At 46.1% G+C, this 144,179-nt stretch overlaps 1 protein-coding gene across 1 annotated transcript; it reads right to left on the minus strand.

Annotated features, from left to right (window-relative positions):
- Nucleotides 1-45,336: 45,336 nt before the first annotated feature.
- BCAM (basal cell adhesion molecule (Lutheran blood group)) lies at nt 45,337-109,606 on the minus strand. The gene is made up of 16 exons (XM_083162566.1): nt 109,268-109,606; nt 80,698-80,822; nt 78,525-78,741; nt 77,197-77,267; nt 76,040-76,136; nt 74,543-74,725; nt 73,810-73,934; nt 73,561-73,714; nt 72,656-72,771; nt 72,399-72,540; nt 72,028-72,155; nt 71,120-71,255; nt 70,447-70,482; nt 69,464-69,599; nt 46,061-46,169; nt 45,337-45,975 (listed from the first exon to the last, which is right to left on the minus strand). Exons 1-16 carry the CDS (start codon nt 109,323-109,325, stop codon nt 45,970-45,972), a joined length of 1,839 nt encoding a protein of 612 aa, XP_083018692.1. The 5' UTR covers nt 109,326-109,606; the 3' UTR covers nt 45,337-45,969.
- Nucleotides 109,607-144,179: the final 34,573 nt, after the last annotated feature.

Raw genomic sequence — 144,179 nt, forward strand, 5'->3', positions numbered from 1 at the left:
CAATCTGTACCTGGCCTTGCAGGTTGAAGTCATTAGCTATGATAAGCTAGTGTTATTAATTCCTGAACCGTCCGTGTGAGAAGGATTCAGGTCTCTCACCTGCCTGTTGACACTGAACTTCATTGACATGTGTTCTTTCTCAACCTCATTAATTTGTTTATACTGGCTAATATTACTGTTCTACCAATATAACAAGGACAAGGCTGTACTTTATATGCTGAGAGAAAAGACAATTAGGTGGCTATTTATCACATATCTGAGGTTTCAAACATGGCTGACAGCAATGGAGACTTTCATTTAGCAAATTACAGATTTTTTGGGGATGGTTTATCAAAATATTCCCACCATGGCCCTAACTGTGTGGAGTTTGTATATTCTCCCCATGTTGGCGTGGGTTTACTCCGGGTATTCCTGTTTCCTCCCAAAATCCAAAAATATACCGGTAGGTTAATTGGCTTCCAACAAAATAAATCCAAGAATGTCTGTGTGCGTGTGTACATGTGGTAAAGAATATAGATTGTAAGCTCCACTGGGGCAGGGACTGATGTGAATGTTCAACTATACTCTGTACAGCGCCGTGGAATATGTGTGCGCTATATAAGAAATTGTTAATAAATAAATAATCAATTGTGTAACCAATGGGGCATCTATGTATGCAAGTGCCGGATTTGAGAGGTCTCAAATCATGACAAGCGTTGCATGCACCTCTGAATAAGACCCTGTATGTCGGTCACAGATTGGAAATGATTCATACCATAAAATGTCCCTAAATCTGAGCGCCGGGTAATTTTGCCAGTCCCAGCCTGACCCCCTTTCACAGAAAAAAGCAAATTACCGGGTCAAGCATTCCTATCCTATCAATGCAAATATTTCTACTGTACTGTACTCTGGGACAGAACTGCCCGGTCTTCAACACTGGTAAAAATCAGGGTTAAAGTGCTGTGAATTTCGACGTGGGCAAGGGTGTAACTACCATAGGTGCAAGGGGTGCAACTGCTATGGGACCCGGAGCTGAAGTGGGCCCATCTTCCCTGTTTAAGTGACATGCGTTATAAACATTTATCACCATAGGTTGGTAAATAGGGGCCCTTACAAACTTATGCTGTGGGGCCTACAAATATCTAGTTACGCCCCTGGACCTGGGTTAACCTTTATCACACAGAGAAAGGACCTGTGTTGATCCACAAATCAGTGGGTAAAAGTGCTTGACCTGGTAAATGGCTTTTCTGTGTGAAAGGGTATAAGAAGCCTTGGTCTAGACTCTAGAGGCTTAGAAGATCAGTTCATGTCTTCTGTAAAGTTGACCGGCTATCATTCATATAACCAAACCTTTCATGTCTGAAATAAATGAGTGCACAGGATGAAATAGCCATTAACGTCGGTATAAAAAGAAGTGATATTTGCACTTCCCTGTAACGTATGACCCAACCCTCTAATTAGTTCAATCAGCCCCATCCTGTGGGATTTGCCATCAGCAGACTTTGAGTGCAGACTCTGATCTGTCTGAAGCTTTAATCTCCCGTTGGCAGCGGGAGGTGGCACAACATGGAGGTTTGTGTATTTCCCCATTTGCCGTACAGGTGGAGCTCACCACTTACTGGAATCTGCGGATCAGCCTGAGGTCAGGTTATTTTTATTCCCACACATCCTGACTAACATGCTGCAACAAAGAGTTAGTAATAAAAGCCTGCAGTCAGATCTTATCATAGCTCATATCATTCCGTCCTTACAAACAGGCAGCAAGGAAGCTGAGGACACCTGCATTTGTTTCTTTCATTGTGTTTTTTTTTTTGTTTTGTAATATGAAGTTCTCCAGACACCCCTCCCCCATCAAAAAAAAAAAATGTTAAAAGTAACAGTATACAACATTTTGCCATGATGGGAACATATCATTGTAGTGTAAAATATACTATTGTCCTAACTAAGACCTGATCGCACAGCCGGGTGATTACCGATAGACTGCACATGGGCACAGCCTGTAATACACATGAGCGAGGCTGTCCTGCAATAAAATCCTGCCAATATGTTTATCGCTGGCAGTACGCAAGTTGATTGACAGAAAGTCGGCGTATGGCGGTGGTAACTCTCAGTTTTCTGGGAATGTCGGGGAAAATGCAGGAGTGCCCAGGCGTTTTAGGGGAAGTCGTGTGATGTCACCTCCGGCCTCGATCAGCTTGCTTCGATTGCAGCCACAAAGTCAGTCCTGGGCTACACACAGTCTGCACACATTGGATATATCATTCGATGCTGAGCAGCTTGTAAATGGATTTGTAGATATTCGCTGAGACCAGCTAAGCAACTCGCAGGCTGGCACAGGGCAGGATTTCAGTCTAGCAGGTGGTGTACACCTGTTCGCAGGGCCTCGAAAATCAGCAGCCCGGTGGTCAAGGCCTGAATAACCCCAAGCCCCCCCCCCCCCCCCCTCCTATATTAAGTTTTGATATTGTGAGTTAATTATGGGTTGAATTGGCCTGATTCAGAAATTTCCGTAAATCCGATATATATCGAACAAAAATTGAACACATTTGATTTCAATTCGATTCCAATGCGCGGCCCTGCAGCATCGAAATTGAATAGAAAAATAGACTGTGCAGGCGATACTACATAGTACAGATCTGTACTACATAGTCTAATTTAGCACGGCCACTGCATACAAAGACTCAATGGCTGTGATATTAGCATCCACTTATACAGTCCCTAAATTCCCTCTTATGCCCTGTACACACAGTGACCGGTGCAGTGTTCTGAGTGATCTAGTTAAGCATAGACGTCTCAGCACACAGCACAGCACCAGCACTTAGCAATCTGTCACAGCCAGTGTTCTCAATTGAGAGAACACTGGCGATGACTAGATTTATACTGCATGCAGTATAAAATCTAGTCAGGCACTAGCAACAGCACATTGCTGAGGCCATAAACACAGCGATCCGCGCTTCATCTAGACAGATCGCTTAGAAATGGGGCTGTAATCGCCCTGTGTGTATGGCCCATTAAACTACAGTATCTGTAAAAATTTTAGGAGCCTTGCCAACTCCTTATATTGGGAGTATTGTACTTGTCGGATCATGTTTAGTTGCACCCCATTGCCTTTTATCACATGAATAACTTTGAAAGTGTTCCAGAAGGAAAAACAAAGCACACCTAGGTTTTACAATGACCTCATACAAGCTCTTTGTTAAAATGGAAAAAAAGTAAGACCTTAGGCAGAAAAGCTGCCTGCCACTGTCCTATCACTGACACCCATAATAACTAGAGATGTGCGCTGCCGCCATCCCCCTTGTTTTGGGTTTGTATTAACTTTGTGATTTGTTTTTTTTATTCCACCGCCGCCCTCACATGTTTTGCTTTTTGATTTGTAATTATTTTTGCGAACATTAATAAAAAACAGCTAAAATCACATCAATTGGGCATTTTTTGTTCCTACAGTATTATATTATCCACAATAACTTTTATTTCCAGTCATTTCCAGTAAATTTTTACCATCTCACAGCTCACAATATTGCTCACCAACATAGACACAAAAAGGCGCACTTATTAACTGATTGACCTCTTCGGTGGTGTGCCCGGAAACCTCTGTGCATGCCACAGATTAATAGGCATGTGCCAATGGTGAGTCTGGTTCTTTTCAGCGAAGTGGAAACGGCGAGTGTGCCTATTAAAACGGCGGAGCTCGATACAAAATGCAGCGTACTCGCTGCATTTGTGGCAAACCTCACCATTTCATGGAATCCTCGCCATCCTCTGACAGCGAGGATTCTGGTATAACATTAAATACGGCGAGGGGGGTTGGATGGTAAGGATGGCTTTTCCTCATCGAAAGAAAAACATCCTCACCTTACAAATCCCCCTCGCATTGAATACACCTCTATATTGTTAACGATGTACGCTCCTGTACATACAGGAAGATGGAGGATAGCGATAGCCCTGCTGCAGAATGACGCCAGGTCCCATTGCTGTTGATCTCTCGCTGGGCACACATTGTCTTACGTGTACCCAGCTTACAAAATACACATTATTGGGGATTTGTTTCACGCAGTGAGAAAGCACCAACCAATCAACTTCTAACTTTTTTTATAGGCTATGTTTGAAAAGTGACAGTCAAACTAATTGGTAATTTCGGATATGGTCACTAGGTCAACATGCATCAGGTCGACATGCATGAAGGTTGACCTGGGTTAGGTAGACAGGGTCATTATATCGACAAAAGCATTAGCTCGACATGGGGAAGGTTGACATGGGGGTTTTAAATTTTTTGGGTGGTATTTCATGCCCTACTGGATGGTAGGGTATGGTGAGAGGATAAAATAATGCCCGAAGCATGGCGAGTGCAGCGAGCCATGTGAAGGGACGTGGTGCACCCATGTTGACCTTCATGCACGTCGACCGGTCATGTCGACCTTCATGTCTGTCTATCCAATGATCCATACCCAGTAATTTCTCTCTCAGATATGAGAGTACTCCCCTTGTTTTTTCAACAACAATTATATTGGCTACGGTACAGAAAACGTGAGATCCCAGACATCGATTCTCTCACATCTCCTCCTAAACTTGGACAAATATCCACTTTTTGTTACAGTATAATCAGCCAGCATCTGCTGTATGGGGAGTGAGGCCTTGGGCTGTTCATATACTCCCTTCTCTACTACAAGCCGTTCAACAAACAGAGGATTCTAATACAGATGAATCGCTCTCATAAATTCATCCCTGTTCAATACATTAATACAGTGGCTGTAAAAAAGCATTAACCCCCATTGGCATTTTTCACATTTTATCATTAATGCTATATTTCATGCATAGTAAATGGTGTTATTGCACGATAATGTTTTCCTCCTGGCAGTGTTATATTGTGTTATATAGATTTCATTTTACTGCGGTACAGCAGACAGCTCTGTTTTATTCTAACAAAGGATAATATGTAAAATAATAAGGAATGAGGCACTTTGTTCAAAAAGACATGTCCATATATTTATGGAAAAAAATAAAGTGAAAATAAGCTAATTATAACTAGGATGCATTTTCTGTAGAGAGGAGAGCAGCCAATTCTACGTTGGATAACAAGCCTGAGGAAGGAACCACAAAAGGCTTAGCCTAAGTAAGACGATATCACCTCACCCAATAAGAATCCTGCTATGCCTCCATTACTCTATATTTTATTGTATATATGTTTGTTATTTCTTGATTTTATATTCTACAACAGTGTTTTTCAACCACTGTGCGCCCAGATCTAGAGATGCCCAAACCAGTTTACTGCCACCACCAGTTTAACTGTTACTTACTGGTCTCTTCTTTTCATGTAAAGGGCCAATGTATTTAATTTTTGTTACCTGTGGGGACCAGTGTGATTGTTTTTTAATATGGAGCCAATAGTTTTTTTTTTTTCCAGTGGTGGCCAATGTGTTTTGCCCTGTAGGGATCTCATGGTGTGCCTTGGCAATTTTAAAATCTTATTTAGTGTGCCACAAGGTAAATAGGTTGAAAATCACTGATCTACAAAGTGGCTACCAGTCACTTTTCATTGGAACCAGTTTAATGATATACTAAACTACAAATAGCTCTCTTGTAGGGATATACGGTATTTCCTTAATTTGATGGAATTTATGTTTGATTTGTACTAAATATACTGTAGCTTATTGGTATTTATTACCTTCACCTGGTCTCTCTTTCACTGTGCCTGACTAATGGGTCCTACACACAGTGCGATTTTAGGGCATTTTACTAAGTGATCTGACTAGATGGCCAGCAGTTCAGGGAGTATATATCACACCCCTTGTTTCTAGGCCATGCCCCCAAATGTTGGTGCGCGAAGGGTCCACATTCCCATTTTGTACAGGTTGGGGGTATGCTGTAGGGGAAGCTAGCGAACAACAATTGCCCCCTACACCAGGAGGAAATTTATTTATTAATTATTTGGGTCCCAGCAAAAAAAAATAATAAATACATGAATCCAAGTGTGTGTGTGTATAAGGGCAGGCTAGATGGGCCTATGTGCAGCAGCGGTGGGCTGGGAGCTTGATGTGGCGGGGTCCGTCCAGGCAGTGGCAACTCAGACCTTTATGTAGTGCTATTTGCTGCCAGGCGGGAAGCGCTGCAGATTTTGAAAAGACTGGCCGGACACTGATTGGCTGAGTGTCCGGCCAATCAGCATCCGGCAGTCTTTTCAAAACCAGCTGCGCTTCCCGCTCGTCAAGTAGCATTACATCAAGGTCGCCACTACCTGGATGGACACCGCTGACAGCGGCTGCCCAGATCCCTGCCACACAGATCGCTACATCAAGCTCCCACCCCCTGCTGCCCTTTCCCCAGGGCAGTGCAGTCTTCCCCATTGGGGTGGGCCCCTACAATCGGTACTCTTTACCTAGAAGGGCGCCCGTCGTGGTGATCGTGGGTACATTTATGTCTGGCCGCGACGCGACCGACGCGATGCCCGCGATTTCCCATTGAAACCCATGTTAAACATGGAAATCGCGTCGGTCGCGTCGCGGCCGTCCATAAATGTACCCGCGATGCCCGCGACGCGATGCACCCGATTTCCCATAGGAATCAATGTTAAATGGCCCGACCAACGCGATTTTACTGTTAAATGCCTCAATGGACCCGATTTGGCCATAGGAATCAATGTTAAATGGGCCACAGAGCCCAAATAGGCACAATTAACCCTTAAATGTCCCCCTAAATTTTTAACGCCACCCCACGATCCACACCAACCCGAAGCGTGGCGAGCGCAGCGAGCCCACGAGGGGCGGCGGTATGCATCCTCCGACCTTTTCATGCCCTACTATCCACTAGGGCGTGGAGTGAGAATAGAATAGTGTGGCGAGCACAGCGAGCCACCGAGCCCGAAGCGTGGCGAGCGCAGCGAGCCCCGCGAGGGGACGCGGATACCTTCACAGTTATACGCGTCCCCTCGCGGGCTTCACAGGTGTCCGTGGCGACGCGGACACCTGTGAAGCCCGCGAGGGGACGCGTTTACCTGTGAAGGTATCCGCGTCCCCTCGCCACGCTTCGGGCGCGGTGGCTCGCTGCGCTCGCCACACTATTCTATTCTCACTCCACGCCCTAGTGGATAGTAGGGCATGAAAAGGTCGGAGGACGCGTACCACCGCCCCTCGCGGGCTCGCTGCGCTCGCCACGCTTCGGGTTGGCGTGGATCGTGGGGTGGCGTTAAAAATTTGGGGGGACATTTAAGGGTTAATTGTGCCTATTTGGGCTCTGTAGCCCATTTAACATTGATTCCTATGGCCAAATCGCGGGCATTGAGGCATTTTACATGAAAATCGCGCTCAATCAGCCTTTTTAACATTGTTCCCTATGGGAAAATCGCGGTCATCGCGGGTAGCAGATTTTTATGTACCCGCGATTTACCCGCGATGCCCGCGATGACCGCGATTTTTACCCCCGACGCCCGCGATTTCAATCGCTGGCGCCCATCTAGGTAAAGAGTACCCTACAATCTTTGGGCCCCTGGGCAACTGCCCATTAAGACCAATGGGAAAGATGGCCCTGCACCCGTCACACAAGGTGGGAGGGGGTTGTCACGGGAGGCTGGCCGGATTCAAGGAGGCTTGCCTTCCTTTCCGGGGGGCTGGGAGGTTGACCCGATTTCCGGGAAACCCTGCTACAAGAGAGTGTGATACTAATTACAAATGATTATCATAACCTGAATTCTCTAGTGGAAACGCACCCTGTTTGCTAGAATGTGTCTAAAGAGCCGATAGGAATATTTTAGCACATCCACACCCTCCAACATGATCCCCTCCACCCGTCACAAAGTGTGCTGCTTCTGAATATTCCACTTCATTTGCTAGTGCAAATTCCTATGCTTATTCATTGACAGTTGTAAATGCCATTCTCGATACTTGAAGGAATTCAGAACAGACAATAACGAATGAAGTGTAGAACTTAGAGTTATGTCTCAGATGGAATGGGTCACGTTGGAGGCTCTGCACATTGAAGCTCTCATGAGTTATGAGCAGAGACTGAAAACATGAGATAGTAACACATACTACTATGGTATAGGAAGGGTTAACGCCACTCAGCAGGTCCCGATGAAGTGCTGGAAGATGTTAGTGAAAGGGAGGAATTTCTTTGAAGTGGTATCTTAAGTGGAAACCAAGTATGAAAAACTAATGACACACTTGGGTTTTTCCAGAGGAATTACTGCCCTACAGAAACCTGCTCCTATAAACACACACACTTTATATTTTCTACAAATAGGACCTTTCATGAGAACATACAGTTATCAGTAGCACGGTCATTTACTGCCGCCAATCAGACCACAATATGTAATGAGGCCGATTTGAGCCCATTGTTCTAAGAAATCTGAACAGATCACTTAGAAAATTACCCTACGTCACTCTGTGTAGGCACCATAGTGATAGTCGTGCATTGATATTGCCGGGTAATTAATTTTATGCATGCTGGATAAATCTAGTGAGATTACCAGTCAGAGAACACTGGCGCTGACAGATCGCTCAGCACACATTGTTGACACAGCGCTGTGTGCTGAGCATTCTTGCTGAGCACTCTAGCATTGCTCAGCATAGTCCCCCCATGTGTAGGCCCCATTAACACTGGATTTTCATCGTTACCCCTGATCCCGAGATTAGATCCTTTTCCCAATTACAGCACACAGCCAGGGAAATGATTACATTGACAGGTCTTTAATTAAAGCAACCTGTTGTTATTCAAATTGATTGCAAGGAAGTGCCATTATCTGTCAAAATGACAGCACAATGGAGATTATTGCTGCCTCAGTGCTGGGGTTCAGTTTCTGTGTACCAGGGGCAAGAAAAAAAGATGGTCAAAAGTACTTTGCACAATAAGCATTTTGAATGCGTATGTGACAAATAGTGTTGGCATAAATTTGCATATGCCTATATGTACCAATTCCAGCTTCTCACACTCACAAAGCCCTTTTACACATACTGCTTCCTACCTCAGAAATTCTCTCCTTATCAGACTCTCCACCTCCCTACAGGAACTTCAAAAGGACTCTCAAGAAATGATGAATCTCCTTCATTAAACTCAGACAAACGTAGGGATGGCCATCGTTGCCTTTGCCATCAATGGCAAAAGTGCAACTGACCATCGATGGTGTATAAGTATGCCATGGATGACCATCAGCCTGGTCAGGTAAGTCCTGGAGGGGGGGACCCCTTTATTGGGGGGTCCCCACTCCCCCAGGGCCCCTGGCCAGGCTGACTGGTCAGTGGGGTTAATGTTTTGGCCGCGGGACCTTATCTAATAAGTGTCCCCCAGCTGTGACATTACCCTGCTGGCTGGTTTGGCCTGGGGCTGGTTCATTTTGTCCCCCATATTTTGGGAACCAGACCCGGCCCTGGAGCCTGGGGCTGGTTTTAAAAAAAATCGGGGAACCCCTAAGTGCCGGGTTTCCTGAATTTTTAATACCAGCCCCGGCTCTTTCAGCCTGGTGCGGAAAGAGTTATTTATTTTTCTATTTTTTTTTACAACATTGCAGCCTGCTCCGTGCAGACTGGCTATACAAATTAGTATTAGCGGCCTTGTATACGGGCGGCTAATACGAATCAGTCCAATACGACTGATTAGTAAATTATCCTCCGGAATACGAATGAAAATACAACTACACCAGTCGTATTCATACGTATTAAGAATACGAATACGATTTTTTGTATTCGGATTCTTAGTAAATTTCCCCCACTGTGTTTTGGCTAACAGCATGAGCCAATGGGTAAGGTCATTGATAGGTGAGTAATTGATTTCACAATACATTAGCACTGGATCCTTTACTAGAGGTCACCATGAACTTGTTATTCAATTGTTAACTTGGAGTCTCATGTTTGCCCAGCAGCAGAAACTAGTGTTATCTTCGAGTATTATAAATAGCTTCGGGTTATTGCTTTAACCTATATGTAAGTTATTGGCTCTCCTATGTGCTCCTGTCCCTTTGAAATTGTGTTCATTTGACCAAATAAATAAACTGAAAAGTCTATGTATAAATACTCTAGTTCCACCACATTGCATTATGGACATCATTCTGATTGACTCACAAAGCTGCGGATTTTGCAGGTTGCGCGCCAACGAAACGTCGTCCGCATGACCTCCCGGCCCCCCTCGCACAACGATTCCCCCCCCCCCACGTATGCGTAAGCATCCATTCGCAGCCTTGCGTGCGGGGCTGAAGTCGCATCCAGTGACATCAGCTGCCCACCCCCAGTGTCACGGTTGCATTACCATGGAAACGCCCAGCGTTGATGAGGGCCTATGATTCCTCTATAGGAAGCACGGAAGTGGAACACACTTCTGCTGCAGTTGGACCCTAATTTCCATAAAGTGATGTATCTTGGTAAGACCTCTGACCTATTTCAATATTCATAAGGATTTTAAACAAACCACAGGGGACAGGAATGTAATCACAGTTTGCAAATCACTTCAGGGATCAGGAGCCATAATCGCTTATTAAAAAACCCCAGACAGATTGAATTTCCCTAGGTGCGAGTAGCTGAATCTGTTTACACACATCCATTACAGTAAATGTCCACTCAGTCATTTTAAAAAGGCGATTGTCTTTAAAAATAAATAAAAATCTACGTTTTGTAGGTGCCAATGCCCATTTTCTTATTCTAGTTTCCCTTAGCTTTCCTTCATCTCAAAGATGAATCATTCACAAACCGATTAATTGGTAGGGAGTCGGGACCCTTTGTGGGTGGTAACGGGTGCAATGACTCAAATGTAGGCGCGTCGTAGCCCTTTTTGGGGCACACTACAGTCTGTGACTGTGATCCCATATGCATTAGAAATTCCTGCAGCCATGCAGTGCGATCATAGGGCTGCGCAGAACTCCAATAACTGAATGATCTGCGACGGCTGTTGCGTCTTTGCACGCAGACGATGAGATTTCCAAGACCATCAGAGGTCGTCTTACTACCTTGCCAGGCAGCTGCAGCATTAGTATAATTTCACATGGCCGCAGCATTTACATTTGCAGCTGCCAATGCTTTAACAACTCAGCTTATTCTGAGCGGGAGCCCTGTTCACTGCATACAGATCACCTGTCACAGGCAACTACAACATCTAAAATGGTAATGACTCACGTGAGGCGTTAACACTTCAGTAGCTACCCCCTCAAGATACTGTCTGCCCAGGGAGGCTGAGTTACTGCAGAAGTTCCCCATTGCACAGAAACCACAGGTGCCTGATGACGTCCCGACTGACAGTGGCTTTTCTCCCTCGAATGGGTCCACAACCCCCATAAAGGGAGAATAGAACCTGTGATGAGTGAAGCGAGCCACCAAGCCCGCAAGGGGCTCATCTTTGCTGGCCCTCTTATCGGAGTACCGTGGTCGGGACAGGGGCTTAAGTTCATCCCAGTTTCCCGGAGGCAAGATAAGTATTGGTGCCCCCCCCAAATAGCTCAATCAGTAAGGTGTCTGTCTCCAGTAAGGTCATGGGATCTAATATAGGGTGTGACACTTGCAAAAATGATGTTAGAAGGGGGAGTCAGCCACATTAACAATATCAACTGCTTTCAATTAACTGATTCAAATTTGAAGGAGAGGAGAGGTGCCCCCTTGGGATCAGGAACCCGGCGGCAGATGACTCCATTGCCTCCTAGAGTTCTGTCTCTGGGTCGAGATTCTGATGTATGTTTGGAAGGGCACATCCCTAAGACTGACACTTGCTGGGAGTCCGTACATCATGCACGCTTGCATGAGATCCCTTCAGGCCGAAGATGAGGAAGCAGAGGGAATTGGTCAGTACATTGTGGTAGTGGAGCTGGGTAAGGCTAGTGCTGTTTTTGCAGTTAGCAGGTCCTAACATAGTTACATAGTAGTTGAGGCTGAATAAAGACTTGTGTCCATCAAGTTCAACCTTTGTTATTTAAGCGCATGATCTATTTGCTACATCCTTTATATAACTGAAATCTGATTTATTTATATACAGATTATGATTGTTATTTGTACTCTTGGATGTTTTTGCCCAATAGATGATTGTCCAACTTTATTTTGAATGAATTTATTGTCTCAGCCTACACCACATCTCCAGGAAGAGAGTTCCACAGTTTTACTGGTACGAGATCTTCTCTCCTCTAGACTAAACTCATGCTCAAGTGTTCTAGAATCCTTCCTGAACGCAAAAAGGAAGCCTAACCATTATATTGGCCCTTGATATATTTGGACATGTTAAGCAGGTCTCCCGTTAAATGTCTCTTTTCTAGCGTAAACAATCCCAATTTGTCCTCATAATTTAATTTCTCCAACCCTTTTATTAGCTTTGTTGCTCTTCTTTGGGCCCAGAATTGTACTCCATAGTCTAGGTGCAGTCTGACCAATGCTTTATAAAGCAGCATAATTACCATTGCATCCCCAGACGCCATACCTCTTCTTATACACGCTAGTATCCCATTTGCCTTTTTAGTAGCTATATGACACTGAGCACTACACCCCAGTTTGTGGTCTATTTGAACTCCTATATCCTTTTCCAATTCTGATTTACCCAATGCCACCCCATGTAGGTTATAACTAGCCCACTGATTATGTCTCCCGAGATACATAACCTGGCATTTATCCACATTGAACCTCATTTTCCAGTTGTTTGCCCACTCATCTAGTTTATCTATATTGCTCTGAAGTGTAGATACATCCATGTCTGTTCTAATTATCCTGCTCAGTTTTATGTCATCAACAAAGTTTGAGACATTACTGAGTATACCCACCCCAATATCATTAATGAATATGTTAAATAAAGGAGACCCTAACACTGAACCCTGTGGCACTCCACTTAGTACAGGTATCATATTTGAAACTGCACCATCTACAACCACTCTCTGTTCTCTAACCCGCAGCCAGGGTTCAGTGATACGTTTTGCTTGAAGGGTTCAGATATACGTTTTGCCTAGGGGCAGCCTGACCCCTAATTTCGCCCCTGCCACCCTCATCTAAATCTAGCAGGTTGGCCACTATACATACATAGAAGTGTTTTCACCACTGATGATTGATTTCTTTTGATATGAACACAGAAATAGTTGGACACGGTTGGAATGTCGGAAATTATCCATGGCACTTGGCTGTCCTCCTAGTCCCTGTGTACAAAGCCGACAGATTCCATTTCAGGTTGGGTTATAAATGCCTTGGACCAGTGCTTTTTTATATCTGTATGCCTGTTTGCAGATAACACAAAAGGTGTGCAACAGGGTAGACACACCGGGAGGGGTAAAACAAAGGATCAATGATCTACAGTAGGTAGACTAGAGTAATGGTCAAGAGCATGGCAATTACAGTTAATAACAAAAAAATGCTAAATCAGGCACTTGGGTCTCAAAAATCCATGGGATAATTATAGTATGAATGGCACTATAATGGAAACTACTGAGCAGGGGAGGGGAGGGATCTACAGTAGGTGTCACTATTTCAGGTGACTTAAGGCAGGTAGGTAACAAAGCAATGAAGGAGGCAAGTCAGATCCTTGGTTGCATAGGGAGAGGAATCAGCAGCAGAAAGAAAGAAGCTGTAGAGGTCATTGGTACGACCTCATTTAAAATCTTGGGTCCAGTTCCGGAGGCGATATCTCCAGAAGGTCAAATAAAATGGTACATGGGCTACAAAAAAACATACCCAGAAAGTCAAAAAAAAAATCTCAATATGTACAGTTTGGAGTAGAAAAGGGAAAGAGAGGACATGATAGAAACTTTGAAATATACTGCATCAAGGGTTTTAACAAGGTACTGTAGATGAGGGAAACATTCTTCAAATGAAGAGAAGTATTAGAACTGACACTGGAGGGAATGAGGTTCAAGGGAAATCTGAGGAAAAATTACTTCACAGAAAGGGTAGTGGACAAGTGGAATAGCCTCCCATCAGAGGTGGTAGAAGCTAAGACACTAGAGCAGTTTAAACATGCTTGGGATATCATTACAAAGAAATAAGGATCAAATAGGGTTTGGGGTATGGTTAAAAAGGGGACAGACTAGATGGGCCGATTGGGTTCTTATCTACCGTAACAGTCTATGTTTTTAGGTATTTCAAGAGCACTACAAAGGTGAGTTAGGACTATATAAATTATTAGCATGATATAAAGATGGCATTTAAATGCTCTAAATATCTTCTTTGTATTATATTTATAATTTTCATAGTCAAAACTCTGGAGTATGACAGGTCCATAGCCTTCCCTGCCTATCATGACTGCACCACTGATACAGAGATGAGCATTTTCATTCCAGAATAAAGATGTTTTGAAGGATTTCCAAGGATTTTCTTGAAGCTAATGAAAACTAATTAGAAGACATTATTGAGAGTTTAATATTTGAAGGTTAAATTGTAAATGAACCTTGAAGTTTTAAGCTTCTTGAGATGTTCTTGATAAAGTACAGTCAGGGCTGCCCCTACCATTAGGCAGCTACCTAGGGTGCTGGGATCTGGGGTGGAGCCACCAAGTACTCTGTTGTGGGTGGCAAATGGAGGCTTCCAGGGAAAGCCAGGGACTTGCCCACCTTCCCGGGTGGCAGGGAGGACCACCGGATTTTTGGGAGCCTCTCTGCCATTCTGGAATGTTAGGCAAGTATGCCCCAAGGGGTTGGAAAATATGTATTGGTGACAGTATGGGGGGGGGGGGGGGAATAGTAGGTTGAAGTTTTGCCTAGGGTGCTAAGAAGTCTTATACCTTCCCTGAATACAGTACAGGCACTGGTGGCTTATTGACAGTATAAGTGGGATAATGGCATTTGAAGTCACTCATTACTTGCAATAGGGAAGGCTTTATTCACTGATATCCAGGTGGTGAAAATCAATACAGTCTACAATGGTGGTTCCCAACCCTGGTCCATAAGTACCCCCAACAGTGCACGTTTTCCAGGTCTCCACTCAGATTCAGAAGTGCTATAATTAGCTCCACCTGTGGATCTTTTAAAATGTGTCTGAATAATGAGCGCACCTGCTGGGTGACCTGGAAAACATGCACTGTTGGGGGTACTTGAGGACCAGGGTTGGGAACCACTGATCTACAACATTAAAAGACATTTTGAGGAAAACATAGAATACTAAAAATAAGCCAAAATAATAAATACTTGTTAACCATTAAGTTATGCTGCTTGTGGTTGTTATTAAAAATATAATGCTTGGCTTCATGGGAGCCAAAGGACATTGTAGTTTAGGGGCTGTTACTAGCTGGAGCCACAACATGCCTAAAAGTCAGCAGAACATGAAGTTGAATGTGTGCAGTGAAGTCCCTGAGGAGAGGTATGAGGTTCCGTGAGTCTGTAGACTTGCGGTACCCTCTTTTTGGCTCCTGTGCATGCCTATGGACTTAGCAATAAATCTCTTTACCAGAAACCCAGAACAGAGAAACCCGCCATTTACAACCAATGGTCTTTTAGTAGGTAGATCATACTTGCCTCTACTTCCGGAATTGCCGGGAGGCTTCAGAAAATCAGATCTGCATTCGGTGGGCAAATCCCCCACAATGCCGCATGTGGGGACCAGTTGACATTATTTGGCCCCTCTCCCAGCTGTTCAATGCCCTTAATACCGACATTGTGCAGCAGGGGCATGGCCACAATGATGCAATTTCAATGGTTATGCCCCTGACTCAGCCTTCTACAATGAGACTCATCCCACCCCTATGGCATCACAACACTTTCTGCTTCCCCTTGCTGGCTGCCCTCTCCTGGAGAAGGCAGACTAAATTTGGCAACCCTGAGATGGACCAGTTACTTGTGACTCTTGAAGAATTACAAACACTTGGTACAGTTGGAAGTTAACATGTGCAGAAAAAACAGGCCCCTTGGATAAATGGAGCACTTGCTGAGAAAAATAAGAACACAGCTAGAGGCGACTAAAGCCTGGAGCCAGGGAACTATCCTCGTCATATTAAAGGGAGTTCTGTCCATGAGCCTTTCTTCGGCTCATGTGAGTGCAGGTTCTGGAATCTGAGTGATATGGAATAATGACATGGCAGTGCCCATGCAGCTGGACTGTTTGTATAGTATGCAGATGCATTACTCAGGAAGGCCCAGGTGACCGGGTGCTTTGAGATGACATCACTGGACATGAGAAGTTAGGTCAGAGCTGCCTACCCTCCTGCATTCTGCAGGAGACTCCCTGAATTAACAGCAATCTCCCTCTTTCCCACATTAGCCTAGCAATCTCCCTCATTTCACCTAGCCTACATTACACTGTAAAAAAAAATTGGGAAAAAGTAATGAGAGTTAGATACATTTACATTGAATAATTAGCACCATTTCCCAGCACTTTACCAAGTATAGTAGATCTTACTAACTGCTTTGGGGCTCATCTACATTTCATTTTAAAATACACACCAACGATTCTAGGTGCCACATTCACAATCTCTCCATATAGGGAACTAGACACGCCCTTTGGGTGGAGCATGACACGCCCCCTCAATGGGGCGCTGTACAAATTCTATTTCCAACTATAATCTCCCTGAAACTAGTTTTCAAAAGTAGTATGAGTTAGGTTAAAACAAATACATGCATGTTATAGTACAACAATTGTTCCACAATAGAGTATTCACTTTAACTTAAATAACTGATCAGTTGGATGTTTTTGCTAATTCTGCTGAGTAATAATCCATTTTTATATTAGCTTATTTATAAAGGCTTTATAGGGGTTATCATGTATAGAGTATAGTACAGTATATTAGAAACTGTGAGTCATAGCCGAAGAGGTGATGCAGCAGTTGAGATAAAAAAGGTAATTTCACTATTCCATACCTCCCAACTTCTCGTAGCAGTGTATGGCCAGCCAATCCCCTATGAGTCGCTCGGGACCTTCCCATATGCGATGTCCGTATACCGGGCCCCAATATTTCTGTTACTGGCTCTGGCAGCCGAGATGTACTGTAATAAGAAATAAGGCTATACAGTATATTTTGTGTGTGTCCTGGCCTGGGCTGCATACAGAAGATACCAGAGAAAGGACCTGTTGGTGCTCAGACAACTCTCAGCCCTTAAGCTAGATAGAATTGTTTGCACCTTTTCCAGTTATCTCCCCTTGTTTATTCATTGAAATATTAAACTCAAACATCTGCTATTTTGTCTACGTCCCTAGCTTGTAATAAATACTAACAGCTCTGTACTCTATGTGGCTTAGACAAGTTTTATGCATGCTAACAAATACCTGCCAAGGATGAGGTTACTTATACAAAAATAATTACAGATGGACAATCTGTGCCACTGAGGAAGTCTCAGCCCTGGTGGAAGATAAGAATTATTAATGATTTCCATGGGCACATCAAATTAATTCAAAACGTCAATAAGGCAAAAACAAGAGAAAACCGTTGTGCTGGTAGATGTTCACAATATCTGCTAAAAATACAAGCGTCCCTCACATTTGTTATATAAATTAAAAAATGATGTGAAAAAAAAAAGATTATGGGTGAAATTTAATAGGATGAGAGATTCAGAAAGTGAGAGATTTGGTAAGAAATCTCCAGTTTTTTTAAAGCGGCAATCATTCACACTTCAAAATCAAACTGGTTTTACATTTCCCCCTATATTCCAATGTCATTTAAACATTAAAGGTCAATATGATGAATAAAAATGTTTACTTGGCAATTTTTACACCATTTTTTGACAAATTAACTTGGCGCTCAAAGAGTTAAGCCTTATAGATTCCTATGTGCAGTCATATAATTCTGAAGATTTAAAAACCGGATACTACTAATCCCCATTATCTGATTTTGTACAGAGTCAGTATTGTTTATAAAACACAAAATTATTGGCCACCTAGAATAGTAATCAGCAATGTACTTCTACCGAGTGTCCTTTTATGTTCTGTTTTCTCAAGTACGCTCCCTCAATTGTGCATATTGTATTTTAATTCACTATACATATTGTTATTGCTGAACTCTTATGTCTGGCCATTCTCAATAAAAATTTATTGATTTAAAAAAAAAAGAAAAAAAACCCCCGGATACTACTAATAATGATGAAGACCTAGAAATAAGCTAAAGATGAACAAATAAGACTTGGGAGCCCATATCATAAATATTCCAACAAACCTCTGGATATTGTATCATTTTTTATCATCTTTTTATGTGATTGGTTTCCCCCAGTTTATATTAAAAATTAGTTTATATAAAGGATGGCTAAATTCAATGATGATAGTTTCAGTCTGAATCTCCATCACTCTCTATGACTCCTTCAGTAGAATGCCGGTTTTTTACCAGGGCCACCAAGAATGGTCAGGTGCAGATGACATTGTCTGTTGGTCCCAATGGAGGTGGAGCTACAGCCCCTTGGCACATTTATTAACAGTTTCTTATATAGCGCAGCATATTCCGTTGCGCTTTACAATAGCAGACAGTGAAACAACAAAACAGGGTATTTACAGACAGTCAAAATGTAGGAGGGCCACATGCTGCCAATCAGATAGTGTTCGGATTATTCACAGGGTTTCTTTTTGTGGCCCAGTCATGGCCACAATACCATACTTGGCCACATGCTCTCTCTATCATCGGGTCCCGTGAGATGACTCAGTGGCCCTGACTGCCAATGTTCTTAGTACATTCTCATGTACACACTATTTGCTGCATAGCACCTTGACTTGTACACCAAGAACATAATGCCATACACACTAAACAATTGGGGTACCCATACTGCGCACACACACTGAACAATATCGCCCACCAATATCGTTCAATGATCTTACCGGGACCCACTGAACATGCAGGTCGTTTGCCTATATACCAAAATTGCCCTGCATGTTCACGATATTGGGTGTACACACTAGACCAGGGGTGGCCAAACCTGTCCTCAAGATCTAGCAACGGTGCATGTTTTCCAGGCAACCTGTGGATCTATAGTAGGAATGATTGCAGCAGGTTTTAAAATGTGACAGTTAGTAATGACTGCAGCTGTGCACCAGCTAGGTAACCTGGAAAACGTGGACCGTTGGTAGATCTCGAGGACCGGTTTGGCCACCCCTGCACTAGCGATATTGTGAATGATATCGCTCAGAAGCCCCAATCTGAGAAATATTGTCCACAATATCGTCTTGTGTGTATGTGGCTTTAGGACCATTAATTGTGCACTCATACTGGGAATAGTTTTTTTGCGCACTGGTAAATACCAGGCGCCTGAAGGAGCGATTTGGTTATTTCTGCTGACGTGTGCGACGGTAAGAACACGTATGAAATTACAATGTGACAACAGTGCCATAAATCTCCTGATATAGGTATGCACATACTCCATCAGGACACATAGAAGTTAACAAACTTTATTGGGAAATTAAGTGCTTTGTAAAGGGATTGCTCTGTGCCTTCCACTATTGTCTGTCCATCATTTGGCACTGAGGACAGTTCATGGGACCACCGTCCACCAGACCTACCTGGGCACTAAAGAAGGCCATACATTGCGTCTCACAAGTAGAAGGGCACTTTATGTATTTATACTTTTATCATTTTAATTGATATTTATACAGCTGTATCTAATATAATACTTTTTATTATCTTTGTATTTGAGTTGTTTCTATTTATTCTATCAGTGTTATTTTTTTTATATAAGTTGGATTTTTTTAACTATTGAACTGGTTAAGGCGCAACTCATCTTGCTTATAGATCAATTCTGGGCATAGCCCATTTTCTTATGATTGGCTGTAAATTGTTAGGGAGGTGCTTTAGGATGCTGTAGGGCGACATTTACAAATAGGCTGTCTTTCTTCTGGACATTATCTGCCCTAACTTCTCCTTGAGTTTGGATTTTTCGTGTGTCAGCTTTGTAGAAGAAGCCAGTGTCAGAACGACTCTTGATTGGTGGTCAGCTCATTCATGAAAAAGTTTAGTAGTGGGTTACAAAGTACGGACATCACCTTTCCAGGTGGTCCAATCACCTTCTTTGTGGTTGGGCTGTTTCCCCAAGGCAGTGCTGAAGGCAGATGACCTTACTGTTTGTGGATAGAAGCCGGTAAGGGTTTGGCGATTAGCTCTTCTCTTGCCAATCGGTTTAGGCAAGGATGGTTGCAGCTGGCTCATCCTGATAATTTGGGCAGTTGGCCCTGGTATTTGTTTTTGTTTTTCACTGCTTGGCTCTCATACTAAAAGCTATGTCAAGGTTAATCGTAGACCCAATTTAGGGTAACGGTGGTGTGGGGTACGGTGCCCCTGGACTGGTTGGGCTGGGTGGCTTTAGTTGCGCACGCCCTTACATTCTATTAACACTTTTCCCTCACTTACACTATCTCTCTCTTATTATAATTACATTTCATTTTACCTCTCTCTCTTTATACAGTATATAGCTTCGGCTTCCTATCACTAATTATTAACACTTAGTATCTCACAGGCATGCCGCACTGGGCTTCCCAGCTTATGGTAGTTTTTGGGGTGCCACACCCTGCACCTAGATATAGCGCTAGGGACCCCCAATATACAGAGAAGCCTTGACGCGGCTTGGGGGCATGTCATACACCTGCGCAGGTATATGTAACCAATATCTCTGAATTCTATTATCATGTAGTGTTCAAGATTGGTTACTAATACTATTCAGTGTGCCGGGGGAACCAATGTCTTGTTACTTACTCAGTATTAACCCCTCCCTCATGCACCTGAGTAATATTACTGAACTAATTGAGCATCTACCACTATCTCTTATATATTTAGCCAGATCTGTCACTCAAACCCAGTCTCTAACGGTGGGCGGGGCTCCACATACACACAGACCTGGCCAACGTCATACACTGCCCTGGCTTCTACACCAGGCAGCTGCAGCAAGTCACCGACCACCAACCCCCTCAGCGCAAACACCCCCACCCCCCCCCCTGCCCAATGGGTGCACAGCACGCCCCCAACCCCACCCCCTTCACTTACCTACTTCTCTCTACCGCCCACACCGCCCCTCCCCCGCCCCTCCCAGCACAAATACCCTCCGTCCAAGGACGCCCCCCCCACACCCGGCCAGAAGTCTGTCTCGCTGGCTCCGCCCACATTGCCCGCCCCTTGCTACATGCCTTCCAAAGGCGCATCCCCCCACACCCGGCAGGATCGACAGACGGCGCTGGCTCCGCCCACATTGCCCGCCCCTTACTACATGCCGTCCAAGCATTCCCCCACACCCGGCCGGCTCGACGGGAGGACAGCAGTGCTGAGGCTGCCTCTGCACACACTGCCTGCAGGTGCACAGCGCACCACCAGCCACTGCCAGCCCAGCTACATTACGCGGCGCTGGCTCCGCCCACATTGCCCGCCCCTTGCTGCACGCCGTCCAAAGGCGCATCCCCCCACACCCAGCCGGATCAACACACGGCGCTGGCTCCGCCCACATTGCCCGCGCATCCCCCCACACCCGGACGGATCGAAGGATGGACAGCAGTGCTGAGGCTGCCTCCGCACACACTGCCCGCAGGTGCACAGCGCACCACCAGCCGCTGCCAGCCCAGAGAGCTGCCTCCGCACAAACTGCCCGCCCACAGACGCCCGGATCGCAGGTGCACAGTGCACCGCTAGCCTGCCGCCTGCCATTGCTGCCTCAAGCTGACCACAGCTGCCGCTGCCCGACGCTGTCCTCGACATCATACCATCCAGCGCCACCCTCCAGCCCCTGCTATCGACGCACTCTGGATGCCCTGCTGCCGCTGACCAACAGTAAGTACCAACCCACTGTCACCCCTGCTGACGCTGACCACCACTGTTCCGCTCCCTAACTACCATCCCACCACCCCATACCACTACAATGCCTCTCCCACCATGGGGTGCTGGGTGCCATAATAGGTGTGCTAAAGTAGTAAACAGCCCCAGTACATGCAGCATTTACTACTTTAGTAGGCTTATGGCACCCAACACCCCATACCACTACACCACCAACGCCGCTTCGAACACACCTCTCCTCCCTTACCGCACTATCACCTCTGCTGCCACTGACCACCACTGTACAGGACCCGACCTACCATCCCACCACCCCATACCACTACACCACCAACCCCGCATCTAACGCACCTCTCCTCCCTTACCGCACTATCACCCCTGCATGCCTCCAATACTCACTACTACTACTACACACACACATACACACACGCATGCATGCCTCCAATACTCACTACTACACACACACATTCATGCCACCAGTACTCACACCTACACACACACACACACACCCATGCCTCCAATACTCACACACACACACACGTGCACCCACCCATGCCTCCCAATAGTCACAACTCCATGCCACATGCTTCACACTACTTACCCTATATCTCTATTAACTCCTGCACCCTACACCACTCACAAAACACACAACCTCACCTTTTACACTCACATCTGCAATACACATGCACCTCACACTACTTCACCTAACACATCCACACATCTATTTACACTCTCCATAACCTGCTGCCACCAAACATCAATCTCCACCACCATATGTAAGTAACTCTCACCACCCCATAACACTACACCAACAACGCCTCTTATAACACACCTCTCCTCCCTTAAACATGTAATCAAACACTATATTGTGGGGGTTTAAACACACACACACACACACACACACACACACATGCATGCATGCCTCCAATACTCAAAACTACAAACACACAAACACACACACACACACGCATGCCTCCAATACTCACTACTACACACACATCCATGCCTCCAATACACACACACACACCTATCCATGCCTCCAATACTCACACACACACACGCGCACCGACCCATGCCTCCCAATACTCACAACTCCATGCCACAGGCTTCACACTACTTACCCTATGTCTCTATTATCTCCTGCACCCTACACCACTCACAAAACACACAACCTCACCTTTTACACTCACATCTGCAATACACATGCACCTCACACTACTTCACCTAACACATCCACACATCTATTTACACTCTCCATAACCTGCTGCCAACAAACGTCACTCTACACCACCATATGTAAGTACCACCCACCACCCCATACCACTACACCAACAACGCCTCTTATAACACACCTCTCCTCCCTTAAACATTTCATCTCACACTATATTGTGTGGGTTTAGACACACACACACACACACATGCATGCCTCCAATACTCACTACTACACACACACATCCATGCCTCCAATACTCACAACTCTACACACACACACACACCCATCCATGCCTCCAATACTCACACACACGCTTGCACAGACCCATGCCTCCAATACACACACACACACACACGCGCACCGACCCATGCCTCACAAGACTCACAACTCCATGCCACATGCTTCACACTACTTACCCTATATCTCTATTATCTCCTGCACCCTACACCACTCACAAAACATACAACCTCACCTTTTACACTCACATCTGCAATACACATGCACCTCACACTACTTCACCTAACACATCCACACATCTATTTACACTCTCCATAACCTGCTGCCAACAAACGTCACTCTACACCACCATATGTAAGTACCACTCACCACCCCTTAACACTACACCAACAACGCCTCTTATAACACACCTCTCCTCCCTTAAACATTTCATCTCACACTAAATTGTGTGGGTTTAGACACACACATGCATGCCTCCAATACTCACTACTACTACTACTACTACTACTACTACTACACACACACACACACACACACACACACACACGCATACCTCCAATACTTACTACTACACACACACATTCATGCCACCAGTACTCACACCTACACACACACACACACACACACACACACCCATGCCTCCAATATTCACAACTACACACACCCATCCATGCCTCCAATACGCACACACACACGTGCACCCACCCATGCCTCCCAATACTTACAACTCCATTGTGTTATGGGGTGGTGGGTGGTAGGTACATATGGTGGTGGAGAGTGACATTTGGTGGTAGCAGGTTATGGAGAGTGTAAATAGATGTGTGGATGTGTTAGGTGAAGTAGTGTGAGGTGCATGTGTTTTGGAGATGTGAGTGTAAAAGGTGAGGTTGTGTGTTTTGTGAGTAGTGTAGGGTGCAGGAGTTAATAGAGATATAGGGTAGGTAGTGTGAAGCATGTGGCTTCACACTACCTACCCTATATCTCTATTAACTCCTGCACCCTACACTACTCACAAAACACACAACCTCACCTTTTACACTCACATCTCCAAAACACATGCACCTCACACTACTTCACCTAACACATCCACACATCTATTTACACTCTCCATAACCTGCTACCACCAAATGTCACTCTCCACCACCATATGTACCTACCACCCACCACCCCATAACACTACACCAACAACGCCTCTTCTAACACACCTCTCCTCCCTTAAACATGTAATCTCACACTATATTGTGGGGGTTTAGACACACACACACACATGCATGCCTCCAATACTCAATACTACACACACATACACACACACACGCGTATGCCTCCAATACTCACTACTACACACACATCCATGCCTCCAATACACACACACACAAACACACACACCTATCCATGCCTCCAATACTCACACACACACACACACACACACGCGCACCGACCCATGCCTCCCAATACTCACAACTCCATGCCACAGGCTTCACACTACTTACCCTATGTCTCTATTATCTCCTGCACCCTACACCACTCACAAAACACACAACCTCACCTTTTACACTCACATCTGCAATACACATGCACCTCACACTACTTCACCTAACACATCCACACATCTATTTACACTCTCCATAACCTGCTGCCACCAAACGTCACTCTACACCACCATATGTACCTACCACCCACCACCCCATCACACTACACCAACAACGCCTCTTCTAACACACCTCTCCTCCCTTAAACATGTAATCTCACACTATATTGTGGGGGTTTAGACACACACACACACACACACATGCATGCATGCCTCCAATACTCAATACTACACACACACACGCATGCCTCCAATACTCACTACTACACACACATCCATGCCTCCAATACTCACACACACGCGCACCGACCCATGCCTCCCAATATTCACAACTCCATGCCACAGGCTTCACACTACTTACCCTATATCTCTATTATCTCCTGCACCCTACACCACTCACAAAACACACAACCTCACCTTTTACACTCACATCTGCAATACACATGCACCTCACACTACTTCACCTAACACATCCACACATCTATTTACACTCTCCATAACCTGCTGCCAACAAACGTCACTCTACACCACCATATGTAAGTACCTCTCACCACCCCTTAACACTACACCAACATATATCCAACAACTACATAAGGTAAAATTTCAGCAAAAAAAAATTCTTCATAACACTATCACATACTACACCCCCTTTGCAATTATAAGCACTTTCATTTAAAAACATTTAGGCTCTCACTCAAATGCACTTCAAGCACATTATTCAGAAACAATTACACTATATCTCACACTCACATATTTCTACTTCTAATGGGGCGAAGCCCCTCACGACAGTGTGAAGAGCGCCCGGAGGGCGCGATGAATCACCTAGTCTGTATGTAAAAGCTATGTCAGCCTCCACCCACCACAAGTTAATCTTTAATTAACATCACTTAGCAGGAATAAATTGGTTTTCTCAATGAAAAGCTGGCCTCCGTCCCCCGCCAACTATGGTCTATGTCGTTATTTTACATAGGATTGTGTGTATGGAGTGTGGGGTTATTGGTTAACACACAACAAAAATTCATCAAAGCTGGCATTTGGGATGGAATATAGCCGCAAGGGACCCGGGATATGGTGGAATGTAATGGACATCACAAAGCTTACTCTGCTCCTCCTTGGAACGCTCACCCACAGTAGCTCCCATTATCCACTGCAAACATTTGTGGCCTGTGCATGTGTTCCAAGCCTCTCTATAATGTCACTCGGCAGCGGTAGAAGAGAGAACAAGCAGAAGGCTGCAATGACTTTGGACACATGTTGCATTGTTACAGCAAACAGATGCCTGAAGAGAGGCTGCTCGACTTGGAACAAGCTGGGTGACAGATGCTTGTGCTGGGAGGGAGAGGGCTCAGCCACTTGTGCCAGGGAAGACAGTGCACGCTGTCTCTGTCCATTGAGTCTAGTACAGACAGTTATGGAGTTCTGAAAATGAAAGGGGGACAACGCATAGCATAGTGCAAACATTGTGTTAGCAAACATAATACAAACAAGGTAACATATCAGACATGCTACAATCAAAAAAACATTTTACTTATAAAAATGCAATTAATCTTATAGTAAATTACATAAAAAGATAGCATAATAATATTAAGGTGAGACATACTCTTTGTATTAATACTACCAATGCTGCCCATGTATATATTTTTATATATAAATACAGCCCCAGGCATGTCCAAACTATGGCCCTCCAGCTGTGGTGAAACTACAAGTCCCATCATGCCTTGGCACAGTTTTGCTATTAGGGAATGCTAAAACTATGGCAAGGCATGCTGGGATGTGTAGTTTCACAACAGCTGGAGGGCCACAGTTTGGACATGCCTGGCCTAGAATATTGGACTCATCATTCGCCAGTTTCTAGCGATTTTTCCCCGCAATACAGGCCCTATATTCCCCTCTCTTCCACCATCTTCCCAAATCTCTACCCCGTCTACCCCTCATCTCAATCCCTCCATCTTCTGCATCTTCCTCACGTCTCTCTCTCCCAGTTTGGAAGCATAGAACATCCAACTCTGGCAATGGGTGGTGGGGGCCCCTATTTGTTGAAGGCAACCATTGAGACAATAGAGCCCTCTATATATCATCTATATATGTCTAGTGTCCATTTTTATTTTTATACACTGCCATCTGTTGGCAGCAAGTGAAACTACATCTTTCTCTCTCACACATGCACAAACACAGAGGCAATCACAAGGTATCCGGCTTGCTTTTTAAAGCATTTGCTGCAAGTGGGCTTACGTGTGTGCCTATTTATCTATCTCACACTAGCCTTTATTCAGATCTGATCGCAGAACAAATTTGTTTGGAAAATGGGCAAAACCATGCGCACTGCAGGTGGGGCGGATGTAACATGTGCAGAGAGAGTTAGATTTGTGTGAGTTATTTTGTTTCTGTGCAGGGTAAATACTGGCTGCATTATTTTTACACTGCATTTTAGATTTCAGTTTCAACACATACCATCCAAATTTAACTCTGCACATGTTACATCTGCCCCACCTGCAGTGCACATGGTTTTGCCCATTTTCCAAACAAATTTGTACTGCAATCAGATCTGAATAAGGGCCACTGTGTGGAGTTTGTATATTCTTCCCGTACTTGCGTGGGTTTCCTCCGGGTACTATGGTTTCCTCCCACAATACAAAAATATACTGGTAGGTTAATTGGCTCCCAACAAATTAACCCTAGAATGTCTGTGTGTGCGTGTACATTTGGTAGGTAATATAGATTGTAAGCTCTACTGGGCAGGGACTGATGTGAATGTTCTCTGTACAGCGCTGTGGAATATGTGTGCGCTATATAAGAAACTGTTAAATAACACACACATACATACATCTGTCCAAAATGCTACCCCAAGCAGAAAACCATAAAGCTTCATCCTGGTGCCCTCCCAGAAAGACTCACATATGTAATACAGTATATCTCCAAAACGAGTGGCACTCACTAGATTTATCCACTTACAAAATACAGACCAGAGTGTGGTGGTTCATTTGTCCAATGTTTCAGTCCCGGACAAAGGGCCTTATTTTGGTTCATTCTTTCTGACAAAATCCTTCTTAGATGGACAAAACCATGTGCACTGCAGGGGGGGGCAGATGTAACATGTGCAGAGAGAATTAGATTTGGGTGAGTCATTTTGTTTCTGTGCAGGGAAAATACTGACTGCTTTATTTTTACAGTGCAATATAGATCTCACTTTGAAGTAAAAACCCCACCCAAATCTAATTCTCTCTGCACAAGTAACACCTGCCCCCCCCCCCCCCCCTGCAGTGCACATGGTTTTGCCCATCTAAGAAGGATTTTGTCAGAAAGAATGAACCAAAATAAGGCCCAAATTTTTATCCACATCCATCCAGGTTTAAAACTTTGGACAAATGACATCTCCCAAATAAACCTATGGGGGTTGCGAATGCTTTGAAAATGGAAGGATTGCAGTAGATATCCGAGACTGGTATTTTCAAGGAATAATTGGGCCCCTTATCCAGAAATATGTTAGACCTGGAAATCACCATTTGGGCTGATAACAGGTGGTGGAACTTTGGAGAGAAAAAAAAAAAGTTGAACTGTTTGCATTGTCCTGTGCTACTAGGGCAGAAGTCCTCCCAGGTGCTCGCACAGTTGGCTGCCTTCTCATCTCAGTCTGTGATACTGTATCCGTTACAGCTCTCCAGTGCATCACTAAGCCCCACAGCTGCCAGCACAATTTGCATTACCATTGCAGAAACCACTGGCTCATATATCCTCCAACCAGGTGTTTAGCAGCAGTTATTGTGTATTTCTGAGACCCAGTTCCATCATTCTGTGGTAGGCATCTCTGTTAGCGTAGTTTGCAGTCCGAGTGATGTGCGGTCAGTTGTGGGACGCATTCTTGATGCTGCACACAGTTGGGGGATGCATGCATTCCACTCGCAAAGCACATGTGTCCCAGTTGTCATCACTTAGACCCGCAGCACAGAATCAGAAACATGGGGCCAAATTTAATAGGGTGAGAGTTTCAGAAAGTGAGAGATTTTGGGAGAGTTTTCCCCTTTTTTTTTAAAGCAATTATACTGCAAAACCAGGTTGATTTTGCCATGTAATTGATTGCTGCTTTAAAAAACATGGGAAAACTCTCCCAAAATCTCTCACATTTGGCCCATGGTTTATGAGTTTTAGAGGGGGTTCCTGGGAGGCAATAGGGGGTGGTGGCTAAGCCAGCGCAGGCATGTCGCGGCCAGCGGCTGCATCTAAAGACCTGCTTACAATACACAGTAGGCCATGCTCAGATATAGAAGCTACTCCTGCCACAGGGCTGGTGCAGGTCTCCATGGCGTGAGCGTTGCTGCATCCAGAGATGGAAATGCACTTTGTCCATAAGCTTAAAATGGATGCAGAGCATAGACCGCAGTATTAGCAAACAAGGCAGACAAATCTGTCTCTGAAAGCCTCCTTAGGTTCTGATTTCAGCCACTTTCGGATGTCAGTTCTCCTGCTTTGGTCTAGGTCTAGTTGTCAGCACTTTACAGTATAAGGAAAAAAGGAAGAGTTACTATTCTACAACAAACAGCATTGGAACAATGGGTCTGATTCAAAGGTGGGAGTAGAGCAAAAAGAGCAAACAGCTTTACACCTGCAACAAACCACGGTGGGTTGGGGCAGTTGGGATCCCCCTCCCCCTCCTCCGGCTTACTGCTGCTCTACCGAGCAGAGCAGCTGTGAATTAGAGATGGGCAAAACGGATCATTAAGCTGAGTCGGGATCCGCCGGATCTCTCTGTGAAAAAAGACGGATCTTTTAGCCGGTTCCTCACCTCGCTTTAAAAAAAAAAGGGGGAATATACATGACCGAGTAAAAACACTGATCTGGGTGCAGAATCGCCATCGATGGCAACCATCGATGGCGTCTGCACCGATGGCCATCCCTGGCAGCAGCAGCTAATCTTTCTATCACTTGTAGTCACAGCACTGTACTCAGTCTACAGAGGTAGTACATCTCAGCTGCCACAGGTGGCAGCACTGAGATCAGGAAAATGCATTGCAAACTGAAACGGTTCACCTTTTTTTGGGATCGGCGGCTCACTCGTTCTTGAATGGGATCCGTTCGAAAGATCCGGTTCGTTCGCAAACGACCCATCTCTACTGGGAATAGCAGCTGTGCGTAGGGTTGCCACCTCTCCCGGATTTCCGGGAATCTCCCGTTTTGGGTGGCAACCCTCCAGGAGGCTTTTCCAGTTGCCCGGAATCCGGGTGTCTAAAAAAGCCTCCTGCCCTCTATTGGTTCTTCCCCCAGTCCCCAGTGTCCGGCTGTCTGTGCACCGCTACGCCTGCCTCCGCAGTGTGTGTGAGTGAGCAGCTCGGTTACCTGGCAACCTGCGCTCAGGGTGATGACGTGTATCCCCTGCGGAAGCCAGCTCTGTCCTGCCGCTCTCACTTCCTTGTTGAACTTCGGGTGCTGTAAAAACCGTGATGCCCGCCCACCATGTCCCACTAGGCCGGCATCCAGGGTGAGTTTCGCCGCTACCCGGCGCTGTGACAGGCCGGTGGTGTGTTTGGGCGCCAGCTGCTCTGACTACCTGAAACAAAGCTGGTGTGCTCAGGCTGCCGCCCAATGCTTGGTTCTCCCTGCCGTTGATCAGTGCCCCAGTAATTAGCACCTCAGCTATATATATATATATATAGTGTGTGCAAAGCCCCTACAATTTCTGTTTAAACAATGTGGTCACAAGCCATAGGGCACCCCAAAACTAGGAAAGGTGAGTGCCGATGTTTAGTGTATAAACAGGGGCGCAGCTTGGCGATCTTGGACATCCTGTGAAGCCTCACCACATGGGGACAACTCAAAGTCAGGAGGCATACACTGTAATCACTGCAGTCATCCCCTGGACTTCAGATAACCCAGGCTTACCAAAGTCCACAGTTACTTGCTCTTTTTTGCTTTACTCTCAGCTCAGGCCAAGTGTCTTAATAAAAGCTATTTGACAGCAAACACACCTGAGATACCGAACATACCTGAGACACCGTATTGCTTTGTAGTAGTATGACTAATCTAGGTTCATTTTCAGTGACTCTCATACGGGTTCTTGATGCTTATCGCATGTATCCTCTATTGACATAGTTTATTCTGTATTTTAAGTAAGGTTTGTCATGAACAAATAGTCTTTGGTTTATTGTCTCTTCAGGCATTTTCTGCAGTGTACCGACCCTCCAGCATACCATGAGATCTAGGGGAATATCCCATTAGCTGCGGTGTTTCCCTGCTGCTAATAGCCCCGATAGCGGCATCATTTCCCCCGATAACTGCGGTTATGCTTTGCGTGCCTCACATTATCCATACCTCCCAACTTTGAGAGGTTCCCACCTCCTATGGGCCTGAAAATGGGAGAGGCTTCGTGGGATTCCGAGATCAGATGGGAAGCAGGGGAGACTAGGGATGGCCATCAGTGCCTTTGCCATTGATGGCAAAAGTGCACATAGCCATCGATAGTGTAAAACTATGCAATGGGTGACCATCGATAGTTTTACATACCGATGGTCTTCTATTATGTGTGAGTGATTGGCAGGGCCGGCGCCACCACTAGGCAGCTCTAGGCATTTGCCTAGGGCGCCGGCCACTGGAGGGCGGCACTTGGGATGGAGCAGGTCACAGTGCACCCCCCTTCCCACCCTGGACCCAGGTGAGGTGAGCTGCAGCAGCGCCCGCACCCTCACCACTACCCCACCCCTACCGTACAGCAGGTGAGCGGTGGTTATGACCGGCGGCTTTGTGCAGGAACTCTCCCGGGCAGTGATTGACAGCGGGGGCTCAGGAAGCGCTGCTGTGCTATGATGGTGCCATCAGACACACAGCGCGTGGGGACACTGAACTTGCGCTGTCTCACTATCAGCACAAGCACCATCATAGCAGAACAGCGCTTTCTGAGCCCCCGCTGTCAATTGCCGCCCAGGAGAATCTCCCCCCCTGGAGTGACCCGGCAGCGGCGGTGCACGCATCACCCCCCCCAGCCGGTGAGTGGCGGGTGGGGGGCGGGTTAGCGTCGGAGCGCTCCCCCCCCCGCCTGGGGCGTTCTGGTCACTAGCACCGGCCCTGGTGATTGGCCTGTAGGCCTGTTGCCAATCAAAACACGTGGGCGGGGCTATGCAGGTGTCGGGGGCGGTTCTCCCCAATCGATGGCAAAAGTATTCGACATCGGCCATAAACCATTGATGATTTTGAATCATCGATGGTCGATGGCCATCCCCAGGGGAGACTCCCAATTGCACCCCACTGTGGGACACTGCCGGCCCTAGGCGGGATGCAGATCCATCCCTAAAAAACTGACAGTACAGCGAAAGTCCGGACAGTTGTAAGGCATGCATAATCCCTAATAAGCAGCTGCTGGGACACGTGATAACACATGGGATCGGGGACCTATCCACAATCCCATGTGTTTTCACCCGATCAGATACATTCTCCCGGTCATTAATTGTGATATCCGGTCATTTTAATTGGTCGAATCAGGATAGGATATTCCCCCCTATTCTCCAAGCAGTGGAGAGCTCAGTAGGTAAATGAGTACAATACCACTAGTCATCTTTTTATCAAATGGAACTGTATAAATAATATGAATCACTTTTGTTCAAACAATGCCTCAAACACTTGTCATTCCACAGTACAGACAATGATAAGCGGGAAGGAACCGGTATGTGTATGTACATTATATCACTAGACACCTATAAACCTGCCAAGAAATAAGCAGAATTCATGTACGTTGAAGAAGCTGATATACTGTACATGTCCTGTAAGTTCAGCAAGGTAAGGCTGGTGTATGAGTCAGGTTGGCCCGGTCAGTCTCCCCTACATGTGCACTGTTGGCTCTTATGCCCTGCCTCCTATATTCTGTCCTTGCACTCTTTCTCCTTAGGAATTCAAAGAATGTGATAAGGATGCAGAAATCTAAAGCAACAGAAATCCTCTCCAGACCAGGAGGGAGAAGGAGTTGGAGATTAAATGAAGTATCAACAAGGTCGCTGCACCTGACCTGCGGTTCTCTAATGGTGTTGGGGGAGGAATTCATAACCTGCATTCTGTACAGTTACGGCCTACGCTGACATTCTTTAAGCACTTGTTATCTGTTATCATAGCCTGGCATCTTATAAACACATAGGATTTCTATTTGTATCACTGCCAGTTCCCAGCCTATAAATGATCCGATCTACCTAGTCTATCTTCTTCTAAACTCTGTGTTTAAATAACATTATACTTATTTAAAATACCAAATAGACAATTAGTCTTTGGTACTTACACTTATCAAGGTACTTAAGAATCCGGCTTTTAAACCCCTGGTATAGATCTAGTACAGAGAGGCTGAGGAGTCCTAATGTTGTAGATCACTGGTGCTACAAAGCCCAATTGCATATAGAACCAAATTAAGATCTTAGGCCAAGAATGAAACAGGAGCCTAATTTGCCTAATGGAATGGTCAATGGCCAAGGTCACGGTATACATACAATGCCAAGTGTCCTAGGACAGCCAATAACGCCCTGTAAACCCAGAACAAATCATGGTATTGCAACTGTTACCACTGTGACTGTAGGCAGGGCAACAGAGCCTGGCTGGGCCCAGTTACTAATCATGAGATGCGGGTTTAGAATAAAATACAGAAAAAATAGCACTTTAAGCACCTTCATGGCCACACTCAAAGGCGGAACTACCACTGCTGCAACAGGTGCAGGGCGCTGGGGCCCCAGAGGACTATGAGGCCCACTGCTGCCCCTGTCACCCCCTTTCTTTCACCCACTGTTTTTCCCTGTCACTCTGCCACCCCCTCACGCACTGCTATGTTGCATATTGTGAACTTGAGTTGGGTTAGAAGAGGGTGGCCAAAATTATTTGTGCACTTGGCCTCACCACCCACAAGTTCCACCACTGGCCACACTGCAGCATGTGCTGGGTTGAGAGGACCAGGTGCAGCTGCTGCACCCAGACAGGGTTGCTTACCTTCCTGGAATGAACGAGAGGCAGACCTGATTTTTCCCCCATCCACAGGGACCAGATGATGCGAACCGCATCATCGTTACCCCTCCATGCTGTGCAATGCCTGTAATACCGGCATTACACAGCGAGAGGTGTGGCTACAATGGGGCAACTGTGGTGCCCACGCTCCCTCGCATTTTTATGTGGGTAGCTCTGCCGTATTTCACGGCACAGCTGCCTATCTCCTGGGGCTGACTGCCCTCTCCCGTAGAGGGCAGACCCATATTTGGCAATCCTACTACCAGAAAACTAGGGTTCTTCTATGAGACCTGGGCCCAGTACCCCCCTCTCCCTGCACAACTGGATGTAGGTAGCAGAATTACAAGCAAACAGAGGATCCCCCAGATTATCCTTGGCACAGAAGAACATCTGACTTGGGAACAATGACGCTTGGAGACACAATGTCGGATATTACTACAGTCACTTTTCTATCGGCTTTAAGAAACAGCAGCAGGACTTTGTCTTCAGTATGACTACAGTTCACTGGCCAGCATCATTATTTTACATTTGTATTCATGACTATTATGGATGAGCAGGTTCTGATTCTGGAAATCTGAACACCGCCGAGCATCCCCGATCCGAGACCGGATCCAAGCAATGCTCGGGTATTCAAGCCCAGACTTGGAGATTCAGAACGAGGCAAAACATCATCCCGCATCGGATCTCATGTGTTTATAAATCCGGGCGATTCGCCGCCATCTTCACTCCAGCATTGGAGAGGGAACTGGGAAGAAGTGTCTGTGTCACTGGTGGTCTAGTGTTGAGCACGTGGGGTGGTGACCTGGAGCTGTCCTAGTGCTGGTGTCCTGTCACTGTGCTTCTTAAGGCCTCCATACACTAGGGCGACTTGTCCCGCCCCCTGAGCTTCCCCGGCAGCTCCCCTGCCGTCTCGTCTCGATTTATCACATGTAAACCCGGGGAGCAGGGGGGCTGCAGAACAGGGCTGCTGGTGGGGGGCGCTGCTAAGGCAGCGTGCAGGGGACACTGCGGGGGACAGTGACAGAGCCGGGTAGGGGGAGGCGGGAGCTGTCAGTGCTGGAAAAAAAAGCCCATACAATGAATGGGCAGCCTGTGATTGGCTGAGCGCTCTCAGCCAATTGCTGACTGGCTGAGAGAGCGCTCAGACAATCACAGGCTGCCCATTCATTGTATGGGCTTTTTTTTTCCAGCGCTGACAGCTTTTCCTGCCCGGCTCTGTTACTGCCAACTCTGTGTCCCCCGCAGCGCCCCCCTATCTTACTAGGAGCGCCGCCCCGGCTCCCTTCGGAGGTAGTGCAGGCGGGGACCGCAGGTGTCGCAGAGCAGAGACTGTCGGCGCAGCGGGAGAATAGAAAGAAATCTTATTCAAAAGACTGGGCGGCCGCTGATTGGCTGAGAGCTCAGCCAATCAGCGGCCGCCCGGTCTTTTGAATAGGAATTCTTCCTATTCTCCCGCCGCGCTGATGGTCTCTGCTCTGCGACGTCTGCGGTCCCCGCCTGCACTACCTCCACCGGGAGCCGTCAATGCGGAGGGGGGGGGGGGGCGCTGACAGGGGGGCTGTATTTAAAGATATATCGGATTTGAACATTGTGGGTGCTAAAAAGCACCCATGATGGCTCAGATTCCGATATATCTTATGTTCTGTAGGTCCGACGCCGTGATCCGATCCGATGCGTGCGGGACCGCGCATCAGATCAGATGTCAAACACATACGATTTTGGGCCGATTTCACCCAATTTATTGGCCCAAAGGGCCGAAATCGGATGAAATCGGCTGAAAATCGCATAGTGTATTGGGGGCCTTTAGTGTTGCCATAAGTCCAGCGATGCTGCTGCACACGTCCAGCCCAGCAATTCGACAGAAATTTGGAGGATAAAATAGTGAAAGAACAAGAACCACTTTAACCTGTGTCCATGTCGACTGTGTCAACATTTGTGTAAAAAAAGTGAAAAACTCCATGTGGACATTTTGACTGTCGACCTTGCCCATGTCGACCTAGACCCATGTCTACCTACTTGCTGTACACTAAATGATCCATACCCTGATGCTCAATAGAAAATTTAAGAGTTAAGCTGTCTAAAGCACAGTAAACACTGTGCATTCTAAGATGGTATCGTAAATCCCCAAGGAGAGTCCAAGTATGTTGGTGGTTGCGATGCCTGATCTTCCCATCATTGTACTGGAAGAGGTGGCTTCTCCCCCCTCTGCATATACTGGAAGGATCAACCACAATGCAGTTCCTGATATTGAAGGTGTCACTGTGGAAGTACACCGGGAGGAGGATATTGATGTACCTGGTGCTAAGGAGGAAGTGGACGAGGAGGATACTGATGGTGAAGTGGTTTGCTTAAATGAGGCACCGGGGGAGACAGTTGTTGTCCGTGGGATGATAAAACCCATCTCCATGCCCAGGCCAAAAAATCCACCTCTTTGGTCTGGAATTATTTTTAACTAGATCCGGACAATTGTCTTGCCATATGTAGTTCATGAAAAACTACAATAAGCAAAGATACGGATGTTGGCCACCTAGGGACATCCTCCCTTATACGTCACCCGAAGCTCATTCATAAGTCAGTTTAGTTCAGAAACTGTGGCTAGGATCATAAGCAGTCCATGGACACATACTATAAATCCCTTGGTCCTGTTATATCCAAGCTCCTGCAATCCACACCACCAACTCCCCCTCAACTATTTCCTTCTCAGTCAGAATGGGTAGTACTCCTTCAGCCCATGTCACTGTCATGAGTCAGATTGACTCCTCTCGTATCTGGGATTCCTCCAGAGGATCCTCCAGAGGCGTAGCGCCTACTGTTAAGGAAAAGTGTCCTCAGTGCCCTGAACAATGTGGTTGTACCCACGGTCCACTTAACAACGGACATGTGAACAAGTGGCACAGGGCAAATTAAGGACTATGACTCACAGCCCATTGGGTAGATGCATCGCCTTCCGCAGCAGCATCATCTCCTGCACACCAGCTCCTTCCAAGCCAGGCTACGCTGTGCGTCACCGGTTTCAAAAAGAGGCACAACGCCGACAACCTCTTAGTGAAACTGAGGGACATCATCTCGCAGTGGCTTACCTCACTTAGGGGTTTATTCTAGTTCATTCTTTCTGACAAAATCCTTCTTAGATGGACAAAACCATGTGCACTGCAGGGGGGCAGATGTAACATGTGCAGATAGAATTAGATTTGGGTGAGTTATTTTGTTTCTGTGCAGGGAAAATACTGACTGCTTTATTTTACACTGCAATATAGATCTCACTTTGAAGAAAAACCCCACCCAAATCTAATTCTCTCTGCACATGTTACATCTGCCCCACCCGCAGTGCACATGGTTTTGTCCATCTAAGAAAGATTTTGTCAGAAAGAATGAACTAGAATAACCCCCTTAGACTCTTCTGGGGATTTGTGGTATCTGACAACGCCAGTAACATTGTGCGGGCCTTACATATGGGCAATTTCCAGCACGTGCCATGTTTTGCCCACACAATAAATTTGGTGGTGCAGCATCTTCTAAAAAGTGACAGTAGCGTGTAGGAGATGCTTGCAAATTTTAGTTCCCCTACCCCTGTTAATACCGTTTGTTTTATCCAAATTATGAAGAGCAGTGGAACTTGCTGCACTGTATATGAAGAGCAGTGGAACTTGCTGCACTGTATAAGAAACTGTCCACCACCCGACAGACAGCAAAGTGAGGCCACAGACTACCAGTGGCCCCAAACTGCCAAGATTGTACTGGCCCTGCGGGTACAATGGCACCCTGCACCCATGCCCTGCCTCCCACCGATTATAAACCACTTCAATTCATTACATATGCAGCATAAGAACTAGCTTTTAGCACCATATTATATAGAAGTCAAAATATTCTGTCATCATCAGACACTTGATTAAATAAACCGTAACATGTTTTGCACAAATGTATCTATTTAACACAGATCTCTTCGCAGCTTGTCACCAGCCAGCTGTACAATGCTACAGTATAGTGCGCTGAGGGGAATTAATATTCACCAACCAAGCCAATTACCATAATTAAGGTCTACTAATCGGGCATAGAATAAAATATGTAACGAGTCTGTCACTGAATTGGTAATTTTACTGCTTTGCAATGTTCTGCCCCTCTGGCAACATATTCATGTTATTAATCCTCAGTAAGATGAATATGTATTTCTACTAAATGACAAAGTATAGTGCTATAATTCTACAATTCCGAGTGGCTCTAGCACAAATGCTGTGTACACCTGGTGCGATTCAGAGTCACTTTCTATTCCATTTGGACATAGGACCTTATTCCGGTCCACACGCAATGCTGTGAAATTCGCAGCGTTGCGTGTGAATTAAAAGCCGCCTGGACAGATTTTTAAAATGACAATGTCCCTCTATCCTGCTGTGTGTAGAGATGGATTCTGCTCGCTACACTGTGCTCAAGGTGAGGGGAGACAGGGAAACCATCCTCCCCGAACCCTGCAGCCTCTAACCTCCCTCCTCTAACCCCACAGCCTAACTCTAACCTCTCTCTCACAACCTAACTCTAACTTCCCCGAATTCCACAGCCTAACTCTACCCAACCCTAATTGCCCTCCCCTCAGCCCAAACCTTCCCCCCACAGCCGAGCCCTAAGCCTTCCACTAGTGCCATCCCCAACCCCTTTACTTGCATCCAGAATTCATTAGAATTCTGACCCTCAGAATCCGGATGCCGGCCTCTGACCACAGCCCATATAATTAAGCTCTTTATAATGGTTAGCTTCATAATAATCCCTGTTATCAATTTACTTGTTGATAATCTCTTTTGTTGTTGTCGTCTTGCAGGCCAGCAAGTCAGGTCCTGTTGAGGCTGTAATGGGGACGGGTAGAGGAGACAGTGGCAGTGTGCAGCCTATCACTGCAGTGCATAGCCCCAGGCTGGGAGGCGATAAACAGATGTCTTCCATCACTTTTCAAAACAATGGAAGTAATCAGGCGCAAAAAAATATATACTGTATATTCCTTTCTAAATGTACACTTACAACATAAAACGTATAGAACAGCAGCTCCCAAATGAGCTTGTAACTATTAATCAGAAAGTACTATAAATATTACCTAGGATAGCGCATTTGCGTTCAAAATTATTTCAATTTATTCATATAGAATGAAACAATATAAACAAACATTAATAGGCACATGTATCATACACGTATCAATTAAGGCCGCGTCCGGATCAAAACAACAATTCGTTTGCACGGGGGACCGATATTTTCGTAATGTGCATTGGCATTTCTGTGTGTGTGTGGGAGGGCGTGGAGTCAGTGGCCCTGACAGATCGCACAGCACACAGAACTGCCACATCACTGTGTAATGAATGATCTTACTGAGATCTAGCATCACTCAGAATCCTCAGCAAATTGCTACATGTGTAGGCCCCTTAACCCCCATGTGTTCTGGATAATATCTTTATCTTAGTGGTCCATGCCAATATCACATCATCCCTGAAACATCAGACCGTTGAACAATGTTCGTTTCTAGAGGTTCTGCCTCAGCCATAATGGAGGCCTCTTATTCTAGTTATGGTAATTATAACATTGGACAGATGACTTCCCAGCATACTTCTACATGACCCTGTTATGGTAGGGTGATGATTACCTAATTACAGTAACTCAGGTATTACAGCTGTGCGGAAGCACCTGCTTTCCATATTCTCCGCAGCCTCATTTATGCCAGTGGTGCATTTATTTTGGTCAATGTTTCGGATACCATTTTCTTTCCAGTAAGATACTTTTGGTTCAATGATTTTATTACCTATAATATCGCCTCCTCCACATCTTTGCTGGCAAATACATGTAGGCATATTATATCTTGCTTGGTATATATCCATCAAGCACCGCACAAACCCAGACTCAAAGTTTCAGTAAAGTGTATTGAACCCATTTGAGAGCCAAGTGAATTAGTCAAAATATCTCTGAAAATTGCCAAGCAAACAATTGTATTAATCATAATGACCTGTAATGTTTACTTTATATAGGAAATACAATCTTTTCTTACAAACAAATAATAATTTGAATTTATATAACAAATGCGAGCGACGCTAGGAATTTTAGTGGATACTTTGAACATCTTTCACAGAGATGTTGTTAAACAACCCATATTGATCCATTTCTCTCTTATAATTATGCACATCTATAGTTATCATCCTGAGAAAAGTGGCCTAGTAATGTTAATTTGGGAAGTGTGTGCTGCACCTTAGGCCAGATCGGATTAAACCTCTCTCCAAAAATGAAGTCATCCTCTTTCCCCACTCCAGGAAGGGACCATGTGTGTGCGGTAACTGGGAGGTTACAGACTTGACGTGTTGGGGCATGTACCTGTAGTCATGCACACAGAGAAGTCATGGCATCAGTGTTGTTACTACTGCGGTCAGTCTGTATAGTGTAACAGGATTGTTGAGATGGTCATAAAACGACAATACTGACAAATAGAAAAACGGTTTTGGTTTTAGGTTATACCTAACTCACAGGTCCCTCTCTACACAAAGACCAAGTTGTTCGCACCACAACTTGGAGTAACAACAAACTCATCCGTTGGGTAACATCACACAGCCATCAGGTGATTACAGACAAAGCATACAGTCTAAACACAATGATACAAGCAGGGTAAAGCCCTCCCAGGGTCCTGGGTTATAGACACTTGCAGTGTCCTGCTTCAGTGGGAATGTGTCCTGCGAGGAACCTCCAATCCCAAAGTCCCAACAGGCATAGACAGGCATCCAGAACCCCTGACACTAGCCCTCCTTACAGGCCCTAGCTTCTGGCTGCTAGTCAGCATCAGAGGTGCTGCGCCTGTGAAACCTTCAGCCATTTCTAGACTTCCCACAGGTGCATAATTACTCAGCCATCCAGGCTGCAGGACCCACAAGACCTGGACTGGCCTTTGTGGATGTGGCCTCAAAAGTCAATTGCAGTGATTAGAGTGCCCGCAGCTGTGCGTGTTCCATCCAGAGGATCTCATTGGTGCATCTGCTTCCATGAACGAGCTGCAGACTTGCAACTCGTACAGGTTAGAGATATAAGGGAGAACACATCTGTAGAGTAGTAATATCCTGTCTACAACTTGTGATTTGTAAATTGATTGTAGTTTTCATGAAATATCCAAAAGATTGTTAAGTGCAACAATTAAGCTTATGGGGGTGATTCAGGTTAGTTTGCAAAGCACATTTAGGGGGTGATTCCAATCTGCTTGATAAGCAGCATACTGAGCACCGATGTCATCGCCCCCACCGAATCCCCTCCCCCTGCCACCATTTTCCCTCGCAACCATGCAGGGGGATGTGTAACGGAAACACATCCCCTCGCATGCCGCCGCTGCAGGAGAAATCATTCAATGGTCGCTGACAAATATAAATCAGTCTCAACTGACTTATATTTGCAGCTGCCAAGACAAAGACAGGGCGAGCAGCTGGTCTCATGTGACGTCAGCCGCACCCCCCCCCCCCCCTTCAGGAGGCACTGTCCTGTCTGCGCACCCATGGGAGCACCCAGTGTTTTCATGGGAAAGACCATAAAATGTTGGGTGTTATCATGGCCCAGCGCCACCACCGCCCCCATCGCTCCCTCCCCTCTGTTAACTGCCCGGCGAGAGAGCAACTCGCTGCGGCCATTTACAGTCTGGGTTTGTACATGCGGAGAAGTGCGACCATCGGGGTAGGGACCGAATTCGGATCACTACAAGAAATCCAGAATCGGCCCCTTAGTTTGCTAATAGGCATAACCACCTGCACTGCAGGTGGGGCAGATGTAACTTGTGTAACTTGAGTTACATTTGGGTGCGGTTTTACTTCAAACTGATATCTATATTGCAGTGTAAAAATAATGCAGCCAGTATTTACTCTGCACCCGAATCACCCCCTATGTCAGTATGGAGGACAGAAGACCCCACTGAGGTGAACTATAGTCTGACACAGATAAGCAGTGTATATTCTGTGTATGTTCTACGGGTGCGGATCAGCTGGTCACCAGCAAGTTGTTAGACAGTCATTAGGTCAACATGCATTTAGGTCGACATGCAGGAAGGTCGATATGAGTCTAGGTCGACATGGGTTAGGTCGACAGGGCCATTAGGTTTACAGGGGTAAGGTCGACAGTAAGAAAGTCGACATTTTGTTTTTAATGATTTTTTTTTTTTACCCTTATGTCGACACAGTCAACATAAACACTAAATCGTAGCAACCTGTCCCCTCGCATGGCTCACTGCGCTCGCCATGCTTCGGGCACGGTGCCTTGCTACACTCGGCACACTATTTTATTCTCCCACCACTCCCTGGTGGATAGTAGGGCATGAAATACCGCCTGTCGGCACATGTCGGCTCAAACAACAGTAAAAAAACAAACATATCGACCTAAAGACCCTGTCGACCTAATGACCCATGTCGACCGAATGACCCTGTCAACCTAACACATGTCGGCCTAATGACCCTGTCGACCTAACCCATGTCTACCTAAAGTCTTGTCGACCTTACTGCATGTCAACCTAAAGTCATGTCGACCTATCTGCATGTCGACCTAATGATTGTCGACCTACTTGGGGGTGACCCAATGACCATATCCCTGTTCTACTTACATAAGAATCGATGTGCTATACAAACCATTGTCTTCAGTAAAACAATGGGTGGTATTCAATGAGGCTGATTCGCCAGGTTTTTATGGCGATTTTGTGCTGTAAGGCGAATTTCTGACTAAAACGGTGAATCACCCTATTCAATGAGCAGATGGCGAATACATTTCAAGGTTTTTTTCGCCATGATTCACCGAGTAGCAATCGCTATCTTTTTATGGTGAAGTAGAAGGTGAACTTTTAAAATAAAGTGTTTTGTTTTTTACAATTGGTGTCAAAAAATCTGGAATTTTATTCTGAGGAGGGGCATGCTATTTTTATGCATGTGCTGTAAGCACATGAATATATATTTAATAAAAAAAAATATATATATATATATATTTTTTTACACAGAGCAGCCAGCAGGGGGCCGGAGCCGAGCCGCTCATTAGATATTCATATATTCACTGCACCCGATCATTACATATGCATGATCGGGTGTAGTGAATATACCCGGTCCCCTGCTGGCACCCCCAAGGGGCAGCCTGTGCTGCCTGGCTCCCGGGGAGCCCACCGCCCCCCCACAAACGTTCTGGGGCAGGCAGGGAGACTTCCATCTTCATGCCTGCCGCCGTCCTCGGGCTCCCTGCGGCATCCGCCGCAGGAGCTCAAATTCACCAGTCAGGGGCAGCGAGCCCCTGACTCGTTGAATACCGGAGCCGGCGGGGCTCCGAAACGCAGCGAGTAGTGGCGAATGTGCAGCGAATCCTAAACAGGATTTGCTGCACGTCGCCAGTATTCACATTGAATACCGCCCAATGATTGTTTATATATATACTGTGTGTGTATATATATATATATATATATATATATATATATATATATATATAAAAGAAAGTAGAGAAGGTGCGCTTCATGGTGCATTAACGATGTAGAATTTTATTGGACATATAATATCCCAGGTAAAATAGTCAAAAGACTAGTACCATAAAAAATGACACTGTGGGCTGGTTACCACAGTGTCACGCCCTCTGACGAAGTCTTATGACGAAACGCGTCAGGGCGTGGCTTATGACGTGTCCGTCCAGCTGATCTTTTCTCCGGCATCCTCGTGTCTGCGGTTTGTGACGTCCCCTGCCTGCCGTCCAGCAAGCCAGCGTGGCGGCTTCCTTGGTGGTCGATTCCAGCCGTGTGTCCCCGGATATCGTGAGCAGTTTTGCTTTGGCTTTATGCTATTGTCGTGTGGTAACCAGCCCACAGTGTCATTTTTTATGGTACTAGTCTTTTGACTATTTTACCTGGGATATTATATGTCCAATAAAATTCTACATCGTTAATGCACCATGAAGCGCACCTTCTCTACTTTCTTTTAGATTCCTTCCCTCTGTGGATTCCAGAGGTCCATACTCAGAGAAAGGTTGCTGCACCTATATTACCTGGGATTGGTGCCTGGACTTTTGATTGCATATCATCAGTGAACTTTATGCTGGTTATACTGGATGGTGTTAGCGCATGATTTTATTTTTTATCTATATATATATATATATATATATATATATATATATATATACACACATATATATATATATATATATATATATATATATATATAACAATCATCATCCAGAGAAATAAAGGAAACTAAACAACGGGGAAGAATTTACAGACATTGTTTTACTGAAGACAATGGTTTGTATAGCACATCGATTCTTATGTAAGTAGAACAGGGATACGGTCATTGGGTCACCACCAAGTAGGTCGACAATCATTAGGTCGACACCACTAGGTCACAATGGCCCTTATTCTGGTTGGTGCGGTAATATCCACGTGCGTTCGTGCCGCCGATGTTTTGTGTCTGCGCATGTGTGAACGGGACGCACGGCCACATTCCGCATGAAATGCGAACACTACGAACAGGGGGTTGAGAGGGGTGTGAAGGGCTGTTTGGGCTCATTACCATATGTTTACACCCCGCGTTTCATGGGCGTTCCCATGCAAACGCTGGGCGTACGTATGGTAATGCGGCCGTGACGCACGTGTAGGATGCGGACATATGACATCGCCGGATGTCAGCTGCCCGCCCAGATTCCTGCTTTTGCACGGAGAAATGCCCGTGTGGTCTGAGGTTGCGGGAGCTGCCTGGCCACTCGGTCCTGCATTCGATGGTCTGCGACCATCGAATGATGGGGGAGGTTCCCTGAGATGGAGGAGGTGTATTCATGAGAAATACACGTGCGGTCCGTTCGGACAGCTTCTTACAGCGTTCGGACGGAGTTGGCGATCCATATGGAAGGCGGGGTTTAGGACGCACGGTGCTGGCCGCATATTTGGATCCGGCCGCACCGATCAGAATAAGGGCCAATGTTTGGTGCCCATAAGGAAATAAAATATGAGAACGATGGAGAACCAACACAATACAATTGAACTCTATTGCCTGTGTTATTTAAACAATAAGACAAATAAATATATATATATGTATATTTGTCTTATTGTTTAAATAACACAGGCAATAGAGTTCAATTATATTGTGTTGGTTCTCCATCGTCCTCATGTTTTATTTTCTTATGGGCACCAAACATTGTGAAAACAAGGTGCATTTCCAGATTTGTATGATTCCTACGAGTACACTCACATAAATAAAGCACAATACCAGGAGACAGCTGTCTCCTGTGCATCCATAGAGACAGATGCAGCCAGCAAGCCAATCTTAATGTGTAAAGCTGTGTACATACGGGGGCGATATATTGCTGAGCAATATATTGCCCAGTGTCTCCTTTTCATCAGCGACCAGATATGGTCGCTGATGACAGGGAACCTCTGCCGGGGGAGCCGCAGAGGGAATCAGCTGGTCTCAGGAGCAAGCACCTACGACTAGCGGTCATAAGGAGGCTAAAAACGGGAACACGCACACAGCGATTTATTGCCATTGCACACTCCAATCGCTGGCAATATGGTTGCTCAGGGGCTCTCAAACTCAGTCCTCAGGACCCCACACAATGCAGGTGCACTTATTACTCAGTGACACATTTTGAAAGATTGACAGGCGGAGCTAATTCTTTCACTTGTGATTCTGTGAGGAGACCCGCAAACATGCACTGGGAGGGGTCCTGAGGACCGAGTTTGAGAACCTGTGCAATAAAAGAAGTATTCCCTATGTTCCTGTAAATCTGGCAATGTCGAAATAATGATAACAGACAGATGTAGTAGGGGTCTGACCAGTGTAATGACCATAGCGAAATCCATTATATACATACAGGCCGGACAGAAGCAGGCCAACACCAGTGTAACAGTTTAAAGCCCACTGAAAACTGCTGCCCCAAGGCATGCTGGGAGAACAGCTTCAAAACAACAAAAATGTGGAAATCATTTACATACATTTGGAGAATAAAAAAAAGGTAAAAAATAAAACAAAACACATAAGCTTAAAAAACACCAAATGAAAACACAAAAACCGCAGGGTAACTGAAGGATGGCCGGAGGTGTGTAATACAGTGATGAAAAATACACCAGTTAAGGCAACTGTAGGCTGTGGGTATATCCAACAATAGACCTTAGTATGGTAACTTTAACGTGTCCATAACATAAAAAAAACAAAAACAATAAAAAAATTCCAAAGCAGAATAATGGATCTCCCAACAGCTTATTGGTTTTCCACGGGATCTCTGGACGTAATCTCTTATATATTGAGTCCTTGCATTATTTCTTCTCTTGCAACTTTGATTCCGTTGCAAGAAGTCATGAACATATTTAATCCACAGGTTGGAGAGGTCAGTTGACTTCTGGGTCAAGCAAAGATGGCACTGTCCATAAAACAGGAGAGCCCGGCGTCTGTGCTTGTTAACACTGCGGAAATAGAGAAACATGTACTTTTAGAATCGAAGGATTACAGCGCCTTGTTAACAGGAAGTGATAATGAATGAACTCTGACCTCTGCAGATGGGCCGCCTCCCCCATGCGATCCCAATAACCCGCGCTGGTCATTTCGTTTCTCTGATTTTAACTCCACAGCAAGCTCAGCTGAAGCAGGATCCTGAGCTCTGTAATCAAACACATACAGATAAAAATAGTAAGAGAGGGTCATTAAAATGAGGCATGCAGTAGTGAATGGTAATATTAAACTGTACTCTATGGCCCTTATTCAGATCTGATCGCAGTACAAATTTGTTTGGAGAATGGGCAAAACCATGTGCACTGCAGGTGGGGCAGATGTAACGTGCAGAGAGAGTTAGATTTGTGTGAGTTATTTTGTTTCTGTGCAGGGTAAATACTGGCTGCATTATTTTTACACTGCAATTTCGATTTCAGTTTCAACACTCCCCACCCAAATTTAACTCTCTCTACACATGTTACATCTGCCCCACCTGCAGTGCACATGGTTTTGACCATTTTTCAAACAAATTTGTACTGCAATCAGATCTGAATAAGGGCCTATGTATGTGAGCAGCCCATTAAATATTAGCAAGATCTAGAAGGTAAATATGTGCACTTATATTAAGGTCGGTGTGATTATCATTGTTACAGGAAACCGGAGGAATAAAAAAGGTTCACGGTCACAGTGTTTAAAGTTAGCAGATGGTTATACAGAGTAATGCGATCACAAAGGGGACGATTCAGGATCACTCGTAAAGATCCGATTTCGTCCCCAGCCCAGGGGCATTCTATCGCCATCCACCGCTGTTTGCCAGCCGCTAGAAGGGGGCGGGTGCACACCAGACGCTTCAGTGCTCCGTTCTGATGCAGCCACCCTGCCGCTCACCGCAACCCCCCCTAACCCTGCCCATCTATCTGAAGCGGAGTCGGGCAGGGTTTACGCCATCCGCCGCGGAGTGAAGGGGACATGTGAGCTGCTTGCGCGTCCCTGTCAGATGCAGCGCCTCTCCGCCAGCTCAGGGAATCTGGCGAGTCTCTGAGCACTGGTTTTGCCTGTTATATTGACCATAAATAATTTGAATTGGTCCTGGGACACCAATGCAAGGTGTCCTGGGGAACCTCTGGGTGGATTAGGCCAAAAAGGTAATCCTGTTTATAACAATACAGAGCATCGCCACTAAATCTGGACATTGTACACATCATTTAAGCTTAGGTTGCCAAAATGTCTGTTATTAAGTACGACAATTTTTGCCTGTACACATGTCGGGATGTGGTCAAAATCCCGGCGGTCGGAATCCCGACACCGGAATCCTGACCGATGCAATGCTGGCACTTTGTCCCTCCATCAGGAATACAGTACTCAAAAGAAACATGAAGGGTAAAATAAAGCATTCTGCCCATGTGAAGCTGTAGGCAACATCCAGGTGCATTAAAGTGGCAACCATCTAAAGGGCAAATCTAACCTTGGGAAGGCTCGTTGGGACCTTGTTGCATGTTATATGAGTGTGGCAGAAGTGGTGGTTTTCTCAGACATACAGTCCCAGACACTGCCAGGGTAACTGCACCTAGAATGGGACTGAAGCAAGTTTCCATGGTTCCACAGATTACTGTATCCAAAGCCATGGGTATCTCTCTCTTTGCACACTCAGTCATGAATATGAAACCCGGATAGATGCAATGCGGCATAAGATGCAGACACAGATGTGTCATGGTCTGAATCAGATTCAGGTGCTGTCTTTGTAAAGTATGATCATCAAAGCAGTAGACATCTACCTGCTCCGAGGAGCTGACATCTAATTACATTCCGTAACCATCGGGACAGTGCAAAACCCTGTTCTCTGCCTGTTCTGGGTTGAGCACAGTTTCTCCAAGATCTCTGCTGCCCAGTTCAGGCTGGTCCATGCCAGTGGGAAGTAGCTGACACCAACAAGGAAGTGTTGCTGCAGCATGACCACACATTCCAGGAAGAAACTAATGTAGGACACAAGGAGAAGCGGGTTCCGGTGCCAATGTGGGAGCCTGGTGGTGGCAGTGAGTAACTGTCCACGACACAGTGGGCGGAGTCAGTAACATGTGGTTACTGCAGTGAAAGGGAATAAATAGGATTTGGGAAGTAACCTCAGTCATAATCTGGTAGAGCGAAGTCATTCATTTACATTCACCATCACAAGAAAATTCATAATTGAAAACTGTTGACTATAGATTTGACTATATTAACCCGTAAGGCACAATACATAGTTCAATGATACACTGATATTAAACAGTAGCTCAAGAAGCTGAGGCATTACTGACCATGACGCTGAGATCATGCGATATACTGGGTCATTTGATATACTGGGCATTACTGGATCATGACGCATATATCATGTGATATACAGTCCACCAAGTGCTAGGTCTGAGTAAGAGATGGACGCAATGATGAGCGATTTATTTTGCCACTGTGTAAAATCACAGGTGCCGCAATTGTAAAAAATCAAACACAGACGTACATTGACCATTTCATGGGCAAATCTCATCTTGCGACTGCGATCTTAATACGCAGTTACAATGGCTCAAACATCTCACTTAAGGGGCATTCACACGTAGAGATCTGTGCTAAGCAATTTTGCTAAGCAATTTTGCTAAACAATTTTTCTGGTGTCAAGATCTCCCATGGAGAGCACATACACACGCAGAGATTTTTGCTAAGCAATTTTACTAAGCAATTTTGCTTAAGCAAAAATAGGCCGGGTAGTGGTTCAGAATGAGAGATTGCGATCAGTATCTCTCATTCTGTACACACAGACAGATTTGCAATCATTTGCTAAGCAATCTGACTAGATTGTGACTGCATGCACTGACTTAGTTAGCAAGAGATATTTAATCTCTCGGAGCATACATAAGGAGAGATCTGTGCTTACTTTCTAAGCAATCTAGTCAGATTGCTTAGAAAATAGCACAGATTTGCTCCGTGTGTACACCCCTTTACGGTAACCATGCTGCACAACCGTAGGTTTACTCTAATTATGTGTGTTTGATGTCTGCGTTCCCAATCGGCAGATCAGTGACACCTCTTAATACAAATCGTGGGACAACAGCACATTTTAGCAGAGCCGCTGCGTTTGGCAATCACAGCATCTGCGTGCATCGCTGAGCCAGCCCCCTCTGTCTGTTAAGTAACAGGAGAACATCTGCCTATAACACAGCAATCAGCAGTGGCAGAGTGCAAGAGCGCGATGGGTATATTTAGCTAATTATACATACCACATTTTTATCATAGACATTACTCAGCTCAGTTTTACACTGCCTGTAATCTATCAATGCCAAACAGTGGCTTTACTTGCCCTTTAATGAGAACATTGGACTTAGCTCGACAAGATTTTGAATTTCCTGAAAGGATGTTTAAAAAAATCCAAACAAACAATATTTGACACAACTGAACCCTTTGAGGAAGCAGAGAACTAACGAGATTGGGGAATCTCTTTTATACAGAGTGGAACAAAAGGTAATTAGTCATCTCCTGGAATATATTATGGAGAAGACTATGAAGTAAACTTGCTCCTAAAATAATAGATTTGGCATATACTGTATAAGGGAAACGCTGCCTTAAGTCATTTTTATCACCCATGCAGATTTGTTTATGCACAATGTCCTTGGATACCACAGCAGATCAGCATTTGGAACGATGCAGTTATATTTATACAGCAGATCTCTTCCATCTAATGGCAATGGAATACTGCAAATATGGTTGTTGTACAATTTGTATAAAACTGTTTTTTGGGGGGGTTCTTTAAAGGGGCTTTTCACCATACATGTCATTATTTGAATCTTTTGCTAAACTGATGTTTATTTCAACAAGTCATAAAGGCAGTGCCGGATTATCCATGGGACAACCGGGCGCGGTCACCCCGGGGCCCCCACACATCCGGGGGCCCCCACTCCCCTGGTACCGGGCCAGCGCAGGGATCTGGGCTGCGGGGTCCATGCAGCGCTGGGGAGGCAGCGGGGTCCCTGCGGTAGATAGGAAGTCAGCGGCGAGTTTCTGCGGCAGATGGGAAGTCAGTAGCGGAGTCCCTGCGGCAGATGGGAACTACTAGCGCTACTAGTTCCCATCCGCCACAGGGTCCCCGCCGCTGACTGCCCATCTGCCACAGAGACCCCGCTGCCTCCCCAGCTGGGCAGGTACCAGGGGAGGGGGGGGGGGGGGACGGACTGCCTCCGTCCAGGGGGTGGGGGGGGGGGGGGGGGGTGTGTGTGTGTGTGTTTGACCAACCTGCCTCTGTCTGGGGAGGGGGCACCAAACAATTTTGTTGTCCAGGGACCCACAGACCTTGTTCCGGCCCTGCATAAAGGCGTGCGTAAAGTAACAGTCACAAAAATATAAGATCATCCAACCATGGAAAACCCCTAAATATTTGAAGCTGAAAGGAAAAGCACCATTATTATTATTAGTGTTACAGATGGTTTATTACAATGAGTTATCTTGAATATATTTCCTAAATGTGGAACTAAGCCAAAATCTGTAATTATACAACGCGTGTTTTCCTATAATTTATATTTCTTGTGTTTACTTAGGTCAGGGTTTTTTTAAAACTCCAGTTACTAACTATCCTGAACAGATCATGTTTTCAGGATTGCTTTTTTTAATCTTGAACGTGTGAGTTAATTTATTTGGCTAGGTGAAAACTTATCCTACTGTACCTGCTTCCGAAGTGATAAATCCTGAAAACATGACCCGTGAGGACTGTAGTGTAATACATATAAGCACTGTGATAATTTCAATAATGCGCATACATATTAGCGGAAGTCCCGTTTAAAGCAGTAAAGGTGCATACACACTGTACAATTTTTTTGACCAATTTAGTTGAAAGACATTTCCCTTGAACCCAGTGTCCTGGACGAAAGATGTTGACGAAAGATATTGACTACATAATAATAATAAACGCACAGCATTTCCATGGGGACGCCACTAAATCGCTGGGAGTTCCCCTGCTCCAGCACTGTTTCTGCAGAAATGCGCAAAAGCAAACCCCGACCATCTGGGCTGGGGCCAAAATCGGATCACACGAGTGATCCTGAATTGGCCCCCCGTATACGCTCAATATGCACGCTCCTGCGGTTGCAAGGGCCAAGGTCAGGTTAGGTGTGCTGTGCACCAGACCTAGCAATATTGCAAGCAAAATTATATGTTTGACCGATTTGGTGTCAGCTTCATGCCACTCCCTACAACAGAATGGCATAAAGGTTGTTCTGGCGTGCAACAATGTAGCAACACTAAGGGAAACAGATAGCATACAATCTATGGAGAAGATGAAGGTTTAAAAAAGAAAAAAAAAACTTTTTCCAAGCATAAATAAGTCGGAAAATTAATATTTTATTTCCAGTTGTGATACAGACTGCCTTTGATAAAAGTACTGCTATTAACAGGGTATCTGGATGCCTGACAGACAATGTCTAGGTCAGGAATGGGGAACCTTTGACTTCCAGCTGTTGTTGAACTATCCATCCCAGCATGCCTTGCTACAGTTTTGCTATTTGGCCATGCTACAACTGTTGCAGGGCATGCTGGGATGTACAGTTCAACAACAGCCAAAGGTTCTACATCTCTGGTCTACGTTGACAGTCTGTAGGTCGACAACTTATAGTCAACATGGGGGGACCGTTATCCAGATCTGATTGTTTTGGCGCGATTAAGCAGCACCCTGCAATTAGATAGCCGCTGCCCATCTAATGATATTTCCAGTGTGTGCGTAGCCCAGGACTTACTCGGCGGCTGTGATAGACGCAGTCAGATCTGGGCTGGCGCTGACATCACACCTTCCACCAATCTGCCTGGTCTCACCTGCATTTACAGTCACACTCCCAAAAACTCCAACTCCAACCACAAATGCCAGCTTCCTGTCAATCACCTTGCATACGGCCAGTGACCTAGTAAGTAGCAGGATTTTATTGCAGGAAGGCCTCGCGCATGCGTACTACAGGCCGTACACATGCGCAGTCTATCGATGTTTGCTCACGCAGTGAATTAGCAGCCGTGCGATCTGGTCTCAATAACCCCATGGTCAAGAGATGAACCCAAGCAATAAGTGGACATGACAATAGTCAACACATAAAAAGGCAGATAGAAGATTTTCATGATTGTTTAAAAAATATTTTGGGACTTTTTCATAGTTTAACATACACGACATTGAGACAATGACAACCTTTTTTATAGGTCGACCTTCCCTGTTTGTTGACCTTTGGCGTTAACCTAGACATTGGTGACCCGCTTAACCACATCCTAGTAACAGGCACAAGAAGCAGAAGTTATTTATTACAAACAACCTTCCCCAATCTCAAGTGAAAAAACAAAATGCTTGGTCCCAGCGAGATGATCAGGCAGACAGGATTATTTTCACAGATAATTATTATAGAAGACTTTAGACATCTTGAGTTTGAACTTGACCAGAGCCACATAGACTAGAGAAATAACTTCTCTCCGAGTGAGGGATGTAATATCCTCTTCCTCAGGCATTCTAACAAGGACTGCATGGGAAATAGTGACCCCGGGGATGTAGCATGGAAGCAATTAACGTCACGCACTATAGGGGATACAGTAACAGGGCTTATCATGACATGTAGTGAACTACTAGAAATCTATCATAATAATTCTAATCTGCCACCTGGTCCTTTTAATGACTTTAAAACAAATTTCTTCCTGATTCAAAGATAGATGCAATGTTGATTTTGTAGAGCGTTATATTGCCACTGCATGTGTAATGGCTGCAGTGTGGGCATTAAAATGCAGGAGTGTCGCAACTGTTTTGTGGGGTGTAACCAATGGCATCACAGGAGGGGTGCAGGCTGATCCTGGGTCACCCTCCCAGCAAAGCCAAGCCATCCTTATGCACAGCCACATCTCCTTTTCGGTCGCACAAGGTGTCTCTTGGCCCCACTGTGTGACCCCAAAGAGGACCCGGCTCCAGTGTCTCCATTCCGTCGACCACTCTGCGTGGCCTTAGAGTTACTACGAAGGTTGATTTTTGACTAATGTGCTTGTCACGTCTGTATCATTGTATGCAAGCGGCAGCCCAGAGACAACATCAGTGGGTATTTCAATACAAATCCTGGCTGCTGCTGCGACATATAAACATTTTCGCAGTTGTGGGGGTATAGTACAGTGGAAGGTATGAAAAACTCGTGTCGACCTTTTTCCATGTTGACCTTTTGACTATGTCAAACTTTTTCATGTGTCAACCTTTCACTGTCGACCTAATGACCGCATACCCCTAAATAAATATTAAAAACCTATGCCTACTCTCTGAGTGTGAGCATGATGGGGAAATGTTTTCCTTCACACAGCATCTATCCTATCATCTCAAGTAAGTTGCTGCAGCCTGACCCCTGTAGTCACTGCAGGAATTGGCTGATAACAGCGAGCAAAAGCTTGCACTAAGCAGAACAGCAAATGTCCATACAATGTAAAATATCCCAACTTCATCAATCAGGTTGCATGGAGGCTACAAGTTGGTCTTTTACAAAAGTCATCTTTTATACTATTATTTTTTTACTGAGCAGTCCATGCATGTCCAAACAATGGCCCTCCAGCTGTTGTGAAACTACAAGTCCCATCATGCCTTGCCACAGTTTTGCTATTAGAGAATGTTAGAACTATGGAAAGGCATGCTGGGATGCGTAGTTTCACAACAGCTGGAGGGCCATAGTTTGGACATGCCTGGTAGTCCTTTAAGGTGATAGTGAAGCGTGGTGGACAGGTTAGTAAATCCCTGTCATATTATTACTCCTTGTCCTTCTTGTATTGCTGCATCACTTCTTCTCTGCACTCAATGGCACCACAAGGTGATCACTGACAGTAGCTGTATAAAAAGATCATTGCCTGGAGCTTGGCCAGACTGGAGAACTTCCGAGCACCAGGGGAGCAACGATTACATTTCCACCTCTTTTTTATGAGATGTGCACAATCACACAGGTGGACTTGTAGTCACTTTATATTCCACAGAATTCTGTTTGCACAAGTATCCACCACTACAATCTAGCGGGGACAAGTGGAGATGACGTCAGTGTTCTATGAATACCGCTTGGACATCGACCTTATCAGAAGGTTGTAAAATTCCATTGTGTGTGGAAATCTTCTCGAGAGCTGCTTTTGAAAACGACATAGCGTTATGCCTTGAGGATGAAGAGGCATGCTGCTTTTATTCAGTGATCAAACTTCATACGTTTATCCAAAGTTATTTTAATGCTTCCTTTATGTACTTAGGGGGTTATTCTAGTCCATTCTTTCTGACAAAATCCTTCTTAGATGGACAAAACCATGTGCACTGCGGGTGGGGCAGATGTAACTTGTGCAGAGAGAATTAGATTTGGGTGGGGTTTTTCTTCAAAGTGAGATCTATATTGCAGTGTAAAATCATGCAGTCAGTATTTTCCCTGCACAGAAACAAAAAAACTCACCCAAATCTAATTCTCTCTGCACATGTTACATCTGCCCCCCTGCAGTGCACATGGTTTTGTCCATCTAAGAAGGATTTTGTCAGAAAGAATGAACTAGAATAAACCCCTTAGTCATTTCCTGCTTCCATGACAGCCGGGTACACAACAAACACCATCATGATCTTCGAAAACACAAGATTAAATGTATAGTGCCAATCAGTTATGGGAAACACAAAGTGCCCTGCTGCTGCCTTTAGTTGGTTAGATCTGCATTTAAAGGGCCAGATGTACAGTATCAAGCTTCAAAAAGTGATAAAATGGAGAATGATAAACAGCCAGCCAATCAGCTCCTAGCTGCCATGTCATTTTCAGTTTGAAAAATGACAGGTAGGAGCTGATTGGCTGGTTGTTTATCACTCCCCACTTTATCACTTTTTGAAGCTTGATACATCTGGCCCAAAGACACCCAATATTCTCTGTGAAGATACTGTATATAACAACTTGACTTGTATGGAGTCTTCGGTTAGAACTTTCTATTTCCACCTGTTCTGAAAGCTATCAGATCCCTGCTCGTGTGTGTCTTCATCAGGCTCATAGACCTGAGAATGACCTGTCTCTCAATGAAACAGAGTATCTGCTAGGTCTTAAGTGAAAGTCCTAGCTGATTGCCTCACTGCTATGCTGATACACTGCTGGACAGCTGGGGCCAGTTCATTTAAGGTTCCTTCAGCTCAATACTGGGCTACAATGTTAATTTCGAGAGAGATCTGAAGGAAGGAAAAAATGAGGAACTTTGATCCTAATAGCCATAGTTAGGGACAGTATTAATTTATTTATATGTCAACAGGTGCAAAAGTCATTTATTTAAATCAACCAACATCTGTACTCGGCCTTAAAAATAAGGAGTGCCGAGTCCGACGCTACAGTCACACAAAATAGCTGCTCCCTACAAAGCACATTTTGAGAATTCAGTGAAAGAAAAGCTAGTGAATTACACAATAACAAAATTAGAATGGATCAATTTCTTTAACCCTTTGAGTGCCCAAGGAAATTTGTCAAAATTGGTGTGAAAATTGCCAAGCAACCTTTTAATTTAACCCTTTGAGTGGCAACGGTGCTGTAATAGATTCTCAAAATATATGTTAAAAATGCCAGCGCCGCTCATATATATATTTAACTCAACTTCGATTCATTGACTGTATTTGTATACTAAAAGAACAGTCACTGTGAGTGGCGCTCGGATTTTTAATAGATAATTTGAGGGTCCCTCACAGCAACATTGACACTCAAAGGGATAAACAAGTTCAACTCTCTTAGGGCCTTATTCTAGTTCACTCTCTCTGACAAAATCCTTCTTAGATGGCCAAAACCATGTGCACTGCAGGGGGGGGGGGGGGGGGGGGGGGGGGCAGATGTAAAATGTGCAGAGAGAATTAGATTTGGGTGAGTTATTTTGTTTCTGTGCAGGGTAAATACTGGCGGCTTTATTTTTGCACTGCAATATAGCTCTCACTTTGAAGTAAAACCCCACCCAAATCGAATTCTCTCTGCACAAGTTACATCTGCCCCACCTGCAGTGCACATGGTTTTGTCCATCTAAGAAGGATTTTGTCAAAAAGAGTGAACTAGAATAAGGCTCTTATCTCTATAAAACAGTGAGTAGATACAGTGTCCTAATACTAACTCAAATTTCAATGTAAGACCAAAAGTAGATAAAAAGAAACCAAATCAAACAAATGAGGCAGTAAAAATTAGATGTGCTTATTTTGTTATTGAGGAAAATTAGTCAATATCACATATCTGTAAGCAGCAAAAGCCTGTGAACCTTAAAACGCCATAAACACTAGATGATATCTGTAAGGAACGATAATAATCTATTTATGCCCTTCTGTGGGTCAATGTTCAAGTTGGTGGTGCTCCCCAGAGTCTAAACATAAGTAAATAGGATCGGAGAAAAGAAGACTCTTTTTACTGGGGCACTCTTAAGATTAGTAGTGAAATTGGTAATAATAAAATGTAACTTTTAATCAAATACGTTTAAAATATGTGGCAAAATAGACATACATACATATATAAAAGATGATCAGAACAGCGATTACAATAACGGGTGCCGGACGGGGTCCCGACAGTCGGGATACCGACAGTCATTAGCTCGACGTCGGGATCCCTACTGTTAATACACCGACGGCCGGGTTCCCGACGGCTATTTTCCCTCGTGGGGGTCCACGACCCCCATAGAGGGAGAATAGAATAGGTGTCGAGCGTAGCTCGCCACCGCGCCCGCAAGGGGCTTTGTTGCGCTGGCCATGCTGTCTGAGACCAGGCAGTCGGGATCCCGACGTCGGGATAATGACTGTCGGGATCCCGACTGTCGGTGATTCATACCACACCCCAAAATAACACACAAATATAGTTTAATACTTCAATGTGTTATCAATTTCCTGCTACCTTTATCGGGTGGGATTTGAATTTGCCAAAAGCCACGAAAGCATTTGTAGAGGTGGAATTCCTCAAGGACACAGAGAGTAGATACCGTTAAATAGAGAAATTGGTTATCAATTAGAAAAAAGGAGAATACTCATTCTGCTAGTTTCTATTAAATACATCTAAACGTATCTCTGCCTGGTTTTAGTAAATGCTTCCTCAAGGACACAGAGAGTAGATACCGTTAAATAGAGAAATTGGTTATCAATTAGAAAAAAGGAGAATACTCATTCTGCTAGTTTCTATTAAATACATCTAAACGTATCTCTGCCTGGTTTTAGTAAATGCAAAATAGCAACATTGTAGCTCCACATGAATCAATTGTGTAAACATCAAGGTCTACGTTCAGCCAGTCACTTCCTTCTAGTAAAAATGTATCAATAGGTACTTGAAGATTATCTGGTTTCAGAATTTTTGTCACCTATATAATCCACCAAGCATTGTGGAAAAAAGAGACAGGTTACCGCACATCCAAGTGATTGTGAGAACCAAAGTATATGAGACAGCTGATGGTGCTGTGAGGTGCCTTAAATATTAGTCACCTCCAGGTGTAATTTAAGGTCAGTAACCAAGTATCAAGTCACACTTCCGCTGTCAGTTTTCCGTGATATAAGGGACCTGTTGCTTTAATTGCATTGCAGGACAACCTGAATATCTGCACTAACTGAAGAGAGAGTGTGAGATAATTGGATAAGACAGGCAATGTGGCTTATTTGTAATTTGCAGCCATTAGCATAATACTTGTTGCAGTTGCCAGTTATAAAGTGCCCAGTGCCTTCATATTCAGCCCTCTGTCGTCATTGGGTCTTAAACATGGTACCCAAGATCAGAGGGGTACTGATTCTGAAAAGCAGTTAGGTGAAGGAAGAGAGACAGCGGCTTCTGCTGTCAGATGTTAGCGGTGCCCGAGGTCCTGTTACTGCAGAGTATTGCAGGAACGCCGGGTGCCGCTCACTGATGCGAGAGCCACCGGTTACCTTGAGAAGTGTGTGTGAGCCGGGTTAGTGGGAGCGGGATACCGGCAGTCTCCGCGACTTTTGCCCGTGTGCGCCGGCACCACGGGTAGTGTCGGATGATGCGCATTTTTGATTAAAAGTTATATTTTATTATTAACAATTTCACTACTAACCTTATGGTCACAAAGGAACCAGTACATGGCAGTTTGTGCACAGTGCGTATGCACCTTAAGGGGTAAATTTACTAAAGCCTCTAAAATGAAAATAGGTGATGTTGCCCATAGCAACCAGACAGAATCTGATTGGTTGCCATGGACAACATCAACTCTCTTCAGTTTTAGAAGATTAGTAAATTCGACACTTATTATTAATATTACTACAGCGGCATTATTTTGGCCATAATCCCAACTTTATTTAAAGGTGATGAATTCAGAGAGATCTAAACACAAACTGCCATGTACTGGCTTGTAATATATTATGTCATGTGCACACCCAATAGTTAATTATGTGCCTTTTATTATCTCTAAACCAAGAACCCACTGGAATTGTGGCGTTTTTCAACAGTTGTGCCAGGAAATGTTATATTTAGGCGAGGTTATGCCACATCATAAGTGTCCTGTGGTAAATCAAAATGAATTAGCTTAAATTCATTTAAAACAGGAAGCTTTTTCTATGGGAAACTGAATTCATTACCAGATTAACGTTTTCCTTTGTCTATTGTGCAAAAAAAAACAATAACCAGCGGGGGGTTTACAGAGAATAAATCCCGTGGTACTAACAGGGCACAAAAATGTAGGCAGCAGAATCATGGGGAAAATAAGGAAGGCTGACTAACCCCTGCAACCAATCAGATGCTGGCTTTGGTAAGCTTGGTGCCCAGATGAACTCAAGCGAATTTCTGACTGGTGGATATGGTTTACAATGTTATTTTAAAAATAACATATACATTAATACGAGTGCAATGTGGCATATAAACTAGGCAGGGAACCATGTATTAAATTAGTTCAGGGATTAAATTACCTCACATTTCATCCTGCCAGGCAGCAGCTGCGATGCGAGGGAGCGACTTTGTGTGTAACATGCTCTCAAACACAGAGGCGGAGATGTATCAAGGCTTTTGAAGAGTTGAGAAGTGGACCAATTATCAGCTTGATAAATAGATAGTTATTTTACAAGTTCATTGATTGCTATGAGATACTCTGTTTAGAAGGTTTGATATATCTCCCCCAGAGTGTCAGGCACACTAACCTAGTGGACCTAGTAAACATATACTAAATGTCAGAGAGCAGAGTTCAACATTCTTTTGTCACTATAATAGAATGCATTATCATTCCTTCTTGTATATCAGCACTTCTCCTTACCTCCCCCCAGCCACTGACATTGGTACATTCCTCCCTACTCCTTTCTACCAAATTGGACAAACCACAAGCAGCTGCAGAGTTATGTAGGGGGGAGATGTTGTCACCACTCTTCTAGTGAACCAGCCAGTGACATGCAGCAAGCTGAATCCCCATTATAGCAGGACACTCGTGACAGTTGAAGGTGAAGTCGACATGCCTGGAATTAATTTGACTTGCATGAACCAGGGTGTGGATTTGGTGACATACTGGAAGCATGTCTAATGACATTTCTATAAGAAATGTTGTCAGCATGGGACCAGACGCACTAAGCAAAACACTATTGGGCCTTACACTGGGCTATTAGGCCCATAAATTTGTTATTGTGCATGGGATGGGTTTGGGAGTGTGATTCCCCCTTTGTTGGTATGGCTGGTCTGCTCCAGGGTAGCACACCCTAACACTTTATTAACATTTATGTTTTTTCCCTATTGTATTATTTTAATCACACCTTCACCTCCCTACATAGCACTTATGTGCTTCTTATTTAACACTTACTAATTTTCATTTGTGTGCTGCCCTGGAGTAGTCAGCCTGTGTCGGCATGTTGGGGGCCCACACCCCAGACCCATACCCAGTGTTAGGGACCCCCAGTGACAGAGACGCCCTGACGTACGGCCTGGGGGCTTAACCCTATATCTGCAGATATATGCAACCAAGATCTCTGTATTGTCTGATTATTATATGTATATTTCTCATTCAGTGTGCAATAGGGATACAAACTGTTTTTCTTTCCTAACCAGATTTACCCCTCCCTGTTGGCACCTGAATGACAGACCTCTGATTGAGCAGCTTACCAATAAAAATGTTGTGCAGTTGAGAGGCATAGATGGGTCAGCAATAGGAGGGATTGCTGACACCTGAGTGCCATTGGAGAAGCCAGGGGTATCTCCAGGTAAGCTGGCTCTCAGATGTTGTAAAGCCATTATCATGTGGCCTTACACTGGGCTATTAGGCCCATAAATTTGTTATTGTGCATGGGATGGGTTTGGGAGTGTGATTCCCCCTTTGTTGGTATGGCTGGTCTGCTCCAGGGTAGCACACCCTAACACTTTATTAACATTTATGTTTTTTCCCTATTGTATTATTTTAATCACACCTTCACCTCCCTACATAGCACTTATGTGCTTCTTATTTAACACTTACTAATTTTCATTTGTGTGCTGCCCTGGAGTAGTCAGCCTGTGTCGGCATGTTGGGGGCCCACACCCCAGACCCATACCCAGTGTTAGGGACCCCCAGTGACAGAGACGCCTTGACGTACGGCCTGGGGGCTTAACCCTATATCTGCAGATATATGCAACCAAGATCTCTGTATTGTCTGATTATTATATGTATATTTCTCATTCAGTGTGCAATAGGGATACAAACTGTTTTTCTTTCCTAACCAGATTTACCCCTCCCTGTTGGCACCTGAATGACAGACCTCTGATTGAGCAGCTTACCAATAAAAATGTTGTGCAGTTGAGAGGCATAGATGGGTCAGCAATAGGAGGGATTGCTGACACCTGAGTGCCATTGGAGAAGCCAGGGGTATCTCCAGGTAAGCTGGCTCTCAGATGTTGTAAAGCCATTATCATGTGGCCTTACACTGGGCTATTAGGCCCATAAATTTGTTATTGTGCATGGGATGGGTTTGGGAGTGTGATTCCCCCTTTGTTGGTATGGCTGGTCTGCTCCAGGGTAGCACACCCTAACACTTTATTAACATTTATGTTTTTTCCCTATTGTATTATTTTAATCACACCTTCACCTCCCTACATAGCACTTATGTGCTTCTTATTTAACACTTACTAATTTTCATTTGTGTGCTGCCCTGGAGTAGTCAGCCTGTGTCGGCATGTTGGGGGCCCACACCCCAGACCCATACCCAGTGTTAGGGACCCCCAGTGACAGAGACGCCTTGACGTACGGCCTGGGGGCTTAACCCTATATCTGCAGATATATGCAACCAAGATCTCTGTATTGTCTGATTATTATATGTATATTTCTCATTCAGTGTGCAATAGGGATACAAACTGTTTTTCTTTCCTAACCAGATTTACCCCTCCCTGTTGGCACCTGAATGACAGACCTCTGATTGAGCAGCTTACCAATAAAAATGTTGTGCAGTTGAGAGGCATAGATGGGTCAGCAATAGGAGGGATTGCTGACACCTGAGTGCCATTGGAGAAGCCAGGGGTATCTCCAGGTAAGCTGGCTCTCAGATGTTGTAAAGCCATTATCATGTGGCCTTACACTGGGCTATTAGGCCCATAAATTTGTTATTGTGCATGGGATGGGTTTGGGAGTGTGATTCCCCCTTTGTTGGTATGGCTGGTCTGCTCCAGGGTAGCACACCCTAACACTTTATTAACATTTATGTTTTTTCCCTATTGTATTATTTTAATCACACCTTCACCTCCCTACATAGCACTTATGTGCTTCTTATTTAACACTTACTAATTTTCATTTGTGTGCTGCCCTGGAGTAGTCAGCCTGTGTCGGCATGTTGGGGGCCCACACCCCAGACCCATACCCAGTGTTAGGGACCCCCAGAGACGCCTTGACGTACGGCCTGGGGGCTTAACCCTATATCTGCAGATATATGCAACCAAGATCTCTGTATTGTCTGATTATTATATGTATATTTCTCATTCAGTGTGCAATAGGGATACAAACTGTTTTTCTTTCCTAACCAGATTTACCCCTCCCTGTTGGCACCTGAATGACAGACCTCTGATTGAGCAGCTTACCAATAAAAATGTTGTGCAGTTGAGAGGCATAGATGGGTCAGCAATAGGAGGGATTGCTGACACCTGAGTGCCATTGGAGAAGCCAGGGGTATCTCCAGGTAAGCTGGCTCTCAGATGTTGTAAAGCCATTATCATGTGGCCTTACACTGGGCTATTAGGCCCATAAATTTGTTATTGTGCATGGGATGGGTTTGGGAGTGTGATTCCCCCTTTGTTGGTATGGCTGGTCTGCTCCAGGGTAGCACACCCTAACACTTTATTAACATTTATGTTTTTTCCCTATTGTATTATTTTAATCACACCTTCACCTCCCTACATAGCACTTATGTGCTTCTTATTTAACACTTACTAATTTTCATTTGTGTGCTGCCCTGGAGTAGTCAGCCTGTGTCGGCATGTTGGGGGCCCACACCCCAGACCCATACCCAGTGTTAGGGACCCCCAGTGACAGAGACGCCCTGACGTACGGCCTGGGGGCTTAACCCTATATCTGCAGATATATGCAACCAAGATCTCTGTATTGTCTGATTATTATATGTATATTTCTCATTCAGTGTGCAATAGGGATACAAACTGTTTTTCTTTCCTAACCAGATTTACCCCTCCCTGTTGGCACCTGAATGACAGACCTCTGATTGAGCAGCTTACCAATAAAAATGTTGTGCAGTTGAGAGGCATAGATGGGTCAGCAATAGGAGGGATTGCTGACACCTGAGTGCCATTGGAGAAGCCAGGGGTATCTCCAGGTAAGCTGGCTCTCAGATGTTGTAAAGCCATTATCATGTGGCCTTACACTGGGCTATTAGGCCCATAAATTTGTTATTGTGCATGGGATGGGTTTGGGAGTGTGATTCCCCCTTTGTTGGTATGGCTGGTCTGCTCCAGGGTAGCACACCCTAACACTTTATTAACATTTATGTTTTTTCCCTATTGTATTATTTTAATCACACCTTCACCTCCCTACATAGCACTTATGTGCTTCTTATTTAACACTTACTAATTTTCATTTGTGTGCTGCCCTGGAGTAGTCAGCCTGTGTCGGCATGTTGGGGGCCCACACCCCAGACCCATACCCAGTGTTAGGGACCCCCAGTGACAGAGACGCCTTGACGTACGGCCTGGGGGCTTAACCCTATATCTGCAGATATATGCAACCAAGATCTCTGTATTGTCTGATTATTATATGTATATTTCTCATTCAGTGTGCAATAGGGATACAAACTGTTTTTCTTTCCTAACCAGATTTACCCCTCCCTGTTGGCACCTGAATGACAGACCTCTGATTGAGCAGCTTACCAATAAAAATGTTGTGCAGTTGAGAGGCATAGATGGGTCAGCAATAGAAGGGATTGCTGACACCTGAGTGCCATTGGAGAAGCCAGGGGTATCTCCAGGTAAGCTGGCTCTCAGATGTTGTAAAGCCATTATCATGTGGCCTTACACTGGGCTATTAGGCCCATAAATTTGTTATTGTGCATGGGATGGGTTTGGGAGTGTGATTCCCCCTTTGTTGGTATGGCTGGTCTGCTCCAGGGTAGCACACCCTAACACTTTATTAACATTTATGTTTTTTCCCTATTGTATTATTTTAATCACACCTTCACCTCCCTACATAGCACTTATGTGCTTCTTATTTAACACTTACTAATTTTCATTTGTGTGCTGCCCTGGAGTAGTCAGCCTGTGTCGGCATGTTGGGGGCCCACACCCCAGACCCATACCCAGTGTTAGGGACCCCCAGTGACAGAGACGCCTTGACGTACGGCCTGGGGGCTTAACCCTATATCTGCAGATATATGCAACCAAGATCTCTGTATTGTCTGATTATTATATGTATATTTCTCATTCAGTGTGCAATAGGGATACAAACTGTTTTTCTTTCCTAACCAGATTTACCCCTCCCTGTTGGCACCTGAATGACAGACCTCTGATTGAGCAGCTTACCAATAAAAATGTTGTGCAGTTGAGAGGCATAGATGGGTCAGCAATAGGAGGGATTGCTGACACCTGAGTGCCATTGGAGAAGCCAGGGGTATCTCCAGGTAAGCTGGCTCTCAGATGTTGTAAAGCCATTATCATGTGGCCTTACACTGGGCTATTAGGCCCATAAATTTGTTATTGTGCATGGGATGGGTTTGGGAGTGTGATTCCCCCTTTGTTGGTATGGCTGGTCTGCTCCAGGGTAGCACACCCTAACACTTTATTAACATTTATGTTTTTTCCCTATTGTATTATTTTAATCACACCTTCACCTCCCTACATAGCACTTATGTGCTTCTTATTTAACACTTACTAATTTTCATTTGTGTGCTGCCCTGGAGTAGTCAGCCTGTGTCGGCATGTTGGGGGCCCACACCCCAGACCCATACCCAGTGTTAGGGACCCCCAGTGACAGAGACGCCTTGACGTATGGCCTGGGGGCTTAACCCTATATCTGCAGATATATGCAACCAAGATCTCTGTATTGTCTGATTATTATATGTATATTTCTCATTCAGTGTGCAATAGGGATACAAACTGTTTTTCTTTCCTAACCAGATTTACCCCTCCCTGTTGGCACCTGAATGACAGACCTCTGATTGAGCAGCTTACCAATAAAAATGTTGTGCAGTTGAGAGGCATAGATGGGTCAGCAATAGGAGGGATTGCTGACACCTGAGTGCCATTGGAGAAGCCAGGGGTATCTCCAGGTAAGCTGGCTCTCAGATGTTGTAAAGCCATTATCATGTGGCCTTACACTGGGCTATTAGGCCCATAAATTTGTTATTGTGCATGGGATGGGTTTGGGAGTGTGATTCCCCCTTTGTTGGTATGGCTGGTCTGCTCCAGGGTAGCACACCCTAACACTTTATTAACATTTATGTTTTTTCCCTATTGTATTATTTTAATCACACCTTCACCTCCCTACATAGCACTTATGTGCTTCTTATTTAACACTTACTAATTTTCATTTGTGTGCTGCCCTGGAGTAGTCAGCCTGTGTCGGCATGTTGGGGGCCCACACCCCAGACCCATACCCAGTGTTAGGGACCCCCAGTGACAGAGACGCCTTGACGTACGGCCTGGGGGCTTAACCCTATATCTGCAGATATATGCAACCAAGATCTCTGTATTGTCTGATTATTATATGTATATTTCTCATTCAGTGTGCAATAGGGATACAAACTGTTTTTCTTTCCTAACCAGATTTACCCCTCCCTGTTGGCACCTGAATGACAGACCTCTGATTGAGCAGCTTACCAATAAAAATGTTGTGCAGTTGAGAGGCATAGATGGGTCAGCAATAGGAGGGATTGCTGACACCTGAGTGCCATTGGAGAAGCCAGGGGTATCTCCAGGTAAGCTGGCTCTCAGATGTTGTAAAGCCATTATCATGTGGCCTTACACTGGGCTATTAGGCCCATAAATTTGTTATTGTGCATGGGATGGGTTTGGGAGTGTGATTCCCCCTTTGTTGGTATGGCTGGTCTGCTCCAGGGTAGCACACCCTAACACTTTATTAACATTTATGTTTTTTCCCTATTGTATTATTTTAATCACACCTTCACCTCCCTACATAGCACTTATGTGCTTCTTATTTAACACTTACTAATTTTCATTTGTGTGCTGCCCTGGAGTAGTCAGCCTGTGTCGGCATGTTGGGGGCCCACACCCCAGACCCATACCCAGTGTTAGGGACCCCCAGTGACAGAGACGCCTTGACGTACGGCCTGGGGGCTTAACCCTATATCTGCAGATATATGCAACCAAGATCTCTGTATTGTCTGATTATTATATGTATATTTCTCATTCAGTGTGCAATAGGGATACAAACTGTTTTTCTTTCCCACTCGTGACAGTTGAAGGTGAAGTCGACATGCCTGGAATTAATTTGACTTGCATGAACCAGGGTGTGGATTTGGTGACATACTGGAAGCATGTCTAATGACATTTCTATAAGAAATGTTGTCAGCATGGGACCAGACGCACTAAGCAAAACACTATTGAGTAGCAGGCCATGCTACTCTGTATGTGTGGCAATGGGATAAGTGCACAGGTGATGACATGGTTCCAGTGCATTGGGAAATTGATCAATGGGTGTGGGTAAGTAAAAGGATCATGGGCACCACCAAGTAGCAGCCAAAAGTATTATATTTACCAGCCTATGTGCCCCACTCCCCACCACGGCAACCCGCTATTTTCCATCACACACTGTACCCAGCAATATAGTCATATATTGTGCTGCACAACTAATCTACCACCAGCATTGTGCCTGTACAACTTTTTAAATGTACTTTCACTTTGACCTGTGACAGTTTTTTCTTTCACTTTGAGCTGTGTCAGTTTTAAGCCCTCAAACTCTCCACCCCAACCACAGTCTCTATGTGCTCCTACCTCCAATTTCTGTCTTTACAGCTCGCTCTCCATATCCAGCAAGTTTGAAACAGATCAGTGTCCTTACAAAAATTTATTTCACTTTCTGTTATGACATCTTTTAGCACACAAAGTAGTAAATTGGTCCATCGAGGGGCCTCACGCTGCGCAGCCGTCTGCTGCTCCACGGCCACCCACCAGACCACTGCCCGGTACCCGACCTCATCGCCATCAGCACGCCATCACCATTTGCCGCCTCCCGACCACCGCCGGCCAGCTCCTGCACAGCTGCCCGCCTCCAGACCACCGCCACCTAGCTCCCAATCAAAGTCGCCGGGCTCCTGACCGCCGCTGCCCGACTCCAGCACCGATGGCCAGGTAAGTGACACTGTTTTTTTTTTTTTTTTGGGGGGGGGGGGGGGATTAAAGTTCATCATTTTATTGAACAACTCATATATGTATATATATATATATATATATATATATATATATATATATACTGTATCGCAGACATGCTGAAACCATGGTCCATAGCGAACCTTTAATGTAGCAGGTAATGCCTGAATCACTATTACAGTGTAACAGGGTAAACGTGTAACACATAATCAACCAGGATAACGAGTACTTAATAAGCAGGCCGGATTGGCCATACACCTTATAGGGAAGATTCCCGGGAGGCCGACACACCTATGAGGGCACCTGTCAGCCAGTGACTTTTTTAAGATCGGGCCCTGCCAAGAGTAGTGGCCCTGTCCCCCCTCCTGCCTCCCGCACAAACAGTCTTTGTGGTTGTCCATCCATTGTGGGCGGTCATCTATATCCATTGTGACATATGCTAATGAAACAGGAGTGGGGGCTATCTGGGAGTATATCAATGTCTGGGGAGTTTCTGGGTTCCACTGGGGAGGGGCAGGGATATTTGTCATATTCAGGCGATTATGACAATAAGTTGTTTATCTGCTTGATGGAGAAATAGTTAAAATGTGGAGGTTTATGATTTGTCACAGAATGTGAAAGGTCTAGCGGCCATCTGACTGCCAAACATATTGAAACCAAAGGCTGCCACGCAGTGCAGCGATGTATTACACCCACCTATATGGTGTTGGTGCAGCTCACGTTAGGCTACTTCTAAAAACTTTTCCAGGGTCACTTTTAGTTCCCAATCTGCCCCCCCCCCCCCCCATATCTAACCATGACATTGTTCATAACTTTCATCACAACATTTTAGGGCAGATGTACCAAGGCTTCAAAAAGTGACAATGTGGAGAGTAATAAACCACCAGCCAATCAGCTCCTACCTGTCATATTTCAAACCCAGCCTGTAACATGACAGGAAGGAGCTGATTGGCTGGCTGTTTTTCACTCTCCACGTTATCACTTTTTGAAGCTTGATACATCTGGCACATATGTATTTTTCAGACATAAAATCGGCAAGTAAGCCAAAGGACGTATAGAAATATTGCCATGAGTGCCAGCTTGTGTACATAAAAAGCTATTTAAAATGGAGCGCCAAGGATCTAAAAGATCAGGAACACACAGAAGAAAGATGCGACACACATGATGGGGAAACAGAACTAGTGGTGGGCACCCTGGCCCGTAGCCACCATGTGCAGCTGCTGACTGGCAGACAGATAACATCCCATGGTAAGCGGTGCCAACACTGAACACAGGCATTTATGGTATGCCAAGCTTTCTGTGTAATCTAGCTACAATATAACACAGACTGCAATGCGAGTCTTAAAATACTAACAAGTCTTGTGTTTAGAAGTAATCAGGCACAGTTGGAGCCATCTATATAACTGTGACTGTAATCGCCTCACATCTTCCCTGAGATAAGTCCCCAAAACAAGACCTTCAGACAGTATAACCTCATATCAAGGCAGTGCACATACCACGCCAAGGCCCTGTGATAGCCCCAGCTATCCTGAGAATGACCTACCACTGTTTTATAAGATAATGATTTTATGATGGAGCTCGGCCCATCCCGATGTATTTATAAAATGCGGCCTTTGTGCTATTGACAGCACCGCTCAAGTCCATCCGGCAAGTTCCATTATTTAGCCACAGTTCAATCGGATCTTTATCAGAAGGAGCGACTTCTAATCTGAGCCTACAGGATACTGTGCGGATGAATACTGCAGATTAGTCTGGCAATAGGCCATGTATAATGAGAGTACAATGAGATTATGCGGAGATCAGGAGAAAGTACTGTGAGATCAGAGATAGCTGTAGAGGTTGGGAAGGAAATAATAGGAACCCAAATATCTCCTGTGCAGTATGCAATGGAAGCCTGCTTGGCTGTTTACCACTACAGAGGGGTGCAGTCACCAGGTACAATGATACTCTGTATATGCACCTTAGGCATGATAGGAACCTATTCCACCACAACGAGCCACCTCTACATTCCTTCTTCCAATCTCATGGGCTGATATCCGCACAGAGGCAACTTTACGGGCATGGAAGCCACATTTACTACCGTATGCTAATTTGAGATTTTGTTCAGCCAATGCGGGGGGGCCAATATGTCTGCAAGCGGAAAGCTGTGCCGCCCACTGTTTTCATGCCAGCCGCCGCACTTGTATATCAACACTTGTCAGACCCTATGCTGGATAAAGGACATACGACAGAAACAGGCGTCCCTACCCAGTATGCTGGGCTCTGAATAGCAAGGAGATTTAACTACACACCCAGGGCACACTCACAGATCTGGTGCTTCTGATTATAGCACTGGTGGCACCAGGTCCCCTAAAGCATTCAGTCTTACAGAAAGACAGATCCAACCAAGTTGCAACCGGCATGCGTAAGAATGCATAAAGCTTGGCATCTGCGTAGGAGCTGTATACAAAAACTTATCATTTGTGTCTGTGCACACAGATCTGTCAGGATCAGAATCAGCGCATCAATGACACCCACACATCCTGGGAGGTTTTATCGACAATTGAGTGATCTTGCTGAGAGGAAAACAGCACTACCCCAAAATAGCCTCATAGGACTGCAGTGCCATTACCAGTGGTTCTAGCGTTACTATAAGGCTCTATACATAAGCTGCGAGTAAGTATACGCTCTCTTGACATTTCCATTGCAGCCAACCCTCCCATTCCCGAGTACACCCTGGCCAACTTACAGAGGCTGCTTCTCTGACCGTCCACATGCCAGCTTCCCTTTCTTCTGGAGGAAATAGAACAGAGCGACGACCAGCAGCAGGAGTATGACACACACAACGACGGCGATGATGGCTGTGCTGCTTCCTCCGCTTTGCTCTGTGGAAGACAAGAAGATAGAATCAGACACGTGAGCAGCGGTGCACAAGCAGTAGGAGCAGGGCTGCAATGAGGGCCAGCGCGGTCATGACAAGAGCTGTTAGATATACAGATGCCCAACAAAAATTTGCTGACAGATCTCAATATTGTGACTAATTAAGGGCCCCATTTATCAATGAAGAATAACACCAGCAGCAGCAGCAGGATATGTTTAGTATCACTATGATACAAATCAGGAGGCAGCTGGAGTTCATAACTTACATCTCCAGCAAGGTCCAGCGCTGTCTCCCACTCAGCAGGGTCCTTCGCTCTCCTACTGGCAGCCAAGCACTGCCAGAGACAGGCTGCTGAGTCATGGCCGTGTGTGACATCAAGTAGGCACATGTGCATGACTTTGTCACCCAGAGGAGACCTGGCAATGCACAGAAAGGCTCTGCGGAAGCCAGATGTCAGCTACCTGCCCCTGGCGCCCATGTAAATGGGCGATTTCCATGGGAACACCCAGTGTGAAATTCTGGGTGTTCCCATGGGCGAGTCCCCCCCCCCCCCTCCCCCAGCCACAATGTTGGGTGCGTGCACCCTGCGAACAATCCGTTCGCTGCGGACACACGCACCCGGGGCATGCGCAGAAATACGCATGTGCATTTAAAAAACATTGCCCTCGCATGCGAATTTGCGTATGGACCTGAATAAGGTCCTTTGTTTACTGCTGTTTGATGAATGCTGAAAGTAGAACGTAACCCCATTAGCATGTGGCAAAGGGGTTACGAATCGTTGATAAATGGGGCCCTAGAAAATTCAAAATGTGTACACAAACAATGTCTGCTCACAGGATGGCTGTAGTTACCTTGGGCAGGGGCAGTGCTTGGGGCGACCAGGCTCACTGTGCAGAGAGAAGAAATATTATAGGAATATCTGAAGTTACAGGTCAAAAAAAATAATAATACATAAAAAAAATAACTAAATCCAGTGATAAACATAAATATTTGAATTTGTTTTCCATTTGCCCATTATAATAGAATTTTGATTAAACAGCAATTAACTGAATTATTCAACAGGCCTGACTTCCTCGCCCAATCCAGCAACTGTATGGCCCCCCATACATTTGTCAGACTTGTCATAAGGACAAGTCGGACCCGATTGTCCCAGCAGCTCCCCGGGAGGGATCACATGCGATGGCACTTCATGTGCCAAGTTTCGCATGTGATAAATCGCAAGGGGGGGGGGGGCGATCCACGCCCCCCCCTTGTCGGGATTTCAGCGGTTGGGATTTCGGCGTTGGGACTCCGACCGCCGGGATTTAGTACCAATCCCTAATACATTTAGAAAATCTGTAAAGGAGTTAATTTGAGGGATTAACCACACTGACTGAGAAGGCCAAAAACATCTGAACAGAAGAAGAGAATGGTTAGGAAAATTTACATACCCTAACCCTAGCTATAAGGTCAATAATATGCAGTGGCATTTCATCATACACCCACCCACTCGCCATGTTACGCCCTTCCCTATATTAGACTTACAAATGCTTAGTGTGAATTTCTTCTCCCTGGTTCCAAGAGCATTCTGCGCCTTGCAAGAGACGTCATTAATGAGCTTGGACGTGACCTTCACGGAGACCTCACTTACTACATTCAGGCCAGAGACAGACCGGGAACCCTGAAAGAGGAACACAACAATCACTGTACACAGGCAAGAGTCTGACGAGGACTCAGAACAAAGACTACTATTTGGATGGAATTAGTCAAGAGAAAGGTATGGAACCCGCCAGACACATTCAAAAAGAACAATAACCCAAAAGGACCAGAAGACTAATAGATGATGGAGCGTTCTGGCCAGTATGGCCTACACATGGGCTGTGAGCGATGCAGAGTCCAGGAACAAAATGATCTAATGTGTCATAGAGTGAAGACCATCTGCTAAAATGACCAAGAGGATACAAAACAAAGGGCTTTCAACGACCGCAAGTGTGGGGACAACGACTGACCTTGTTCCGATCTTCAGGGTGACAAAAGCCAGCACAAGGCACAGTATGGTTAACATAGTTACTAAAAGGAATTTTGGGGCTGATACTGGATCACTTGTAGTGATCCGAATTTGGCCCTTCTCCGATTGATGGGGTTTGAGAGTGCGCACTTGTGCGCATGTGCAAACCCCAACTGCAAACGACTGTGGCGAGTAACCCATGTGCCGGGACATTCGCAGTAGGGAGGGAGGGACAGGGGCATGGCGTGGCCATGGGAACGCCCCGCATTTTATGGGCGTCCCCATTAAAACGCTGGGCGTTCCCATGGGTGTGAGGACAGGCTGATGCCTGCCGGTGCTCAGTAGGCTGCGAGCTTCGCAGCTTACTGAGCTTATCAGAATCACCCCCTTTGTCACAGTATTAGGAATGACCACGGGCATAATACAGTAAAGTACAGCCTTGTACCTTCAGCTCTGGGGGATTCCAGGTTATCACAGGCTCAGGGTAACCCTTTGCTTCGCACATTAATGTCAACATCTCTCCTTCGGCAGGTACTTCAAAGAAGTCATTTCCAAATTCCAGCATTGGGGGTCCTAGTTAACAACAACAACAAAAAATATACATCAAATAATAATAATAAAAAAAGAGTATGATGTTAATGGTTGAACGGGTCAGTTTGCCTGCTGCCTAAACTTGCTTTGCTTTCTGCACTCTTGCACATCTTGCACTCTGTTCTAGGTACTTTATGGGTGGTTTGGAGAAGACTGCATAGGTGTGGAGTTTCGTCTTATGAAATCTATATAACATTAGTGCAGATGATATAGATTTGCACTCACCCTCCACAATAACACTGATGCTCTGCTCCTTGTGCAGACCTGGAACTGTCGCCACAGTAGCTTCACACGTATAAACCCCGGAATCGGAAAAGGACAAATTACGCAGCCGATACCTACTGTTTTCAGACAAAACAACCTGATCCTATAGATAGACAAAATAATAAGAAAAAAAAAACACTCTGAAGTAAATTGAATGTTTTGCACATAAATTACTAATGGAAAAAAATGATAGAAGGAAGGGCTAGCGATTACATTACCTTTTTCCAGACTAGATTGGGTTTTTCTGAGCCATCACAAGAGCAAAACAGTTGGATATCCCCCCCTACGGAATGTTTTTCTTGTTCCGATGGGATAACTGTGACTGGGTTTAGGTCTGTAGGTCAGAGGAGAAAATGCTATTATGTGACAAAAGATTAACAAATTAATGAAGGCTATATGACACTTGACACTGTGGGCCGTTTTCAATGCGGCCGGCAAGGGGGTTAAACGGTGGGGATCACCGAAAACAAGCGACCCTCGCTGTTTAACCCCCGATGCTGGCCACTCACCCTATTTTATGTTCCGGGGGGAATCCTTGCTGTCACAGGATGGCGAGGATTCCCCCAAACAGCGAGGCTCGCGGCTAATGCATTTAGCCGCAAGCTTCGCTGTTTTAGTGGCCGCATATGCCGTAACCCCCTCGCTACGAAAACCTAACGAGGGGAAAAAGGCGTGTGCAGGGGGTCAGTTGAATACTGACCCTGCGAGCTGTGACAGCGAGCAGTGAGCACTGTTCACTGTCACAGCTCGCAAAATCCATTGAATACACCTCTGTGTCTAGCAGTAAAATGGACAATACTCTGGAACTGTCCTTAATGTAATTTTTTTTTTTTTTTTGTAGAAGTTTAAAACAATGTTGGGGTCTGTAGGGGCAAACTTTGTTAGCAGTCCGACAATAGTACAGTAGGATCTTTTTATTGGTTGTTGTTCCAAATACCGGGATGTGGGAGGTTTTGCACCTATAAATCCAGACAATTAGGCATATTTGAGCAAATTAGCTCTATGCTTTTGGACTTTCGCAAATGACCTTTACAGAATGGAGAATACAACCTTTATGTAAGGACCACGAAAAAGGAAACTCTGGGCTCGGCCAGGGAGAGGAAAAGGACCATACTACACTTACAGTGCACATTGAATTCTAGCTCCTTTACGAGCTGGACATGTTCAGGGCTGTCAAAATCGAGAGCTTCGCATCGGTACTTCCCAGCATCATTCCTGGAGATGTTATCAAATACGTAAATGCCATCTACTGAGTTCAGCTCCTCATCGTCTGTGCCCTGAATAGATGATAGATGAATGACAGAGGCAACATTAAATATATGGTACGCCTAAGGCAGGCTGGCTATAACAGATACAGTTCTACACCAAATACCTTTAGTTTGTGGAAGAGGAACGTTGGGGATGGATTTCCGTCTCCTTCACAGCGCAAGGTCACGGTGTCTCCCTCCTTAATGGGTTGAGCAGGTAGCACCATAAACATCACATTTTCTGTGTAATCTGAAACAAGTAAAGAAGGTAATGGTTATAGCACTGTAGAGGGAAACGTTACAGATGGTGGGCTTGATTGTTAGTCGGACATAGATGGTTATTCTAGTTTCTTCGGTCCGGGGACCGATGTTTTGAGTCTGTGCATGTGCCAATTGGAATGCCCAGAGTTTCATAGGCGTTCCCATAAAAACAGGGCACGTTCCTCAATCATTTGATGGTCGGCGACCAGCGAATGACGTGGGTGTTCCCCCGCAGGCTGCGAATGGATGTTTTTGTAAAGCCACCATTCGCAAGAGATTTACTTGCAAGGATGCAAATTCGTATATGAACGAATTAACCAGAATAACCCCCATGGAGTATAGAATGGGATAGAGCACAGGTTCTCAAACTCGGTCCTCAGGACCCCACACAGTGCATGATTTGCTGGTCGCCACCTAGAATCACAAGTTAAATAATTAGCTCCACCTGTGGATCTTTCAAAATGTGTCAATGAGTAATGAATGCACCAGTGCACCTGCCGGGTGACCTGGAAAACGTGAACTGTGTGGGGTCCTGAGGACCGAGTTTGAGAAACCCTGGGATAGAGGATAGATTTAACTTCCAGGAGTCTCACTCACAGTGTATAGACAGCTTGAATTCCTTGGACTCCATGTGACTGATGGTGTCTTTTGGTAGGGGAAAGGCGACCTTGCAGGAGAATACAGCATCGGCGTCTTCCTTTGTGGGCTTCAAGAAAAGCTTGCTGGAGACGGTGAACAAGCCGTTGGCCTCAGTTGTTGTGCGGGATGATGCATATAAATCTACAAGTGGAGCAAATCATTTCATTAGTTATCTTTGCTTACTTCCAAGTAGATTACACACTAGGGGATATACCAACCGTTTCATCAAATTGGCTACATAGAGCAAGCCCGTCGGTGGTTGTGTACACCCAATATGCCTGTGAACAATGTTGTTCATAAATATTTCACATCTGCTGTGATATATCTACGTTGCAGCTGGGCAGGCAAATTGGAATGCTGGGTATCCTGAACACCACTCTTACCGAATGGTAAGTGTGCATTCTGACCTTAATCGGCTGCTCTGTCGGAGAGACAGTGGGTCCTCCGTCATCTCTGTTTGATGTATACAAATGACGGATGTTACTGTTTTGTGTGCTGAACCAAAATGCGTAACAATGCAAACTATCGATTCACTGGAAATGGTATCATTGCGATATGAGGAACGATATCACAAATTCAAATGTACTGACGTTTTACTCTATCTATTCTACCCCCAAAGTATAACTCAAATGTAACCATTCACAGGTGGGAAGTCTTGAATCATGGATCCTGAAAGGGGCAGGGTGAGGAATATCAATATGGATGGCTGTTATTTTAATTGAATCTCAGGCTTATTTTGTCCCAACTCTTCCTAATTATTGCCAGGAAATATCATACAGCTTGCAGTTAACTCTACAGATTCTTAGACATTTATTCTCTATTTATACTACGACTCTCTCCCTTCCCTAAGGGGACTACACATGGGGCGACTTCAGCCCTGTGCTGAGCGATGCAGCTTAGAACAAATCCCTCAGCACACATCGCAGTCACACATGCTATGCACCAGCGATGTGTGCTGTGCGATCTGCGGGGACCAGTGTTCTCTGAGGAGACCAGTGGTGATCTGACTGAATTTTGACTACATGCAATCAAGATCTAGTCAGGCGATGGCGTCACGTGGGACCGCGCATCACCGTCACTCAGGTGCATACACACAGATCCTTGCTTAATTTCTAAGTGATCTAGTCAGATCCTTAAAGCCGTCCATACATCAGGATGACCAGCTTCCGATCCAGATTTCCCTTGAACTCCTCGGCAGCTTCCCAGACACACGATAGATCTTATGTGTGTAATTTCACATAAGAGTTATAGGAAGATCTGCAACTGCCAGTCATTAGTGGCATCTTCAGATCACGTGTGCAGCACATAAGATCCATCTTACGACCCGCGGGTCCGCGCATCGGATCGTAATTGTACTAAAACAAAAACCCACACTGTCCATCGCACGACCTGTCAAAATTGTGCATTCATACACGATATCGCTCTGGTGTTTGGCCAGCATTAGACATACTGTACCTGTTCCTTGCTCAGTCCCAGCATTCAGAGGAACTTGGTTTCTGTACCACTCTATGGTTGGCGCTGGATATGAATTTCGGCTAATGCAGGTACCAACCTTGTGAAAGAAGGAGAGTACAGTCAGCAGATAAACGTAGGGACATGGGTTATTTGCAGGGGTTCCAACTGATATATATATATATAAACAAACAAGCATAACACCCCATTTAAAGCCAAGTTCTCTAGGTAACCTTTGGTGACAGCTGGAGTAGAGATTTTTGCATATATTCAGTTTTTTAGTGCACAGATCACAGTTACATATCTGTTACATGCTATTCAATTCTTGGAAACTCGTGAGAGCAATCTCTCCATTTGGAACTAAGGCCCCCTTTCCGGTTGGCTTGGTGCGAACATCACAGCTTACTGAGTGCCTAAGATGCCGCCAGGCCGAATACACATTCCCTTGAAGGAGCCGCTAGCACAGGGCTGGGCAATTGCGGCCCTCCAGATGTTGAGGAACTACACATCCCAGGATGCTTTGCATTAGTTTTGCTGTGTGGCCATGCTGAAACTGATGCAAGGCATGCTGGGATGTGTAGTTTCTCAACATCTGGAGGGCCGCAATTGCCCAGCCCTGCGCTAGCAGGACAAATCATTCCGTGGTCACCGACCATGGAATGGTTTCTCCTGCCTTCGCAGATAAAAGTCAGTCTCAACTGACTTTTATTTGTGAGAGCCGGGGCGAAGAGAGGGTGGGCGGCTGACATCAGCCAGCCGCCCCCCGCAGGCATCAGATGCCCACGTACCCAGGGGAACGCCCAATTTCATGGGGTTGCCCATAAAACTCTGGGCGTTCCCCTGGTCCAGCGCCGTCACCATCCCCGTCCCTGCCTCCCCATTGTGAGCGGCCCCGGCTACTGTGCAACTCGCTACGGCCGTTCATTGTCAGAATTTGCACATGCACAAACCCTGACCAGTGGGCCGAATTTGGATCAATGCGAGTGATACTGAATTGGCCCCTAAGTGACGAGCCGTGTTAATTTAAATCTGCAATAGGCCTGAAGTCTGCTCCACCTGTAGCATTCAGATTATACCTTCCTAAACGAGTAGGGAGATGAAAAGAAGGAAAAGAATCAACAAGAAAAATCTTAAGAAAGATATAAAATACATCCAGTTACCTCTGAGGCATCAGAATCTGTGACGGATAACACTTGGGTGTTTACAGTAAGCTCTGGAGCCGACGGAGACACTGAGAAGAGAGAAAAGTAGTAATAAAAGAAAACAGCATATTACAAGTGGATGGGTTACAACTCAGGGTCCTATTAGGACACAATGCAGACATTCACGCAAAGGAACAATGTTCCTCAACAGTGCATGCATTGTCAAAGCTGCGAAGAAGCCGGATGGTGCAGGCGGCCAGTGGTGTGAGCATAGTCAGAGTACTGAATGAGACACACGGCTTCTACAATGTATTAAATATGTACTGTGCATTCCTGGGCAGTGACCAGGAGGCGTGGCTCATCTGATACACGAGGATGGTGCGTCTTATGGGCGTGCAATGGGAGTGTCACGGGCCTGCCACAGTGGTAGCTAGTAGGCCATACATTCATGGAGAATCTGCAATGTAAAAGTTTTGATGGTGTGACCGATGTGCTATTTCATCATCTGAAGATGCTGACAGTGAGCTTCTCACTGTGCACCTATGGACACATGACACTGGGGGTGGCCTTACAGCGGCATTAGCGTAAAATCGCAAATGCAAAACTGCCAAAAGACAGAAGGATGGACCTACTGCGTCTCACTCAAAATCAGACCCTTGGTATTTTCTGCCTTTTTAAAACATGTTGCTTTTTAAATGGTCTTTGGCTCTTCTGCTGATATTATTATTATTATGTTGATGTGTTCCACTTCTTTGCTACTCTTTGAACTTCCATCCTTTATATACTGATACAAATACTTTTTGCGTCACCGGTTCCTCTCCCAGAGGCCAGAAGTTCTTAAGGCCCATACACACACACACGGGGCGACTTTGAGCTGAAAGCCGCCCAGTGTGTACGGGACATCGATAAGCGGTGAGCACAGATGCGCGCTCCTGCATCATCGCTGGCCCGGCCGCTCACCTACTATGGAAAGTCGCCCACCCTGGGGAAATTTGCTAAATGGGCGAAAAACGCTCTGTGTGTAAGTTCCATCCAGTATCCTCCTGGTACTCCCCTGGCATGGGATCCCAAGGATCTACTAGTTGGCTAGTTTAGGGAAGGTGGTAGGATTAGAATTAGCAGCTAAACATAAACAAATACAATTTTTGGAAATTTCTCTTAAAATAATAATTTATTTGCATTATTAATGTATACAGTGGCGTCAGCTGGGTACATTACAGTACAATTAATGCTACCTCCTAATGCTAAATGAGAATCCTTAAGTGTGCGAGAGATAGCGAGATGACTTAAACAGTTTAACAAACAATAAATATGAATTATTTACAAGTGTTAATGCCCATGCTCACCGTACACCCTCAGCTCAGAGCTCCCCTCTCCGCTCCCCTCGCTCCCTGCATTCACTCGACACTGGAATGTGTTCTCATCTTTGACGCGGACATCTCTTATCACAAGGCTGTTATCATTCTTTACTTCCACTCGGCTGCTGAAGTCTGTGCCCGGGTCTACGGTAGCGCGCCCATTGCTATAGGTTGCTATCCGACTTTGTCTGCCTTCCCGGTCCGTCTGCAAGGGTCACAACCAGGTATAGGTCACCAAAAGACAATAGACTACAGCTAAAGACCCTGTAAATAAAATCAGGTAGAAAAGTGTATGGACACTATAGCATCGCTAGTGCCCGGCCACATAGTCAGTGCAGGTGGGAATATTCTTGCTACAATGTGTATTTGGCTGCGGCTCCCGGGGCTGGCAGGATGTAGTTCCCTGTCTCTGGCGGCTTAAGTACATCTTGATACACACGAGGCTCAGCCGAAATCCTGAGTCCCGTATGTACAGGGCAGCCGAGAGGAATGGCGGGCCCCGGTAAAATGTTGGGGGCGTGGTCTAAGTGTGGGAGGTGTGGCCACCTCCTGTGCTTAGGCCATGCCCCCAAAATGTTTAGAGGGGGTGAAAGAAAACTCTAAACTCAGCAGCAGCAGCAGCACACACCTACAACATGTGCTGTGCTGACAGAAAGTTCAGCATGTTCTCACGCTGTCAGTGAGACATACTGTATGTGTGCTGCTGCTGATGCCGGGAGGGAAGGGGGTGGGGGTCGGACCAGGCCCCCTCCTGGGCCCCCCCAGCAAGCCTGGGCCTGGGTTATTAGTCCCTGTCCCCCCCCCTTCTCGGCTGCCCTGCGTGTGTACACGGCTTTATTGGCCCTACACACGTAGCGATATGCACCAGCGATGTGCGATTTAGCAGGGCGATTCCCCGTGAGCTTCCCAGACTATAGCTCAGAAAGTGTCAGTGATGTGCACCAACGATTGTGTTGAGCGATTTAGCATGGGTTATTTCAAGAAATAAAAAAAAGAGGATGGAAATTTAAGCAATGGGTTGGTCGCTCATCGCCCATCATCTGCTACAAAAAAATAACACGTGCGATGGGCAGTCTCTTCTGAGCAATTTCACTAGAATTATAAAGCAGGCTGGTTAAACACCTCCGGGCAATAGCGATGCGAGGGGCCACGCATCGCTATCGCTATGGCCCCGCCTACACACACATGTAGGGCCATTTTCTGAGTGATCTATTTAAATGAAGTATTATCGCTCAGAAAATGGCATGAGATCGCTACGTCTGTGTGGCCCCATTAGAGTCACACAAGCACAAATCATTCAACTGACTCACAGATTATTTACATGATTTAAAAAGTTGCTGTAATGTTCATCTATCTAACAAGCTATAGTGAAAACTCTTCAAAATGCAAGGATTTGAATGACGGAACAACGGAACAAATCGATGGTTTGGCTCTAATGTTCCAATGGTTTTGGTGTGGATAGGATATTTCAATGTTTAAAAACATCAATGCTTTTATTATGATGGTGATTGGTCTGTCCCCACCTAAGACTTCCTGCTGGACAGTTGGGAAAACTGGAGCAGTCTCCTTAAGTGGCTAATTCAGAACTGATCGCAAGGCTGCAAATGCGCACAGCGACTGATTATTGATCAACTGCACATGCATATGGTTGCAGTACGCGTGCGCGAGGCCATGCTCCGATGGAATTCTGCTACTGTTTCTATACGCACGCGCCATTCGCAAGGTGATTGACAGGAAATAAGCATCTGGGGGTGGAAACCATCCGTGTAGTTGAAAGCGCATGTGTGCCTAGGAAAAGGCTGACGCGTTTCTGGGAAAACACTAGGGGAAACTTAATTTTTTTCCATTCGCACAAGGATCACATTAATTTGTAAGGCGGGATTTCACTCTATCGGTGCGGCATCCACCTAAACTCTGGCCGCTGCGATTTTACGACCATGCAATCAGGTCTGAATTGCAAAAGTATGAGTCGTGCAGATCCCAACTGTCACTTTTCAACCTTTAACATGGCAGTGAGGGGCTGACTGGCTGATACTTTATATTTCTTCAGACACACAGATTTTTCCATCTGATCGTTTTCGGAATACTAGCTCATATTTTCACATCAAATTCAATGTGAATATTATTTTATCCAGTTATTATGTTCTCGCGCCATACTCACAAAGGACCACTCCACGCTGTACTTCGGAGAGCCGCTGAGCTCCGGTGTACACCTGAAGACTGCCTCATGGCCAGATTCAACTTCGACTTTTGAGGGGACGGAAACTGTGACCGCACAGAGACAGCCTGCAAGACAGAGACAAGACCACCATCAAGAGACTGACAGCAAAAAAGTGAGCGTTAGAGACAAAGTTGACAAAGGTATCAAAATGTCTAAAGCGGACAAGTCGGAGACACATAAGAAATTTACACCAGAAGACGGATGCGCAGAAATAAACAGCAACAATGTCAAATTACCACATAAAAGGACTGTGTTTTATGGAAACGGAATTATGACATACAGTAAATATTTCAATAATGTACTGTAAGAGCTCTGATCCCATCTAACATTATTTGTAATACCATATACCTAATGCAGGGAAAATAAATGCAGAGATCGTTATTCTTATGCAACGTAAACAGTGAACATTCGGAGACTAATGATTGCTTAGCCCTAAGAGACCAACCAATTAGCTTGACTTTTTTGAAAAGTCGATTTCCGTAAATAATGGACTTTCACAAGAGCTGTGTGTAAAGTAGTTTTCATCTGTCATAAATCAACAACAGACTTATTAAAGACAGAGGGGGGTATTCAATCCCCACCGCTATTTCCGACGGGGGAAACAGCGGCGGGCGCCTAATCAATGTTGTCTTTCCCGACAGCGCTGAAGAAGCAGATGGACAGAACGGGCTCGACTTTAAAAGGTGTCGGGACCATTTTGCAGAGAACAGCTGTGAATTGTCGCGATCTCGCCAATCCACGGCCATTTACGCAGAAGCGCCTCCTTTTTGCCAACCGGCAGGTGGTACATTGAATCCTGCCTGGCAATTTGCAGTTGAGCAAAATATGGGCCAGGGTCATGGCTGTTGGGACGTACAGACAGTCGTGACCCGGGATCGAATACCCCCAGAATGAGCTATGTAAAAAGAGATGTAGCGTTGTGTGTATGAGACACAGAAGATGACTTATGCTGTCTACACATTACATAGATGTATAGTAAGGCTTAGAACACAATACAGCCGGGATGTAGGGAGGCAGAGGAGCAGTCTGCATGTTACCAGGGGCAGGTGTCAGTGGTAGAGATGAGCACAGGTAACAGCAGCACAAGTCTTAGAACACAATACAGCTGGGATGTAGGGAAGCAGAGGAGCAGTCTGCATGTTACATGGGGCAGGTGTCAGTGGTAGAGATGAGCACAGGTAACAGCAGCATAATGCGTAGTACACAATACAACTGGGATGAAGGGAAGCAGAGGAGCAGTCTGCATGTTACATGGGGCAGGTGTCAGTGGTAGAGATGAGCACAGGTAACAGCAGCATAATGCTTAGTACACAATACAGCTGGGATGTAGTGAAGCAGAGGAGCAGTCTGCATGTTACCAGGGGCAGGTGTCAGTGGTATAGATGAGCACAGGTAACAGCAGCACAATGCTTAGTACACAATACAGCTGGGATGTAGTGAAGCAGAGGAGCAGTCTGCATGTTACCTGGGGCAGGTGTCAGTGGTAGAGATGAGCAAAGGTAACAGCAGTACAATGCTTAGTACACAATACACCTGGGATGTAGGGAAGCAGAGAAGCAGTCTGCATGTTACCAGGGGCAGGTGTCAGTGGTAGAGATGAGCACAGGTAACAGCAGCACAATGCTTAGAACGCAATACAGCTGGGATGTAGGGAAGCAGAGGAGCAGTCTGCATGTTACATGGGGCAGGTGTCAGTGGTAGAGATGAGCACAGGTAACAGCAGCACAATGCTCAGTACACAGTACAGCTGGGATGTAGGGAAGCAGAGGAGCAGTCTGCATGTTACCAGGGGCAGGTGTCAGTGGTAGAGGTGAGCACAGGTAACAGCAGCATAATGCTTAGTACACAATACACCTGGGATGTAGGGAGACAGAGGAGCAGTCTGCATGTTACCAGGGGCAGGTGTCAGTGGTACAGATGAGCACAGGTAACAGCAGCACAATGCTTAGTACACAATACAGCTGGGATGTAGGGAAGCAGAGGAGCAGTCTGCATGTTACCAGGGGCAGGTGTCAGTGGTAGAGATGAGCACAGGTAACAGCAGCACAATGCTTAGAACGCAATACAGCTGGGATGTAGGGAAGCAGAGGAGCAGTCTGCATGTTACATGGGGCAGGTGTCAGTGGTAGAGATGAGCACAGGTAACAGCAGCACAATGCTCAGTACACAGTACAGCTGGGATGTAGGGAAGCAGAGGAGCAGTCTGCATGTTACCAGGGGCAGGTGTCAGTGGTAGAGGTGAGCACAGGTAACAGCAGCATAATGCTTAGTACACAATACACCTGGGATGTAGGGAGACAGAGGAGCAGTCTGCATGTTACCAGGGGCAGGTGTCAGTGGTACAGATGAGCACAGGTAACAGCAGCACAATGCTTAGTACACAATACACCTGGGATGTAGGGAGACAGAGGAGCAGTCTGCATGTTACCAGGGGCAGGTGTCAGTGGTAGAGATGAGCACAGGTAAGAGCAGTACTTAGTACACAATACACCTGAGATGTAGGGAAGCAGAGGAGGAGCCTGCATGTTACCAGGGGAAAGTTGTCAGTGGTAGAAATGAATGAACACAAAAGATGCCGCTATAGATGGTAGATGAATAAGAGAGCTTATTTTAATTAAAATGCTGGGGCTGTGAGAACAGGAGGGGAGAGGGCCCTGCTCCAAGAAGCTTACAGTCTAGAGGTAGATAAAGTACTAATCAGCTCTTAACTGCCATTTTTCTTGCACTGGGACCCGCTTTGCACCACACACACTGTACCCATTATCGCTCATCATGTTATCTCTGTCTAAAGACCCTCCACATCAGCGACATGTTGCATATTAAAAATCCTGATTACAAATCCTGTCCAAATCGGTCATGATCTGCAAATTTGTCTTTTTTTTTTTTTTTTTAAACATTTGAATTTTCCCAATTACTTAATGGATAATCAATCTCTGGAGATCAGGGAAACACAGACGCTGATGTATGAGAGCCTTAAAGCTTAGTACATCTCCATCTAATGCTGTGTACACGCGGGGGAGATATATTGCTCAGCCATATATTGCTGAGCAATATATGGCTGAGCAATAGATTGCTCAGTTTTTCCTTTACATCAGCAACCAGAGACCAGCAGCGGGGACAAGGCCCCCTCCCCCTAATATATCGCCGGTGCACACTCCCATTGCGAGCAATATGGTCGCTCAGCAACCATATTTCCCGCGATTTTGCACAAAATCGCCCCTGTGTGTACGCACCTTAAGGATCTCTAGAAAAGAGGCTCGATTCAATACAAAGTGAGGGTGTAACAGTGACAGGTTCGGTGGATTGGAAATATAGAATACTTACAGTTATTAATACAAGGTCACTTTGTGTCAGTTAATTTTTAATTACCAAGAGAATAAAACCAATTAGTGGAGCCTTATCAAAGAATCCTAGAGTGCACCGACCAAGTCTCTTTCTTTTCTCTTTTTTTTCTTTATTGACATACAACTAGAGACAGGGAGCACTGTCCCCAATACACAATTAAGAGGGGATCATTACTGAAATAAAAGAATATCAAATTCTAGTAATTGATATTAGTGCGGATCAATCTATCTCTGTCACACTATGGGCGTGATGCACTAAGCTTCAATAGTGATAAAATGGAGAGTGATAAACAACCAGCCAATCAGCTCCTACCTGCCATATCACAGACTGTGTTTGAAAAATGTCAGGCAGGAGCTGATTGGCTGGCTGGTTATCACTCTCCATTTTATCACTTTTGAAGCTTAGTACATCTGGCCCTTTGCGTCAGCTGTCAGCTTTTCTCGGCAGCATTTCTCAGGGTTGACAGTGCAATGTATTGGTGACTACCCATTTGCAATGTAATAATTATTCGGTATGAATGAATCATGCGTGGATCCACAGATACTGTAGCTATAGTCCTATTGGACAGGATCTGTATTGAATAACCCCGAATACTATGAGAGTAGGGAGAATTGCAGGCAACAATGCAAAGCTTTCAGACCCTGAAGGGTGACCCTGTGCCAGACTGTGTATATGCCAGTGACCAAATTGCAGATCCTGTCTTTTGGTGAAGGTTTAAAATTTCTAGGCGGCGCCCATGTGTACTGTGTCAACATTCGGAACAAAACAAATGTGAAAAACCCATGTCCACCTTTTGACTGTCAACCTTCCCATTGTCAACCTACTGATTGTGTCGACCTTACCCATGTCGACCTATTTTTGGTGTCAACCGAAGGCCGGTCGGCCTTCAGTGGTCGACCCAATGCTTGTTGACCTAAATTGGGTCAACCCAATGACTCATACCCTTCACTAGCAGTGTGAGAATGAGATGGGAATTGGAGGCGAGCAGTCTGAGTGCGTGTGTAGAGACGCTGCACGTGATTTAAGGGTGTAAATCAGGAAATGAATGTGAAATAGGGAAGATACATGGGAGGACGTGAGGTCAATAGGTTTCTGCGGATAACTAACCCAAGTGACCACAATGACTAATGCTGTGCCCTTACATATATCATAGTCATATTATATATTTATTTATTATTATTTATTATCAGTTTCTTATATAGCACACACACACACATTCCGCAGCACTTTACAGAGTATGGGCAATTTGACACTGTCCGGCCGTGCCGTCCCTGCAGTGTGTAATGGACAGCTCTGTGTCCATTCACACGGGACGGTCACGGCGCGGCCGCCGGGTAGCAGCCGGATCTTACCACTGCAGTGTCCGGCTGTCGTGCCGTCCCTTCCTGGCCGTTTAGTGTGGTGTGGAAGGCAATGGGCGCCTTCACACACCACGGTAACTGCTGGATAATGAAGCCCGCCCCCATGTGACAAGAGGGGCGGGCATACAGCACGTCAGACTGGACATGCCAGTCAGACTGTTTTGACCCGCCCCCATGTGATGAGAGGGGCAGGGATACAGGATCTGCAAACCGGAGCATGTGAATCCGCATGTGAATCCGGCTAAAAACCAGACAAACTTTGTCTGGCTTTTTGCCGTCCGGAGAAAAACGGACAGTGTGAAATTGCCCTATAGCTGAACACTCACATCAGTCCCTGCCCCAGTGGAGCTTACAATCTATATTCCCTACCACATGTACACGCACACACAGACATTCTAGGGTTAATTTTGATGGGAGCCAACTATTAATCTCCGATCCACTGCATGCCTCAGAAGATGCAGCATCGGATCACCATCGTGAACATCGTGCTGGCCAACAGAGTAACCTTAAATTTACACAGAATGTATAACGTATCAGTTGCTGAGGACAGTGACTCTGCATGGTCTCCCAGGTATTCACAGTCCTCAAAACATCACCCACATGTGTCAAATCGGGACAGCATTCTCCTCTGAATCAGTCCCAGAAGCCAAAACTGTAAACTGCACATAGCAGAAAAGGGTTGCCTACTTTCCTGCTGCCGCCTCCGGGTGAGGGCACCCAGGTAGCCGAAGAAGGGGGCGGAGCTGGCGTACATGCATCGAAGGGGGCGTGGCTGAAACTCTGTGCTGTATTTGGGGGCATTGCAAAGCAGGGCCACAATGAAGCGCTTCGCATCATCAGGTCCCAGCAGACCCCCCGCCAAGTGGGAATTGCGGGAGGCTGGGGAATCCGGGAGGCATGTCTGTCTTCCCGGGGGCCGGGAGGCGGACCCGATTTCTGGGAGCCTCACTGCTATTCCGGGAGGGTAGGCAACCCTGAGCAGATATATAGTATTAGTAAAGAACAACATAAGCAAATCAATGTTTCAGCGTTTCACACAACTTTCTGCAGGGTAACAGGGTTATTCATAAAACATTTTGATTATTTAAGTGTCTCATTCATGTCCTTTCTATAATATACTGTACACATACTTGCCTACTTTTGAAAACTATTTTCAGGGAGATTATAGTTGGTAGTTGAATTTTGCACAGCACCCCATTCTCCACCCAAAAGGGCGCATCTAGTTCCATATATGAGAGATTGTGAAAAGAGATTGTGAACGTGGCACCTAGAAGCGTGGGTGCGTACTGCTACATCAGAGAAGAATCATTTAAAATGACTTATATCCAAATGTAGATGAGCCCCAGAGCAGTTAGTAAGAGATAGTAAGAGACTATACTTGGTAAAGTGCTAGGAAATGGTGCTGACGATTCAGTGTAAATGTATCTATCTTTCATTCCTTTTTTCCCAAAAAATGTAACAGTGTAATGTGGGCTAGGTGAAATGAGGGAGATTGCTAGACTAATGAGGGAGAGAGGGAGATTGCTTCTATTTCAGAGAGTCTCCTGCAGAATGCAGGAGGGTAGGCAGCTTTGACTGTACATAGATATAAAGTGAATATTGCAGCCAGAGAAAGAGGTAAAAGTGGATTGAAATGTAAAAGCAGCTTGTAACACTGCCATCATTTAAATATATAGCAAAAATCCCAAGCTTTATCATAGTATTATAAAACAGAAAGAATGTAAATGAAACAACTGCCAATTAATAGCTTGTCATGCAACAGAACAGGATGTCGGATATATATATATGCTATGTCAAAGACCTTCATCTCTGACAAGATCCAGCAACTTATATACAAACACAAGTGAAAGTCACAAAGCCTTGAAAACCACAAGGATGAATAACATAAACACTTATTCATGCATTTTCTGTTCTACTTAATTCAACTTCTCAACCTGATTTGACTTCTCTTTCTGCACTTACATTGTGGATGTGACGGGCACCGGATGCCTTGCTGAGCATAATGAGACATATTCACAGAAGTTTGGGAGCCCCAGTACTCCTGCCTACTGTATGCTGTACTTATTCCTAGAATAGCCTACTAAATTGTTATAAACCTATAGAACAGAACACCGCTGGTTCTTTTCCCCCTTATGTCACAATCTGTAATCATTGTAATGAGTAAACTAACAAAAGAGCTATGACACAGAGACAGCCTGTACATGGTGATGCTTGAACTTATTTGGTTGCAGCCAAGTAATCATGTCCTGCTGCATGCACCTGACCACTCTAGTCCTATCAGAAAGAATCCCCAGGGTATTAAGTACTGTATTTGCCTTGCACTTTGTGTTAGCGAACATCGTGATGGTGGCATACTGGCTTCCACCCACACAGTCTCTCTTTGCTGATTATTTTCCATTGCCTGCCCCATAGGCATATATTCAATGCCGTGGGCGAGCGGTGACTGCGAGCAGGACTTTTTGCTTGCAGTCACTGCTCACCCTGTCAGTATTCAACTGACCCCCCTCATACGCAAATTCTCCCACGCTCCGTTTTTTAAACGAGGGGGAATTTGCGAATGTCCCTCCAAAAACTGCGAGAATCGAGGCTAATTACAGCGAGTTTGCTGCACTAGCCTCGGCTCTCGCAGTTTAGGGGAATCCTCGCAGTTCTGTGACGGCGAGGATTCCCCCGGAACGTTGCATAGTGCGAGCGGCCGGCGCGGGGGTTAAACTGCGAGGATCACTGGTTTTCTGTGATCCTCGCAGTTTAACCCCCTCGCCGGCCGCTCGCACCGGCATTGAATACCTGCCATAGACTCCAGATTCACGTGATACTTTAGCTGTTTTGGTCACTGAAATTCAAGACAAATGCACCTAAAACTATCGATGGGCAAAACGGGTCACTAAGAAGAGCTGGGAAAGAGCGCTCAATCCGTTAAAAGACCCGGATCTTTGAGACAAATCAACGACTCACTTTGAAAAAAGGGGTAATTTGATAATAACGAAGCATAATTTGTTTTACAATTATTTATTGCCAATTTTTTAAACCGTTATTTTCTTTTAAAACAGTGAGCTGAACAAATAAGAACATACATGACCGAGTAAAAACACTGATCGATGGCTGGGTGCAGAATGGTGTCTGCACCGATGGCCATCCCTAGCAGCAGCAGCCTTGTTATTCTTTCTTTCACTTGCAGTAGCAGCACTGTACTCAGTCTCCAGAGTTAGTACATCTCAGCTGCCACAGGTGGCAGTGCTGAGATCAGGCAAATGCATTGTAATGAAAAACGAAACTGAAAGTAAAAGAATGACGGATCACCTTTTTGGGATCGACGGATCACCTTTTTGGGATCGGCGGCTCACTCACTCTTTTATGGGATCAGTCCAAAAAGATCTGCTTCGTTCGCGAACGACCCATCTCTACCTAACACACCAAATCCTTTCAAAGGGTCATATATCTCAAAGCTTGGAGAGTGATAAAATGGAGAGAGAAAGATACCAATCAACCGACTCCTTACTGTCATTTTTCAAGGTGTGATTGAAAACTGGTATTTTATTTATCTCTACAACTTCCCGATGCAGGAATAACAGTGGCACTCCGGACAAACAACAAACATATGGAAAACGTTTTTAATTGATACATTTGGAAAAACATCAATCAAAGTAAATGATGCCTACGTGTCACATCTTAGGTGCTGCACAGTTGTGTTTATGGTTGCCACATGTGTTAGCATTGATTTTACTTTACCTATCACTTTAACCATAAATAATTTGATTTGGTCTTGGACTACCCACCCGAGATACCGCTACAAGAATCTTGGGGCACCCCATAAGAGCCAGTAGCTTGGAGGCCAGGCTATATACTACCAAAACGGAGGCCTGATTTGTCTACTATCCACCAGTAAATGTATCATCATATTAGCTACAAAAGGGGTAATAGGGATAGGGCCCCTGCTTAGCAGATGATAATTGGAACCAAGATTGCTTCTTTAAGAAATATATACCAAATGGCCAAAATTTCCTGGGACTGCCCAAAGATTTTTATTTCAGAGTGGGGTCCTTTAGATCATGCTTTCACTTAGTTGTAATACAACAAAATAAAGTAAATCAGTCATTTCGTCATTATTGTAAAACAGAAATGTTATTTATTATTCCCCTACAACCTATACATACCCCCTCAAACGGAAATGTGTGAGCGCAGCAACACAATGTGCATCTTTGTGACCCCGCCCCCCACTGAGTGTGGGACAACGAGTAGACAGCAAAAAGGTCGACAAACATTAAGGTCGACATGCAAGAAGGTCGACGAGGGTTTAGGTCGACACGCGCATTAGGTCGACGTGGGGAAGGTCGACAGTTAAAAGGTCGACATGGGGTTTTTCTAATTTTTTTGTTCCAAATGTCAACACAGTCGACATGGACACTAAAACGTAGCTCGCTACTCTCGCCATGCTTTTGGCACGGTGCCTCGCTACGCTTGGCACACTATTTTATTTTCCCTCCACGCCCTAGTGCAGTGGTTGGGAACCACTACCCTAGTGGATGGTAGGGCATGAAAAACCACCTGTCGGCATATGTCGGCTCAATAGTACACTCTTGTGTCCCCACCTACTCATTTGCATAACCAACGCCCTAGAATGCACATTTGCATCCAATGCATTGCTTAGAATTTCCCTGACTTCACACTGGAGAGCTGTCCCGGAACATTGTCTCCAATGCTGGCATCTATGGACAGTGCAGGCTGGGGCATTTAAATGACAGGTTAAACACTGAACGCAGTCTCACGGTCCTGCCCGATTTAGATATTTCAATCTCCAATTATTTTATTATTTCTGATGCTGTGGGAAACTGGAGGGCACGACGGATACACAAGCAAGTCCTATAAAAAACATACAGTTTCTGGAAGATAAGTTTTATCTATTCAACTATTTTCAGCAACACTTTGGGCTAATCCAGTGCTTCTAAAACGGGTAGTGGTCATTAGGTAAACCCATACTAGGTCGACACATAAAATAGTCGACATGGCTAAGGCCAACAGGGTTGGAAGGTTGACACAAGCATTATATCGATTTTTTGTCCAGAATGTTGACATGGACAACGTCAAAGTGTACCGCGCCCCTTCCCCCCCCCCCCATGGCTTTCCATGGCCGCCATGGTTCGGGCACACTATTCTATTCTGCCCCCATGACCTAGTGGATGGTAGGGCATGAAAAATCGCCTGTCGGCACATGTCGGCTCAAAAAATTTAAAGAACACATGTAGACCTTTTGACTGTCGACTTTACCATTGTCGACCTACTGCTTGTGTCGGCCTTCCAACCATGTCGACTTTAGCCATGTCAACATATTTCATGTGTCAATCTAAGCTATTGTCAACCTTCAATGGTCGACCCAATATGTGTCGATCTAATGACCATACACCTCTAAAAAAAAAACACTAACACACAAGTTTTGGGGCTACCCATGCTTGAGCACAGATGACTTCATTAATGCCATTTTGAGCTAACCATCTGGGCTCAAGCAAGGATATTCCTACCAAGTTTAAAGGCCCGTACACACTGGGCGACTTTGAGCTAAAAGTCGCTCAAAACAGCAGGTTTGAGCGGCTTTTAGCTCAAAGCCGCCCAGTGTGTATGGTCCGGCGATGAGCGGTGAGTGCTGCTGCGCACTCCCGCATCATCGTCGGGAAAGCCGTTCATCTGCTGGTTATACCAGCAGATGAGGGCTTTCAGGACGGCTTTGCATAGTGCTGCGCTATGCAACGCCCCCCTCCGTTCGTGACTGGCAGGGGGAAAGCCGCTCAGTGTGTATGCCCGGGAGATGAGCGGTGAGCGCTGCTGCGCGCTCCCGCATAATCACCGGGAAAGCCGTTCATCTGCTGGTTATACCAGCAGATGAGGGCTTTCAGGACGGCTTTGCATAGTGCTGCGCTATGCAACGCCCCCTCCGTCAGTGCCGGGCAGTGGGGAAAGCCGCTCAGTGTGTATGCACTGAGCGGCTTTCCCCACGCATCATCGCTATCCATACACGCTGGGCATAGTCGCCCAGTGTGTATGGACCTTAAGAAGCACTGGTCAAATATTTTAAAATTAAACCATTCAAGTAGAATTAGTTTTCTCCATTTTTGCTTTCCATTCATGCCTCTCGCCCAGGTGATGGCGGCAGTGTACACTTAGCGGGAGGAATTGAGGCTTAGTTAACGTGAATTAACTCATTAAACCTCTTCCAAGGACCTATGCAAAAATATGTGACATAATTTGTATCATGTAAAGTTGTGCAACAGAAGTCCGATTTGCACCTTTCTCCCACCCCTTTCACTCAAAAATAATACCTACCCTATTATTTCTCTATAGTATTTTATATAGCATACAGCATATTCCGTTGCACTTTACAATTGGAAACAGTGATAAAACAAACTCAGCAGTAACAAACTGACATAGTGGTAGGAGGGCCCTGCTTGCAAGCTTACAATATACTGTATAGTGTAGAGAACACTATTGACTGACTGAGATTCCGCCTCCACAAAGAGCAACGTGTGTCGCACTATTTGGCCAGGGGGATCTGTTTGCCCACAATTCAATTTCCCCCTATGCACATGGGCCCTCTTCACACTTAAGCTGCCCCTGGTTGCCACGGTATCCTTGTGGTGCATTATAATACAATTATGATACACAATTGCAATAACACATCCTCCAACTTATGAGATCAGTTACTGTAGATTGTTTTTGTCCGCTGTCAGCACAAACAGATAAAACTGTAACCTGCTTTGAACATAAATGAGCTGTAACTTCACAGTCAAGCAAGCACAGCAAACACTCGCTGGCTCCAGCCTCTGTTTACCGATCTATGCTCATTTATTACAAACTGTATCTATTGTTTCAGACACTGGTTAAAGAATGAAACCTCGGATAATCACAGGGTTTGCGACTAGGCTGCCCTTTAATACAGGATGTTCTGAGACAATGCATAAAGAAAAGCCGGGCTACACTGCTACCAGTGTGGGCCAGGGATAAGTATAGTCAGCAACAACTGAGTATACAACAAAAAGTATGCAGGTAACCAATCCCCATAATGCAACGAATTTCATTTTAAAAGGTCCATACACACTGAGTGATTTTGCCCAGCGCGTATGGATAATAATGATGGGTAAAATCGCTGGACTGAAAACCGTTCACTACATACTGTACACACTGAGCGTTTTTCCTGGGGTGGACGGCTTGCCATAGCAGCAGATGAGCGGCGGTGGCCAGCGATGATGTGGAAGCGAGCATCAGCGCTCATCGCTGCCCCGTACACACTGGGAGGTTTTTGAGCTGAAAGCAGCTCAAACAACAAAACTGAGCTTTCAGCTCCAAATCCTCCAGTGTGTACGGGCCTTAAGATTACTTTGTTTTGTTTTATAATAGTCCTCCTAAATAGCTTTTAACTTCTAAAGGACAGAAGATATGAAGGGTTTCCAATAACTTTCTGCATGTGCAGCACATACAGTAGGTTGATTAGAACAACAACCGGGTCAATACGCTGGGTTTTTTACTAGTGGAAATGCAAGTCACTCCAACCTGGGTAGTTACCTGGGTTGGTCCCGGATGCTCCCAGGTCCAGGGCAGTGGAAACGGGTAACATGGGGTGAAGTGAACCTGGTCCCGTTCACTGTAAAGGGGTCAAGATTAGACAAATCTCCCTATAAAATCGCTTAGTAAAAAAGAGTTGCCAGGCAAGAATATTTTGAATAGATCGCTGGCTGTCTAGTCAAAATCACTGTTATTTACTGCTGAGGGAGATATTCACTAGGCGATCTGCAATGAATACCAACCATAGTCAAAATCGCTGCATGCATTTAGTCAAATTGCTTAGTCAAAATCGCTGTTGTATCTAGTCAAATTGCTCCGTGTACACCCCTTAAAACAGAAGACGCCTCTGGGAGATGCTCTCATCTCCCAGCGCCAGCTTTGCCTCCTGATGCCAGGTCGGGGCGCCAGGGGGAAAGGTTTTGCGATGCGATTTAAAATTGTATAAGCCCCTATACGATGTTTAATTGTATAAGCACCCTAATGAGGCTTACAATGTTAAATGCACCCCCACTATGAACGTGAACCCGAAGCGTGGCGAGCGCAGCGGTACGCGTCCTATGACCTTTTCATACCCCCCACTATCCACGTCGGCGTGGAGTTGACTTCATATAGTGTGGCGAGTGAAGCGAGCCACCGAGCCCGAAGCGTGGTGAGCGCAGCGAGGGGACGCGTATTACTTTACATGTATTCCGCGGGGCTCGCTGCACTCGCCACGCTTCGGGCTCGCCACACTATATAAAATCAACTCCATGCCGACGTGGATAGTGGGGGTATGAAAAGGTCGTAGGACGCGTACCGCTGCCCCTCGCGGGCTCGCTGCGCTCTCCACGCTTTGGGTTCACGTTCACAGTGGGGGTGGCGTGGGGGTGCATTTAACATTGTAAGCCCCCATTGCTTATACAATTTTAAATCGCATACCATTGTATATGCGATACAATGGCATACAATTCGATGGTATACAATTTAAAATTGTATAACATCGGCTGCCATCGCATACCATCGCTTGCCTTATGGTCTGCGATGCGATGGGCGCCATGCTAGTACACAAGTACCTGGTTTCGCAAGCCAGGTCGCACCCGGGTACAAAATCCCAGGTGTGACCTCGCTTAAAAGTGGAAAAGGTGTAAAACTGGCTGGTTGTGAACTGTAATCTTTGAGTAAGATTCTTGGGAAATGTCAAGGCACAGAACCGTATATGTAAGCAGCACTGCACACCACACTTCTGGGGAGGAAGCACCATCCCGAACCACTGTGTTTGAGATGGTCCCTCGAAGATGATTAGGAATCCGGCAAACGACCTGTGTCACCGAGGACATAGTTAAGTTGGATGCCAGTTATAGGAGAAAAAAATCTCATTGGGATGCATCTATGTGATACTCCATGAAAAAGCTTGGCCTGAGCTAGGTTTTTGCTTCAGCTACTTTAACTAGAGAGCAGAAGGAGGCTCGGGTGACTTGATGCCACCACATGCTAAAGCGGTTTGATGGCAGTTGCCCAGACTCTGTTTGGGAGATCAGTGGAGGTGAATACTGGTTATACAGCTCAACCCTGAGACCAAATTACAGTCAGCCCAGTGGACCATGGTTGGAGTTACACTACCACAGAAGATCTGACATGAGCACAGGGTGGTCAAGCAGATGGTGGCTGTTTTTGTGGCAAAGACTGGTTATGTAGCTACCGCACCACTCGTGCAGCAGCACCCCGTTATTGGGAACTGGTACTCCAATCAATGCCTGCCAGAAGCGCTGGAAGCCATTTCCAGGCACAGTCCAAGAACTCACACCCAAGGAGCTCACCTCCATCATGAGAATGCACCTGCCCTAAATTTATGGTACATAAATGCATCCAGAAGCTTGGTTACCCACCATACAGTCCAGACATTGGGCCAGCCAATCAGCTCCTACCTGCCATGTCACAGACTGTGTTTGAAAAATGTCAGGCAGGAGCTGATTGGCTGGCTGTTTATCACTCTCCATTTTATCACTTTTGAAGCTTAGAGAATCTGGCCCCTTATCTGCCTGTGATTTCCTTGTGTCTCCCAAATCAAGACAAAGATGCAGGGGACTTTTGTGTCACCAGAGGATGCAGTGGAGACTTTTATCCCTCATGAGTTTGAGCACATGCAACTTTGCTGATGACACAACATAAACCTGTGCTAGATTTTATCAGAATCGTGCTGGCTAGTGCTTCATATTCAGAGCATGGTCCTCAACCATGGGCCTAATGCAGAACGGACAGCTTTCAGATGGTTAGAATGATCATGCCTCACGATAAGGACGGGCAGACAGACAGACAGATAGATAGATAGATACATAAAAAGCATTGATGTATAATCACCATCATTCGCACGATTCAGGAACACTGGGAGTTAGGAAATGGGCTCTTATTATCAGAAATATAAGATTTACGATCAACTAGAAAGGACATGCCTCCAGTATAGTTCTCCCAACACTTTTTTTGTAATCAATGCGGGACCTAGAAGGCATTCATTACGTGTGATCTATAGTAGGCTCCTAGGCAGTGCTTTGATGCTCCTTGATAGATTTCTTTATCAGGACAAGCATACGGGTCCCCAAGAAAGCGCAGTGTCAGACAGGATTTGTGGACATTAGTTACAAAGGTTACACAGAGAACAACCAGGGGAGTAGTAAAAGCAACAGGGGACATCTCAAAGCAGAAAAGAACGAGGTTACAGAGGTCTGCCATTCCCACACACCAGAAAGTGCCCCTGAATGTAACATACATGTGTGCAGTATTACATTATTATAATCAGTGGACTATTCTGTTATGTTGCTGGCAGCTCAGCATAGAAATACATATTAAACATCGTCTCTATGGGACAAGGGAATTAGCTGCTTAACTTGAAGGAGGAATTTGGGATTACATCTAAGCACGGGGATATTAAATTCTTGTAGGTCGGTAAGTTTTATTAACTGGTTTGTGATTGCGGGTCTATCAGAGGGGGGTGAGTGGCGGCTGCTGTAATAGAGCACCTAGACCTCTTCAGTGAAGGTCCCTATATTATTAGGAATATGTCCCAATGCTGTTTTAATAAAGTAGTCCTGGCAATTTCTGCTCCAGTCTGCACATTTCCCGTGTCTGTCTCGTATTCTTTTGCATCTGTTACAACAGGAAGCATAAGCTCATGTGCACGGTAACATAAAAGTAGTTTACGTCAGTAGCAGCTAACCGGGTCCACAACTAGTGCAGCTGTCCATAGACTTCACTGATCTCCCTCGTAACTGCAAATTATGTGCTGAGTACAGAGGAAGATGCACCTAGAAGAGGACATGGTGCATTACCTGTACATACAGCTATGTAATGATGACCTAATTCTTAGTGGGCTCAGCTACTTGCCCCTGCAGTAGGAAATAGCCGAAAATATGGCATCACTACAAATCGATTATGGAAGGAAAGGGAGTACAGTAGCTATGGGTGTAGAATATCCTGCTACTGTCTGTATTTTTCAAGGCACAAATTTTATTTCAACTGCACGTTTCACAACCATTCAAATGGGTTGGGATCGTTTGGTCTACAGCAAGTTGGTCGACACGGTTAGATCGACATGGGGAAAGGTCAACGTGGTTCTAGGTGGGCATGGGACAAGGTCGACATGGGTTTAGGTTGACATGGGTGTCGGTTGGCAGGTCAATAGGTTGACACAAGCATTAGGTTGGCAGTGTCTATGTCGACAGTCAAAATGTCGACATAGGGGTTTTCACTGTTTTTTTTACTCTAATGTAAATACAGTCGACATGGACACAGTTTAGAGTGCACCACATCCCCTTGCATCGCTCGCTTTGCTCTCAATGCTTCGGACACTATGGCCCTTATTCTGATCGGTGCGGCCGGAGCCGAATATGCGGGCAGGACCGTGCGTGCGGAACCCCGTCTTCCATACGGATCGCCAACTCCGTCCGTACGGGGTAATAAGCTGGCCGAACGGACCGCACGTGTATTTTACACGGAATATGCCTCCTCCATCTCAGGGAACCTCCCCCATCATTCGATGGTCGCAGACCATCGAATGCAGGACCGAGTGCTCCACCAGCTCCCGCAACCTCAGACCACACAGACATTTCTCCGTGCAAAAGCAGGGATCTGGGCGGGCAGCTGACATCCGGCAATGTCATATGTCCGCCCCCTACACGTGCGTCATGGCCACATTACCATACGTACGCCCAGCGTTTGCATGGGAATGCCCATGAAACGCGGGGCGTATGCATATGGTAATGAGCCCAAATAGCCCTTCACGCCCTTCTCCACCCCCTGTTCGGAGTGTTCACATTTCATGCGGGATTTGGCCGTACGCCCCGCTCGCACATGCGCAGAGACGCCTCTGCACATGCGCAGACACAAAACATCGGCGACACGAACGCACGCGGATATTACCGCACCGATCAGAATAAGGGCCTATGTTATTATCCCACTTCACGCCCTAGTGGATGATAGAGCATGAAATACCGCCTGTCGGCACATGTCAGCTCAAAAAACAGTGAAAACCCCCATGTCGACCTTTTGACTGTGGACCTAGACACTGTCGACCTAATGACCTGTCGACCTAGAACCATGTAGACCTACTTGCTGTAGACCCAATGACCGTATCCCCATTCAGATGTAGATTCAATTCCATTGTGCATGGATGACTTGTAACACTAATATATCACCATCCGCATCCTCGGATATGCATGTGCAGTGATAATATCAGCCCAATTTTCAATGTGGTAATTTAATCGCACATGCACCATCACCACTACTAACTCCGCCGGTAGTCCCCCCTGGCAGCAATCCCCCCTCCCTCCATCGCTGCGCATACTCACAGCGGGGATCAGTGTGTCCATCGGACACACATAGGATCACGCTTGTCCTGGCATTCACAATGAGATCTGTGAATTCGCTAGCTGGCATTATTATCACAGGGCTCACTGTGAGGTTTTTGTTTTTTTGCGCTCTACTGGCATCAACCTGACGCAGATACTACTATTTTTTTCTGGTGTAAACCTGGCACAGATTCTATATCTTTGTTTCCTAGCATCAACCTGGCATACAGTAGATGCTGTTTTCTCCTGGCGCAGATACTACTACTTTCTCTTGCCATAATCCTGACACAGACAGTACTGTATTCTCCTGGCGCAGACAGTACTGTATTCTCCTGGCGCAGATAGTACTGTATTCTCCTGGCGCAGATAGTACTGTATTCTCCTGGCACAGATAGTACTGTATTCTCCTGGCGCAGATAGTACTGTATTCTCCTGGCGCAGATAGTACTGTATTCTCCTGGCGCAGATAGTACTGTATTCTCCTGGCGCAGATAGTACTGTATTCTCCTGGCACAGATGGCATGGATGATGGCACCATTATGACTGTTTCCTTCTGACATCAATCTGGGGCAGATATTACTATATTTTCCTGGCATCACCTGGCACAGATACTACTGAGTTCAATTAGCATACGCAATCCTTGTAGTGCTGGGCATAATTCAAAATTTTTTGCACCTACGTGTTTGGCCCCAAACCCTCCGTCAGCCCCGGTCAGTACGAGAAGGTGTGACAGATTCTCTGAGCACATGGTGACTTCCTACTAGAACCATCAATTGTCTTTGTTATTGTTGAAAGGACTGTGGGAATCCCTGAAAACTGGGGGGAGGGGAGGGGAGTGTACGTGAGCTTTTTGGCCAAAAAAAAGAATCTGGGGGACGTGTAAGAAAGGGAACGATGGATAGTAAAAGTGGAAGAAGAGAAGACAGAAACTCTGTATATAGGAGTTCATGGAAGTGTATAAAGCCTCTCCCCTAAATGGAGGAAGGGAAGAAAAATGATGAGGATTAAAGATTAACAGGTGCAGAGAGATCAGGCTGCAAAAACCAACAGAGGAGTGGGGAGGGGCTGTCAATCTAACAGGGGCACCCGGAGACACAGAACATTTACTGGGAAGTGCACTGGAGCAGAGGGAGTGAAAATAATGAGGCTGGTGCTAAGGAAGGCAGCCATACACGGTGCAGGGCAATGAGACAGCGATGGGGGAGGGGAGACGGGGCTAGCAGAGGCAATGGCAGAAATGTCACATCACATACGTAAAAGAGCAGAAGATGGTATCACTAGGTCCACTGGTCAAGGAAAGACATTCTGTGTGGGCAGAAAGTCCAAAGGAAGCACATGTGACTAAACCAAGGAGTGGCACCGATACAGGGTAAGGCAGAGAGAACAGAGCAGGGGGCATCCCTTCCCAAAGAGGAGGGCACATGGAGAGTTACACAAAGTGGCACACATATAGGGTAAAGTAAAGAGAACAGTGCCAGCAAATGGGGCAGAGATCCTGTAGAAGAGGGCACACAGAGAGGAAACACATAGGTAGAGAGAACAGTGCCAGTGTATGGGGCAGATATCCTGTAGAAGAGGGCACACAGAGGGTTACACAAGGCGGCACACATAGGGTAAAGAAGAGAACAGTGCTGGAGTTTGAGACAGAGATCCTGAAGAAGGGGCATGCAGAGTGTAACGCAAGAAGGGCACACACACATACAGGGTGGAGTAGAGAGGACAGTACTGGACAACTGGGTCTGAGATTCTGTAGAACTGGACACACAGAGGGTAGCACAAGGTAAAGCAGAGAGGGCAGAGCTGGAGTGCAAGGCAGAGATCATGTAGAAATGGGCACATAGAGTTACGCAAGGGGAGGCAAAGCAGAAGAACAGTGCCAGAGTACCAGGCAGAGACCCCAGACAAAGGGGCACTTAGAGGTTTACGTATGGAGGGTACAAATATAGGGTAAATCAGTCTGAGCAATGCCAGCAGAGGAGACAAAGCTCCTGTAATAGAGGGCACACAGAGGGTTACACAGAGTGGGCACAGTTATATAGTAAAGCAGAAAGAACCATGCAGAGCAGGGGGCAGAGACTCTTTAGATGAGGGTACACAGAGGGTTACATTGGGAGGGCATAGAATTGGAAAGAGAAAGCGCACAGGGGGGGGGGGGGGGGGCAGGATCCTCGGAGCCTTTTCACAATAAGAGTGTCTCATAGGCAGTCACATGGTCTATTGTTGAATTCTAAACACTTGACGAAAGCTTGAGAGGGGGGTGAGGGGAGAACAGAAAGAAAGAGAACGCAGAGTGCTGGTGAAGTGGTGTTGGGGAGAGAGAAGACCACTCCGGAAAGCAGAATATAACAGCAGAGAAATACTACATATCATGGCCAAGGTTTAATTTATATTTTTTATAACAGTGTGATAATAAAGCAGGTATTTATCCCATAAAGCCCATCCTGAGTTATGGACAATAGCAGTGGTTTGGAGCGGAGATAGGCGAACACTTCGCTGACATTTCTAAAATGTGATTGAGACCAGGACAAAATATCATTCACGAAACAGCCGCCATAGTCTCAAGTGTAGAATAAAGGAATTATGGGTCTAAAATATAAAATGGTCTAAAATCCTTATAGAGGGGTCTTCAACTCCCCTGACGGTGAGATATATGGCGAGCAGTGCTATAGCTCGCAGTCAGAGTATTCAACGCCCTCCCCTTCACTCGCCGTTTCCACCTCGCTGGTTTCTTTTGACAAGGTGGAAACGGTGGGGATCGCCACAAAATGCAGCGGACTCGCATTTGCAGTGAACCTCGCCATTTAAGGGGATCGGCGAAGATTCCTGGCAAACATTGAATATGGCAAGGTGGTTGGACAGCGAGGGTGGCTTTTCCTCGCTGAAAATAAGCCATCCCCACCGTACAAATCCCCTTGCTGAATACACCTCAGTCATAAATCAGCTCTTAATATTATCATTTCTGAGGTCCAAATTAATTGTTTGAACAGTTTTACTAATAAATATATATATCCATATATATATATAAAAATGCATTAGAGAGCCAGCAGCATCCAAAAAAATATTTATTTAATAATTAGGCATAATAGTGCAAATCGGAATAGAAAAAAGTTAAAAATGCAGGAGGAAAACGTCTACTTAGCATTTGAGTAGGAAGGCATAATCACTGCGTTCATCCTCCAACAACCAGTCATCACACCCGACAGGTTGTTTCGGTGCTTCTCAGCACCTTAGTATATATTTATCTATATCTATATATATATATAGATATATATATAATTATTTTGTTTTACATAACACATACCAGTCACTGCCATTCAAAGGAGTGTAATAGTGGGTAAGTGGATTTATCCAAAGTTCTCTATCTACAGTAAATTCAGGGGTACATCTACTAAAGCTTCTTAAAGTGATAAGTGTTTCCAATAGCAACCAATCAGGATCTATCAATCATATTCTAGGGTGCAATAGAGAAATGATAGCTAAAATCTGGTTACTATGGGCAACATCCAAACTTTAGGGTCTGAGGTGCATTTCAAAGATGTATGAAGGGCTTGAGAAGAAGTGATGTTCATGGAGAGTAACAGGCAGATAAAGTATTTCTTCTGCTCATAACACTCTGGGCCAGATGTACTAAGCTTCAAAGAGTGATCAAATGGAGAGTGATAAACAGCCAGCCAATCAGCTCCTACCTGTCATGTTACAGACTGGGTTGGAAAAGATGGCAGGCAGGAGCTGATTGGCTGCTTGTTTATCACTCTCCATTTGATCACTTTTTGAGGCTTGATACATTTGGCCCTTAGTGATGCTTATGATTGAATACTGGTGAACCAGTCCTTCATATCACTGCAATAACCATGCTGGAATATGGTCGGCATTGACCACTTCTGGTTGCACTACATCAGTTGGGAATACTTTAAATCAATCAAGCACATCATCACTGGGACCCTACCCCAGGAGGCATAAGCTGTTAAGGGTAGTTATATTATTCCAGCATGCAACGTTCGGTGAACGCGTGTCCCTGCTTCACATGTGCCGGTGAAAACTTCCCAGCAGCACTCGCTGATTGAAAGAGAAGAAAAAAAAGATATTTTATAAGCGCAATCCCTGGCTTCGTATTCCAACAGCCAGGGACAGTACTGTTTGTGCAGCTGCGACAGCTGGAGCTGTTGAAATTGATAGCTGCAGTTGTCAGACTGGTCAGTGCCATCACTTGCAAAACCAAATTGGCGCCTTATCTGGTTAATAGCGTTATTGTGATCACTTCCCAGCATTATTACATGCAGGGAACCGGTAACTGCAGCACAAACCGCGCACTGTTTCTGAATATACATGTAACACTTATCCATACATCTGACCCATGGGGTATGAGGAACCATATAAGCTCTCTAAAACGGAAGCTTTAAGCCCCGTACACAGGGGGTGATGGGTGCCCCCTGGGCTGAGCGAGCTGCCTAAGCACCGATCACTCAGTAAACATCGCTGCACCCATGTGCTGCACCTGCAATGTGTGCTGAGCGATGTAAGCAGGACTGACAGTGCATGCACTGTCTATCTGTGGGCAATGGCGATGTACTGTACCAGACCACGCATCTCTCTATTGCTATAGGGTGCACACACTGAGCGATCCGTGCTTCATTTCTAAGCGATCAGATCGCCTAGAAATAGGGCTTAAATCGCTCTGTGTGTGTTTGCCCCTTTAGGCACCAAAAGAGATCTAGTTTAAAAGAACAAACACAAAGAACAAACACAAAAGAAAGTGAAGAAATATCTCACTGAATGAAGAATAATGATGAGACATATTTTTCATAGGCTGGTTTTCACATTTTGTCTACATACATATATATATATATATATATATATATATATATATATTTCACTTTGTTGTTGCACTTGTTAATTCTTCTGGTCCTGACGAAGGGCGAATGCCTGAAACGGCGTAGACCGTTTAGAAGAACAATAAACTTCACCATTTGATTCACCAAGTCCCGGAGTGACGCCTGCGTTTTTGGAGGTTATATGGTTATATATATATATATATATATATATATATATATATATATATAGGAGAAGATAGCCGGCACTCCTTTGCTTGAATGGATGTATGGTGCACCAGGTGCCCTCCTCAGCTCAATTCCACATCAGGGGTGGCATACATACACTTCTTTTAGGCGGCACTCTGATGTCTTTTAGACATCAGAGTGCCGCCTAAAAGAAGTGTATATGTGTATATATATATATATATATATATATATATATATATAGTTTCAAGAATATATTTAGAAATCGCAATTTATATTATATTTATGTAGAAGTTGTATTGATTGTATGAAAATAACATTATTAATATAATCATTTATTGACACAAAGTCCCAGTAGTGGGGAAAAAAGTACAATCAAACACATACAATGTACAGACTAATACGGGCAGTATATAAATACACAGATATATACTGTAATTACAGGTTACATTTAGCAGAATGATGTAGAAAAATAAAAGGAGAGAGGGCCCTGGTCATACAATATATGCAAAAAATATAGAATGCCAATAATCTACACACTGGGGTTGTCAGTATGCATTCGGAGATAACGCTGTTCAAAATAATACACATGCACACCACACACAATAGTATTTCTATACTGATCCTACTGGCCAAATCATTATGTAAAAAGGAATGTTATAAGAAAGCATCACAACAGTGCAATGTGCTCCAAAAGAAGTATCTATGCCACACACGTTAGACAGCTTTATCTTTCCATTGCAATTTCATTTCAGTTTGAACACACCCCTCCCAAACACATCTCTCTCTGCACATATTACATCTGCCCCACCTGCAGTGCAGCCTGCTTTTGCCCAGTTGCTTGTTATGTATTTGTATTTTACTTACAAACATGAATAGGGTCCACAGTAAAGCAATACCTTTTGCGCAAGGGGGTTCCCCAGTAGAAGGCTATGGGCATACTAATACTGCTTTCAGATCGCAAAGCTAGGTCAGACCCTGAATATTGATCCCGAGTGCGACCAGGCTCCGACACTTTCATACCAAAACCGGGTCGCCCATTATACACAGGGCGACCCAGGTTTAGCCCTTCTTAAAACTCGGGTTGAATTGCTGGGTTGGTCGACCTGGGTTTTCAGGTTTGGTGCTTTCACGGCTCTCCTCGACCCAGGTCGACCCGACAGCAACTCGGGTTTTCAGTGCTATCTGAAAGGGGTATAATATCCCTTTTACATTGACACAATATCCTGGGTTATTGTCAGGTCTAGCCGCCAGGTCACAGTTTAGGTCAAAAGGATCGAGTAGCCTGGGAATCTCACCCTGGCAGCTTCCACGGTTGGACCCAGATTAAGGTGCAGTGTAAACAACTCGAGCCGCATTATCCGACTAAGGTTATGCTTAAAAGCTGCTGATTCGTTGCTTATCTAGAGGTCCGCCTCAAAGAAGTGTCTGCGAGTGATATGCATGGAAGACCCGGCTTCACTGTAAATGGGGCTGACCCAGGAATAACCCAGGTCCAAGACGCAAAGTAAAAAGGTTCTTCCCAGGGTTGGAAAGTGTCCAGAAACCCGAGTCGGACCTGGAATTTTTTGAGGAAAAGTGGTATAAGAGGTGTTTTCTGGGGACATCCACAAATATTATGTATAACTAGCATGTATGATGGGCAGAGTGCAGCATATATCCCCAAAATCCTCCCCGAGCAATGACCGCCACTACGTATTGACAGGAGTCCAGACACAGGCGTGAACAGATCCCAGGGACAGGCTCTTTACGCCTGCGTATGTTCATTCATACATTCTAATGGTATAATTGCTAATATTACACCCAGAATGCACTGCAAATGCAATTATTTTGCAAATAGTTATTGGTAAATGGTCCCTACAAGAGATCAACAAATCCAGATTGTTATGAAATTTAGCAAATATTACACAGAACTCTCTTCAATTCAGGATCCTCGTTTTGCCTGCACCGCACACTACAATACCCCTACTGTCTACTTTGACCATTGAAGGCACAAACAATCTGACTTATTCTTTGACAGGCAAATACAATATCCTAATGTCTACAATGCCATAAGCCTTTGGTTACATAGACCTTATAATGACCACTTCTCTTGGAGCAGAGGTCAATATGAACAACAGAGAAGCAGCCTCAAGAAGGGAGAGGGGGAGCAGTGACACCCTGGGAACAGGAGGGGGAAGGGGGTGCTGTTAGAAATATGAACCTATAAAAAAGATGCCAACACAATGTTACTGATCGTGTTTACAATTAATATAAAGATATAGTATAACATTAAGATCTGTGTTTCAAACCTTCATTATATTATGTTTTAAAACTGATATACAAAGACAACCATGCAATTATTTAATAACTGATCAAGTAAAAAAACAAAAAACAAATATATGTAATACGTGTGTGTGAATATATATATATATATATATATATATATATATATATATATAGTGTTCCTTCTAGGAACAGGGGCGGGCAGGGCGCCGCAGCACGGGGGCAGCGTCAAGGGGGCGGACCGGGCCCACCGACGTCACTGTTGTGGGCGGTCCCGGGCCGCCGACGTCACAAAAGGGACGTGCCCATGATGAAAAGTGGCGGGCCCAGCCGCCGTCGTCAAGAAAAGGGGTGGGCCCAGTCGCCGTCGTCTCTGAAGGGGGCGGGCCCGGCCACACCGAAGGCTCTCCACTGCCGGGGAAGCTCTAGGCACTGTTATATACTGCGGCGCCAGGCTTCCCCGGTAACACCATAAGAGGAGGAGGCAGGCTGTTTTAGCGGGGCGCTGCCAGAGGGGCAGGGCGCATTTTGCCCTTAAAAAAAAATCAGGCAGGGTGCAGCGCCCTGCTAAAACAGCCTAGTGGGAGAAAAAATATATACATACGTTTTCTCAAAATCTAAAAGAAAAATAAACTGTGAAGCCATGGAAATATCAAATTCGATCCAGTAAAATCGAATGTGTACAATGTACCATGAATTTAAATCGAGTTCCATATCGAAATCGATAACTAATGCAAAAGTACAGATCTAATGCCAGATCTAATAGAAAATCGAATCTAACATCGAATCTAAAGCAAAATGAAGTGTGTGTACATAGCTTTTCACTGATGTAAGACTTTATACTGTTGGTTGCATTAAATGAGTGTTAAGGGGTGTACACATGCTTTGATTTTGACAGGTTTTCGATTCGATTTTGCTTATAGAAACAAAATCGAATCGAAATCGAATGTTTTTTATAATGCTTTCGATCCGTTTTCTCTATCGAAGAGAAAAATAGACTGTGCAGTCAAGGAAATATCTAATTCGATCCAGTAAATCGAATGTGTACACTGTACCTTGAATGCAAATCGAATTTGATAACAAAATCGATATTGAATGCTAAAGTGCAGATCGAATGTGAAACCAATGAAAAGCAAAGGCCAAATCGAAAGGGGGTGGAATTGGGGAAATCTAAAGCAAATTGAATCTAAAGTAAAAATCGATGCATGTGTACACACCTTTACAGAAATTTAGCATTTTTCTCTCTAGCACAGTGGTTTAGTATTACCTGCCCTATAGCCTCACATTAGGGCAGATGTATTAAGCTTGGGAAGAGATAAAGTGGATATAAAGCCAATCAGCTATGTTTGAAAAAATTACAGTTAAGAGTTGATTGGCTGGTGCGTCATCACCTTCCATTTTATCTCCACTTTATCTCTTCACCAGGCTTAATACATCTGCCAATCACTGAAGATCTGCAAACCACCATTTCTAATAATAATAATAAACTGCTATTTTAACCTTTTCAAACGTCACCTTTGTACAGTATTTCAAAGAATTTTATCAGCAACAGATTGGCATTCTGAGTAAAGGTGGGTGACATAAGGCTGAGGCGATAATGGGTACAATCTCTTCAGTGGGACCGTGCTTCTCTCAGTAGAAGCACCTGAGATTCCAGACTTTTAGGTTTGAGAGTGGCTCACACCTGGCGGCAAGTGTGCCTATGGGCGGGCTGTGTGTTTGTTGTTGGAGGGGGCTCTGTGGGCTCCTTAGGTGGGGAAGGGTGATGATTTGCCATGTCTGGAATGTGGGAATTTGCTGTGAAATAACAGAGTACACAGAAGCCTGTCCCAACCTGTTCAATGAGCACCTACCATCCAACCACTAGACCATAATCATCAACAAATCAGCCTTTGTCTAAAAAGTGTAAATGAATGGACTGCAGGCGCTGCAATGTGCGATAATAGAAAGAGGCGGACGTCACCGAGTATAGGTAGCAGTGCCCTTACTAGCGTGGAAGGTCACAGAAGGTAGGGAACAGATTATGTCCACTTGAGCCACAAATCAAAGCAGAGAAAGGAATTTGAAAATTGACAAAATAATTGATGCAAATAAAAAAAGCATTTCCCAGAAAGCAGTGCAATGTTTTGGTAATAAATATACGAAATGCCATAGGCTTGCCCCAAGACACATATTTAAAACTGTGAGCACAGAGGCCCTTATTCTGGTTCACTCGCAAAGCAAATTCCTTCTCAAATGGACAAAACCATGTGCACTGCAGGTGGGGCAGATGTAGCTTGTGTAGAGAGAGTCAGATTTGGGTGGGGTTTTACTTCAAAGTGAGATTGATATTGCAGTGTAAAAATAAAGCAGTCAGTATTTTCCCTGCACAGAAACAAAATAAAGTTGCCTTTACGAGTGAACCAGAATAAAGGCCATTATGAGGATGTAATAAGATTGTTGTGGGCACTGCCAGTCATTGACTGTTCATAGATAGGATGTTGGCTATGGACAGTGTGACAGTCAGAGACTGGCACTGCCCATGATATTCTGACTTATTACATCCAGTGCCATCTCTGTAACTTTGTACATAACACTCAGGAGACAGAGTCCTTAAGGATATCTATTAAACGCAAACGGTGCCCGTCAACAGAGCAGCACTCAATTCCCAAGAGTTTCGCAAGACCGATAAGTGCAGTAACAAATGATAAATGGCTACTTAAAATCCATGAACAATATGTGTCACCAAAGATTAAAGGAACTCAAGATTTACTGCTTGGAGGAAAGAACAGAGAGATCACAAACTTTAAAATAAATGTAAGGTGTTTCTGGCAGAACAGGAGGTGACTATAGATCAGATCATATCCTGTGGCATATCCTGACATAGATGGAGAAGGTGACAGCACAGAGGCACAGGGTCAGCAAAACAGCCACCCCGAAGAGCTGGTAAATGCTAATTTGGAAGAGGAAGTCAGACAATATAATCAATAATGAATGGCAAAAGCATGTGTTTGTAAAACCATGTCTCATGGGGCTGGAATATTAAGGCTGGATGTACTAAAAGACACAATGATGGAATAAATGCAGTATACCAACCCGGAATCTCACTGCCAGGATCTATGTATCATGATGGTGCATTATATAGTATAGGTGTATGCAGGGTACAGCACAACATCCCAAAAACAGATATACTGTATACACCCAAATCTTAACGAAAACATTACTGTGTGCCCTCGAAGGGCAAATCTGAGACCACCTGTCCAAAAATGAGCCATATTGTACATTACGCATCTCACTACCACATTCCATGTGATACGTTATTTGTAAATTCAAACACTGAAGACAAATAAGGAAATCCCATCCCTATCTGTATGCAGTGCACCAAGTACAGCGCTTCCCAGAGCTACTGTAATTCCACCCTGTGGTTGTCAATACCTCAGCCCCTCTGTATACAGGGATGGTGCTGCCATCACAGGACATAATAAGTCACACATCTGTACATACAATGCATCTATAGCCCTGACTATTAAAATCCAAATCAATTACAACAAATAAGCCTGTACCCTACACATGACTGATCATTAATCATCATTGTTCCTTCAACAAGAGAACAGAATATAGACAGATCATTCCGATCACCAGTGTCACTGTGGAGTGTGGTGGAGCTACAGTATCCTACACATTGTTATTATATATATATATATATATATATATATATATATATATATATATATATATATCTGTGTGTGTGTGTGTGTGTGTGTGTGTGTGTGTGTGTGATACATACCCCACATATAGCTGTGTGAGCATGTTACATTCAGTATGTGATACAGGTCTCTGTGACAGGTACCTATGTCAGCTGCTGAGCATGTTACATATGAGATACAAGGTGGAATACATGTTACATGTGTGATGCACCATGACAGGTATCTATGTGAGCTGCTGAGCATGTTACATAGTGGAATGTACAGATGACATATATGTGTCCATACTACATATGTGGTACACTGTGGAATATACTGTATGTGAGCATGTTACATATGTCATACACTGTGACAGATATGTATGCATGTTACATATGTGATACACTGAGGCAGATATGTGAGCATGTTACATATGTGACAGGCATGTTACTATGCTGCCCATGGCTGTAGAGGAGGGCACTGCCCCTTACCTGGCAGTAGCAGGGCTAGGAGCAGCAGCACATCCATGTGGGCAGCCGGGGGTCCCATAGACAGCAGTGTGAAGAGTGAGTTGCTGCAGCGGGGAGATGTCTCGGGTGGGAGTGTCAGCGGCTGCTGCTGTCTCGGGTGGGTGGACGCCCAGGCTGTGCCGGCAGCACTCAGCAGGTGTCCCGGGGCAGCAGTGTCCCCTGTGTATGCACCCGCTCCCTCCTGCTCTCACAGATCCCCGGCCCCGGCTGTCTCTGCTTCTGCTGCTGCAGGAGGGGAGTCACTTTCACCCGCTGCACCGACCCCTGGCAGAGAATAAAGGGGACAGTGGCAGAGACACCGCCTACAGGGGAAGAGACAGCCCCTCCTGAATAATATACTTATCTCTCATGCGAGACGCGCCCACCGGCCCTGAGACACCCCCTTATGGATAATACACCATGGCAGAGAGACCTCCCACCCTACATTCATCCCACCGGCCGTGAGACACCCCCTACTGAATAATAGACCGCTCTGAAGCGCACTATATAATAGACTGTACACTACTTTTATAATTAGGAAAACCTCTAATAAGGAGAGACCCCTATTGCAGAGTCATTTCTGAGACCCCCCTGTAGGGGGGTACAGTGACTGAGAGACAGGCTGCTGTCTAACCTCCCACACTGAGACAGCCTGCATCACATTAGCTGGCACATTATTATGTATCCCACTATAATTATACAGTGTGTGATATACTGTATTACTCATTGGCTGGTACAGTATCATCCAGCACAGTTACCGCACTGATGGAGTCAGCATTGCTTCATTCACATTGTCCTGGAATTATGACACATGGGGAATCTGGGTAACCCTCACTTCTGGTAGCCAAACCCACCCCCCTCGCAGTTTAACTTTAATCCCCCTTCTGTCCGCTACTGTCCTGATCCTAACCGGCCCCGGTTATGGGTAAAAACTGACCCCGGATGGGACACCCCCGGACACTACAAGCTCCGGAATGCAGAGTTTGATGTCTGGTCCGGCGTTCTGTGGTCTTGTCCGGGTCCGGTTTTTACTTAGTCCCACCTGCCCCGGCATACTTATGTTCAAGATGCTGGCTGTCAGGATTCCGGCATCGGCATTCATGTTGAAATGCTGGTGCCGGTGTTCTGGTGCCTCTCGGGATTCCGACATCGCAACTGCCAGGACTATAACTGCATCCCCAATGGACAACACCCAGAGGAGGCTTCATAGACCTCTTGGGGCCTTAGGCAAGATACCGGTATGGGGCTCTCCTCAAACAAACCATAGCACTATATTTTTGCTGCTGTTTGCAGATGGCAGACAGGTCCATACCTCTATTGCAGTGACTTTCGGCGGTGGCATTTCCATCACTCCACCAACCATTCCTGCTCAATTCCATCTGAGGCTATTTGGATCCACATGCTGGGAATTAAACCGGATTTGGAAAATTTGTATTTTATTATCACATTTGTGTTTGGTCATCATTCAGACTAACCCAAGCGCTGTATACCTTTTTTCTTCTTGCTTATTCATTTGATAGGGAGTTTTACACACTCCCATATACAGCAGCTTTAACTGGTTTCGAGGTTCACCTTTTTCTCTCTCTGCATCGATAGAGAACCTTGCCATTTGCACAGTCTACCGATAAATGCTCAGCTGCATGAACATACAACTCAGGGCCGTCTTAACATTAGGAAGGGCCCCTGGGCAACCTAGTTTTCTTGTCGTCCCCCCCCCCCCCCAAAAAAAAAAATAGTTTGCCCAGGAGCCCAAAGTCACCTCCCCAACCCTCACCTCTCTGGCTCCGTGCGGCAGCCAGTCAGCTTCCGGCGTAATGTCCCTTACACATAATTCCCCTCGTAGTGCCCCTTAAACATTGCCCATATTACTGCCCCTTACAAAATTCCCATACTGATTCCATATAAGAGGAGAGACCTCATTGCCACGTCCCTCTATCCCCACCACAAACACCCTGTCCCCCAACATACACCCCATAACCAGAGCCGGCCCTAGCCTGAATGACGCCCTAGGCAAGATTTTGGCTGGTGCCCCCTAGCACCGCCACTAGTTCTGCCTCTGACCCTGCTCCCCTTTCCCAGCACCATCAATCCTCATCATAGCCGTCATCATTTTGGTGCTCCTACCCGCATTATTTTAAATAGAAACAGTGCACACATTTGGTGCGCAGCCCAAATAGGGGTGTGTTCTTGCTGGGAAGGGGCATTTCCAGACAATTTTACCCCCAATTCAAATTATGCCACACAGTAGTGCAACTTTATTCACATTATATCATGCGATGGTGTCCCTTATTCACGTTACATCACACTGTAGTACCACTTTACCTTATATACATTACTCCTCACATTATTCACATTATTTCCTTGAGAAAATATTGTATTTTAACCACCTCCATGGCCACACTGCAACCCAGCACAAAGCAGTGTGTGCTGGGCAGAGGAGAAGAGTTGCAGCTGCTGCTGTCACTTAAGGGGAGGGGGCCCGGGGCCCCCACTGGGCCCTCCCATCAGACTTTGGCCTGGGTAATTCGTACCCTCTACCCCTTTCTCTCGGCACCCCTGATAATACCACACAGTAATGCCCCTTACACATGACACACATTATTAATGTCCTTATAACTATAATGCCCCTTACACATTATGCCAACCTTTATTAATGCCCTTCATACACATAATGAAACACATAATGCCCCTTACACATATGTTGCACATTATTAATGCCCTTATACACATGACACACATAATGCCCATTACACATATGTTGCACATTATTAATGCCCTTATACACATGACACACATAATGCCTGTTACACATATGTCACACATTATTCATGCATTTATACATGACACACATAATGCCCCTTACACATATGCCGTACACTATTGCACAACCAACCCACCCGCAGACAGCACTCGGACAGCCGCTAACACTGTGACCTCTGCCTCTGCTTGGATACAGATGTTTCCTCATACATTTTTGTCTCAATAGGACATGCAGCTCCTGGCCAGTTCTGCTAACGTTGGGTGCCTTTTTTGCTGAAAATTCGTCTTATTTGCTGAAAATTCGTCTTATTTGCATTGATATGACCAGCACACACAAGGAGCTTCTGATGATTAAAATGATATGCGGCATGCCTATATTCTGTGTGCGACTGTGGCTGTACCTGCATACGGAATGCTAGGTTACGGTGATTTCCATGAATACATTATTTAATATGCAGATACAGCCTCACTCACACCCAGAATATAGGCATGCTGCATATCATTTTAATCAGCAGAAGCTGCTGATGCCCCTAGGCATTCCAAATGCCCTAGGCAATTGCCTAGTTTGCCTATGCCTAAGGCCGGCCCTGCCCATAACCCTCTATCCCCACCACAAACACCCTGTTCCACCCACAGACCCCCTATAAAGCTTTACTCACATATACACCCTAGTCCCCCTGTTTGTGCCACATTCACTCCCTATTCCTCTACACCACTCCCAATTACACACCCTACTCTTTCACTGTCCCCAACATACCCATACCATCCAACACCAGGGTGGTGAGTCTGGACCTCTTTTAGGTTTGTTATACTGGAGCTCGAGCATGGTCCCCCTTCTGATGGCCACAACTTACCAGCACATTGGGAGCCGAGTGGGCGGGATGATGATGTTAGCTGCGGCGGCTGTGATGGCTGTCATGAGAGGGGAGCAGTGCCGCGGATCGCCCCTGCGCGTGACATCTGACAGTGGGGACCCCTCAGCTGTCCGCTGCCCAGGCGCTCCCAGTCCCCGCTGTAACAGTGCACTAGTGTGTGCTGCTGCGCCTGCTATTTAAGATTCACATATCCCGCTGGACCGCGCTAGCCAATAGGCGCTCGCGGTCCAGCAGCCACCAGTTGATTGGCTGCTGGACCGCAAGCGCCTATTGGCTGGCGGTCCAGAGGGAGACATGAATTTTAAATAGCATCACGTCTCCCGCACACAGCGAGCCGCGGTGGGAGCTAGCGGGGGAGATGGAGCGGGCGAGCTGGCGGTGCTGGGACGGCTCCGGCGCCAGGATAGCTTTCATCGCCCGGAGCTGGTGCTCCACCGGCACCGCCCTCGCTACGCCTCTGCCGCCACCGCCCTGATCCCCCTGCCCGGATCCCCCAGCGAGGGTGAGCGGATTCCCGGACCCCGGCCACCATCTTTCCCATTGGGCTGGGCCGGGGGCCCCTAGGTCCTAGGGCCCCCGGGCAACTGCCCATCGTGCCCAATGGGAAAGACGGCACTGAACAGGCTCTAGGTCTTCTGGAAGTAGGACTAATACTCGTGTCATATTTAAACTAAATGTAATGCCCACATACAGTGGATTAAACTATTTTGTGTTTCCAAACATTTTTTTATCCATCCTCTGGGGATGTTTTGGATGGCCATGGTATCTTTATGGGGTCCAATTGGACCTGCTGCGAACTAGGCAGGCGCATAGGTTGCCTTGTGGAAAATCTGCATCTGACAACTACTTACACCAGTGATGGCAGCAAGTGGCTCCACCCCTCCAGCAACCTAACCCTATCCTGACCCACAGACCCTAACCACCCCCACCTCAGCAGCCAAAACCCCATCCTTTCCTCCGTGAGTATTCTGACTGTTGGGATGCTGCTGTCTGTATTCTGACATCACAAATTCTGGGATCCTGACCACATTTTTATATTCTTATACAGTAATCATTTGGTGTTTGGTAGTTTAATATCAGATAATAATTAAACAAGCCATGAGCTACGACATTTTATTATTAATGAGATATGCATCTCTACATAAAGTCTCTCCTAGGCATCTGTCTGGTTGTTTGGGCTAATCTCAAGAACCACTGGATGGATTTTGATGCAGTTTTCACAATTCTGTAAAGCATTTGTCAAGGAATCCATCCAGTGGTTCTCAAGATTAATGGTTTTTTTAAGACTTACAGATGATAAAGCTTGTGGAAATTTTTTTTTTAGGTTTTGGTGAAGCCACAAACATTACCACTAGCTAATGGTATGTCCTGTGCAAAAGTGGATATTACTGCACCTGGGCCAACCACTCACAAGTTCTGACACTGCCATCACCTATCTATAGGATTTGCACCATACTTGTCTACTCTCCCGGAAGTTTTGGGAGGCTCCTGATTTTTTGCGGTCCCCCCTGCTACCACAGAAGAGCAGGCGTATCTCCCACATCCTGCCTGGACCCAATTGAAGCGGGCAGGATCAAGAGCTAATCATGGGCATTAGCATGCCAGCAAGGAGGGGGCGGGCTTTAGTTTGATGATATCAGAGGTCTGACCCTGCCCCCCAGAGTTCCCTGAAGGTAGCCTTACCGGGCTACTGACAGAGGAGCAAACTGGAAGGTAGGTAAGTATGAATTGCACAGATAGTTTCACGGCAATTTTGGCTCTCGGGATTTGAGCTTCGCAGCTTACCGAGTCAATCAGAATGAGGGCCCATATTAAAATTAATTATTTAACAAACATATATTCTCAGTATTTTTAAAACACAAGAAAATGAATACAATGAGTTTAAATGTAATGGTAAAATTAGCTCATAAATCCATTCATTTTAGAACAGTGGATGATGTCTAATTTAGGGGCCTATTTATCAATGAACGTATTTACAATGCGATCTGGGCAGAATATTACTGCATTGTAAAATGCGATCCTAATGGGATGTATCACCCCCAGTTCGCAGGGACCCAGTCCCTGCGACGTGCTGAGCCGGGCGCCGGGGAGTCTGGGTTAGCGCTGACACCACGCCGACCCCACTGACCGCACTGCCCCGGCAGCAGTGCAGTGTGTAGCCCCTAGGCTACAATGGGCTACCGCCATCTCAGAATGGCGGTAGCTCAGGAATGCGATGCGCTGCTGCCTGATGTTGATACATCGGGCAGCTTTGCTTCACCAATAGAAACCTATGGGGGAGACGGCCGGCTGTGATGCAGGAGAGCACTCAGCAGGGATCACAGATATTTTTGTGCAGTGCCCCTTCAGAAGGCTCCAACATCAAATAAAGTGTAACCGACATGGGGCCTGATTCAGTCCAGTTTGGGTATAGTCGCTGCCGAGCAAACAGGTAAACGCCGCCCTGGCGAACGTCCACCCCGCCAAGCCAATCCCTGCATTTGCATGTGAGTGTATGTGTACACTTACACATACGTTTGCATGCGGCCGCATGGGGGGAAAATCATTCAATGGTCACTCGCCATCAAATGATTTTTCCTGACTGACTTTTCATTTCCACTCTGTACTGGGCAGGTTCTGACATCATGTGATGCGAGTGTGAAACTCGCCGAAGACGTTTGCTTAGGCCAGGCATGCCTAAACTGTGGCCCCTCCAGTTGTTGTGAAACTACACATCCCAGCATGCCTTGCCATAGTTCTAGCATTCCCTAATAGTAAAACTGTGGCAAGGCATGATGGGATTTGTAGTTTTACAACAGCTGGAGGGCTATAGTTTGGACATGCCTGGCTTAGAGTGTTGGCACATGGGTATTTTCACACATGCATCGATCCCCACCATTGGCCGTGGGACCGAATTCGGGCTGTTACGACTCACGAGTGGTCTGAATCACCCTCATGGCTAGAAGTAAAAGGCACAAATACATGTAAATAGGGCAGTGCCAGGTTTGCAATAAAAATGCTGAAAAACACTCTCCAGCTTCAGCAGGGAAGAAGCAGACAGCACTGACATTAGATTAAGAAAAACTGTTTAATTGCATCAAAACAACATGTTACAAAACAGATGCACATTGTGTCCTGCGGCCGTTTCAGTCACCTCCTCACATCACAAAAAAATACTTGCTTTAGCATTAATTTGGCATGGATTTGATTTCAAGGTCTTTATGGTGATTTCTGCGCTCAAAAATTATAATGCATTTTTTTTTTTGCGAATCATCTTAAATTAAAAACATTCATAGGCCCGTATGCAATGCAGACGGCCAGGGGGTTAAAGCATACCTTCCAACATTTGAGGTATGGCCGGCAGGACAGGTCGCGCAGGGAGCCCGCCGCAAGTCTTGCTGTTTCTGCGGCCGCATCCGCAGATTCCCATATGCAGGGGGGGGGGTTAGTTGAATACTTACAGGGCGAGCTGTGACAGCTCACCCCCGGCATTGAATATACCCCATAATGTGTAGGCAGGGTTAGAATGGGCCTCAGGGGTACATGGGAAATCCCTGGTAGGCACCTAGTGTCTGGGGGCCCATCTTCTTCTTTAGAGATCTGGTTTCAGACTGTGCACTTGACTTATACATTATATGTTACCTTATACTGCACCATAGACCTGGAGCTGGCACCCCTGAAAAAATCGGTTACATTATAATGCATGCACTAACAGTATTTACTTTATACATTTATCAAGGGGCTCAGACCATACACTCTCTTATCCAAGCCTCTGTGGCAGCTGAACTCACCCATAAATATGGGCCCCTACCCACGCATTACTCCTATGGGCCCTTCATCCCCAGGAGTAATAAAAAAAATTCCCTGTGAAAACACACATGAAACCTGGGTGTTTTCCCTCCTGCAGCCACCAAATGCCTGCACTTATCAGGGATTTTGCTGCACCTGTCAGAGGCAGGTTCAACAATATCCCCAATAAGTCACGGCTTGTGCCATAAGGATAGCCCCAGGCAAAGCAGTTACCTGCAATCAATAATAGCGGGTTATTGGATACCCCCTTTATGATTTTACTTAAATTACATACAATTCAGGATATTCCTAAACACTTCCCGGTTCCTTTGCGTTATGTTATCCTGTAAACAGTTTACAATCAGAATAAGTCACACATCCATCAGGCTTGTATTATTGGGAGATCAAGATGGTGCTTTTCCTCTTGACTGTAACATTAATTCACCACGGTCGCACATTTATTACGGGTCACTGGCTGGACTATGGTTCTCTGACACTCTCCTCTATGGACAATATATCACGCATGTGGAATTGCAGAGACCGCAAAGGGCTGCACTCTGTCACGTCTCTTGTTTTCAAGACAATTCGAACAATGGGAGAATAGAGTGTTGGTCTTAAATTTCAGTCAAGTCGAGGGAACAAGGCTGAGTCTCACAAGGTCCCTGTGCTGCCTCTGTGTTCTTAGCTCTGCCATTGCCTCTGGCCATTTCCTATAGCCCCAGAGTACTGCACTGTCTTCTATTTTACCTCACAGGCATTCCAGAGTACAAGACCTGACTATTACAGTCTTTACGATCTCTCTTTCCCAATTTAGCTTTATTGTATATTTCTTGCCTGTTTTTGTCTATAGTTTTGCCTAAACCTCACATCTGGTGAAAGTACCAGGGATTCATTTATAGGCTTTACTCTTTTATTCTGAGCTCTACTGCAGTTTATCTATAACCCCTAATTCTGCCTTCAGATTGGCTGCGCCTTCTCCTCGTGCTCTTTTCTAATGGCCATAACCTTCAGCCTGCAGTGCAATCACATGACATGTTCAGGGCCGCATTAAGGTTTGGGGGCCCCCCTGCGCATAAAATTGTCAATATGATATAATGACAATGTTACCAAGAATTTACAGGGCTGCCATCTGAAATTGTGGGGCCTAGGACTGATAACATAGGCAGCCCAACCCCCTGCTCCCCCTCCCCAAAAAAATAAACTGACCTCTTACTTTTCTGTATAGGTTAATGGCCGGCGCTACATTCAGCAACATTGGGCTGCTTAGGGTGCCAATGGTATAGGAGGTGACTAAAACACTGCAAGCAAAGGTGTAAATAGATATTTGCAGATTCCATAGCAAATGTTTGTAAGTGCCCCCCATGTACTATCAATGATAAAAAATAAATATAGCACGTGTTACTGTGACAGGGAAGGTGGCCCCTTTTAGTTGTGGGCCCCATAGCAGCTGCACTCCCTGCACCTATGTTAGTTACGCCCCTTGACTGCAAGTATCTGTGCAGTGGTGGGATTCAAATAAGTTAACAACAGGTTCTATGTCCTAATTCCCATTGCACATAAAGCCACACGCCATAATGACAATTACACATAAGGCCACACACTGTAATGCCCATTACACATAAGGCCACACACCGTAATGCCCATTACACATTGTGCTAAACACTGTGATGCCTGTTACACATTATGCCGCACATCATGATGCCCATTACATATTTGAAACATAAGTACCACTTACCTACATGCTCGTTGTTTTGCTCGATGCCAGGGGCTTCATGCTCAATGCCAGGGGCTTCATGCTGGATGCCAGAGGGGCTTTATGTTTGTTTCCAAGGGGGAATACATGCTGTTTGCCAAGGGGGAGTGAATTGCTCATGGTCAAGGGTGAGTGAAATGCTGCCGCACTGTGTAATACCGCCGCCAGCTGCACACAATGTAAAGCTGTGACAACTGGGTACAGAGCTGCGCGCTGCCCGGCTGTATACTGAAAGCAGGTCCGCAGCTATTTTGAATTTTCCAACAGGACAGCAAGCCAGTAAGAGCTTGTGGCCCAGCAACTAATAAGGAGCCACCACTGCGGCTCCTTATTGGCTGCCGGACTGCAAGCTCCTATTGGCTTGCGGTCCAGCAGTAGCATTCAAAATATCCACGAGTCTGCTTTCTGTATAGTGGCTGCCTCTATCTAAATTACAAGGAGCGGACAGCACGGCACTCCTTGGCAAACGGTTCTGCGGAACCGATAGTATATTAGGTATCGGTTCTGCAGATCCGGGGCGAACCGGCTGAATCCCACCTCTGGGTAGATGTATGAAGCAGTGCTAAGGGAGGAGAAGTGATAAAGAACCTGGTACTTTATCACCGGCCAATCAGCTCCTAACTGTCCCTTTTGACTATGCAAGTCGCCGCTTCTGTTCATACACAGAGCCTGCACATGTGCATATATCAGTTTGTGCATGCGCGGACTGAAAACATTGCTCCTCCGTGCGAACGTGCAGGGGAGCGAATCATTCAGAATGACCCCAAGGCCTGTGTCAGGGAAAGAAATTAAATGAGGAAGCTAAGTGGAAGACGAGGAAGGGAACAGAATATGGGGTCAAGCTCACGATGGGTGAACAATAGTATACTGATTTATCTCTCGCTTACTAGGTAGACAGCCTACAGATCACACATTACAGGGGAGTAGTTATTATCAGTGGCATTCCAGCGAGGAGCTCAGTCTCACATTGTGACACTTTGCCAAGGATAACAGACAGATGTTTTCAGAAGAGTTAAACATAGTATAGACTAAGCTCATGGGAGCTGGCTATCTAGGTGACCTTGGGGTTACTTAGCTATTAATAAAATGGAAACACAGGGATTATACATTAAATTAAATATAAAAGAATGTGGGATATTTCCAAAGTGGTTTAACAGCATTGAATGATTATTCTATAATCTGGAATCTAGTGCTAGTCATGTTTGCCTGCTTTTTTGGACTTCCCATTTGCACCATCACACCTTCGGCCAGAAGCTGTATAATGGCACTAGACTTGTCCCTTAGCCATGGCCACAATAGTGTGATCACGTCTTCAAGACCTCATCCACTACCGAGGAAGAGGAAGCAGGACCAGGAAGAGGGGCTTAATCTGCTTGGAATCCTGGACAATTTCCGAAATCGGGACATTCCAGTAAAGGGAAGCATAGTGCAGTCCGATCCTTCTTAAGGCTTCCGTCCGTCATTTGATAATGAACATTGTTAAACTGGAGGTAGAACATTTGTACATTTTGTTTTATGATATTTTTAATTAAAATCAGTAAAACATAATTGTAATACACTGGCTGGATAGTCTTCTAATTCTAAATCATTTATAATGCAGGTCACAAATACATTGCTCTGTCTCTTACTCCTCTCAGTGCCTGATTCGGTTTGTGCAGAATCCTTTACCGCCCAGGATCACATTGCAATATGCAGTCCTTTTGTCAGAATGTATCACCCTGCAGTGCTCCGCGCTCTGCTTCGCCGGATGACCCTCCGCTCACCCCACTACCGCCATCCCAGAATGGCTGTAGCCCCAAGTACCAATACGATGCTGCCTGATGTTGATACATAGGGCAGCATCGCATCCCCCATACAAAGATATGGGGGATGCAGCTACTTGCGGTGCACGAGGGTTTGCAATAGAGATTAGGGAATCTTGCTGTGGTCCCTTCATGATACATGTAGGGGAAACGTAATATTTGCGGCTAACCCCCAAAAATTGATGTTTTCTCGGAATTACAATGGTACAGTAAATGGGCCCCTAGCATGAGTTCCACAGAACTGGCCTTGTTGCCTGCTAAGCTTCCTGCACCTGGATAGGCAGATTTGGGGTGTATATACAAAAGACTGGGACTATAGTGGGTGCCAGGGTAAGAGTGAAAAGTCTGTAAATCATTAAATACTTCATGGAACTACAAATCCCATCAAGCCATGGCAGCTATTGACTGCTTAGATATTCTGTTTCTTGCAGAACCACAGGTGCGAGTATAGCTATAGCTGCAAGTGGTTGCTGGAGCTTGTGGAACTACAAGAATCACATTGCCTTGTCAGGTAGGGCATCCGGTGGTCAGCATGGTGACATTCAATATACCTACGCCAGCATCCCCACACAGGAATTTTGTAAAGGATCAGGATGACAATGCTGAAACAGAGACAGCCAACATCCCAATCAGTAAGTATGCAGGGTAACGTGCAGCAGGTGAAGGGGGGTTTAGGATTAGACACTAGTGAAGAAGATTTAGGGTAAGGCTGCAGGGGGGGTGGGGGGGGGGGGGGGTGGTGGTGGTGTGTTGGAGTTAGACTGTGGGAGAGCCAGAACTGAAACTGCGATTTCACTTGATTGTAGTTTCAGGGCTCGCACATGTGCAGAAGTGTGGAGATTGCCAAATAGTGATTTCTGCGCTCCACTCTGAATAGGGCCCATAGTACCAAAATATATGTTATTCAAAAGTTAAAAATTGACTTTTCCCCAAAAATGTCATACCTCCCAACTTTTGGAGATGCCCGGGAGGGACAGGGAGTGCGCCGGAGGCGTGTGTCGATTTTTCAGGGGGCTTGGCCTGTTGGAAAGGGGGCGTGGCCTATTATCGCGGCGCTGACTCGCGGTCACGCCCCCGTTTTTCGCCGCTGTGGGGGCATGCCCAGCAGCTCTTTGAGCTGCTGGTCAGCCCCCAGCCCCTCTGCCTGCAAGAATAGACGCTGTGCACATGCGCACAAGGTCTATTCACGGACGACAAGGGGGACTCACAACTGCTCCCCCCCCCATGCTGCGGGACACTGCCGGCGGCGGGAGGGACGCGGGAATGTCCCAAAATATCGGGACATTCCCACTATAAGCGGGACAGTTGGGAGGTATGAAATGTGGACAGTTCACTCATCTTTTATTAGAGTTTATTAAACAGCATTAGGATTTTACATTACTTACAGGAGAGCATGCATTTCCTACAATATATTTCCTTTGTTAAGTGCACACATGGTTCATGGGAACAGTCCTGGGTTCCATTCCTAAGGGTAATGCAGACATGAAGAAAAGACGCTACAAGTAATCCTCACACCAGATGTGCACTATTGTCTACAGCACATACAGTACAACATTCATTCTATTCTATTTATTAGAACAACCTCAATAAAACCCTCTATTTCAGGTTTGTTGGCTCAACTTGAAAACACATGGTAGAAAGTGTAATAAGTGACCTCACACTAATTCCACAACTGCCGCTACTTCCACTACCGCCAGTGCACTTATGGTTATCACATACCTCCCAACTTTTGAAGATCTGGAGGAGGGACACTCTGGCCACTGGAGGCACGCTTCTGAATTTTTGGGGCATGGCCTATGACCGCAATCCTTCCGTGGGGCCACTCCCCGTTTTTGCCGCTGTGGAGGCATGGCTAGCAACTCTGTGAGCTGCTGACCATGCCCCCAGCCCCTCAGGCTGCAGGAATAGACACTGTGATGAGCACAGCGTCTATTCATGAGTGACGGGGGGAGACACACACGCTCCCAACTGCCCCCCCCCACCGCTGGCTGCGGGAAGATCCCTGAAAACCGGGACGGTCCTGCGAAAACCGGGACAGTTGGGAGGTAAGCTTCTACCACTACTGAAACTAATGCCAGAACTGCCACAGTTGACATCACCACCAATACTACCACTACTACTACTACCATTACTGCATGACTACCATACCACCAAACTACCACTTTTTCCACTTCTGCAACCAATACTACCAATACTGCCCCTACTATGGGCCTGATTCAGACCATGATTTTTCAAATATTTTATGTTTTTCAGCAGTATTTTGTATCTTTTTTTACATATTCTATTTGTAATGGTTCTCACATTGCGGAAAGTGGCTCAGGAAATGATTTTTAAATCTTGGCCTTTATACAATTCTTAAAAAAAAAATCTTAAAAATAGAATTTTAAGAAATAAGATTCCAGTTGGTCTTTTCCATTGAGCTTTCTGGAGGAACGATTGTTTATTTAGTAAAGAACTTTGGCCCTTATTCTGAATCGGACGGTACGGCCCGCGTGCGGCCGTACCGCCGATGTTTTTAGTCTGCACATGCGCAGAGGTCAATCTGCGCATGTGCAGCCCCATTCGCCGCAGACGTATTTCGTCCGCCGCAAAGGGGGCGTATAGGGGCGTGAGGGGCTTCATACCCTCATTTCCCTATGTATACGCCCCGCGTTTCATGGGCGTTCCCATGCAAACGCGGGGCGTATGCATGCTAATCAGGGTATGACGCCACTGATGGGGGCGGAAAGCTGACGTCGCCGGATGTCAGCTCTCAGCCCCCATACAAGCTATCACACGGACGATTGTCCGTGTGGTCTCAGCTTGCGGGAGCTGCTGTGGCGTGCGGCCCTGCCTTCGATGGTCGACGACCATCGAATGCAGGGGGCAGCTCCCACCATGGTGGAGGCGTACGCCCCACCATTTTTATGCGGATCGCCAGCCGTCCGTGTACGGACGGCCGTGGCGATCCGTCTCGTGGGCGGGGATTGGTTTGTGCGGCCGGAGCACCGTGTGCGGCTCCGGCCGCACCAACCAGAATAAGGGCCTATGATATCTCCCACTGTTATTATAAGCAACTATTAACAGAATTGTAGTCGTACATCCTATTTGTTTAATACATATTTACTAACAAAAAAAATGGAAAAGAAATAACAAGATTAATAAGATTTGGCGATGAGTACATTTTTGAAGCAAAAATATTAGGGATTCAAATTTTGCTGAATTGATGGCAAAATAATTTTCTGATTTTGCCTTTTCCAGCCCGCAGAGCGGCATTTCGCAGTCTATTGTAAATTCCACATTCCATGGAGTTTATAGCTTATAAACAGAGCAGAGATGACGATAGTAACTCAGGCATTGGGGATATAGTAAGGAAGACGTCCAGGTGGAACACAAAAGATAGCAGGAATTCCATGCGGGGCACTTAATATTTATAATACACAATATATAGTTCTGGTCTGCCATAATGAGCTTCATACACTTAATCTTCCCAGTGTAAACCATTTGAGCTATGAGAGTTGAGGTGAACAACGTTTGCTCCTGTGATGTATATACACTGGCAGGCATCCAACATCCTCCATATACAACCTGCCCCGAGCACTGCTCTATCTCATCTTACAGTACGTCTACCCCAGCTGGTTTGTTTGTTCATTTTAAGGCTTAGAAACCCAGGTCTATGACAATGTCCACAGCAGATATACGTCATACAGTGTGCAGGGTAGGGGGGTCTGGTATATTTTGTTACATTAATCATGTTGACACTCATAGAGTGGGATGTATTAAAGTAAAAATGCATTTTGAAATGCACTAACACCACTTCTGGAGTGGATCCGTTGTGGGGGGTATGTAACACTATAGAAGCCCCTGGGCTTCTCTTCGCAGCGCTGCTGTGTGAAGGATCTGACACGGGTCCCACCCAGCATGCCCCGCGGCTGCCAGAATCTCTGCACATGTGCAGTTGGACTTTTCAATCAGAAACAAGGAAGTCCAGGCAGCAGGAATTGCAAAGGGCAGCTCTTGTCAGGAGAGCTGCCCTTTGCGATCACCGCTCCACTGTGAAGGTTACAGCAAGCTGTCCTTGGCGTAACCCCCGTAGCGGCACCCCACCAGAACGGGCGTTAGTGCATTTCAAAATGCGGTAAAAACCCCACTGTCACACACCGCCGCTGCGGTGCGCGTTGGGCACGGTACTCATCCACCTGCGCCTGCCGCTGGCTGGCATATGTCTCAGTCTCCCGGGGCTGGCGTGGGGCTGCAGGGCTCTACGGACATGTGCGGCTGCAGGGGGACACAGGGAGGCGCGGCGCTGACTTACAATGACTGGCGGCACCGGGAAGCCGGCGCCACCATGTTGGTTATGGGCAGCAGGATGATTGGGCCAGGTTAGGCTCATTTCCTCCCACACTGCCCTGTTAGCCAATGGCAGCTACCCCCTAGGGATATATGGGATCTGCCTAGGCAAAACAGGGTCAGTGCAAAAAGTCTCTTGAGCTGCTCAGTTCTTGGGAACAACTCCTGACTATATCTAGTGCCTTTGCCTTCCTGCCCTGCTGTCAGTTTCAGCCAAGTCGGTCTCAGATCCCACTGCCGCAGGTCTCGTCAAGCCCGGCTACGGCCAGTACCTCTGGACCCTCCAGTGCCATTACCTCCAGGTCCTGCTCCGTATTCCAGTATCCTCCATTAGCCGGATCTTGAATCCTTTGTGCCATTATCTTCTTCTCAGTCTTCTATGGAGCCATAGGCGCCAAAACCGTGGGTGCTCCGGGGCCCGAGCACCCACGGAAAGTGAGGAGCACCCATGGCACGGGCCATGGCAGCAGGGTCCCAGCAGCAGATATGCCATCAGTAGCGGGGGTCCCTGCGGCGGATGGGAACTAGTAGCTGGTTGGGGGGGGAGGGTCGGTCGGGGGGAGAGAGCACCCACCGGAAAAATTTAAATCGGAGCCCCTGTCCGGAGCCAACTTCATCCTAATTACCTCCGTCTACCCAGACGAACTCTAATGATCAAATCTCCCTTACCTCAGTGCTCCTGGTTACCGAAAGTGCCTCGCTAGTTTGCGTTATTTATTAATGACTGTTTCTTAAAGAAGTATTTGAGTTATTGCTGTCAGACAGTCTTATATGAAGTCTTTCATTAAACCTAGAAAAATAATATCGGCGCTAAACTCAATAGAAACACTGTCTTGGTTAAAAAGGTTTGGGGTGTAGACCCAAATACACCACTGTGTACATGTACCCAATGAATATATAAGTAAATGTGTGCAGTGGGTTCCAGCTGCATAAAGTGAGGGAATTGCCTATTCCCTGCTCGATTTAATCCTTCTTCCTCTGCTCCGCCTCCAGTCCCTGAACACCACACAACCTCATCAAACCCATCCATTGTGCCACCCACCCTGTGAGTGTCAACATGATTAATGTAGCAAAATATACCAGACCCCCCTACCCTGCACACTGTATGACGTATGTACTTTGGCCGCATATATTAGTTGAGCACCGCTGCTTGGTAGATGCCGCCCATAATGAGAATGTCAACATGGTTGTAATATCGACACGCACTGACAACAATTATAATCATCACGTGGATGCTGATGAAATGTGAACATGATTAGAATGTCAACACAATGGCCCTTATTCTGGTTGGTGCGGTAATATCCGCGTGCGTTCGTCCCGACGATGTATTGTGTCTGCGCATGTGCAGAGGTGTCTCTGCGCATGTGCGAGCGGGGCGTACGGCCAAATCCCGCATGAAATGTGAACACTCCGAACAGGGGGTGGAGAGGGGCGTGAAGGGCTATTTTGGGCTCATTACCATATGCATACGCCCCGCGTTTCATGTGCGTTCCCATGCAAACGCTGGGCGTACGTATGGTAATGTGGCCGTGTTGCACGTGTAGGGGGCGGACATATGACATCGCCGGATGTCAGCTGCCCGCCCAGATCCCTGCTTTTGCACGGAGAAATGTCCATGTGGTCTGAGGTTGCGGGAGCTGGTGGAGCACTCGGTCCTGCATTCGATGGTCTGCAACCATCGAATGTTGGGGGAGGTTCCCTGAGATGGAGGAGGCGTATTCCGTGAGAAATACACGTGCGGTCCGTTCGGCCAGCTTCTTACCGCGTACGGACGGAGTTGACGATCCGTATGGAAGGCGGGGTTTCGCACGCACGGTCCTGGCCGCATATTCGGATCCGGCCGCACCGATCAGAATAAGGGCCAAAGTCTCTGGTGGTAACCTACCACTATGGGGGGTATTCGATATTTGCCAATGTCTACTGACAGGTAAAATATCAGCACTCGTCTATTAAATACTGTCATTAACAATAACATTGAAGCTGGAAGATACACATTTCTTAAAGAGGGATCTGTTTTGTTGGAAACAGATGCGTATTATTCACAACCGTTTTCACCGATCCACGGACTTTCCCTCACTTGACAGCCAGAACATTGAACTCCAACTGTCGATGTGCTGCCGTACCAGACGAAAACGGATCAGGATTTCGATTGTTGGGATGTTCCGACAGTCGGATTTCCAATATTGAATACCCCCCTACCCCCCCTGTATTGTTGACATTGCAAATGCTGTGGAAAAAAAAGAACTTCTGCCCCTATAAAGATACCATATTGTCAACAGGTTAAGAATGTACGAAGCTACAATGTCGACATTGGGGTAGATATTTTAAACGTGTCAATATTATGCCATTCTCAACATTTTGACTGGCAATATTGTGTTTGTTGACAAAACGACTACATCCCATATATAGAACATTGATCTTTGTGCCTGATTCAGAAATGTATGTAGAGGCTGTGCCGTAATATGTCCCAGCTGACGGCATTTGTATTGCGCCTCTGATGGCGTCATTGAACCACTGCTTGCGTAGAAAGAGTTAACCCTATGAACGTGCATCACAGCTGCTGGCAGTAATGGGGCCATAGTACAGTAATCACAGTCACATGGGATCACAGTCGCAAGTTGCGGCATGCCTCTTAAATGGTGCGAAACGGCAGCGTTTCAGGCATTACTTCCCTGTTACCCCCACACTCAGTTTCTGACTGTCAATCACTTTGCGAATAAAACCGCTGTTACAAAGCCATCCCGGTATATGCACAGCGTGACTTATGCATAGACTATGGGTCCGTCTTCCAAACCACTTGGAACGGAAATTCTGATATACGTAAAATGTCTGCAAAATCAGTAAGCTGCGAAATAAGTAAAATATTTTTTAGACACAAAAAAAAAAAAACTTTACTGGAAAAGGCATAGAATAGAAACATAAAATAGATTTCTTATATGGGGAATAAATCTGTAAAGTCTCATAGGCAACCCATTGTGTTTCATGATAAACGATTTCACTATTTGATTTAAAGTTGTAAGGTGACACCTAGTGGTAATTTATTGGAATTGCATAAATCAGGCGTGAGATATCAATCAGAAAGTTCTGTCCACCTCCAGAAAGGGGTCTGGATGAAAATTAATTATGACCTATGATGACTTAGTATGCCATCCAGATACACACTATCAGCATAGTGTCCCCAGCAGTTTGTCCATGCTCTCTAATTTACCAGGGCTCAACTTTTCTCACTGCAGCCCTGCATGTACTGGTATTATTTGAATACAGTGGGAGGCTTTAAATTTGATTATGCACTAAAGGCCGCCACCATTTGTCTGTCGCTTTCTGCTATCTTTCTTAATGAAAGCCAGTGGTTTAGGCTAGGTGTCAACCAGTGGCGTAACTATAAATTTTGCTCCCCCTGCCAAAAAGTTTGTGGCGCCCCCCCCCCCCCCCCCGGCTCCTCTCCAGCATGTTTCTCCAGCATGTGACGTGATGTCACACGCATAACGGAGAAGCTGTAGCAGGAGAGAGGAGGAGAGACCAGCATGCACTGCTGCTTCCCTTGGCTCCGACGCATCCCAGGCCACCCTAGCACGCCCATCCTGTACACAGTAGCCAATAGCCGGCTCTGTGTACAGTCAATTGAATCAGTGGGGGGATTTGTCATCTCTGCCATGGCTGCACCCGCGCTGCGGTCGACTCGCCTCCAGTGCTCAGCCAGTAGGCAGCGGCAGGCAGCAGCATGTCAGTACATTGAGCGGGTGCCGGCGCCAACACTGCTGCCGCTGTATTGCTGCTGAGGACAATAGGATAGCCATGGCTAGCCATGGTGAGCCATGACCTAAGGAAGATAGTTGAGAGGGGCTATATCTGTACCTTTAAGTGTTTATTTTTCTTTGTCATAACTTTTTTTATTATACTGTTACCATGTACTTTAGCTGTACTGAGGATAAGGACAAAGCAGAACTGACAAATACATTTTTGGCATCAGTATTTAATAGGGAGGAGCTTACAGTGGAACTGTCAGGTACAATTAAGACAAACCAACTTGACTGTAGTATTCAACTCATATGTGAATTCTCCACAGATGAGATTAAAAAGAGGCTCAGCAACATCAAAACAAGCAAACCCCCAGGTCCATACGGGATTCATCCTAGGGTTCTAATGGAATTAAGGGAGCAATTAGCAAGCGCTTTTTATTACATTTTTGTGAAATCATTTTCATCCGGTAAGGTGCCGAAGGACTGGAGAATAGCAGAGGTAGTGCCATTATTCAAAAAAGGAAAAAGGGATGACCCAAATTATAGACCTGTGAGATTAACATCAATAGTGGGTATAGTGGGTAAACTATTCGAGGGGATATTAAGGGATGGTATCCAAAAACTTTTGGAGATGCACAGTATAACCAGTAATAATCAACATGGGTTTGTAAAAAAAACGCTTGTGCCAAACAAATTTAATAAGCTTCTATGAGGAAGTTAGCAAGAATCTAGACAGTGGAAATGCTATGTATGTGGTCTTCCTGGGTTTTGCCATGGCTTTTGACACTGTATCACATAAGAGGCTAATAAATACATTGGAGGAACTGGGCCTTGGGGTAAAGATTTGTAGATGGGTAGGAAACTGGCTGTGTAATAGAGAACAGAGAGTGGTTGTAGATGGTGCAGTTTCAAATATGATACCAGTACTTAATGGAGTGTCACAGCGTTCAGTGCTAGGGCCTCTTTTATTTAACATATTCCTTAATGATATTGGGGTGGGTAAACTCCGTAATGTCTCAATCTTTGCTGATGACATAAAACTGAGCAGGATAATTAGAACAGACATGGGTGTATCTACACTTCAGAGCAATCTAAATAAACTAAATCAGTGGGCAAAAAAACTGGAAAATTAGGTTATGCCAGGTTATGTATCTCAGGAGACAGAAGCAGTGTGCTAGATATAACCTACATGGGGTGACATTGGGTAAATCAGCATTGGAAAAGGATCTAGGATCGAGTTCAAATAGACAACAAACTGGGGTGTAGTGCTCAGTGTCATGTAGCTACTAAAAAGGCAAATAGGATACTAGCGTGTATAAGAAGAGGTATGGTGTCTGGGGAAGCAAAGGTAATTTTGCCTCTTTATAAAGCATTGGTAAGACCACACCTAGAATATATAGTACAATTATGGGCCCCTAATTACAAAAAAGACAACATAGAACTGGAAAATGTCCAACAAAGCTAATAACAGGGTTGGAGAAATTGAATTATGAAGACAGATTGTACAATTTTGGATTTTTTTACACTAGAAAAGAGACGTTTAAGGGGAGACATGCTTAACATGTATAAACAGGGCCGGCCACTGGAGGTTGGCATTTGGAAGCAGCTCTCCCCCCTCGATTAGAGACAGGTGAGCGGTGCCCGGTGCCAAACACCATTCCCCCCCAGGTCCAGTTCACCCCCGGACTCAGCGGCTGCAACAAGCTCCTAACGCTGCCCCCACTCCCCTCCCTGTGATTTTTGCACATCTCCGCAAAGTTTCAGACTGTGATAGCATTTTGATCAACAGCAGGGACGGTGACGGGCAGCCAAGATTAATACATTTCTTACTATTTTGCTATGGCTCCTTAGGGTTTGGCAGCTGACCAAACTATAGCCACACCTACCATATCCTCTGAACTCTGTTCCGCATTTCATCTTTTCCCTTCCCTTTCTGGTGTCAAAAGCTCTAACTCTGATGCTGACATCATATTTGCTCTTGCATGCTTGGATTTGTAGCTGCGGGCACCCCTGGCATTGCAAAGTGAGGCCTGCTGTCACTATAACTGAGATGCCCACTTGTGTCTTGCTGCATTTTTAAATGTACCATTGGATGGACCATTGACAAACTGCACCACAGCCTCATGGCAGGTGCAGTTTCTCTATCTGAACATGGCCTCCTGTGTGGGTGGTTGTATGCTTACAGTGACACACCCAAGACACACCTGCATCTACTGGGTATTGGTTGTTAGATTGACGGTGTTTAGGTCGACAGTCAAATGGTCGATTACTATCGGCCAATAGTTAAAAGGTTGACACATTAAAAAGGTTGAGACAAGTAAAAAGCCGACATGAAAACTTTTCTGCGAGGGGGGTACCACATTTCTAGTTATGCTTTACAGTTTGTAGAAGCTGCACGGTGTCTGAGGGTCCAAGAAAGTTCCAGTGCCATCTTCAAAGGGACATTGGGCTACATGCACTAAGCTTCAAAAGTGATAAAATGGAGAGTGATAAACAACCAACCAATCAGCTCCTACCTGACATTTTTCAAACACAGTCTGTGACATGGCATGTTGGAGCTGATTGGCTGGCTATTTATCACTCTCTATTTTATCACTTTTGACGCTTAGTACATCTGGCATTAACTCTGCAGCATATATTAAGACAATAATTAATCTTTGCTGAAAATATTGAATGATAACGAGGTTTAGGGTTTACTTGTTCATAAATGACAGAGTAATTATTTTTATTTTCCTGGATATTAACCTTACACACTTACAGTTATCTTGGCTAACCACTAGGTGGTACTATAGACTAGAAAACCTGTTTGCAGACTAATGGGCCTCATATATCAGCAATTATTTGTGACAATCCTGAGATCTGGAGATGATTGCCACAATTAATTTTAGATGTGTGGGCTCCCCCTTTTGGTAATCCCAAACAAAAACTAATAGGGATCGCCATTCGATTGCTTAATCAGATTTTTAAACATGCTTAATAATCTGGTATTATCTGCAGATCTTTTTTATATGTGTGGGCATTTCCAATTTGGGTACTTGTTTCCTAGAAGGGTGCCCATCGCGGGCATCGCATGTACATCGCATGCCATTATAATGGCATGCGATGCGACCGATGCGATGGCCGCGATTTTACACCGCGAGGGGCGGCGGTACGCGTCCTCCGACCTTATTATACCCCCACTATCCACGTCGGCGTGGAGTTGAGAATAGAAAGTGTGGCGAGCGCAGCGAGCCACCGAGCCCGAAGCGTGGGGCCATTTCACACTTCAGGGTGGGTATTTGGGGTCTGTGGGCCATTTAACATTGTTCCCTATGTGAAATCGGGTCAATTGGGCCATTTAACATTGTTCCCTATGTAAAATCGCGGTAATCGCGTCGGTCGCATCGCATTCGATTTTTTGGCCGCATGCGATGCGACCGACGCAATTTTTTTCCTTGCGATGCCTAAGATCAAAATCGTGGGCGCCCTTCTAGGAAACAAGTACCCCAATTTGTCTTCATCTATTTACATTATGAACAGCTGAAATGACAATCGATTGGGCATATTTGCAGATATGAAGATGCAATCTTTAGATGGAAAAATCTGCCGATCACTGAAATAAATCTGTAATGTGTGGGCAAATCAAATAGATTGTAGAATCAATTTATCTGGCCAAAAAATCCCTGGATCTGGAAATCCATTAATTGTGATTGCTGATGTATGGGGCCCATAACGGCGAGATGTACTAAGCCAGTGGTTCCCAACCTCGGTCCTCAGGTACCCCTTACAGTTCAGGTTTTCCAAGTCACCAACTGTCATATTTTAAATATTCACAGGTTCCTCCAATATGTGAGCTGTTGGGGGTACTTGGGGACTGGAGTTTATTGGAACCACTGCACTAAGCCATGAACTCCTAACTACCAGGACCCTGTAACATGGCAGTTAGGAGCTGATTGGCTGGTACTTTATAGCTTTTCATTTTATTTATTTTCAAGCTTGGGGTCTGATTCAGACCTGTTCGCTAGGCTGTGTATGTTTGAAACCTTGCAAACGGGTGCCGGTCACCGAAAAAGGGTGGCGGGCGGCGCACTGAGGTCATGTGATGTCAGGGCCCCCCAAGCAGGGTTCGCCATGCCAACGTTCTCAGGCGAATGCCCAGAATTTTTATAGGGACACCCATAAAATGCTGTTCTTTCCTCTGCTGCCACCCCCTGCCCACCCCCATCCATCCCTCAGCGAGTTTCACGAAGCTGTTCGCTACTAGGGTTTGAACATGCAAACTTTGAATCAGCCCTTTAGTACATCTTGCCCTGATTGAAACGACTGGGCCTGATTCAGATGAGCACGTCTGTCCAAGCCTTTTTGTTTGCACACATTGCTGTCCTAGCTGCTACGCACACAGCAGCGCTGAAACTAGGATCTTTGTCACCCGGGGCAAGGCAGTAAATTAGCTCTGCCACGTCTCCCCCTCCAGCCATGCATGCACGTATGGGTATAACATCTAGCACCCAGGGAATGCGACCCCCTAGAAATGCAGGCATGCCAGAACCATTGTCTGTGTATGTCCTAATGTACCACTGAAAATTCATTAAAAGTTGGAGAGACCCCGGCATCTTAGCTGAGACGCACATGTTATACATGTTACCACCTGCAGTGCACATGGTTTTGGCCATTTTGAGAACAAATTTGGGTACTTGTTTAGTTTCACGGCGGCCGATATATCGGATGCGATATCGCATCCGATATATCGGCCGCCGTGAAACTAAACAAGTACCCAAATTTGTACTGAAAGAATGGCCAATATCTATTGACACAACATTCGACCCGCGCATCTTGTCATGGAACCCATTCGATGTTCATACAATCCTTTGATTTATTGCATGGATGATTGTAAGCAATTTCGCCCTAGTGTAGCAGCATAAGACATTATAGGATTGTTCAGATGGTCGATGGTGTGTCCGATGTGAGGCTGATGTTCCTGCTTTTGAACATTAGAGATGAGGGTATGAGACACCAGAGATGGGCCTCTCTGTACAGAAGACAGATGATTACCATATTTTCCCAAATTTTGCAGCGCAAAAAATTGCAGCTGCAACCATTATCTATTCCCTTTCATATTAGCTAAGAAACTATATACGTATGATTCACCAAAAGCAAATATTGTAAGTGGTTATAAAACATAGAACATACCTCCTAACTGTCCTGATTTTCGTGGAAATGCCCCATATTTTTGGGACGGTCCCGCATCTCGCCCATGGCCGGGCACTGTCCCACAGTGTGTGTGTGTGTGTGTGTGTGTGGGGGGGGGGGCAGTTAGGAGTTCCCCCTTCCCGGCAGAGCAGTGGTGAATAGATGTGAGTATAGGCCACACCCCCTGAGATTATTCAGACAAAGTCAGAATCGCAGGCAATTTAGTGCGATTTTTAAGTAACGATTTTTTTTAGACATGTGCACAATAAATTAGTTTTTAGATATGGAAGTGTGCTGTATTTAGTTTAAAAAAAAGGTATCCACCGGGCTCCTGGATCGGTCCTGATTCCAAAATATGGGGGACAAAAAACTTAAGTGTCCTTGTATTTTGGAACCAGCACCGGGCTCCAACAGCCAGCGGTGTCATGCAACAGCCGGGGGACACTTTTTAGCCAAGGTCCCCCGGCTGTCACATGGTCAGACCTATAAATATACCGCTAAATACCCCAATAAAGGGGTCCACCCGGGCTTTGCCTGCCTAGAGCTAAAGCCAGGGGCTGTTCCCAGCATCAGCTGGAACTCAGCTGGGTACATATTGAGTGTTCCCCAGGACCCCCATAGAGGGAGAAAATAACTTGTGGTGTGTGCAGCAAGCCACGAAGCCCGCCAGAGGCTTCTTTGCGCTCGTCTCACTGTTGGAATACCTGCAGCCAGGATTCCAATGTCGGTCTAATGACCATATGAATCCTAACTGTCGGATGCCCATACCATACCCGAGCCTAGTAGTGGTTTTGGTACTTGTTTCTTAGAACGGCGCCCATCGCATACTGTATTTAGTGGTGTGCTATGCGTGCGATGCGATATTCCTGTTAAATTAACAGGAGTGCTTGTCCAATGAAATATCGCATAGCATTGCATGCCAGCAAATGGAATGCGATGCGATTTTTAATTGTACAAACACCCTGATGGGTGCTTACAATGTTAAATGCACCCCCATTGTCAACGCCACCCCCACTATCAACGTCAACCCGAAGCGTGGCGGTACGCGTCCTCTGACCTTTTCATACCCCCACTATCCACGTCGGCGTGGAGTTGAATTTAGATAGTGTGGCGAGCACAGCGAGCCACCGAGCCCAAAGCGAGGCGACAGCAGCGAGCCCCGCCAGGGGACGCGGAATACGAGCCCGAAGCGTGGCGAGCTCAGCGAGCCCCGCGAGGGTCCGCGGAATACATGTAAAGTAATCTGTGTCCCCTCGCGGGGCTCACTGCGCTCACCACGCTTCGTCAACTTAACGCCGACGTGGATATTGGGGGTTTGAAAAGGTCAGAGGACGCGTACCGCCGCCAATCGTGGGCTCGCTGCGCTTGCCGCGCTTCGGGTTGGCGTTGATAGTGGTGGGGGTAACGTCGACAATGGGGGTGCATTTAACATTGTACGCACCCATTAGGGTGCTTCTAGAATGAAAAATCGCATCACACTGCATGCATCGCATGCCGCTATATTGCATGCGATGCGATTGCATAAGATGCACTTCGATCACTACTTATTGTGTTTGGCCTACTTAAAGGACAATGATTGTGCAGATGCTCAGTGTATTGTAATTCTGAACTCCGAAACAAAAGTCCTGTTGGTTGGCTATGCAGCAATCTTGTTCTTGAACTTATAATAAGAAACTCTGTTTTATCAGGATTCAGATGCAGGTAAATGGCACTCATCCAATCCTGAAGCTCAGCTAGACAGCCATTGAGGGTTGTTATTGTGTTCTCACAGTACCTGGAGCGAAGGAAGGGTACAGATGTTTATCTTGTGTACCATCTGTATAGCAGTGGTAGATCAGGCCATGACATCTGATTATTTCATCCAGTGGTAGCATGAATAATACAAAAGCATGGGAGATAGTATACAACCATGTGAAACACCACGTGACCGTGGAACTGGTAATGATGAGTGTACTCCAGAAAAAAACACTGTGTCTTCCGCTGGTGAGAACTGATTTTAACCAGTCCACAGAAACTTTTCAGGTACTTATATTGGTCCACGGTGTCAAATGCTGCTGAGAGATCAAGAAGGATTCAAATTCAACAGTCACCACTGCACTCTGCCCGGCAGTTGTTGCTTGCCAGAGCGGCGGCATTGTGATGGTGCCGGGCATCGTCTTGTGTGTGCCACAAGACATGCACCAGTTGCGTGTCCCAGGTGGCAGGTTCGGCGGTGTGGGTGCAGCAGAGGGGGATGTGGCCTGGCAGTGGGACTTAGGAGGTTGCTGGCCAGTGGATGCTCATAGTTTTTTGTGGGTGCTGGGGCCCTTGAGCACCCACGGAATCATTGCCTATGCTCTGAGATCTACTCCTAAAGCCTAAAGTAGCTATATAGTGCAGACTGTACAGTGCTAGACAGGTTATACAATGCAGATCTGTAACTGCGGGTGGTTGTAAACTCAAGGTAGACAAATACCCTGAAGCCTTCTATGTTGGTGTGGAATTCACACAGGTGACTGGGGAGCAGTATGCCATCAGTCAGCATCTGATAGTGGGAAACTCCACAGGGGTGTGGTAAGAATACTCCCCCTCCCCCTGCCCTCTAACCCTTCCCTCCTATAACCGAACCCTCCCTGCTATTGCCTAAGCCTAACCTTCTACCTGACTCCCTAACCTTAACCCATCACCCACAGCCTAACCTTAACTCCCCTGCTAGTGCCTAAACCTAAACCCCACCCTCACCCCAGCCTAATGCTTATCAACCATGTATACCTACTGTACAGTATGTTTGGAATGCTGGCAGTTGGTATTCCGGCATCAATGTAGGGATTCCAGAGATGGTCTTGTGGCCTCAAATTGGATGATGGCACAAGTATTCTGACTGCCAACATCCCATCCGCTGGGACGGTAACTGCATCCTGTTGGTGTACTTGCTGAATGAGCTCTTATAACATAACATTCTCGCAACCACTGACAAGAACTGAGACCGTAGAAAACAGCTTATACACAAGGATCAGGAATCTCTTTACTCACACACTGGAAAGTGGATTCACTAAATGACAATACAGTATTACTCACGTCTCTATTGTCAAGACTGTCGAAGAGCTTTCTTAACCAAGCCCCTGGGCACACTTAGCACAGAGTCAACTTTGAATGCTGTGAAAACAAAAACTAAAACATCTAGCTTTTCTTCCTGTAAATGTATCAGTTTTTCATTCCCTGTGGGTAGTTGTTATGAAAACAATTCAGAAACAATGTTCTAACAAATGAAGAGCTGGAACCAGGCCGTTCTAGCAGACAGTGTCCAAATAATGCAGTCTTAAGGCCCCATACACTGGGCGATGTACCTGAAATTTGGGCTCTTTTCCTGTGATTGCAGCAATCTGTGAACACTCATCCAATCCTGAAGCTCAGCTAGACAGCCATTGAGGGTTGTTATTGGGTTCTCACAGTACCTGGAGCGAAGGAAGGGTACAGATGTTTATCTTGTGTACCATCTGTATAGCAGTGGTAGATCAGGCCATGACATCTGATTATTTCATCCAGTGGTAGCATGAATAATACAAAAGCATGGGAGATAGTATACAACCATGTGGAACACCACGTGGCCGTGGAACTGGTAATGATGAGTGTACTCCAGAAAAAACACTGTGTCTTCCGCTGGTGAGAACTGATTTTAACCAGTCCACAGAAACTTTTCAGATACTTAGATTGGTCCACGGTGTCAAATGCTGCTGAGAGATCAAGAAGGATTCAAATTCAACAGTCACCACTGCACTCTGCCCGGCAGTTGTTGCTTGCCAGAGCGGTGGCACTGTGATGGTGCCGGGCATCGTCTTGTGTGTGCCACAAGACATGCGCCAGTCGCCAGGGCCGGATTTAGGGGTCTTGCCGCCCCCAGGCACCACACTGTTGGACACCCCCCCCCCGTGTGCCTGGTCGGCACTCAGTCCCGCCGCCCGGCTCAGCCTCTCTGCCTTCTCCTGCAGCTGCCGCTCCTCGCACTGCAGGTTGGTGACGGAGCTGGGAAGCGACCCCACCAGCGAGTCCTCCAGCTGCCTCTCCACGCTGACGGAACATCTCTGCCTGCAGCCCCTGCAGGGTCCCCCTGTCATCCTTCTGCAGCTGGCGGCCGGCCACACTGACCTCAGCCACCGACGGCCACAGTGTACTGGAGACTGCGGCACACAGTACAGCCTCGACCTGGCACAGGTCACTAGCTCCAGGTCTCTATGGGCAGCTGTGCAAAGGGGTGATGTTAGTGCTCCTGCTCGGCTATCCGGTGCTGCTGCCCGTAGAGACCCGGAGCTAGTGACATGTGCCGGGCGAGGCTCCTGGCTGCCTGCCGCCCACAGTTTGTGCCGCCCCTAGGCCTGTGCCTCACGGGCCTAGTGGCAAATCCGGCTCTTCAAGTCGTGTGTCCCAGATGACAGGTTCGGCGGTGTGGGTGCAGCGGACGTGAATGTGAAAACTAAAACATCTAGCTTTTCTTCCTGTAAATGTATCAGTTTTTCATTCCCTGTGGGTAGTTGTTATGAAAACAATTCAGAAACAATGTTCTAACAAATGAAGAGCTGCAACCAGGCCGTTCTAGCAGACAGTGCCCAAATAATGCAGTCTTAAGGCCCCATACACTGGGCGATGTACCTGAAATTTGGGCTCTTTTTCTGTGATTGCAGCAATCTGTGAGTAGGGTGGCCAATACTGGGATCGGAGGGATCCTGGAATTTGGCCCCAAAACTGGATTTTAATCTTAGAATTTTAATCTGGGGATTGGAGTATCCAATCGAGGGATTTCAGGATTAGACGGCGGCATCTGAGCACCCGCTGAAATGCTGCCCGGTTGTTCCCGATGTCCGGCCTGCGTCTCTATGCAGCGTGACGGTCGGAGGTCATGCTGCGCAGGCCTCGTCATTACCGTCTGCGCACTTCCGCCACCCCCACGTACCAGGCTGCTCGCTTTCAGCTGGTCAGTGAATGTGCTTTGGGGGATTGGGGGGTGGCGGTGTTTTTTTTAAATTAGGGATGCCAATTTCGGGATCCTGGGAATCCCAGGATTGAGCATTTTTCAATCCCAAATCCTGGGATTAAAACATGCACTGGGATTGGCATCCCTATCTGTGAGCCCCTCTGGCTGAGGGAATAGACCGGACTTTTACTCCCCCCCTCCACCCCCCGCCACGGGGGAACATCCCCCAAAAAACAGGACATTCCCATGTGTCACACCTTGAAAAAGAGGCTACAAGCCTGGAAACATTGTATTTTGATGTGACCAAACCTGTGAGTGCCACCTATTTTTCTGTTGGATTGTCATTCACTGCAAGGGGGGCAACGCAGTAACGTGACCCAGCCAATCAGAGTGCCGACCTTAGAAAATATTATATTTCAAGCACCTCCATGGCCACACTGCAACCCAGCACAAAGCAGTGTGTGCTGGGCAGAGGAGAAGAGCTGCAGCTGCTGCTGTAACTTAAGGGGAGGGGGCCCGGGGCCCCCATTGGGCCCTTCCATCAGACTTTGGCCTTGGTAATTTGTACCCCCTACCCCTTTCTTTCGGCACCCCTGACAATACTACACAGTAATGCCCCTTACACATGACACACATTATTAATGCCCTTATAAACTTAATGCCCCTTACACATATGCCAACCTTTATTAATGCCCTTCATACACATAATGACACACATAATGCCCCATACACATATGTTGCACATTATTAATGCCCTTATACACATGACACACATAATGCCTGTTACACATATGTCGCACATTATCTCCTATATATTTGGCTACATCTGTCACTCAAAGTGGGTGTCTGTGTCTATAACGCTCTGTTCCTGGACTTTCCTCTTAATGTGTGATTGCCTTCATCTGTGCTGAACACCTTTCTGAGAAATTAACCTGTTTAAAACAGGTGATGGCAATCATACATTAAGGGGAAGTCTAGAAACAGAGCATTGGGTCATGTTGGGAGGTATGTGACAGAGAACCAGCCCAGTGAGCCCACAGACAGTGCCAGACACCCACTGCCTTCCCATGTTGCCCAGCACTGCTACTCCACAGCCACCAGGTGAGCGCCCCCCTCACGTGATTTGCGGCAAAACCTCCCCCCCCCGCGCCCCCCCCCCTCCCGCGATTCGCGGCAAAAACACCCGCTCCCCCGCGACCCCCCCTCCCGCGATTCGCTGCAAAAAGAACCCCCCCACGACCCCTCCCGCAATTCGCGGCATAACCACCACCCCGCGACCCCCCCTCCCGCGATTCGCGGCAAACCCTCCCCCGTGACCCCCCCCCCGATTCGCGGAAAAAACACCCCCCCGCGACCTCACTCCCGCGATTCGCGGCAAAAAGAACCCCCCCCGCGACCCCCCCTTGCACGATTGGCGGCACCCCCCCTGTGACCCCCCTCCCGCGATTCGCGGCACCCCCCCCGCAATTCGCAGCAGCCCCAGGATTAAATGGCACATGCAAAACACTGACATGGCTATGGTCGACAATGAAAAAGGTTGACATGAGTTTTTGAAGATTTATTTTTAATTTTTTTAATTTTTTCATATTCATTGTCATGTGTCGACATGGACACCAATGAAGTGGCACACTCATGTCAACATTTACATGTGTTGACCTTTCTGTGTTGATTTTTTCTTGTGGCGATTCGCGTCACACCCCCCCCACCCACCCCCCCCCACAACCCCCACTCCCGCGATTCACGGCACACACACACACACCTCCCCCGCGATTCTCGGCACCCCACCCCGTGACCCCCCCTCCCGTGATTCACGGCACCCCCCGTGACCCCCCACCTCCCGCAATTCGCGGCAACCCCCCACCGGAACCCCTGTGAACTCCGCCCTCCCGCGATTCGCGGCACCCACCCCCGCGACCCCCCCTCCCGCAATTCGCGGCACCCCCCCGTGATTCGCGGCAGCTCCAGAATTAAATTGCACATGGAAAACACTGACATGGCTATGGTCGACAATGAAAAAGGTTGACATGAGTTTTTGAAGTTTTTTTGTCATTTTTTGAATATTTTCATAATCATTCTCATGTGTCGACATGGACACCAATGAAGTGCCACACTTATGTCAACATTTACATGTGTTGACCTTTCTGTGTTGATTTTTTTCTTGTGGCGATTCGCGTCACACCCCCCGCAACCCCCCCTCCGGCGATTCGCGGCACCCCGGCACCCCCCCGCGACACCCCCCCCCTCCCGCAATTCGCGGCAACCCCCCACCGGAACCCCCATGAACCCCGCTCTCCCGCGATTCGCGGCACCCACCCCCCGCAACCCCCCCCTCCCGCAAATCGCGGCACCCCCCCGCGATTCGCGGCAGCCCCAGGATTAAATGGCACATGCAAAACACTGGCACGGCTATGGTCGACAATGAAAAAGGTTGACATGAGTTTTTGAAGATTTATTTCATTTTTTGAATGTTTTCATGTTCATTGTCATGTGTCAACATGGACACCAATGAAGTGGCACACTTATGTCAACATTTACATGTGTTGACCTTTCTGTGTTGATTTTTTCTTGTGGCGATTCGCGTCACCCCCCCCCGCAACCCCCCCTCCCGCGATTCGCGGCACCCCCCGTGACCCCCCACCTCCCGCAATTCGCGGAAACCCCCCCCCCCGGAACCCCTGTGAACCCCGCCCTCCCGCGATTCGCGGCGCCCAACCCCGCGACCCCCCCCTCCCGCAATTCGCGGCACCCCCCGTGATTCGCGGCAGCTCCAGAATTAAATTGCACATGGAAAACACTGACATGGCTATGGTCGACAATGAAAAAGGTTGACATGAGTTTTTGAAGTTTTTTTTTCATTTTTTGAATATTTTCATATTCATTCTCATGTGTCGACATGGACACCAATGAAGTGCCACACTTATGTCAACATTTACATGTGTTGACCTTTCTGTGTTGATTTTTTTCTTGTGGCGATTTGTGTCACACCCCCCCCCCACTCCCACGATTCACGGCACACACACACACACCTCCCCCGCGATTCTCGGCACCCCACCCCGTGATCCCCCCTCCCGTGATTCACGGCACACCCCCGCGACCCCCCCTCCCATGATTCGCCGCAACCCCCGCCCCGTAACCCCCCCTCCCGCGATTTGCGGCACCCACCCCCGCGAGCCCCCCCTCCCGCAATTCGCGGCACCCCCCGTGATTCGCGGCAGCTCCAGTATTAAATTGCACATGGAAAACACTGACATGGCTATGGTCGACAATGAAAAAGGTTGACATGAGTTTTTGAAGTTTTTTTTTCATTTTTTGAATATTTTCATATTCATTCTCATGTGTCGACATGGACACCAATGAAGTGCCACACTTATGTCAACATTTACATGTGTTGACCTTTCTGTGTTGATTTTTTTCTTGTGGCGATTTGCGTCACACCCCCCCCCCACTCCCACGATTCACGGCACACACACACACACCTCCCCCGCGATTCTCGGCACCCCACCCCGTGACCCCCCCTCCCGTGATTCACGGCACACCCCCGCGACCCCCCCTCCCATGATTCGCCGCAACCCCCGCCCCGTAACCCCCCCTCCCGCGATTTGCGGCACCCACCCCCGCGACCCCCCCTCCCGCAATTCGCGGCACCCCCCCGCGATTCGCGGCAGCTCCAGAATTAAATTGCACATGGAAAACACTGACATGGCTATGGTCGACAATGAAAAAGGTTGACATGAGTTTTTGAAGTTTTTTTTTCATTTTTTGAATGTTTTCATATTCATTCTCATGTGTCGACATGGACACCAATGAAGTGCCACACTTATGTCAATATTTACATGTGTTGACCTTTCTGTGTTGATTTTTTCTTGTGGCGATTCGCGTCACACCCCCCCCACCCCCCCGCAACCCCCACTCCCGCGATTCACGGCACACACACACACCCCCCCGCGATTCTCGGCACCCCCCCCGTGACCCCCCTCCCGTGATTCATGGCACACCCCACGCGACCCCCCCTACCATGATTCGCCGCAACCCCCACCCCCGTAACCCCCCTCCCGCGATTTGCGGCAACCCACCCCGCGACCCCCCTCCCACGATTCTCTGCAATCCCTCCCCTCCCGCGATTCGCAGCATCCATCCCCCCACAACCCCCCCTCCTGCAATTCGCGGCACCCCCCGCGACCCCCCCTCCTGCAATTCGCGGCACCCTCCGCGACCCCCCTTCCCGCGATTCGCGGACACCTAAGTTGCAATACAGGGCATCTTTCATACAATTCTAACCATATTTCTCATATACAAACGTTCACAAATTAAGGGGGCGCAGCCCCTTACGACGGTGTGAAGAGCGCCCGTAGGGCGCGATGAATCACCTAGTTAATTTATACATGACACACCTAATGCCCCTTACACATATGCGGAACACTATTGCACAACCAACCCACCCACAGACAGCACTCGCACAGCCGCTAACACTGTGACCTTTGCCTCTGCTTGGATACAGATGTTTCCTCATACATCTTGCCTCAATAGGCCATGCAGCTCCTGGCCAGTTCTGCTAACGTTGGGCGCCTTTTTTGCTGAAAATTAGTCTTATTTGCATTGTTATGACCAGCACACACAAGGAGCTTCCGATGAATAAAATGATATGCGGCATGCCTATATTCTGTGTGCGACTGGCTGTACCTGCATACGGAATGCTATGTTACAGTGATTTCCATGAATACACTATTTCATATGCAGATACAGCCTCACTCACACACAGAATATAGGCATGCTGCATATCATTTTAATCAGCAGAAGCTGCTGGTGCCCCTAGGCATTCCGAATGCCCTAGGCATTTGCCTAGTTTGCCTATGCCTAGGGCCGGCTCTGATTATATGACACACTTGGCTCACCCCAGGAATTATGCGTCACACATGCTGGCACCCCTGACCTGATACAGCACAAATGGTATTATACGGCACAGATGGCGGCACCCCTGGACTGATACAGCACACATGGCGGCAGGCATTGAATTATACGGCAGAAAAATAAAAATTTGTATTCTTTTACACCCCTGGATTTATACTGCACACCTGGGCACCCCAGGACTGATACAGGACACATGGGGCATCCATGGAATTATATGGCACACATGCCGGCACCCCTGGACTGGTCCGGGACACATGGGGCACCCATAGACTTATACGGCGCACATAAGGGCACCCATAGAATTATATGGCACACATGTGGGCACCCCTGGACTGATATGGGACATATGGGGGCACCCCTGGACTGATACGGAACACATGCGGGCACCCCTGGACTGATAGGGGACACATGTGGGCACCCCTGGATTGATTAGGGAAACATGCGGGCACCCCTAGTCTGATATGGGACACATGCAGGCACCCCTGGACTGATATGGGACACATGGGGGCACCCATGGAAGTATGCGGCACACATGCAGGCACCCCTGGACTGATACAGTACACATGTGGGCACTCCTGGACTTGTAAAGCACACATGCGGGCACCCCTGGACTGATACAGCACACATGTGGGCACCCCTGGACTGATACAACACACATGTGGGCACCCCTGGATGGATACAGTACACATGTGTGTGGCATTATGTGTGATGGGCATTACTGTGTGTGGCATTATGTGTGATGGGCATTATGGTGTGTGGCATTATGTGTAATGGGCATTATGTTGATTGGCATTATGTGTAATGGGCATTACAGTGTAAATGTTTGCAGCGCACCTTTGGCG

This window comes from Crinia signifera, chromosome 19 (assembly GCF_055691185.1).
Source record: "Crinia signifera chromosome 19, ASM5569118v1, whole genome shotgun sequence".
In the NCBI taxonomy this organism is placed as follows: domain Eukaryota; kingdom Metazoa; phylum Chordata; class Amphibia; order Anura; family Myobatrachidae; genus Crinia; species Crinia signifera.

Bases quoted from the DNA above. Each gene is read 5' to 3' on its own strand.
- BCAM (XM_083162566.1), bottom strand. From the start codon at position 109,325: ATGGGACCCCCGGCTGCCCACATGGATGTGCTGCTGCTCCTAGCCCTG. The intron at 77,268-78,524 runs GTGAGCATGGGC...CTCTCTTCTCAG, and splicing joins CTCTGAGCTGAGGGTGTACG to TGTCTCCGTCGGCTCCAGAG. The intron at 46,170-69,463 runs GTAAGTTGGCCA...GTTTGATTACAG, and splicing joins CGGTCAGAGAAGCAGCCTCT to AGCTCAGGATCCTGCTTCAG.